Raw genomic sequence first — 128,926 nt, 5'->3', positions numbered from 1 at the left:
CTAATAGCGGACTGGACACACTCCAACATAATCATACTTTTCAAGATTATTTTAAGCATCTTAACTCATGTTCCGGTGTGCGCCCCAACCTTCGTCAGGTATTCACTGTCTAAGTCGTGGACCAGCACCTACCCTACCTTATAAAAACATTACGTAAAGCATATTATGGCAATGCTTAAAGAGCCCACACTTTGAGAGCCCGTACCTCATTGTATGTGTGTGATGCTAAGGCAGGCCTGCAGACTGGAAAGCACGGCCAATCACTTAAAGATAGCAAGGAACCATCCTCTCCATCATCATCATCATCAGCTTCTATTCTTTTGTTCTCTCTTTTCCTCTTCTCCTCTGCAATTCATCTTCTTCTGTCTACTGCAGTTTGCTGTCCTCTTCTTCTCCTCACTCCTCTACTGTGTCTTGGCTGCCTGTTCTTCTCCTTGCAGAGGATTTGTCGTTCACCCTCTCTCCTTCTCTGCTGTCGTCTTTTCTACTTGCCCCATTTTTCTCTGTCAGCTATTTTCTAATCAGTATCTCTGAGTTGGTGAATCTAACATTGTCAGCACTTTTGTTGCATATCCAGAGTTTCAGAGACATCAGATATTTTTGCTTAGTTAAATATTGAATTCAGCAGTTCTGGTGTTGTAAATTGCAAAAGTTTTTGTATGCTAGCTACCATAGCTTTGTGAGCTGTCCATTTCACAAAGCCATGTGTGTGGACCAGGGAGACCCAGTTCCCTTTTCCAGTCGACTGCCTCCAGACGTGCTCGGTGTGTCTGTGTGGTGTCTGTCAAACCTCCCCCATCATGGCTGCCACAGTGGCTGCGGGCTCCGGCTGAGGGCCTGTCCTGCTGAAACCTCCCTGTCCTGACCTGCTGGCTTAGTGACCTACCCTGCGCCCACCCCTCTGCCCGCCGCCCGCCTGCCCGACCCTGCCTGTCCTGCTTCGGGGCCCGCAGCCCCCCCCCCCCCCCCCCTCCCCTCTGTACCCCCCTCCCCCACCCCTCTGATCCTTCCTCGAGGTTACTTACCCTCCGCTCACCCCCGCCCCCCTCTTCTCCCTGCTTGCCTCCCTACAGAGGACTGTGATTGTGAGGGCTATTTCAATGGACAGAACATAGGTGAGAGTCTGCACGTCTTCCTCCTTCTGCCACCTTTACCTCTTTTGCTGTCCGACGTGTCTATGTGTCCTCCAGGACCTTGCTGTGAGCTGCTGGCTTAACTGAACTGCCGCTTTGGGTTGGGGAATGTACGGGTGTCCTGAGGGTGGGACTGGCTGGAGTTGGGGTGTCCGTGTGGGGAGTGATGGAGAAGGGAGGAGAGAGGTGGAGAGAGAGGGGTGGTGGGGAGAGGCAATGCTGAGAGGAGACGGAACTGATCCCAGTTCATTTGATAGGGAAGACTAGTACTGAAGGAGAGAGGGTGCGAAAGAGGGGAGTTTAGTTTCTCACTCCTTCAGGTGTCGCTAACAAATCGGTCTCGTGACCTAATTAGTGTAATGAGAAAAGTGCTGAAGAGGGTGTGATAGAGTGCGAGTGCCAGACTTGAAACAGTTTTATCTCCAGTAGATATTGAGACATGGCTGCTATGCGTCTCTTTTAGACTCTTAACAAGTCTTGGGCTCATTATCAGTTCCCCAGACACCAGAGTAGCAGTCATTTCAGGGCATTCAAAAATGTTTACTACTTGTTATCAATTGGATTCAACCCTCAAGCTACCGACCTTGGTAAATACAGTTTGCATCCAGACTAAAATTGCATTGGCACGACAACATAACGCTTTCCCCATAATCCTCGGCCCCCTGCTACCCTCCCACAGGCCTCCCCTCCTCCCACTGTCCTCCCCTCGCCTCCTTCACCCTTACATGACCTTGAGGCCCCCTCCCCTTCCCCCATACCCCAGAAACTGTTGGAATGAAAAGCAGGGCACACGGAGTGATCTGAACACAGCTGACAGTCCAACACTGCCCTCCCATGGCAATAAGACCAGCTGTATTATTCTACACCTCATTTGGGTGCCAGTCATCAAGGAGGTAAACATGTTTGTTTACATTCGTAATGACACAGAATACTGACATCATCCAAGCAGGTTACTCCTTATATATGGAGATTAAACCCAGCACCCTTGCCTTGCCCCAAACTAAAGCTGTGTTTGGATCCCCCTGAGACTCCCCTCTTGCCTCTGCCTCTGCCTCTGCTGCCATGGCTGATGCACCCCTCGTATCCTCACCCCCAACGGGGGGCCCTGCTGCGTTGGACGCATTGCACACTCAACCAAACCAGGCACGTTTTGCTGCTTGTTTCACCCTGTGTGGAGACTGAGGCGCGAGGCTGGGTTGTGTGATGCTCTAATGCCAGTTATAGTCTCTCCTAAGTGTAAAGCAGTGGCGCCCTCCTGTGGCCAGGTGTTTTCCTGGGAATTTTATTCAGGTACTGTTACCGGCTTGTTCCCTCAGGTATTCCCACTGTACGCAGGCAGGGGGGATGGGCACCCTTGGGCCTGGAGAGACTGTGTGTGCGGGACTGCGTGTGTGTGTGTCACTCCCACTACACTGTGGTCTCCAGAGTCAGGCTGCCCTATCCCTCCTGGTCCACCCCTGTAGCTCTCTGTCAAGCAGCATGTCTCCGTTGTACTGTATACTCTTACATGTGTTTACAGACCAGATCATTGTCCTTCCATGGCAAGAAGCTCTCTCCTTTTATCTTTACTGTAGCATTATTAGTTGTTCGTTGAGAGAAGCCACGTCTCCTTTTAAAAACGAGAAAGGAGAGGCATGAGCTTGATATTGACAGCAGAAGAGTGTTTGCTTCAGTCTCGGTCCCAGAGCTTATTTCTCACTGTCAAAGTGGAGCTGCCAAACCCCTTGGTCAGATATTAGCTGCATGCGATTGATATTCGTTGGACACGTGCTTGTAAACGAGCAGGTTCAGTCAATATCTCACAATGCCGCTGGCAGCCCGTTTACCTCAGAGATAAGCACGGGTCAGGCTGTCAAACCTGTGGGATCACTCACTGATTAACGACGGATCACAGCTGACCACTCGTATTTGTAATGGTCCCACGGTTCACTGGGGGTTTTAATGCATGATTATCAAGGGTTGCACATTCTTTGTTCTCTGATAACCAACACGTAATAATTATGTCGTGGTTACGTTGGGGTTTGATTTGCATGGTAGCCTGATATGATGTCCTGATGTGACGGGACACTGGTATTGTGCATTTAAAATGTTTGTCGGCAACACTAATTGCCAAGTGAGAACAACGGCAGGCGCTATCTAAACTGCCTTGGAGAATACAGTTAACTATGTGGAAAGAGCATGCGTTAGAGTATCAGTAGTGTATCAAACCACTTGATGATCATATCTGACCTTTTGACCCTGTGCCCCCCTACCTCACTTTGCTCTCCCTGCTCCTCCCGCCTGCCTGTCCTGCCGTAGCGGGTCTGAGGAGGAGTTTCCGTCTGAGCCGAAAGGACCGGTCAGGATCCCTCGGAGGAGGGGCCACCTCCGACCCCACCGACCCAGACTTTGCCACCTACGAGGAGGTGACTCGCTACCAGCACCGGCCCAACGAGAGACCCCGCCTGGTGGTTCTGATCGGTAAGACGACAGCTTCAGGATGTCTATGGCAGTATGGAGTCATTCTACTTTGACGATACTGCCTTCTAGTGGCCAATATTACAAACAGCAACTTCCCTCTAGTTGTGTGGTAGCCTTGTGAGAACCAGCCCGATCTCGCAGCACATATTCTCGTTCACTTTAAGCAGTCAGTCTGCTTGACCAAGCCTGTGAGGTCTTATCTACAGTAACTAATGCTATTTAGGGTTCTGATAAGTTAATTAATCAAAGTGCACACCAAATGGCACATCCAGTAATTAATCAGTGGACTTAACTTGATGTTGATGCAGATTTTTTTCAGCAAATATTGATTATTTGTCCCTGATAGTTCTGTTTAAATAACTCTGTCACTCCCTCTCTCTGCTCTCTCTTTCTCTTTCTCTTTTTCTGTCTCTCTCTCTCTCTCTCTCTCGCTCTCTCTCTCTCTCGCTCTCACTCACACAAAGGCTCCCTTGGAGCTCGTATCAATGAGCTGAAACAGAAGGTGATAGCAGAGAACCCCCATCGCTATGCTGTGGCCGTACCGCGTGAGTTACACCTTCTGAACCGCACCCTCCTCTTGCTACACTGACGGCGACGCCCTCTAACACCCTAGTAAAGAACTGCTACGCCAGTAAAACAATCGCAGCCTTCTCCCTTTCCCCCTATCACTTGTGTCTCCAGATACCACCAGGCCCAAGAAGCCTCATGAGAAGGAGGGGGTGGAGTACCACTTTGTCACCAAACAGGCGTTTGACGCAGACGCTCTGAGCAACAAGTGAGTCCTCTTTGATGCCATATGGCTGATCTGCGAAGCCACACTGTCCCTGTCTCTATAGTACTCTGCTTTGGTTTGTCTGTTTCGTGCTTAGTTGTGTCCTGTGTGTCCAGGTTCATAGAGCATGGGGAGTACAAGGAGAACCAGTATGGTACCAGCATAGAGGCTATACGCTCTGTACAGGCCAAGAACAAGATGTGCCTAGTGGACGTGCAACCAGAGGTAAGGCCAAGGCACATCCTCTGCAGTGAAGCATATCCCATTCTGTCATAATGCACTGTACAATATAACCACGGCTGTCACATGCAGTCTGTGTCACACCCTATTCTATGACGGCCCCTGACGTTTCTCCTGTGGCCTCTTGGTGAGAGTACTTTCTGTTTCAGTCAGGCTGGCTGGCATATTCGCTTGTGTCACAGTTTACCCGTAGCATCTCTGACATCTCAAGAGGACATTTCTCTGATAGTATCTGTTCTCTAAACCCCATGTACGCTGTGTGACAACCCAACGCAGACTGTGTGAAATTGCATCTGAATGTGTCCTGGCCCCTTAGGCTCTGAAGACACTGCGGACATCTGAGTTCAAGCCCTATGTCATCTTCGTCAAGCCGCGTGTCCCGGAGAGCAGACGCCGTCGTAGTGCTGCCACTTCACCAGCAGGGGGAGATCATGGGCGAGTGACGGTGAGACCTGCTGTCTCTTTTTGTGATAGTGAGCTGAGTCTAAAAATGTGTTCATATAAATGAGTCAGTGAGTTGTTTTTTTCTGTTGCTTTTTTCTGTTGATCTTTTATTTTGCACAGCATGCTTTCTCCTCTCCTAATTTCTCCTCTCCTTAATCTGATATCACCTTTACAGCCTTCCTCACTCTTATGCTTCCTTATTTTCATGTCTGTCTGATTCTCCTCTGTCTGTCTGTCTGTGTCTGTCTGTCTGATTCTCCTCTGTCTGTCTGATTCTCCTCTGTCTGTCTGTCTGATTCTCGTCTGTCTGTCTGTCTGTCTGTCTGTCTGTCTGATTCTCCTCTGTCTGTTTGTCTGTCTGTCTGATTCTCCTCTCTCTGTCCGTCCGTCCGTCCGTCCGTCCATCCATCCATCCATCCATACCTGTCAGGATGAGGACCTGCAGGAAATGCGTCAGTCAGCCCAGCAGATGGACCAGCAGTATGGCCACCTGGTCGACCGGGTCCTAATCAAGGAGGACTCAGCCAGCGCCTGCACAGAACTCCGAGGCATTCTGGAGCGGCTGGAGCGTGAGACCTTCTGGGTACCCCTCTGCTGGGTGCGGACCTAACCCAGCTCACCCCAACCACCACCCTCCAGAGAGGGGGATCACAGCCCCCCAGCCCTTCCTCCAGCAGGACCCCTACCCTACCCCATCCCTTTTCTGATCTCCTGGACCCCTTGGCCAGCCTGTAGGGTGTGGAAGATACTGCCCCAAACCCTGGCCTGATATCGGGCCAGCAACACACTGGCACTAGGGGAGAAGGGCATGCGGCAGAACCCTTTGGAACATTTCTGTGTTTGGGATGTTCAAAGGGAAAGATTGTTGTTCTGGCTATAAAACAAAACACACACACACACGCAATCCATTGTTCAAATTCATGTTTTTCATATATTTATTCAAGTTTTTTTATTTTATTATTTATGTCAGTCAGACAGTCAGACAGACAAACACAGACATCTTTATTGTGGATCCATGTGACATGCCATCCGTAGCTTCCTTTGGCCCGCAGTGTCTAGTACTTGAGTTTCCCATTAATATAATAATACAGTATATCACAAAAGTGAGTACACCCCTCAAAAGTGAGTACACCCCTAAGTGAACATGTCCAAATTGGGCCCAATTAGCCATTTTTCCTCCCCGGTGTCATGTGACTCATTAGTGTTACAAGGTCTCAGGTGTGAATGGGGAGCAGGTGTGTTACATTTGGTGTCATCGCTCTCACACTCCCTCATACTGACTGGTCACTGGAAGTTCAACATGGCACCTCATGGCAAAGAACTGTCTGAGGATCTGAAATTATTTTTTGTTGCTCTACATAAAGATGGCCTGGGCTATAAGAAGATTGCCAAGACCCTGAAACTGAGCTGTAGCACGGTGGCCAAGACCATACAGCGGTTTAACTGGACAGGTTCCACTCAGAACAGGCCTCGCCATGGTCGACCAAAGAAGTTGAGTGCACGTGCGCAGCGTCATATCCAGAGGTTGTCTTTGGGAAATAGACGTATGAGTGCTGCAAGCATTGCTGCAGAGGTTGAAGGGGTGGAGGGGTCAGCCTATCAGTGCTCAGACCATACGCCGTACACTGCATCAAATTGGTCTGCATGGCTGTCGTCCCAGAAGGAAGCCTCTTCTAAAGATGATGCACAAGAAAGCCCGCAAACAGTTTGCTGAAGACAAGCAGACTAAGAACCATGTCCTGTGGTCTGATGAGACCAAGATAAACTTATTTGGTTCAGATGGTGTCAAGCGTGTGTGATAGCAACCAGGTGAGGAGTACAAAGACAAGTGTGTCTTGCCTACAGTCAAGCATGGTGGTGGGAGTGTCATGGTCTGGGGCTGCATGAGTGCTGCTGGCACTGGGGAGCTACAGTTCATTGAGGGAACCATGAATGCCAACATGTACTGTGACATACTGAAGCAGAGCATGATCCCCTCCCTTCGCAGACTGGGTCGCAGGGCAGTATTCCAACATGATAACGACCCCAAACACACCAAGACGACCACTGCCTTGCTAAAGAAGCTGAGGGTAAAGGTGATGGACTGGCCAAGCATGTCTCCAGACCTTAACCCTATTGAGCATCTGTGGGGCATCCTCAAACGGAAGGTGGAGGAGTGCAAGGTCTCTAACATCCACCAGCTCCGTGATGTCATCATGGAGGAGTGGAAGAGGACTCCAGTGGCAACCTGTGAAGCTCTGGTGAACTCCATGCCCAAGAGGGATAAGGCAGTGCTGGAAAATGATGGTGGCCACACACAATATTGACACTTTGGGCCCAATTTGGACATTTTCACCTAGGGGTGTACTCACTTTTGTTGCCAGCGGCTGTGTGTTGAGTTATTGAGGGAACAGCAAATTGACACTGTTATACAAGCTGTACACTCACTACTTTATAGTGTAGCAAAGTGTCATTTCTTCATGAAAAGATATTCAAATATTTACAAATATGTGAGGGGTGTACTCACCTTTGTGATATTTGTGATATTTGTGATACTGTATATGCCATTTATCACTCGCTTTTATCCAAAGCGATTTAGTCAAAACACTCATACAGGAGTCCTGCAGGGAATCCTACACAATTTCTTCACAAAGACATGACTGTTTTGTAAGGTTTCCTCACCTATTTCCATTGCTCGTTGATACAATGCATTCTGAGTGAGGCCTAGCCATTGTTATGTTGTTGAAATGTTATCCAAAAGCCAATCCACCTGCTTCCATTATACCTGGAGAATGAGTAGAAATGCATACATAGTACAAAAAGTAACCAACACACTCTGTCAATAGCACAGTAGGATAGATGTAATGATACAAAAATAAATACATTTATTTTATAATGCTTTATTTGATCAATTATTTTATTTGGACGCGTTTTAAGAACGCATACGACAACTTAATTATTTAAATCGCAGATGTAAATATTCTACATGCAAATCCGTACCGTGCCAACAAACGATCTCGTAGCACTTCAATGCAACCTGTTGAACTTTGACCCTAAGTGTCTAATCCTCAGTGTGAATTACTTCAGTCCTGGGATTCTGGATGTGTGGATGTCATGTACACACACACACAAGTGCACTAAAATATGCTATGCTCCTTTTTGTGTACATAGGAATGCACTTTGTATTGCTGACATCAGTCACATGTTTAAGACACAGGTGCAGTGTGGGTAATAGGGTTTTGAGGAGGGGGTGTTCTATGGTCCATCTGGATCATCAGGGTTCTAAATTGTTCTGTATGAGTTTTTATCTACAGGCGAGGACACTGGGATTAGTGGGATATGGACACCTCCAAGTGTGATTGCGGGATCATTAGAAATGCGCACAGATGTGACGTGTTTCTTTGCCGTTATCTTGGTGTTTACAGAGACAATGTTAAAAGACATTTCAAGGTTACAAGGTAATACACAAGAAAAAGCAATGACTCGCGCCAGTCAAAGTGTCGTTACTTGACTAAAGCAATCAGAGCCGTTTGGCGAAACTCCACCTGTTCTCAGTCGGTATATTGGCTCTGTCGTTCTGGTGAGCTTTTACTAGAGGCATCAAAGCTCTGCATTCTCTCTCTCTTTGGGTGGATGTGTGTATGGACTTCAAGTCTTGTTTCGTGGTGGAGAACTGATACACTATCAACAGGAGCTTCCAGATCCTCCTTTCTCTCATCCTGTTCTCTTTTTAACATACAGTGTGTTCTTGATCTTTTACTGTGCTGTGTAAACCAAGAACTCCAGAATGTTGACTTTGTAACGTGACGTGTATAAAGTGCCATTGTAAAACCAGATGAACCAAGTGCTACTTTGTGTATGTTTTGTTATAGTCAAATCCTACCAATTTTGAATTGGATAAACCTTTTATTTTGATTTGGACTAAATTGTTATTTTGAGTTGGGGTTCGGGTTCTAACCACACCCCCGATGTATCAGATGCGTCGCATATCAGTTGTACAAAGCGAGTGTGAATCAGCCCACATGTTGAACTGAGAGACCATAGATGAGAGACCAGAAGCAGCAGAAGTTTGGGAGTGCTGACATGCATTCTGCATTTTAAAACATATTTAATACATATTTCCATTTGACAACAGGAGTTGAAAATAAATGGGCGGACGGAAATCAAGAAACGAGTCCTAAGGATCGTGTATGTGTAAAACCTGGAGCTAATGTCCGTGTCTTCTGACCACAAACCAGTCCAAGAATTCAGTATGAAAACTGGGCAAAGTGGGAATACGGTTTGGATAGTATACAGGGCCCTGAATCCTCCAAAGAGGATCGATGTGTCTTTGTCTTGTTCCAGCAGGATACAAAAACTTCAGAGTCGCTCAAGACAAAAACATCTAAGATGACGATTGGTGCAACGCGGGAGTAGAGACAGAAGATTGACAACACCCCGAATTCTAAAAGTGGCCACCTCAGAAGACTCCTTTTTCAGGAGAGCCAGTCCCATCCCCATACAGTCGTTACCAAAGAAATTACCTCAGATAGCACATATGCACACACAAACAGACAGTATATCGTACGTCACAAACATGCACGTACACCACAAACATACAGTATTTATAAATACGCTCAAAAATCACATCGGTCTCATCAGCATCTTATCTTGACAATGTCCTGGACAAATCTTCATGTTACTTCAAGTTTAACTCCAGTCCACTGACAGTGGCTTACAGAGTATTGATGCATACTACAATATGAATGTGGTTGGGTGTTACGTGCTTGTGGTTATGAGATTTTTTAAATAAAAGCTAAATTCTGTGATTATATTCTTCGTAAAATAAATAAATGCAAATTTCTGTAATTAGATTATTTCGATAACTCAGACCATGGGTTAGGTTTTATAGAGTGTAATGTGCTGTATGAGAGTACAGTCAAAAGTTATAGGAAAAGTATGACTTTGTCAATGCATTGAATGCGTGTAGAAGTCAGATATAACACACATTCATTTCGAGTAACAAAATATTCGTCATTTTCCGCAAGGGTGGATAACCTCACTGATTGACAAAGAAGAACACATCTGTCATAGCCAGGAAGAATGAGACATCTGAACCCCAATATGGGCGGGACCTATCATGTTGCGTCAACCACTGATTGATTGGTCTCAAACATGGGTTCTTACGCTTTTTCACCTCTGGACCCAAATTAGAAATTGACAGTCCTGCCGTGACCCAAATTGTCCCCCAACTACCCAAATGAAGAATAAATAGTGTGTGATTGTAGATGTATTCTCATACCTCGCGACCCACCTCTCACATGCCCACTTTGGGTTCCGACCTTGGTCTAAAATAAAGCCGTTCGACAAGAAGTTAATGGAGCTTTCATTCTGTTATTGATCACGTGTCAGTGATTGACAACACACTGTCCCGCCCATCACAGGGTTCAAAGCCTCACATCCAAACCAGAGGTACAGTACAAAAGTCTATGCGCAAATTCCAAGGTTTTGCACAAAACTCCACTTAGCATCAATGCTATCATGATAATGTGAAAGTTGGAGATGGTGCACCAGCACCAGTTTCTAGTCAGGAGTATTTCTGTGGTAATTTAGCGCCATCTGGTGGTTATGTCTAGCTTGTGTTTAGCTTGCGTAGTTCCCGTTCCTTTTTGCGCTGTTTCTCTTTCTGGCGATCCAGTTTGTCCAGGGCCTTGCGCTCCTTTTCCGCTGCTGCGTGAATGTCTCTGATCCGCCTTTTCAGTGCACTGCGGTCCGTCGAACTGTTCACTCCCAGACCCTGAGAATGAAATATAATAAAATATTAAATTTATTTTGTCACGTGCGCCAAATAGAACAGGGGTTGACTTCACCGTGAAATGCTTACGTACAAGCCCTTAAACAACAAAGAGTTAAAAGGGAAGAACATTTTGTTAAATAAAAAAAGGTAGTTAGCTATAATACTTCACAATAAAATAACGAGGCTGTACAAGGTGCACGGGTACCAAGTCAATGTGCAGGTGTATTTATTTTACCGTTATTTTACCAGGTAAGTTGACTGAGAACACATTCTCATTTACAACAACAACCTGGGGAATAACCAACTGTAAACTGGGGATGAGGTGACCATGATGGTAAGCAGGCCAGATTGGGAATTTAGCCAGGACTCCAGGGTTAACACCCCTACTCTAACGATAAGTGCCATGGGATCTTTAGTGACCACAAAGTCAGGACGCCCCTTTAACGTCCCATCCAAAAGACAGCACCCTACAGTACACAGGACAATGTCTGCCCTGGGGCATTGGGATATATTTTTTTAGACCAGAAGGAAAGGATGCCTCCTACTGGCCATCCAACACCATTTCCAGCAGCATCTGGTCTCCCATCCAGGGACCACCCAAGACCAACCTTGCTCAGCTTCAGAAGCAAGCCAGCAGTGGGATGCAGGGTGGTATGCTCTGGTAATTGGGTAGGAGGTAATTGAGGTGCGTAAAAAATAAACGTCTCACTGTCAACTGCATTTATTTTCAGCAAACTTAACATGTGCAAATATTTGTATGAACATAAGATTCAACAACAGACAAACTGAACAAGTTCCACAGACATGTGACTAACAGAAATTGAATAATATGTCCCTGAACAAAGGGGAGGGTCAAAATCAAAAGTAAGTACCTGGTGTGGCCACCAGCTGCATTAAGTACTGCAGTGCATCTCCTCCTCATGGACTGCACCAGATTTGCCAGTTCTTGCTGTGAGATGTTACCCCACTCTTCCACCAAGGCACCTGCAAGTTCCCTGACATTTCTGGGGGGAATGGCCCTAGCCCTCACCATCCGATCCAACAGGTCCCAGACATGGTCAATGGGATTGAGATCCTGGCTCTTCGCTGGCCTGTGACACACCGCCCCAGACTATGACGGACTCTCCACCTCCAAATCGATCCCGCTCCAGAGTACAGGCCTCGGTGTAACGCTTATTCCTTGGACGATAAACGCGAATCAGACCATCACCCCTGGTGAGACAAAACTGCAACTTGTCAGTGAAGAGCACTTTTTGCCAGTCCTGTCTGGTCCAGCGAGAGTGGGTTTGTGCCCATAGGCAACATTGTTGCCGGTGATGTTTGGTGAGGACCTGCCTTACAACAGGCCTACAAGCACTCAGTCCAGCCTCTCTCAGCCTATTGTGGACAGTCTGAGCACTGACGAAGGGATTGTGCGTTCCTGGTGTAACTCGGGCAGTTATTGTTGCCATCCTGTACCTGTCCCGCAGGTGTGATGTTCGGATGTACCAATCCTGTGCAGGTGTTTCACGTGGTCTGCCACTGCGAGGATGATCGGTGGCCGTCCTGTCTCCCTGTAGCGCTGTCTTAGGTGTCTCACTGTACGGACATTGCAATTTATTGCCCTGGTCACATCTGCAATCCTCATGCCTCCTTGCAGCATGCCTAAGGCACATTCACGCAGATGAGCAGAGACCCTGGGCATCTTTATTTTGGTCTTCTTCAGAGTCAGTAGAAAGGCCTCTTTAGTGTCTTAAGTTTTCATAATCGTGACCTTAATTGCCTACCATCTGTAAGCTGTTAGTGTCTTAACGACCGTTCGCAGGTGCATGCTCATTAATTGTTTATGGTTCATTGAACAAGCATGGGAAACAGTGTTTAAACCCTTTTCAATGAACATCTGTGAAGTTATTTGGATTTTTACGAATTATCTTTGAAAGACAGGGTCCTGAAAAAGAGACATACATTTTTTTGCTGAGTTTGTGTATGTAGGCTTTGGTGTCAAGTACTTTAAGTAAGACCCTGGGCATCATTATTTTGGTCTTCTTCAGAAATAAAGAAAATATTGTACTTTTTACTCCACACATTTTCCCTGACAACCTAAAGTACTTGTTACATTGGGAATGCTTAGCAGGACAGGTCAAATGGTCAAATTCGTGAACTCAAGATAACACGTGGTCATCCCTACGGCCTCTGGCAGACGTACAAAACACAAAAGCATCTTTTGTAAATAATGTCTGAGTGTTAGAGAGTGGCACTGTCTATCAATACATTTTAAAACAAGAAAATGGTGCTGTCTGCTTTGCCCCTTTACCCTATCCTACATATTACCTCGATTACCTTGACTAACCTGTCCCCAGCACATTGACTAGGTACCTGTACCCCCTATATAAACACACTGTAGCCTCGTTATTGTTATTTTAGTGTGTTAGTTTAGTTTATTGAGTAAATATTTTCTTAACCTTATTTTTCTTAAGGCTTTGTAAGTAAGTATTTAACATTAAGATCTGCACCGGTGCATGTGCCAAATACATTTTGTTTTGATTAATATAAGGAATTTTAAATGATTTATACTTTAACTTTTGATACTTAAGTATTTTTAAAACCAAATACTTTTATACTTTTACTCAAGTAGTATTTTACTGGCTGACTTTCACTTGAGTAACTTTCTATTAAAAGGTATCTATACTTACACTCAAGTATGACAATTGGGTACTTTTTCCACCAGTGCATGTAGGTAAGGGTAAAAAAGTGGCTAGGCAATCAGGATAGATAATAAACAGAGTAGCACAGCATATGTGAAAGTGTGCCACAGGAGGTTGGTGGCACCTGAGTTGGGGAGGACGGGCAAGTGGTAATGGCTGGAGCGGAATTGGTGGAATGGTATCAAATACATCAAACACATGGTTTGACGACATTCCATTCTCTCCGTTCCAGCCATTATTATGAGCCGTCGTCCCCTGAGCAGCCTCCACTGGTGTGTGTGTGGGTGTGAATCACAGGAGGTTGGTGGCACCTTAATTGGGGATGGGCTTGTGGTAATGGCTGGAGTGGGAGTAGGTGAAATGTATCAAATCCATGGTTTCCATGTGTATTTGACGCCCTTCCATTTGCTTCATTCTATACATTATCATGAGCCGTCCTCCCATTAGCTGCCTCCAGTGGTGTGAATAGAATATAACTATATGTACACACAGATTTGCCTTAGGCTTCAACTCCCAATTAATGTAAACAGACGTTAGAGAAACAGACACACAACCCTTGACATGTAGTTTGGGAGTTAGGCCTAGTACATACACTGAACAAAAATATAAAACGCAACATGTTTCATGAGCTGAAATGAAAGATCCCAGAAATCTTCGATATCCACTAAAAGCTAATTTTCTAAAATGTTGTGCTCAAATTTGTTGACATCCCTGTTAGTGAGCATTTCTGATTCGGCAAGATAAACCATCCACCTGACAGGTGTGGCATACCAAGAAGCTGATTAAACAGCATAATTACACAGCTGCACCTTGTGCTAGGAGAAATAAAAGACCACTAAAATGAGCAGTTTTGTCACACAACACAATGACAGATGTTTCAAATTTTGAGGGAGTGTGCAATTGGCATGCTGACTGCAGGAATGTCTACCAGAGCTATTGCATGTTAATTTCTCTACCATAAGCCACTTCCAATGTTGTTTTAGAGAATTTGGCAGTACACCCAACCAGCCTCACAACTCCAGATCACGTGTAACCAAGCCAGCCTAGGACCTCCACATCCGGCTTCTTCACCTGCGGGATCCTCTGAGACCAGCCACCCGGACAGCTGATGAAACTGTGTGTTTGCACAACCAAAGAATTTCTACACAAACTGTCAGAAACCGTCTCAGGGAAGCTCATGTGCATGCTCTTCGTCCTCACCAGGGTCTTGACCTGACCACAGTTCGGCATCGTAACTGACTTCAGTGGGCAAATGCTCACCTATGATGGCCACTGGCACGCTGGAGAAGTGTGCTCGTCACAAATGAATACCAGTTTAAACTGTACCGGGCAGATGGCCGACAGTGCGTACGGCGTTGTGTGGGCGAGCAGTTTGTGGATGTCAATGTTGTGAACAGACTGCCCCATGGTGGCGGTAGGGTTTTGGTAAGGGCAGGCATAAGCTACAGACAACAAACACAATTGCATTTTATAGATGGTCATTTGAATGCACAGAGATACAGTGACGAAATCCTGAGGCCCATTGTCGTGCCATTCATCTATCGCCATCACCTCATGCTTCAGGATGATAACTGCCCCATATCGCAAGGATCTGTAAACAATTCCTGCAAGCAGATCATTTCTGGAGTTCTTCCATGACCTGCATACTCACCAGACATGTCACCCATTGAGCATGTTTGGGATGCTCCGGATCAACGTGTGCGACAGCATGCTTCAGTTCCCGCCGATCTCCAGGGGCTTTGCACAGCCATTGAAGAGAAGTCGGACACACAATCAAAAAGGCCACAATCAACAGCCTGTTCAACTATATGTGTCACACTACATGAGGTAAATGGTGGTCACACCAGATACGGACTGTTTTTCTGATCCACGTCGTTACCTTTTTAAGGTATCTGTGACCAACCGATGCATATCTGTATTCCCAGTCATGTGAAATCCATAGATCGGGGCCTAATGAATTTTTTTCAATGGACTGATTTCCTTATATGACTAAATCAGTAAAATCTTTGAAATTGTTGCATGTTGGGTTTATATGTTTGTTCAGATGGCATGAAAGTAGTCACTCTCACCAGCAGAGAGCAGTGAGATGATACTTAAAGAGACCCTCTGTAAAGTTGTTGTCGGTGAGTGTTTGTTTTTGACTGGATCAATCAGTCAGAGATACTCTGCGTTTTACTTTGATCCTATATGCACTCACCTCCTCCCATCCCTCTCCTCTAATCTTGTCTCTTCCGCTTCTCCCCTTTCACCATCTGCTCTCATCAGCCCACTCATACCCATATGCCCTTCCTCTTTTTTTCCATCTCCTCCTCTACCATTTTCTCCATCCATCTGCCATCCTTCCTCTCCTCCATCTGCCCTTCTTCCTCGCCTCTCCATTGTCTGACCCGGATCTCCTCTGCTCCTCCTCCTTGAACTTAGTCCCATTCCTTCTATCCTTCCCACTCCTCTCTCTCTCTCTCTCTCTCTCGTTTCCTTCCCTGAACCATTCTCACCTTGAGCTTGGTGCCGTCCATCAGGAGGAGCTGCTCCCCGTCGATGTCCCTGGCAGTGAACTCTGGGATGTACTGCTCCATGTTCAACCCCTTCAGCCACTGGCACACCTGCTGGGTGCTCCACGACGACACGAGGCACAGTGGCTCGTCAATAGGCTGAAAGGAAAGTTGCCCAAGATATTCAGTTATTCAGTACAATTGTGCCGCTTCAGCTCCCTAATAGGAAAAATGGCTTTTTTGTGGGGTAGCAGTCTGAAGAGCATGTTAATCTGCCCCCTGGTGGTCATGAATAGCACAAAACAATGTAGCCTTACCTCTCTCCTCGGTGCAGTGACAGAGCTAACGTTCTGCCTCATTACACCCACTGATATGACTCTTTAGGTTGCAGTGACAATTACAAAGCTGCCTCTATCGTCTAGACCCCCCTTGCGTCACACCCATGTACACACGCGCGCACAAACAACACTGTTTAATCTAACCCCTGGTCTGAGTGGTGTTGGAAGCCTGGTGGCTAGCATGGTCCTGTCAGGTTGGCTCTCTCTGTCTGCCAGGCACCGAGGTGTCCTCAGAGTGTCTCTCCGTCGGCGGTGAAGCACAAGAACAAGTGAAGCGCTGCTAAAAAATTAACTTGGGGTGATAGAAGAGGCTGTAGCCGGCTGAGTGCCAGACGGGCAGGGTTTCGCACGTTGGAGACGATTCCATTGGTTCCTTTGCGCCAGACATGCGCCCACACAATCGAGTGCAATTAAAGTACTCGAAAGAAAACTACTCTCAGTACCCAGGTCTGACGTGTCTCCTGCATCCCTCTGTAATGGTAGCTTAAGGAGATGAGAGGGAGAGAGTCATAAAGCCCCTCTGAAAACCCAATATGCTGAGCTAAATCAGACCCTCCAACATGCTGAACTAAATCAGATGTGACGGGAGAGAGAGAGCTAGTTTACCGGAGGTAATTGATTCCCTAATCACTGTGCAGCCGTGTCTGACAGCATCTGGCCAGGGAGTGTTTTTTGAGGTCGCAGAGCACTCACCATACTCGAGTTGTGTTCAAATACTCACACTAACAGCACTATTTGTGACTTGAATTGAGTATATAGTATGCTTATTGGTCATAGTATGGTTATAGTTAGCATGCCAAAAGTTCCCGGATGTCATACTAAATTCGCCACAATATGAAGTATACAAGCAAAGGACACTATTTCCATACTTTAGGGCCCATTATTCCATTCTTCATGAAATGGGCGTGGCTTCAAATTGTTTCCAGATTTGAAAAAAATTGCAGAAAATATGCATTCGAAGTACAACGAGAGCAGATACATATTCATTGGTTTAATTAATTATGACAAATGTTAAGAAAATATTGAGCAATGTAATAAGGTAATGACTTAAGTTACCTTACACGTTAGATTGGCTGACAATTTGTTAGCTACGCTGTCCTTACAATTCACATAGCGTATCATTACAGCAGTAACATCAGTTGGCTTGCCAGTATATTAACTATAGGCTATCTAACTAACAATCCAACGTTTGTTGACTTGATTACTCCATGGACATTCTGGTGCTTTTGTAAATTTGCTCTGGCTATCTGCTCCGATTTCAGAGCACTTTTGTCTAAGCGTTCCAGAGTGCAGAATAATGAATTTAGCAGGCTCAACACCTGTTGAATATGGCCAGTGTCAGTAAATGTCGGCAAAAAAGCCTAATTAAATTGTTGCCAGCAACACAGTTACAGTCACCAACGCTCTGGATAACATGAAAACTGCCTAACCAGCTCTGCTAAGGCGAGTAAATTGGTCAGAGTGGTCTCATTTGTGTGTGCAAGTAGCTAGCCAATGTTAGCTGGGGTGCTTGACTGCCATTTTAAGGTCAGAACGCTCCAATCAACCCTACTCCTTGCCCCGGGCGTCCAGTGTGCGCTCCGTGAGCGAAACGCTCAAAATTTACAAACGGACAACCTGACAACGCTCTGAATTTAAGAACACACCCGAAGTCATACAATGTCTAACGAGTCATTTGTTATGCTAGCTAGCTAGCTAGCAAGAGGTTGCATAGCAACAGCATCAACTTCCGGTATACATGCGAGTATGCTCAACTGAAAGCATACTGTTCGTTTACAGTATACTAAAATGAACTTATAGTATGTAGTATATACTCATTAAGTATGTAGTATACAATATGTTAGTATGGGTATTTGAACACAGCTTCAGGCTTTAAAAACACCAGGACCACACACTCTACACTGTTTCAGTATGATATGTTGGATAAAGGAATAAAGACAGACACCAATGTTAGGTTCAATAGCCTTGTTTGGAGTCCGGGGAAACAGTCCGGCTAGTCGATTACCTATCAACTAGACTCCGTAACATCATCCTTTTCAATAGAAAGTGCAAACATAAAGGCATAACATTAAGTTCTTAACAGTCAGGTCATAACAATAGAAAAAGCATTACATTTTCTTTTTACTTCAGTTGTCATCTTCCTTTTTTCATTTAATTTAATTATTTAAGAAAATATATATATTTTAATTAACCGAGGGCAAGTTAACAGTCCCTTGCTTACAGAGTAAGCCTGTCCGGTGGCTTGCACAGCCGACCCACCCGTGAGTAAGTATTGGCTCTGACAGAGGTAGGATTAGGGGCACGAGCTGGAGTGCTTGGTGGTTGGCCCATGTCTCAATTCTGCGCCCCTTACCCTTAGGCCTGGACTGTGATCCAGCTCATCTAGGTGAGTGTATGGCGTGTTCTGGTTTGTCTGCTCTGCTACGCGCAGATCCACCCGATTGCGACGATAGAGGGAGCCACCAACATCCACCAGGTAAGAACGTGGTGCAACTCTCTGCAGGCATGTGCCCAGCCTCCAAAGTCCTGTGTGGTCTCCTGGCAGCGGGTTTCATCCTTATCGTTTCACCCACCTCCAGCTCTAGTAGGTCTCGAGCAGTCCGGTCGTAGAAGCACTTAGCGAGCTGCTTTCTGTGACGCAGTTTGTCCGTGACGCCAACCATGACGCAGGGCTCAAGTAGCTTGTTAGCTACGTGGATGGTTGCTGGGCTGCTTGTCCATGTTTTCGGTGGGTGTGTTCCTCCACTGTAAGATCGCTTTCCACCTGCTTAACAGGTTTTTTGCAATCTTGACAGCTGATTCTGCCTTGCCATTTTGCTTTTGGGTGTCTTGGAGAGGAGGTCACGTGGTCAAACTCCCATTCTGAGGCGAAACGCTTTAACTGTGCAGTGAATTGTGGGCCATTGTCCGTGATTACCTTGTCAGGCTGACTTTGCCTTGCAAACTGCGCCTTGCAGCGCTTTATGACCGTCTCTGCAGACAAGTCAGGGAGCAGTTCGATTTCCCAAAAGTCAGAGTAGTGATCAACGATGAGAAGATAGTCCTTTTGTCTGTGGCTGAATAAGTCCATGCTGACGATTTGTCAGGCCCTTGTGGGCAGTTCGTGTGACATCATGGTTTCCTTTTGCTGTTCATGAGCATACTCGTTGCATGTGGTACAGTTGCTGACAAAGTCTCATTTCTGCTTGCATGTTTGGCCAGTATAATGTTTCACGAGCCTGGCGGTAGCATGCGTCACCTCCAACGTGACTGGAGTGTATGCGGGTAAGCATCTCTGGACGTAGTGATTTGGGAATAATGACCTTCTGACCTCTGAACAAGACGCCATTTTGCACACTGATCTCATCTCGAAAGGTCCAGTATTCTCTCACTGTGAAAGGTGTCTCCTCTTTCAGGTATGGCCAACCTGCGAGAGCCATGGACTTCAGTGACTGTAGGTGTTCGTCCTTGTCAGTGTGTTGCCTTATCTGGGCTAGGCGGTGATCTGTGACGTTTAAGTAGTCTGCCTGATTGATCTGTTGAACATCTTGTCGTTCCTGCTGTAGCGAACAGATGGCTTGCCGCTGATAGACAGTGTCTCTGCCTGTACATTGTGTTGTTGCCCTGCTCAGTGTGTCGCTGATGTACATCTCTGGTCCTGGCTTGTAAATGACCTTCAGGCTGTAGTTTTGCAGAGTCAGGAGCATGCTTTGAAGCCTCTTGGGCGCGTTGAAGAGAGGTTTACTGAATATGGCAATGAGTGGTTTGTGGTCAGTTTCAGCGGTGACCGGGTCTCGCTGGCAGGAGAAGACGATGCGGAGGCACTCTTTCTCAATTTGTGCATAGTTTTGTTCGGTGAGGGTGAGCGCTCTCGAGGCAAACGCAACGGGCTGGCCTTCCTGCATAAGGCAGCATCCAAGTCCCCTTTGGCTGGAGTCGCTCTGGATTGTGACAGGCTTCATGACGTCGTAGTAGCGCAACACTGGCATGGATGAAGCCAGAGATTTCATCTCCTGCACTGCGGCCTCGTGCTTGGGTAGCCAGTGCTAGCCAGTATCCTCATTTGCAATTCCCAGCACTATTTTGTCACGAATCAATTCATCTTTCAATCCCCAGTATTCACAAGTGGCGGATTTCTCTCTCAAACGGGTTACAAAGTTGTGTACTGACTCACCCTCTTCCTGTTTGCAACTTCCGAAAACGAACCGCTCGTAAATTACGTTTCTGGCGGGTTTGAAGTAATTCTCCAATGCATCCAATAGCCTTTGCATCACACTGTTGTCGTGCTGCGAGGGTGAGATTGTGCCGGTAGATATGCCTGCATTCGCTGCCCATTAAACTCCTCAGAGTTGCAGCTTGTACCTCATTGGGTTTCTCATGTAGACCGGTCGCCAGCGCATAGTCCTCGAATTCATCCCTGAAGTTGTCCCAATTAGTATTCTAGTCCCCTGTGAGAACCATGGGATTTGGTGGCGGAATGTTCGCTGCCATAGCAATGGAATATGAGATTTCTTTGCCTTCAGTCATCGAAGTAGGTAGTGATGCTAGCTAGCCAGCTAACAACGAGTTGATCAGTGTTGTGAGTAGGAAACGGCGTGTGTTCGCATATGGAACGTAACTGCGCCTATACTGTACTTAGCTACAAAAATAACAAACTTGTGTTTTCCGAGCCACTTCTGACACCATGTTTCAGTATGATATGTCAGATAAAGGAATAAAGACAGACACCAATGTCAAGTTCAATAGCCTTGTTTGTGCATTGTACAAATCCATACACATGGAGTCCGGGGAACAGTCCGGTTAGTCGATTACCTATCAACTAGACTCCGTAACATACACTCCTACTGCTTTGGATTTAAGTGAACTGCCTGGAACTTCAAATTGAATGCAGTGTGTGCTATAGTATAGTGTAAGTTAGTTGCCACCGGTAACCAAGACGACATAACCCCAAATGGACATCCGGTAGTTATTTCAGGTAATGGTACACATTTTACTAGAGAATAATTCAGAGTTTTGTTGGTATGCTATTAGAGATTTGAGTGGAATGCTGCTTTAATCAAAAATGGTCTCTTGCATTCTCACTCTAAACTGAAATCGAGTTTAGATCCATTTAGTCCGAGGCCGAGAATGCCCACTACCACCACCACTGCATTAGGAAGCCCTTTACCTCGTCTGAGGACTGGGAGAGGGTCTGGTAGCGTTGTGAGGAGCGGGAGGACGAGTCGGCTGTGGTCCCACTGGAGGCGTGGGGGGGACTACGGGGGGGAGGAGAGAACTCATCACTCAGGGCAGACTCCTGGAGGGGGGGGGGGGGGGGGGGGGGGGGTAGGAGAGAGCAAGAGTGAGAGAGAGGAGAGAAATGATCCAACCATGATAAATTAATACCGTTTTGTCTGCATTGTGCACAGAGATATTTTCATTGAGTGTGACCACTGTGGTCAAACAGTATTGGATCGATTGATTTGTCCACTTCAAGATCAATTACATCTGACATTAGAAGGATATTAATGCATTGTTCGTAAACCTTACTTTCAAACAGTTTATGCTTAGAAAGATAAAAATGTTTGGTCACAGCAGTAGCACTTTCAAAAAAATACAGAAACATAATATTTGTGATTAATTTCTCTCTCAAATGATGCCCCTCCGAACACATATAAATGCACACACACACGCGCAAAAGAAAGTCACAGACACACAGCCCTATAACGGCCCTTGACAGGCCCCTTGAGAGGAGGAAAGCAAAGTCATGGGTATCTGCCTCCTCTCCAGACACCAGGCTTATTAGGGCTACGTCCCAAATGGCACTCTGTTCCCTATATAGTGCACTACTTTTGACAGTGGTGAAAAAAAGTACCCAATTGTCATATTTGAGTAAAAAAATAAAAGACACCTTAATAGAAAATGACTCAAGTAAAAGTGAAAGTCACCCAGTAAAATACTACTTGTGCAAAAGTGTAAAAGTATTTGGTTTTAAATATACTTAAGTATCATAAGTAAATGTAAATATTTTTTTCTTTATGGTTAGCCAGGGGCACACTCCAACACTCAGCCATCATTCACAAACAATGCATTTGTGTTTAGTGAGTCAGTACAGATACCCCAAAAACGACTTAAGTAGTACTTTCAAGTATTTTTACTTAAGTACTTTATACCACTGCCTTTTGACCAGGGTTCTGTTCAGAAGTAGTGGACTATGTAGGGTATAGGTTGCCATTTGGGACCCATGCTAGAGCTATTATCCCAGCTGGACAGGCACACAGTGGTAGAACATTTAATGGTCCTCTCTGCTTTCAATGGAAAGCTGCAGCTTTAATTGCTATGCAGAGCGAAGGGCCCCAGCCTCCGTGCTGATGACTAAGTGCCTATGGGATGCTTTGCATAGCTCCTCCTCACTATTAAACCCCACGGAGCTCTGTTCTAAAAAGGCACTCTCGTCCCTATAAAGTTCACAACTTTTGACCCGTAAGTCAAAAGCATTGCACTTCATGGGAAATAAAGGTGCTATTTGGGACGGGCCCAGGATGCCGAACATGTTGCTACTGGGGCTTTTAGATGTGTCATGGTGGAGGTGTTAGAGAGTATAAACACTCCTCCTGCCCCAATAATTGGGAGGGTTTTGACTCAGAATGGATCAAACCAAGTGAAGCTGAGAGGGGTGGATGGGTGTTTTCTCCCATAGAGGGCTATATTCATGAACTCACCGAACTGCTTCAAAAAGTGATTCAAAAGTTAAAATATGTTTTTAAAGCATATGTAAACATGGGCATTAGAATATTTATTAGCCACTAAGTGGAAATATGTTCTGCTACTTTCCTATTTTTGTTAAACAGTAATCTAGTTGTCTTGACATTGTCGTTGGGGTTAGCTAAAATCATCGCAGCGGTCAAGTCTCCAAGGTGAGTAAATCAACAGCATCGATTGCATCATGGGATTTCTGCATAAAACTGCAAATGTGTGCAAAGAGAGCCACCCAACAAGAAATCTATGTATTGTTAGGTGTTCTGTGCATGTACCTTACTGGTTATATGTTTTAAATGGCAAGGATATGAACAGGCTACACATGAACATATTAGCAGAAAGAATCTGTGGAAGAGCTTTACCTCAATATGTCAAATATCATATTTGTTGTGCTTATGACACCTTTGATTTATAAAGCAATTTGTGCACATAAGCAAGAAAACTATGAAGCTCAAAGAGCCAGGCTTGCTCTTAACTATACGTTTGACAGTGAAATAACATTTAAGAAACGTAATACGGAACACACCTTGTTACATCAACGGTGTGATCGGACGACTGTGTATTTCCTACCAGTCCTTTCTGGGCCTCTTAGCTAAACAGCCAGTGGCCCACAAGCTTCTGAAACATTATCTATTTCCCTTAGAAATACTTAGGCCTTTGGCAGAGGCTTTAATTAGCTGGTGCAAAGTCAGTGGGAGGCATATGTCTGCCTTCCTGGGTATTGAGCGGGAAACCACTATAACCCTGTGCCTCAGCCTCTTTCATTCTGTATATTAAGCTATGTTTTCCATCCAATAGATGCGCATGCACCAAACCATGTAAGAGGAAGACAACACCAAAATCCCTCAAAATGGTCAATCGGATCTGTCAACTGAAGTCTCCTGCATCGAAGCCATGTTCTTGTTTTAACTCCCGAAGTCTGTCGGTTTGACACGAGATTGTGACATTGTGCCGCACAAAAGGCCATCGATTTCCCCTCTGTGTAAATGTAGCCATCTTTGTCGATAAATGTCGAATAGCAGCGCCCTCTTAGACTCAGAGGAAAACTCGCCTTGTTTCCTAATTGGGTTTCAATCCCCTCAGACTCTCCACAGGAGCTGTCACACTATGGGCCTCTTGAGAGAGAGCGAGAAAGAGAGAGAGAGAGAGAGAGCAAGAGAGAGCGAGTGAGGAGAGAGAACTCGAGAGAGAGAGAGAGAGAGAGCGAGCGAGAGCGTGAGAGAGCGCGCGAGAGAGAGTGTATGTATGTATATATATATATGTGTGTGTGTGTGTGTGTGTGTGCGAGAGAGAGACAGAGGGGGAGAGATGGATGGATAGTGAGGGTGGGAGAGAGGGAGAAGAAGAGGGAAAGTGGGAGAGAGAGAAGAGAGGGAAAGAGTGAGAGAGAGAGATGGATGGATAGTGAGAGTGGGAGGGAGAGAGAGAAGAGAGAGATAGAGGGAGAGAGAGAAGAGAGGGAAAGAGGGAGAGAGGCTTATGAAGGATGACGAACTTGACGATGCTTGTCTCATCTACGCAAGTCTGTTTATAGCAGTGTTATATCTCTGGTGTCTGCTTCTCTAAACTGTTGACTGTTTTCATTTGATGTGGATTTGAAGCTCAGACCCAGTGGGAGAAAGTTCTCTCCTTCTGGGCAGTTCATTTGAAAAGATTTGTTAAAAGCATTTAGCATATCTCCAAGGGTAACAGCAGCATCCTTTTCTCGGTCATTTAAACTGTGGAATGTATAGACAGGTTGGTTGAAACGAGCCACTTACGATTCACCACATGACAAGTTTCTTGTCATTGTTGCTAACTCTCTGGCCATCCAAAACCATAACAACACACGGCCTTCTGTCCACTTGACGTGTGCGCATCATTGTCGTGACGTTGTCAGACGTGGCAGAAATCTCAATGACAGACATGAAATGAAGACTAGCCTATATGCTAATGCTAACATAAACACATGAGGCCTCTGACAATGATAAAAACACAAAGTGGACAATGGTAGTAGTGACACAATAGTGCAGTCTGACCTAAGTATGGTATCTGGATGTGTCTATATCTTATTGTGGATGTGAGTTACCTGAGAGTTGGACTTGCGGGGGCTGCAGTCCTGTGAGACCAGTTTGGGGGAGCAGGGCGGGGTTGCCCCGGAGGACACAGAGCCCCTGGCGCTGTCAGTGAACCAGGAGAAAGGCACGAACGAGCCAGAGGACCTGGACGGGCTCTCAGATGACTCCCTATGCAGTGAAAGAGAGATTCAATATGCTAACTGAAAAAGACAAAATTATGCCTCTCATGTGCTAAGTAGGTCTAATAGAGCCAACATTTTGCCTCCTGTACTGAAACAGAGGGACAGAGCCAAAATGGCTTCCCATGGACTCACCGGCTTCCCATTGACAGTCTGTTTGACTTGTCTTTTCTGACTCTCACATAGGAGCGTCTCAGCGTGACCCTTCAGAAGAACAAATAAACAGTGGGTTAAAATCAACAGAAAGCACCAGTTTTGAAACTGACCAATTTACAATGCGTTTACAATGTAACCAGTTTAAATGTCTCAATATTGAGCACTTACCCCAGGTCCAAGAACCTTCTCTTGGTCTTCTTGTCGAAGATAAGGCTGTTGTTGCCGGTGTCGGCCGGGCTTGTGTCTCGACTGTTTTCTGAAACTAACACTGAGAAACAATGAAAACATTAATGATTGGACAAAGCATTTTTTGATTCATTAACTCACCATTACCAACATGTTGATGTGGCCTTAATGGTATGGCAGTAGTGGTGATTGTGTATCAATACATTTATGGATTAGCCAATAATGCACTTAAATGCTATGTGTGTGTGTGTGTGTTTTGCCTCTTTAGGCTTAATATACCATAGTTAATATCACAGGGCATTTCATTCTTAGTGTGGGGATTTGGACTGTAATAACTAGGATGAGGATTTTCTTGCCCAATGCGGATGGCTGCCTCTCTTACCCTCACTGTCTGGGCGTCGTGCCCGACGAATGTAAACAGGCGAGCAGTCCGAACTGGGACACGACTTGGAGGGAGAGCTGTTGGGCGTGGTCAACAGGGCCTCCTGAGACGTGGCATTTGTCAGCTGGCGGTACCGCCCCCGAGTGGCTAGCGACCCGGTCCCGCCCTCCTCCGGGGAGCGCCTTAAGGAGGAGGTGTCGAAGGAGAAGACCGGGCTCCGTAAGGTGGGACATGGGGAGGACGAGGAGAGGAGCGAATCAGGCGAAGGGGAGGAGCCTCCTCGCAGGGTGGAGTGGAGGGGGGAACTGACGGAGTGCAAAGGGCTGTCCAGACACTATGGCACAAAGATTCAGAAACACCACAACATGTTTATATGTGAACTGACTGAGACAAACAATAAGCACACCCACACGCACAGACAGACATACATGCTCACAAGCATGCGCTTACACACACACACACACACACACACACACACACACACACACACACATACACATATACATATACATACACACACACATATAAATACATGCACGCACCCACTCATGAACACAATTAGGGACATATGAGTTTAGGTCAATTCCATTCCATCTCCTGTATAGTAAGGAATAATTGGACATGAAATTTGAATGGGAAAATGCTCATAACTGGAGTATGGTACTTTTCAAATTGAGTGCCAGTCCAATGAAATGCCTGATTGGGCTGGAATGCAATTTGAATTGAGCCCAACTCTAGTGAGAGAAAATACTCAAAAAATGACCAAACAACAGATGAAGAGAGCGAGACACTCTCCAATGCCCTCCAAAATAGCCTAGGCCATTGAGACATTCTCCCTTCTGATAATCTCCATATCATCTGAACTGAGTTCTAGGACTAAGAAACAGATTTTATATGGATGGTTGACCGGTCTTCTACCATCTACAACTAAATGGGTTTAAATCTAAAGAATTCAACCATAAAATCAGATTGTCAAACGAAGCAGGGAAATATGATTCAATGGCTGATTGAGTTGAGCTTTGTTTTTAACCAATCAGGATCTACTCACGAGTATAGGCATGTACAGCGCTGTTAGTTATAGAGCTCTAGTTGCTTAGCTACATGTGTGCAGTATTATGGTATATTGACCACATAAAATGCTTAATAAATACCTAAAGTCTCCCTTGGTGCTGTCTATACAAAGATATCTATCTATACAAATCAAATTTTATTGGTCACATACACATGGTTAGCAGATGTTAATGCAAGTGTAGCAAAATGCGTGTGATTCTAGTTCCGACAGTGCAGTAATATCTAACAAGTAATCTAACAATTACCTAATACACACAAATCTAAAGGGATGGAATAAGAATATGTACATATAAATATATGGATGACCGAGCGACATAGGCAAGATGCAATAGATGGTATAAGATACAGTATATACATATGAGATGAGTAATGTAAGATATGTTAACATTATTAAAGTGACTAGTGATCCATATATTAAAGTGGTTTGAGTTTCTATGTAGGCAGCAGCCTCTCTGAGTTAGTGATTGCTGTTTAGCAGTCTGTAGGCCTTGAGATAGAAGCTGTTTTTCAGTCTCTCGGTCCCAGCTTTGATGCACCTGTACTGACCTCGCATTCTGGATGGTAGCAGGGTGAACAGGCAGTGACTCGGGTGGTGGTTGTCCTTGATGATCTTTTTGGCATCGGGTGCTGTAGGTGTTTTGGATGGCAGGTAGTTTGCCCCCGGTGATGAGCTGTGCAGACCGCGCCACCCTCTGGAGAGCCTTGCGGTTGAGGGAGGTGCAGTTGCTGTACCAGGCGGTGATACAGCCCGACAGGATGCTCTCAATTGTGCATCTATAAAAGCTTGTGAGGGTTTTAGGTGACAAGCCATATTTCTTCAGCCTCCTGAGGTTGAATAGGCGCTGTTGCGCCTTCTTGACCACACTGTCTATGTGGGTGGACCATTTCAGTTTGTCTGTGATATGTACTCCGAGGAACTTGAAACGTTCTACCTTCTCCACTACTGTCCCTTCGATGTGGATAGGGCGGGGTGCTCCCTCTGCTGTTTCTTGAAGTCCACGATCATCTCCTTTGTTTTGTTGACGTTGAGTGAGAGGTTGTTTTCCTAACACCACACTCCCGGAGCCCTCACCTCCTCTATGTAGACTGTCTCGTCGTTGTTGGTAATCAAGCCCACTACTGTTGTGTCGTCTGCACACTTGATGATTGAGTTGGAGGCGCGCATGGCCACGCAGTCATGGGTGAACAGAGAGTACAGGAGGGGGCTGAGCACGCACCCATGTGGGGCCCCAGCGTTGAGGGTCAGCGAAGTGGAGATGTTGTTTCCTACATTCACCACCTGGGGACGGCCGGTCAGAAAGTCCAGGACCCAATTGCACAGGGAGGGTTAAGACCCAGGTGGTGAAGGTAGGGAAACAACATCTCCACTTTGGGTGTTGGGGCGCAGTCCTTGTTAGCGGGCCGTGACAGTGGCGCTGTATTATCCTCAAAGCAGGCAAAGAAGGTGTTTAGTTTGTCTGGAAGCGAGGCGTCGGTGTCCGTGACGTGGCTGGTTTTCTTTTTGTATTACCAAGACAAGGCCCTTGCCTTCTGTTATCACATGCTACAAGGTCATCATCAGACTACAAAGGAATGTGTCTTGTGGGTGTGCCTGTCCCTTTGAGAGTCCTTGTCACCGATTGATTGGCTCTCATGCCTGTCACTCACCTTCCTCTCCAGACTGTCATCTCCCTCTGTGGAACTGACGCTGTCTCGGAAGCGAGAGCGAGAGGGGCGGTGCCTCCTGGCTTTGACGGACAGCTGGGCACGCCCCTTCTGTATGCTGTTGTCCAGCAGCTCTGTCTCTGGGATGGCCTCGTTCAGGTCTGAAGGTAGAACACAGAGAAAATTACGAAATTCACAGAGAAAAGCTCAAATAAGTACTGGAGACCGATTTCAGAAGTGCTTTTTACAGATCCATGCAGAATGCGTTACAAGGAAAGCCCAGACCTAAACGTTAGACTACAGCTATTTCAATAGATTCCTTTCACCTGGGACCTAGAAAGATAAACTACAGGGCAAAAGCTAAATCCATGCATACAAAAGAAAATCCTCTAATGTCTGTGTTACGAGAAGGTTCAAGATGAGATTACAACCACCATACCACCTTTGCATGTCACACTGAGGAGTTTAATTGATCAGGTGAAATGTGTTTCTGGTCCTCCTCCTGCTCAAACATCCTCCATCTGTGGTGAACCCAGAGGAGCGATCCTTTTGCCTTCAACCTCTTGACCCCAATCTGAGAGCCCTTCAGCGTTTCCATCAATTATCTCTCCCCGCCCCTCCCCTCATCCCTCACTCCATTCATCCAGCCCCCAGACCCCAAATACATGACAAGGAATCCATTTAATCACATTGGGCGTTCTCCTGTGACTGAGTCAGCAGAGGATTGTGGGGGATGAACATTGAACCTGAATACTTGTCTTCAGAAAGTATTCATACCCCTTGACTTTTTCCACATTTTCTTATGTAGCAGCCTGAATTTAATATGGCTTACATTTAGATTTTGTGTCACCCGCCTACACACAATACCCCATAATGTCAAGGGGGAATTATGTTTTTAGAAACGTTGACAAATTAATTCAAAATAATGAGGTGAAATGTATGAGTCAATAAGTATTCAACCCCTTTGTTATGGCAAGCCTAAATAAATTCTGGAGTAAAATGTTGCTCACTCTGTGTGCAATAATAGTGCTTAACATGATTTTGGAATGACTACCTCATCTCTGTACCCGACTCATACAATTATCTCTAAGGCCCCTCAGTCGAGCAGTGAATTTCAAACACAGATTCAACCACAAAGACCAGGGAGATTTTCAGACGGCTCGCAATGAAGGGCACACATTGATAGATGGGTAATAAAAAAAAGCATACATTGAATATCCCTTTGAGCATGTTGAAGTTATTCATTACACTTTGGATGGTGTAGCAATACACCCCAGTCACTACAACGATACAGGCGTCCTTTCTAACTCAGTTGCCAGAGAGGAAGGAAACCACTCAGGGATTTCACCACGAGGCCAATGGTAACGTTTAAACAGTTACAGAGTTTAATGGCCGTTATGGGAGAAAACTGAGGATGGAGCAACAACATTGTAGTTACTCCACAATATTAACCTAATTGACAAAGTGAATAGAAGGAAGCCTGTAAATAATAAAAAATATTCCAAAACATGCATAAAAAAAAAACGTGGCAAAGAAACTAACTTTATGTCCTGAATACAAAGCGTTATGCTGGGGGCAAATCCAACACCACTCTTCATATTTTCAAGCATGGTGGTGGCTGCATCAAGCATACCCATAATGAGACATTTCTGAATTTCATGTTCAATAAATTTGCATAGATTTCTAAAAACATGTTTTCACTTCATTATGAGGTATTATGTGTAGATGGGCGAGTTTCTTAAAAATTTAAGCTGTAACATGTGGAATAAGTCAAGGGGTTTGAATACTTTCTGAAGGCACTGTATCGATCCACAGACACAGTGCCTCTAACCCTCTACTCAACATTAGCTTTTTACTTGGCACTGTAGTAGGGATTCATGTATTACAATTACCGAATCAAACATGTATGAATGTCAAAGCCCCTGACAGAATTCAATTGATCTATTACTTGTGAGAAATATATATTTCTCACTTCTTTCTTTTAAACACATGTAATTAAATTGTATTAGTGTTTTTTTCTCCCTCTTCAGGAACATGTGCATCAGTACAGTGATGGAGACACAGAGGGGCCAGATTTGAGTGAGTCAACAGCTAAGTGCTCTTGTTACGGTTGTTGTTTCAGAACGGAGGCCAGTGATGAGTCATTGGCGGCCACGCTGCAGTGAAAGTGCCAACTAACAGGATTCATCTGATACCCCTCTCTCACCATGCTGACGCTCAGATCTCATCACAGACTGTACTGTACAGAACAGCCCGGACCGCTCCTATACCAGAGGATCTAACACCAGCCAGTCAGCCGAGACAGACTAAAAATAAGATACAACAGAGGAAAGTGGTGAAACCTTTTATCAGCTATGAACAACACAATATCACTGAAGTTCTCTTCTCTGATGCTCACTGCAGCCATTCAGGTTTGGGACAGATTTTTGGAATATATAGTAATTATTATCTTGTCCTGGACAATATTAGGCTAAATAGCTGAGAACCTATTTTCAAAAGGATCCCCACCACCGACACCAAAAGTAATTACAACTCGGGGGGGTAAGTAAGCGAGATAAATCAAAGCAGAGAGAGAGAGAAAATATGACTCAAGTCTTTGTGATGTGTGAGAATTAAGAGGAAATCTAAAGATCGGCTCATATTTCTTGACGTGCATATCTTATTCCCTCTCTCCCGTGGCTGAGTGCTCACTCTAATGTAATTGGTCTTTAATCATGTAGAAATGCCAAGTCAGGCAGCACACTGTCCATGCAGGCACTCAGTGGGGTTCAGAGACACAGGGATAATGATAAGGAAGGAAGTGTTGATGAACACACTCGGACACCAAGGACATGAGGTTCAATGAAGTATATAAAACAAAATCTATTTCACCTCCTTAGCAACACAAATGTGACCGATTTATCTACAACTCATTTAAATATTGTTTTAGAACAGTTTTTAAAAATATTCTGAGTCAGAATGAGTCAGCCGGCGACAGGTTCCCGCGCATCAACGGGGGTGACCGGTCCGCTCCTGATCCCCGGGATCGTCCCTTGGGTTGGCGCCCTGCCGCTGGTGCCGAACGCACCGGGGAGGGGGGTACTGTCAGTTATGCTCCCTCTCCGGCTCTCTAGGTCGCCATGCTCCTGCGTCTTAGCCGGATTGACGGGTTTCCTGCGCCTCTGCAGAGTTGACTGGTCCACTCCTGTTCCCCGGGATCGTCCTTTCTGGAGCCGCGCATCGGGGAGGTGGTACTGTCACGTGTGCTCCCTCTCCGGTCTAGGTCACCAGGCTGCTCGTTATGGTGCACACCTGTCACCATCGTTACGCACACTTGCATGTCGTCAGACACCTGGACTCCATCACTTCCCCGATGACCTTCCCTACATATGTCACTCTTGGGTTCCTTCCCCGGGCGTCATTGTTTCCGTTTCATGTCTGTGCGTTGTTCTAGATTCTTGTTTTGTATTGTGTTCCGTTTATTTTATAAAAAACACTCACTCCTTGAACTTGCTTCCCAACTCTCAGCGCACATTGTTACAGTTCTGTTATGAACAATAAGGGAAAAATAAATCGGTTCCAATCCCTGTGTGTCACACATCACTCCAGAAATAGAATTGAGCACAGAAGTGAATTGCTCTAGTGGTGTAGTCGAGTGGTAACATCCTTGCACAGCAGGCTCAAACTCAAGCAGCACTCAAAGCTAATTTGTCTAGATAGACACCACTGGGTCTAGCTTGGGCTATCGAGTCCAAAACCACAACACTCCAACTCAGTGTGGTAGAGTGTAAGATTCATTAAATTACATTTCATGCAATCTGGGGGTGAATGGAATTGAGTGCTTTGCCGTTTCGGATTGGTGCTGCTTCCTCTACCTGGTTAGGTGGTGTGTGGGTTGAGGTAAAGCTAGCAATCAATGCTACGGCTACAGCAACAGCAGAGTGAGTTCGCTGTGGGATGCAGGCCAACCAAACACTGATAATCATCCATAACTACAGGCCCCTGATTCAGCCCTAAAGCAGGTCCTTTTCCATCTCTGTTGGAACGGAGCTAGGTTGGAGTGTGATACGGGCTCTGTTTTGGGTTGTACATGTTTGGTTTAACTCCCCGAGTGTTAATGTAAAGGCTGGTTTACTATATGATACATGCTTTGTAACTCGGGAAGCAAGGTTTGGTTCAGTGTAACTGAAGCCTTAAGCAGGCGTTATATAAAAGAACGTCAGCGCAAGGCTTGAGTGGATAGGAGTTCTCAGCCTATAAGATTGAAACTGTATGGCGTTCGGTTGGGTTCAGTGTGTTATGGGCTGTGTGCTACGATAGCACTGTGACTGCTAGTTCAGTATGACATTGTCTTTGTGGTTCATCGGATGAGCTGTGTATTGGCTGGCTCCGTGGTTCATTATTAGGATGTACACAGCCAGTAATGAAGGCAGACAGGCCGAACCGCCGCAGAGGGAAACTGTTATGCTCGCCCCCGCCTACATTCTCTACCACGTTTCCACTGAGCGAGTCAAGGGAGACCAAGCACAGCGACCCCAAAAGACAACAACCGCAACAAGCTTCTTTTTTTTTAACAAGATGAATCCCTCACCTTTAAAAGACTACATTTCTTGGCTCCAGTATGTCAACAACATTATACGAGACTACAAGGAGGAGTAAAACAGGGTGAAGGAGGATGGTGAACTGAGAGGCCCAGAATCACCTCTCTATTCTGTTTCCTTTCAGTTACCCCCCTGTGGTGCACACTATCCCCTGCTCTTATTAGATCTAGTCTGTGCTAAGAGGCACCATTAAATATTGACCAAACCAAGCCACACAACCCCCCCCCCCCCCCCCCCTCTCATCCTCCCACCCCTTATTGGATTCTACACAGACCATACAGTACATAGAGTAGGTGGGGGAAAGATATACTACAACCCACCCCCACTAAAGGTATACAGAGCGCACTACCCCCGACTCTATATTTCCCTGTGGGCCTGTCTGGAGAGGTATGAAGGTCAATCTCACACTAGAGGAAAGCGGGGGTGGGTGTGTACAGTATATTAAGAAAACGGCAGAGAGCTGGCGAAGCAAACAAGATATGGTCAGTTCAAAAATGTGCATTAGTGTTGCCCACTGCCAACATTTCGAGACTGTCAGGCCAATCCACTGGCTGTTTTGTTTTGTCTAATTTAGTGACTGAATATTATGAATGATGTGCTGTGGAGACACACACATAAATGCAAACAGACTCTAAATATACCTCACATCCGAGGCAGCGAATGACAGGCAGGTAGATGCACGTTTCAATGTTAGCCAAGTGAATCCATAATACCGTTGCAATTTCTGGTTTTCAAAGGAGTTGAGCTCATTTGGGGCAATAAGACAGTGTCAGGGGGGTAGAGGGGGGCAGGTATGCACTAGTCGGCACATTGGGGAATTGGACCTGACGCCGCTGAGACCCAAACGGCTGAGTCCACACAAAGGGTGACGTTCCACATTAGTGCTGGGGTGTCTTATTCAGGGAGAGAGAGGTGACCTGGGAGCTGTTCTGAAGGGGAATAGGGAGTATTTATAGGACTCTGACAGAGGTAGCTTGGTCACTGCTGGTTACAACGTTATATACAAAAGGTGCTGTGATGTAGAAGTCTGAGTCATAGCCTCTTTAGGAATTGATTTTCTTAAAATAGGACATGGAGTGTTTGTGTGTGTGTGTGTGTATGTCTGCATGCATGTGTAGCCTGACTAGACCACCCTTTTGGCTGAGAAGGGCAGTCATGAGATTTCATACCATAGGCCTTTCCACGTATCATTACAAGAACAGACCCCCTCATGTTCCACAGATTTCCCTGACCCACGGCATTCAGAAAGTTATAGGACCAGCACACAGAGCTTAGGTCAGACACACACCATGTCTGTGTGCCTCATATTGTGTATCTTTCTTTGATATGCACACACACACAAACACATCTCTTCGTTCGTGTGTCACATGTACAACGCTCATTAAATGTGTGAGACACAAACACACACACACACACACACACACAGAGAGAGAGAAACACTCACCAAAAACATTTTCTGTCTCCTCCAGCTGTGTGGCAGACATGGCGCAATGGGCACTGTGAAGATGGAGAGAAACGGAGAGGGCGGGGGTGATAGGATTCTAGATTAGGTACTGTAGAAACAAAAACATAACAGACTACAGTGCAGAGAGAGAGAGAGAGAGAGAGAGAGAGAGAGAGAGACAGAGCGCAATGAGTCGATGCATTTATGTATATCGACAAGTTTAGTCGACCTGCAGCCCTTAGCTTAGCTTCACCACCCATCATCTAACAAGCCTCCTCGTCTCGTCTGTCTGCTACAATGGTTAGCCCCGTGGCTGTTTCTCCCTGGGAGAACCCTCAAGGAAATCACATTAGGAATTTACCAGAAAATGAGCAGCGACCCCCTCCCCCCCAATTTCTACTCACTCACACGCACATAAAAACACACTCATGCGCTAATGTGCACATCTGCCCAGGAGCATAGTCATCAGGGTGATTGATCGCGAGTGCTCAGCTGATCATCACACTGCTGACCCATTTCCCTGCTCGCCAGGTAATTAAACATGCAGATAAAGAAGAGAGAATGGAGGGATGGAGAGATGAGAGGAAAGCACAAACACACACTGGGGATTCCACACCTTCCTAAGGAATGGCTGCATGATAATGATGGATGATGTGTGTATTTGGGCTGGAAAGGGGTTCATGCATTACATCTCAAATGGAGGGTGTTACACTGTAGTATAAAGTATGGCTATTTTAGTGGATCAAATGTGAAATATATCTTAGACTTAACTCCACAAACAAAACATTCAGGATCAAATGAAGATACATAAGGTTGTGGGAAGATTGTTGCAAATGAAGATGATTAATGTTGCCCCAAGCTAGCTTATCCGTGAACTGCAATCGACACTCTGGACAGTATCCTTTAGATCTATTCTACCTTATCAGAAAACTCTAAAGGATGGTAGCTCTGTGCTGTAATAGATGCGTGGGGAACACAGTGCTGGTAGCTACAATAACTGTTGAAAGCATTGGACAGAGTAGTTTGTTGCAGTCTGAGAAGAGTGGCCGATTATTTTCTTTAAAAAAAACATAGCTGGGCTTTTGTTTTTCTCTTCAAAATCCACTTCTACCAGAACTGGCCTGGGGGTTAAATCTGGCCAATAATACACTTACTGCATTAGCGTTTGCAACAAACATCACATCTGTGATTAACTGTCTCAAGACACTTCATTCTTCGCATTCAAAAATTCTGCACAACTTCGGACAAAGAAAGCATTATCCAAAAGTGCAGCTTCATCATGCATGATGCACCCTCTGTTTTTCAGACATTCAGCTACTCATCCGTTAGTACAGCGAGTGCTAGGCAGCATAGCATCCCCTTTACGACACCGTCAAGAGTCTCATGGAAGGACTCATTGAATATGGTGACACCAGATAGCTCCATGCTCCTATCACTTGCCACATGAAAGCCCAAGCAACCCCTTGATTCCACCTACACAGTCTTAGAGCCATGGTCAAAATGGATAGAAAGGGTGACCATTTAATAGTAATGGACAGCCAGTCATTTAAATCAATGATCATCAGAGAGGAAGGAGATGAGGAAAGGAGACCATTTGATAGAAATGGTTTGTAGATGGAGAAGCCACGAACAGTGTGCTGACTGCACCAGCCCAGAGGGGAAGAGGGGAGGTGAGTGGGCAGGGGACCCATGAGAGAGAGGCCATCTGCTGCCTGTGGCCCTGTAGCCGTGGCAGGACACAGCAGCATGGTTAGCGCAACACGGGAATGTGTGTGTGTGGGAGGGGGGTGAATGCTCTCTGTGCATGCGTGCGTGCATGTAGCTGTGAGTCCGGGTAAGAGACAGAAAACGTATGGAATGCTAAGATAAATCCTGTATTTGAAAAGACAGACATCAATAAACAGACAAAAAGGGCAAGAAAAACATGTACAAAAGTGGGATGAAAACATCAATGTTAGCTTAATGAAGGAATCATTTACCAGTCAAAAGTTTGGACACACCTACTCATTCAAGGGTTTTTCTTTAGTTTTACTATTTAGTGAATAATATAATATTGAAGACATCAACACCATGAAATATATTTTATATTTGAGATTCTTCAAAGTAGCCACTCTTTGCCTTGATGACAGCTTTGCATTCTCTCAATCAGCTTCATGAGGTAGTCACCTGGAATGCATTTCAAATCAACAAATGTGCCTTGTTTAAAGTTTATTTGTGGAATTTCTTTCATTCTTCGTGAGTTTGAGCCAGTCAATTGTATTGTGACAAGGTAGGGGTTGTTTACAGAAGATAGCCCTATTTGGTAAAAGACCAAGTCCATATTATGGCAAGAACAGCTAGAATAATCCAAGCCAAATGACAGTTACTTTAATTACTTCAAGTGCACAGACAGAGAGTTAACTCTGCTGCAGAGGATAAGTTCATTAGAGTTACCAGCTTCAGAAATTGCAGCCCAAATAAATGCTTCAGAGTTCAAGTAGCAAACGCATCTCAACATCAACTGTTCAGAGGAGACTGTGAATCAGGTCTTCATTTTTATTTATTTTACCTTTTATTTTACCTTTATTTAACTAGACAAGTCAGTTAAGAACAAATTCTTATTTTCAATGACCTAGGAACAGTGGGTGCCTTGTTCAGGGGCAGAATGACAGATTTGTACCTTGTCAGCTCGGGGGTTTGAACTTGCAATCTTCCGGTTACTAGTCCAACGCACTTACCACTAGGCTACCCTGCCGCCCCATTCATGGTTGAATTGCTGCTAAGAAAACACTACTAAAGGGCTTGCTTGGGCCAAGAAACATGAGCAATGGTCATTAGATTGGGAGAAATCTGTCCTTGGTCTGATGAGTCCAAATTTGAGATTATTGGTTCCAACCCCCGTGAACGGAGGATCTTTGCATGTGTGGTTTCCACCGTGAAGCACTTAACCAGCATGGCTACCAGTGATAGCAGTGATACGTCATCCCATCTGGTTTTGGGCTTAGTGGGACTAGCATTTTTTTTTCAAAAGGACAATGACCCAACACACCTCCAGATGACCTGGCCTACACAATTACCCAACCTCGACCCAATTGAGATGGTTTGGGATGAGTTGGGCCGCAGAGTGAAGGAAAAGCAGCCAACCAGTGCTCAGAATACGTGGGAACTCCTTCAAGACTGCTGGAAATGCATTCCAGGTGAAGCTGGTTGAGAGAATGCCAACAGTGTGCAAAGGTGTCATCAAGGCAAAGGGTGGCTACATTGAAGAATCTCAAATATAAAATCTATTTTGATTTGTTAAACACTTTTTTGGTTACTATATGATTCCATATGTGTTATTTCAATGTTATTTCAATGTAGAAAATAGTAAACTAAAGAAAAACCCTGCAATGAGTAGGTGTGTCCCAACTTTTGACTGGTACTGTATATATTTATTGGTACTGTACATCCTAAGAGCTTTTTATTGTAGGAGTCATCCATTCGATAACCTCTTCTAGTAAGAGCTGTGCACCAAAGTTAGTGTATCAATCCATCCTCTTGTTGTGGAGAGGGGGAGCGGAGAGGGACACAAACAGAGATTCCTGACAGTGCAGGGTATTGCAGTGCATCACGTAGAGGAAACGCCCTGAGATAGAGCTGTGTGTGTGTGGCAGATACAACAGTCACATAAACACACACACAGAGAGGGAGAGCGAGAGAGAAAAACTTCCTGTCTGTAGTGTAGTGCAGCAGATGACTGAGATGAGGAGAAAGACAGTGACGAGCAGAGCATCATCCTCCATAAACCAACTAGCTGATTGAATAGTAGGACGTGCTGTACTGATGGTTTAAAGGGATGCAAACTGCACACAGAGACATAAAAAAAAAAATGTCTTCACAAGTTCATGGAAGGAAATAAATGCTTATTTGGACAAAATCCTGAAGTCCACCTTTAAAGGTGAAATGTACTTCATCTGCAATCTGCTTAAATATGTGATTTTGGTTCTCACCATTCACGTCGCGTGGTTTGTTTGGGAAAAATAATAATAATGTCATTGCCTTCCCTCCCTGGCGGGATGTCTGAGGGAATCTCATCGTATTAGCAGCAGAATTGAGTCTCGCTGGGCAGACATTGACCCACTCTGATGGTATATGGAAAAGGAGTGGGGGCTAACAGTCGATTCTAGGGGATGCAATTTAGGCACCGCACGCCTCAACCCAACCCCCACTTCCCTCTCATGACCCCTATTCCAACAAATCTATGGGGTGGCCTCTTCGCCAGAACATGGTTCCTTAAAACATGCATGAGGTGTGGACAGGACATATATTGCCACATACTCAATATATATAACAAATGGGGTTTTCAAGTGCGAACACGCACACTAAACCTTGATGATAAAGAAATCACAAGACAGAAGATATCAACGATAATGGCATTATAAACACACACACACACACTTTAACATTGTGTGTCATAACAATAATGAGAACAGCCAGCTTCTCAGAGGTTCCATAAAGCCACACAACCAGTTACCCACTTGAGGAGGAGTCAACGGTGTCAGAGAAGGTAGGGATGATGGATGAAGGGAGGGGCAGGAAATATGGCCTAATCACTTCCCGCAGACAGAGACAGGTTTGGGGGTTGAGCGATGGCCACGGGGCCAGACAGTTGGAGGAACGTGGCCTATTACAAAAGCTCAGTCCTAGACAACTTCATGTACCATTCTACACTGTCCACAACTACGACACCACTACCTTATGTCGAGTCCAAGCTGGCTCCCTAGGTTTACATTGCTTCACTTCCTTGTAACCTTCCCCATGGTAACAGATAGGTGAGACAATGGGATATAACTCCATTATTTTTCTCTAACCAATTGAGTCCTCACAGGTCAGTGCCCATGAAGGAAACTAGGAAAGGAAGACCTTTCAGACAGCAACGACACAGTCCTATGGGGCGTTGTGGTTTATAAGGACAGTGTGTCTTTCCCCATTAGTTGTAGTATTTTATCACTGGACATGATGAGGGGGCTTGCTCATTAGGCTGTGTGAACACGCCGTGTCCCATCTGTGTGTTAACGTGTTAGGAACAACACAAACAACCCTGGGGGAAGACAGACACTCTCTCACGTGAGAGAGAAAGACGGAAGAGGGCGATGGAGAGATGGAGAAAGAGAGAGAAAGAAAAGGAGGAGAGGGGAGATGGAAAGAGAGATGGAGGCAGATATTTAGAAAGATACACAGAAGAAAAATAAATGCATAGAACACATAAATCTCCTACATTTTAGAGTTAAAATAACTCACTTTCAGATGATTGCCAAATGTTGCAACAGACTTCAGGAGGGTATATACCTCAGGAGAAATCAGGGAAACGAGGGGAGTGAAGGAAAACAGTGAACAGTAGCTTTAATAGCCTGACAACAACCCAGACAGAACTACATGGGTCAATGCAGCTGAATATCTAATAAGCTCTCTATTCAGTGAGGATGGCTTGGCGTAAATGACCGCACCAAACGAGACAAACACATCCCAAAGCAAGCACAGCTTGTTCCCAAAAGAGGGGGTTTGTTTCCAACAACATAAAAGCATTGTCGGAGGATAGGGCTGGCTGGCTGAGAGAGGGAGAGATGGAGAGAGGACAAGAGAGGAGAACAGAGATGATAAGAGCGAGGCAGAAATAGAGATGAGAGCAGAGAAGGGCGGAGAAGAAAAAGAGTAGGAAACAAGATCTAAATCGAGACAACAACAAGGTAAACAGTTCAGGAGGTAAAGGCAGTGCAGCTCACCTTTAAAACGCGTTCCCCTTAGGTTGGCACTCAGCTGACATGGCAGACTGACATCAGCCCTCGACTCCCCTGGCAGCACGGCAGGCCGAATGCGTATCCCGGGTAACGGCAGCAGCGTTGGAAGAGACAGAACAGAATGTATCCACTGGGCAAAGGCTGGCTGTCTGCTTCCTCCTGCACAACCCAGCACTACAGTGCTCTGCTACTCCACAGAGCACCGTCAAGGACAGCCTGAGAGAGAGAGAGAGAGAGGGAGGAGGGGTGAAAGAGGGAGGGAAGGGAGAGAGAAAGGAAAGAGAGAAGGGTGGGGTAAAGCGAGAGGGACAGGAGAAAAATCAAGAGAGAAAGAGAGAGAGGCAGGCTGAGGTAGGCACACACTCAAGCACAGCTGTCTGGTATGATGGAGACGGCATCGCTCTGAAGCAGGTCCTGGTGATTCAGCCCTGGTGTATGTGTGTGTGTGTGTGTGTGGGAGGGAGGGGGTAAGAGCCTAAGGGGAGGAGGAAGAAGTGATGGAGGAAGGAAGAAGGGGGGTGTCCGTCAGCAGCACTCCACTCAGCTTATTATCAGGCCACTCAAGGAGATGTCTCTCGTCTCCCTGGGGAGACACTGCAAAGGAGGAAGAGGAGGAGGATTAAAAGGGGACGGAGGGAGGATAAAGGAGATGCACTTCTCAAGGCAGGTGCATCTGTTACAGTCCTCCAATAGAGATGTCAGCTGCACCTGGCCATTAAGGTGGAGCTCTGGTGAGATACATAATGGCAGGGTTCGGCAACAAGCGGGTTTTTTTTCCTCCAGAAGACCAGGGCCCAGATTCTTCTTAAATGACATTTTTTTCCTTAGCTATAGACTTATGAAGAAAGTTCCTATTCCTCAAAAAGGTTATTGGACATGTTCTTGCACTTTCTTTTGTTTCTCCTTAAGCAAAAAGTTCAGAAGAAATAAAATCCTAAAAAATAAAGTTTGGGGATTTGTTCTTAATTCCAAGATAGTTAAACCCTGGTCTTAAACTCAGGGCAGTGAGAGAATAAACTCATGAAAGCACGTCACAAACGTCATCTGAACGTTTCAGTATTGACTATTTTAAACCCAAGAACATTTAGAACAGTAATCTCAGTAGGAAATATGCTAACATGATTGCCATTGCTAGCTAGATCGCAAGCTAAATCCGTAAGAAGATATTTTCATAAAGAAAATCATTAAATCTGAAGATATTGTTGAGGAATATGAACGGCATTTTTTTTTTCATTTTTCTTGAGCAGCTTCTTAAGTTTTTGCGTAAGAAGTGTGACTGGTGCTCTCACTTGGTTGCTAAAACATAGAAAGCTCAATTGTCTTTAGACATGCATCAACGCTGCATCCACATGACCATCAGCAGATATTCGTATGCCCAGGGCCATTATACAAGAACTAAGTACATTGATACATACCCATGATCTTCTGACAAATGCTTGTTTCTCATGGTAGTCAGATGTCTTCTCACAGTACCATGACGTGCTGTGAAGCTTTAAAAACATCCATTTTCCAACAGTCCCATCTATCCTTCAGGCAGTTCCTGGGCCGTTAATACCCACCTCGCTGTGTAGCACTTGGCTGTGTGTGCATCAGTGGAGGCTGCTGAGGGGAGGACGGCTCATAATGAGTGTAGTGTAACGGCTGGAATGGCGTTGATGGAATGATGTCAAATGGGCTTCGTACCATTCCATTTACTCCATTCCAGCCATTATTATGATTAATTAATTATTATTAGCCTCCACTGGTGCTGCTGATTTCTCATAAAGCGCTAATCAAATTCTGGCCCCTCCTCTCACTCATTTCGCAGCTCGGGCCTTGTTGCATTTTAACGAATGTCCTCCTCACACCAAGTCATTGCACACACCCGAAGCATCAACTATTATTTTAGTCACGTCTTCCATTTATGTGCCGTATCTCACACATTAGCCTAAATAAAGGACATGCACACTGTATGAGTACACACTCCACCAGGTAGAGGAATTGACCAATTCAGTGCACACACACACCAACAATAAATACATGCACACCCTCACTGCTTTGCCAATGTACACATCAGCATACTGTTCCCCTGCGGTGATATTGCCAGAGAATAAAAGTTTATTAGAGGGACATGGGGGAGCAAAAGAGCACATGCATATAGTGCCTGCACACACACACAGACCAACCACTGAAATATAAGCTTGAAAATATCTAGAAAATAAAAGGTTGGCAACCAGGTATATCTCAGTAAGTTGTAAAGGTTTATCATATAGAACGTACGGATTTGGTTTGTGTACCTCTTCACATCCCATTGTTTCCAACCAGTCTTACCGAAGGCCCTTGTAGGCCTAGACACGGCGGAGATCCCGACGAGATGTAAATGAGATGCTGCAACCACCCTAACATTGTTAGCTACTGTGGGGTGTGTGGGGAGGAGCTGGGAGTGTCGACTGCAGCATGGTATAATTTGGTCCTCCTCAGGGTTCTGGCGCCAACTAGTGTCTACCTACCAACATGACTGTGGTGAAGAAGAAAAACTTAGTTCTGTGGTAGGGTGTTTGGTTGGAGAGACAATCACAAGCAGACAGACAGACAGGTCAATACTCAATCCAAAGTACGTTACAGAGCAACGCACTGAACAGCCAACAATGTGCCTTTTCTGTTGGTCGCCTTGGATTGAATTCTCGGCCATAGACGTAAAGTAAGGCGCTTTTCTCATGTTTTAAATTCCATCAACAGTTTTTATTATTTGTTCTGGTAACGCATTTGCTCAATGACAGTATAGCAAGAGAACTCCAGTTGGATTCCAGAGTTAACGCCAACACACAGTATTTACACACACATACAGGCACGCAGACACACACAGCTCAGGCAGTCATTTCAAAAAAAAGGTGCCGATCCAACCATTGGCAACCAAATATTTTAAGAGGAAAAAAATGATATTTCTCTGTAGTTGAGAATGCATCACATCAGAAAGGTGGGTACAGTTTCTCCGCCCTGGCTGACATACAATAGACAGCTTGTTATACTCTGGTCCAAACAACGAGCGCTCCCTTTTCCCAGACCTTTTCAGAGCAGGGGTACAAAAAAAAAGGACGAGTGCATCGTTTTCCAAAACTGATTTGGTTCCATATACTTCGACTCTCAACCTATCGTCTTAACCTCCAGCGCAAGGGTGCGCTCGTTTCGACGTTGCAGTGATGTCCAGTCTTAGCTGGGTGGGTGGGGGCTTACTGTAGTTAGCACAATGGCAAGTAGTCAGTCAGGTCTTCCAGTTCAGCCCCGCGGTCAGATATCTTCCTCACTGGCCGGGTGGGTGCAGTTTCCTCATCCCCTGCCCCTCCTCCAGTTTCTGTGAGCCAATCAAAAAGGGAGGTGGGTGGATCATCCAAAACCCTGCCCCAGACTTCCGGATACCGAGTCAACCAAGAGCGCTGATTAGTGCACAGTCTGGCACAAGAGGGTTTGAGCGAGACTGTCCCCAAGCACAGTCACCATCAGTCTTCAGGTAAGCTGTTCCCGTGTATAAAAAACAAACCTGCAACAAAGGATAAGGACATTATATGCACTGACCAGTGGCCACACTAAACAATATACACTACAATGTTTTCATTGAAAATATATGGAAAAGTCAATTGTATAATGTACCGAATACAGTATTTCAGTATAAACGTATTTAACAACACTGCTCAATTGGTGGCCCAAGCGTCCATCACTCACTTGATCCAATGATCCTCCAAATGCTACGTTTGAGACTCCGGCTGGCCAGTCGCCGGTTGGGTGGTCGTGTCCCGCCCCATCTCCTTGACTGACATGTACATCTCCTCCTCAGGATCGTAGTAGTAGAACCTTCGCAGGTAGACTATGAGGGGCCTACGGAAAGAAACGGGGTACATTTTATACAAGCCCTTCCAATACAGAACTATCTGCATGTGTGTATTAATGGGTAGAAAATATAACCATCCCAATACACACTATCAAAATCTTCCATTATGTCAATATCTTAAACAATCCCACCATTGCACACAAATCTCAATATCTTGTCTGCCTTCGGATATTTCACTTACTTTGTACACTAGAGGGCACTATATCATGGGTCACTGGTCAATGCAGGGCAGTGCATGTACATAGGCAGCCGGAGCTCTTGAATGTGGTCTATATGTTGTTTCTATAATGTGGGCAGATCTAGGTGTTGTGTTTCTACGTACGTGGGCAGGGGGAGCTCCTGGATGTGGTCTATGCGGACCAGCTGGCGAATGCAGAAGCGACAGAGGTGCTGCAGGGACTTGACACTGCTGAAGCGGGACACTGGGTAGAGTAGCTGGACCGGGGTCGGGGGGAGGCCTGGAGGAGGAACCATAGTCATACACATTAATGTACATCCTTGGCAGGAACACACATCATAAGCATACTAAATTCTACCCTAGATAGTGAACTACATCCTCCACCATATACAAATACAACACTAATTGCAAAAATATAGTAAAGTCAAAACAAACCTATGCCTTAATTAATTGACAACCCAGTGCTAAATAGATGTTAGTAATAGCAACTTTAAAATGGTGCTGTATGTAACCTATGATTCAGATCCATACACAGTGACAGAGCTGTCATTTAGATGTGTCCCACTCTGATTGGTAGGTTCTTACCTGGGACCCGTGAGCGCAGGAAGTAGAGGAATTTTCCATTCTTGGAGTGCATGATGGCTCGTTCTATAAACTCCACCACAGAATGACAGCGGTCCTCAAACTTTGGGTGACACCAGAGGCTGAAGGTTCCTGTGAACAAAGAGAGAAAAAGACCAATCAATAAGACACCCTAAAGACAGTAGTTAGCACAATGGCAAGACGCGACGTGAAACCATCCAATGGCAAGACGCGACGTGAAACCATCCAATGGCAAGACGCGACGTGAAACCATCCAATGGCAAGACGCGACGTGAAACCATCCAATGGCAAGACGCGACGTGAAACCATCCAATGGCAAGACGCGACGTGAAACCATCCAATGGCAAGACGCGACGTGAAACCATCCAATGGCAAGACGCGACGTGAAACCATCCAATGGCAAGACGCGACGTGAAACCATCCAATGGCAAGACGCGACGTGAAACCATCCAATGGCAAGACGCGACGTGAAACCATCCAATGGCAAGACGCGACGTGAAACCATCCAATGGCAAGACGCGACGTGAAACCATCCAATGGCAAGACGCGACGTGAAACCATCCAATGGCAAGACGCAACACGAAACCATCCAATGGCAAGACGCGACGTGAAACCATCCAATGGCAAGACGCACCGTGAAACCATCCAATGGCAAGACGCGACGTGAAACCATCCAATGGCAAGACGCGACACGAAACCATCCAATGGCAAGACGCAACACGAAACCATCCAATGGCAAGACGCGACACGAAACCATCCAATGGCAAGACGCGACACGAAACCATCCAATGGCAAGACGCGACGTGAAACCATCCAATGGCAAGACGCACCGTGAAACCATCCAATGGCAAGACGCACCGTGAAACCATCCAATGGCAAGACACACCGTGAAACCATCCAATGGCAAGACGCGACGTGAAACCATCCAATGGCAAGACGCGACGTGAAACCATCCAATGGCAAGACGCGACGTGAAACCATCCAATGGCAAGACGCGACGTGAAACCATCCAATGGCAAGACGCGACGTGAAACCATCCAATGGCAAGACACAACACGAAACCATTCAATGGCAAGACACAACGCGAAACCATACAATGGCAAGACACAACGCGAAACCATCCAATGGCAAGACACACCGTGAAACCATCCAATGGCAAGACACACCGTGAAACCATCCAATGGCAAGACACACCGTGAAACCATCCAATGGCAAGACGCGACGTAAAACCATCCAATGGCAAGACGCGACGTGAAACCATCCAATGGCAAGACGCGACGTGAAACCATCCAATGGCAAGACGCGACGTGAAACCATCCAATGGCAAGACGCGACGTGAAACCATCCAATGGCAAGACGCGACGTGAAACCATCCAATGGCAAGACACAACACGAAACCATCCAATGGCAAGACACAACACGAAACCATCCAATGGCAAGACACAACACAAAACTATCCAATGGCAAGACACAACACGAAACTATCCAATGGCAAGACACAACATGAAACTATCCAATGGCAAGACACAACATGAAACTATCCAATGGCAAGACAACATGAAACTATCCAATGGCAAGACAACACGAAACCATCCAATGGCAAGACACAACACGAAACCATCCAATGGCAAGACACAACATGAAACCATCCAATGGCAAGACACAACATGAAACCATCCAATGGCAAGACACAACATGAAACTATCCAATGGCAAGACACAACATGAAACTATCCAATGGCAAGACAACATGAAACTATCCAATGGCAAGACAACACGAAACCATCCAATGGCAAGACACAACACGAAACCATCCAATGGCAAGACACAACATGAAACCATCCAATGGCAAGACACAACATGAAACTATCCAATGGCAAGACACAACACGAAACCATCCAATGGCAAGACACAACACGAAACCATCCAATGGCAAGACACAACACGAAACCATCCAATGGCAAGACACAACACGAAACCATCCAATGGCAAGACACAACATGAAACCATCCAATGGCAAGACACAACATGAAACTATCCAATGGCAAGACACAACATGAAACCATCCAACATGTGTGTGTACATGGCTTACATCTTTAGTAAAAAGCGCTGCATGAGAGTGCATGTAGAATAGGATCGTGCAGAGTAGTCTGACAAAACAGGATCGTAACAGATATGGGCAACTGTTCTGAAAGGATTGCATTTTTTAAAAATTATCAGTAAATGGAAGAAATTATTTTTTGGGGGTGCCAACGTGGATCTATTAATAAAGTGCAAGATGCTACGTGGTCTAAGTAACTCAACTGATTAGTTTGCCTGTCTGTAAAGAGAAGGGCGGGAAGTACGTTGATCCTGCTTCTCTGATTGGATAGAGTGAAGCTGTATTTCTCCGTCCACCCGCTTTACTTAACAATTTCACCCGGTCACTTCTCCCCGCATGTTTCAGTCTGATCATGTATATTGCTACTGCCTCCTATCAATGTGCATAGTGTCTAAAAAAACATGTAACGCTGATGTGCATTCTGACTGAGTGACAGCAAACTCGCTGCATACAGAAACAGACAGAGGCCCCTCCGCGCGCTGCTCCTCGTCTGCAGCTAGTTTGGTCTATAAACGTGCAGGGAGATGGGCACTTTGCCGACATCTATTTAGGCATATTAAACACTTCCACGTTTTCGGATCACGAGTATCATCCGATTCGACTATCAACTGTCAATTTCCGGATACGATTACGAGTATCAGACAGATTGGAACACCCCTAACGTAGAGTACATGTAGCGTGTGTGAATGTGCATGCCTGCTTGTGTGTGTGTGTAACTTACCTCTGTAGTGCTCCATGCGTGTGTGGTGGGTGACTCCCTGGGAGCGGAAGCTGAGGCTGAGGATGTACCGAGGGTCAGAGCTGTCCCTCACCAGGAACGCTCCGTCTGGCTTGGCCTTCAGCTTCATCTCCGCATCCTCCCAGTTCATAGGACCCCAGTACCAGCCACACTATGACCACACAGATGCAGACAAATTCACATCAAATATACACGCAACGCACATGTAAAGACAAGTAGTGTTAGAAGTATTTGCCTGTGTTCTGGGATGTGTTTGTCATCATCTTAGTCTTGTCTAACTGAACCTAGCTCTGGGCACGTTCGTAAATTCAATCTGGCCATCTACTCCGATTTCAGAGCACTCTCGTCTGAGAGCCCCAGAGTGCAGAATAACTGATGAATTTACAAACGCCCAACACCCATTAAATATGGCTGGTACCAGTAAACGTTGGCAAAAAAACATAATGAAATTGTTGCCAGCATCAGTCACCAATGCACCGGATAACATGAAAACAGCCTAACCAGCTCTGCTAGGGCGAGTAAACTGGTCAGAATGAGGTGTTCTCATGTGTGTCTGGAAGTAGCTAGCAGGCTACTTGCCGTTGTGAGGTGAGAACTCTCGGATCAACCCTAGTCCTCGGCCAGAGTCCAGTGTGTGCTCTGAAAATTCTGAATTTAAAACGGACAATATGACAACGCTCTGAATTTACAACCGCCCAGAGCACACTCTGGCACTTCAGGGTGAATTTACGAACACACCCTCTGTGTCGGAGCCTAGCACTGTGTCTCTGTGTCTATACTCAGCCTTGTCTTAGGGTAGTAAGTTGGTGGTCTGTTGATATCCCTCTAGTGGTGTGGGGGCTTTGCTTTGGCAAAGTGGGTGGGGTTATATCCTGCCTGGTTGGCCCTGTCCGGGGGTATCGTCGGATGGGCCACAGTGTCCCCAACCCCCCGTCTCAGCCTCCAGTATCTATGCTGCAATAGTCTATGTGCCGGGGGGCTAGGGTCAGTCTGTCCTTCTGGTGTATTTCTCCTGTCTTATCTGGTGTCCTGTGTGACTTTAAGTATGCTCCCTCTAATTCTCCCATCTCTTTCTCTCCCTCTAATTGTCCCATCGCTCTCTAATTCTCTCAGAGGACCTTGCCTCAGGAGTACCTGGCCTGATGACTCCTGGCTGTCCCCAGTCCACCTGGTCGTGCTGCTGATTCAGTTCCAACTGTTCTGCCTGCGGCCATAGAACCCTGACCTTTCACCGGACGTGCTACCTTGTCCCAGACCTGCTGTTTTTATCTCCCCCCCCTCCTCCTCCACTCTCTCTACCACACCTGCTGTCTCGACCTCTGAATACTCAGCTATGAAAACCCGATTGATATTTACTCCTGAGGTGCTGACCTGTTGCACCCTCTACAACCACTGTGATTATTATTTGACCCTGCTGGTCATCTATGAAAGTTTGAACATCTTGAAGAACGAACTGGCCTTAATGGTCATGTAATTCTTATAATCGTCACTCGGCACAGCCAGAAGAGGACTGGCCACCCCTCAGAGCCTGGTTCCTCTCCAGGTTTATTCCTAGGTTCCTGCCTTTCTAGGGAGTTTTTCCTAGCTTCTACATCTGCATTGCTTGCTGTTTAAGGTTTTAGGCTTGGTTTCTGCTGATGTAAAAAGGGCTTTATAAATACATTTGATATCCTAGCACCGTGTCTGAACCTAGCACCGTGTCTGAACCTAGCACCGTGTCTGAACCTAGCACCGTGTCTGAACCTAGCACCATGTCCAATGTTCCCTCTTATTTTTTTCAGCAACGTACACATTTTTAAGTCTGCTGAGCGCAAACTTGAATATTGTGAAAATTCTGTGCAACTTTTGGCCAGCGTTTATTGGGAACACTGAGGCTGTAACCATTTTAAGATAGAATTCTAACAGTGGCCATGATGCCTACTGTGGCTATTTGATCATAAGGTAGGCCTATCAGAGTGGCCTTCCATAAAAACAATGGAGAAAATTTGTCCCTTTAGATTTTAACATGGAAACAGCAGCAGCCAATGTGTTCAATGTAGGCCTTCATTCCGTGAGACTTTTGGAGTAAAAAATACAGGGCTTGGCATTAACCCGTTTATCCACTTGTCCTTCAGACAAGGTGGTGACTGAAAATGAGTTGTTTGATGCAAGAAACCACTTTACAAAATAAAGTTCATTATTACTCCCATACCATTATTAGAGAATCAGAATCAAGCCTACTTGGCTTATTCAAGCCCGTCTCAAAATACAACACTGTCGCTTTAAGACAGAAACATTTTCTTTACCTGACTCGCTTTTCAAAGATGACTAGAAATCCCTGTTTTGTGCTCTTGTAGGAAGCAACCACTCCCCCATTGTTGACTAAAAATGTGCTATAACTGGGCTAATAACTCACTATCAAATAATTTGAACAAATGTGGCAACATGCAGCTCTTGCTTTGATCTCAAAACAAGCACATCTACTCGCGACCACTCATACTGTAAACACAGTCCCGTTCAAAGTGAATGACACAGATCCATATATGGCAATGGTCTATTTGCACATTAGGACACTGCAGCTCTGATTGGTTTTGCCGCACTGGTCTGCAGATGACAGGCTGGGTCGTGCCTGTTAACGCAATAGAATCCTACTCCGGTGCGTTCTGCCTACAAGAAAATCTCTTGCATAGTTTGTCTTGTTTCGGTATGTTGAATGGAAAGTGGCTAATATTGGCAATTCGTGTTCAATCTCGTGCTTCTCTGCGCAGGCTGATATTTCTTATGTGCGGCAGTCCCGGGGGAGCTGCGTACCCGTGCACGCACGCAGCTTAAGGGAACATTGACTATGTCTGAATCTAGCACCGTGTCTGTAAGAATGTCATGAATCTAGCACCGTGTCTGTAAGAATGTCAATGTGCCCCTGTACACATGACACGTCCTACTTTTTCCAGTTCCCGGAGGCTGGTGGCAAAGCTGCTGGCATCGGGGCAGCTCAGTGGGCACAGCATGGGGCGCTGGTCCACCCGAGACTGGTTCTGGCCGTCGCCAGGCAGCGGAATGGGCCGGGGGAGGCCCCGCAGGAACGTATCTGAAACACAGGGCCACACACACACACACTCAGATCCAGGGTCCATCATTCACTCGCAATTGTGGCTACGAGAACCTTCTGTAAAATGGGCATTAGAAACACATGGTATTTCCAGAAATTGTTGCCAAGTTAGCCATAAATTCACCCTGCTTAAAAGAAGCATGAGCAAGTGTGTACCTCGGGGAAAGCACTTGTGCGTCATTTGTCCTGACTATGTGACCTAACAAACAAAGGTTCAAATATTGTGTGGAATGACACGTCTGTGATAATATAATGAATATGTGTCTGTATATCATGCATGTACAGGAGTAGCCTATAAGTTCATGTCTATTTCGGGTACAGACGGCCATCAAACGAATACAGTCACTTCATCTGCCTCGCTCTCTGACAATCTCACCAGTCTGTCTGAACATAATCACCAAATCATTCAACCAGACACGTTTTAACATCATGCAAACTGACCAGGCTTAACTGGGCACAATTAAACTATAATGTCGCCATTTTCCAGAGATGGTGATCAACGCTATCCTTTTCCTGAAAATGATAACGAGTCTAGTTATCTGCCCCTTTCTAAATCTTGTTCTTCATTAGGGACCCCCCCCGTGTTACTTTTCCTTCCCTGCTGCCTCTGATCACACCACTTTGCCAAGGCTTTTCTCTGAGCCGGCCCTATTAAAGCAAGAGAAATGGTCTGGTAAACCTGCAGGGGCTTATTCAGGAGGTTGCACTGTTTCACAGTGTTCGGATATCAATGTGAAAGGACATATGAGTCGGTGTCAGAACACGGAATTGCGAAGAAACCCGGAGACGCGCCAGCTCTAACTACACACTATAATTTCTGACGATATAACGTAGCTCAGTAGATGACAAAATACCAATGGTAGTAGCCTGTATGTGCATATGAAAATGCTTACAGGAGGAGGAGGAAGAAACCTTGTTAGCGAAAGCAATTAATAGCCCAAACATTACCCCTACTGTGTCAGAATATCTGTTAACCAAACTCATTAAAAGTGTCCAGAAACTATACTGGCTTTGCACCAATGCAATTACCACATACTTTATAGTAACGTTAAAAACAGAAGAGGGGGACATTCAAATGTCAACCTTTGTGTCATAGTAAATTACCTATGATAAATTGTTCCCATTTAGAGTCGTATTGGCTCTCCTCTCCTACTGTGTTTGTTGGGTCTCAAACAATAGGAGTTCAAATGAACTGCTGGTGAATCAATGCAACTTATTCTTAACCCCTTCATGACTTGAGAAAACTGGCCATCGTCTATCGAGTTGATTTAACAGCCTACCAACTGAAATGAGATAGATTTGTCACAGTAAAATGGACCGTGTACCTTTCTAAAAAAAAATCCCCTCCGATTTCTCAATTCTCCAGCCTATGTCTTTATGAGTATCTCCCTGTGCCCCACTGGTAAGCCCCCTTGACCTGTCTTGCCCCGGCTTTGCTCTTACCATTGAGGCTGAGGCTATGCTGGATGAAGGCATGGGAGGTATAAAGCAGCCGCAGGGGCAGTGACTGCATGGAGGCCCCCACGCCATTCTCTAGGAAAGGCCCAGGCTGCGGCCCACCACCACCCTGAACTTTACAAAGATCAAATGACAAAATGTGGGCTTCCTCTGGCTTCCTTTTAAGTTGATCCTAGTGATGGCTGAATGTCACACCATAAGAGGAAGGACTCTTGGTGGTAACATTACATAGCTCACATTTTGCCTCAAAAGAAACCACAAGAATGGATATTCATTGAGTGTCTCACGTCCAAACTGGGTACTGTTGGTGTCAGAAGTGGGATCCCGACACACAGTGATGTGACAGTCAAGCCACAGAGCGACAATGACACCAGGCAGAGCGTATGAAGAAAGCAGTGACGGATCACCAAGCTGGACAGGCGTTGGCATAGCAAGGCATCGAGCAAATACCCATCTTAGTCCTTAGTCTCGTTTGTCCTCCAAAATGCTGCTGGAGCTCCACTATCGTCATCCTACATTAAAATGGACAAAACCTCTATCGCAACCTGGATGCTAAGCCCCTAATGATTGTCGTGTGTCGAGGAAGTGTGGCCGGACGCCCAGGTCAGAGGAACCAGAACGGCTTTAGTAGCTAGAGGCATAGGTATGAAGTAGGCTAATAGGAAAATGTGGGATCTTTTGTCATACAAAAAAAAACGACCCGCGCCTCAGCAACGCAAGTGCTCTCCGTCCCGTTGTCTGATCCTGACTGCATCGCGACTTGTGTTTATCTTCAGGCTGATGACGGTCTCAGCTTTGGCGTCGACCACATTACTAACGCTAATTAGTGCCAACCTACTAGAACATGGTCTTAAGAAAGAAACCCACACCTCGTCTGAGGCCAACACAGCCCACAGAAATAGGAAGAGAGTGATGACTCAGTTGCAATGCAGACAGGAAAGCTAGGAGTAACACACACACACACAGTGATAGACAGAGAGAGAGCTTCGTCAACCAAATCAAATTCAGTTCTGCAATTCTGATCCTGTACCGTAAGTCACAAGGCCTAATGCATTTGAAGTCACAGAAAACCAATGAGTCATTGTTGTACCAAGACCCAAGTGGCACCGAACCATAAATGTGCTAGTGTCCGTCCTAACACGTATATAACTATTGAGTTTCTGAAATTGGTTTACACAGTGAACCGTTACACACATGCCAACTATAAAACATTGAGGCAGCAACTACTGCTGTTGAGATTGGAGAAACTAACCATGCTTAACTCCTGACCACCTTTTCTAACCCTCCAAGAGAGAGAGAGAGATATATATATATATATTTATTTTTAAATGTCTGGCCCTTACACAAATCCTCAATGTACATTTGCATTTGCATCAATGTTTTTGTGGAAAAGGAGAAAAGGCCCAGACAAAATAAGAATGTGAAAAGGGGCAGCCCAGCAGCAGGGTCACATATGGAGGAGAGGGTGACGTGACAGAAGAAACACCAAGGAAATGTAAGCAGGAAAGAGAGGAAAGTACCCAGCAGACTGAGGCTTCGCCTGGGCGGAGGTGGAGGTGTCGGGGGTTGCAGAGAGTTCACCCCTCTACGAGAAATATCCACGTCTACAAGGGACACAGTCTCACCTGGAGGGAGAGATCCAGGGACAGACAATGAGAAACAGAGGAGGGGGAAGAGATCCTATATGGCACATAAGTGTACATGCGTATGTGAGTCGCACACTCTCCCGGGCAACAAGCACCCATTACCGACCCATATACATCGACATGAAGCGAAAGCCACATTCGGAAACAGAAGCGCACAAACACTCAAGTACACACAATTACCGGTGAAGGCAGGACCGAAGGCCACCGGAGAGAAGGCACTTTGGGGCCTGGAGTGCTGGAGTTTGCTGTGGAGAGACAGAGAGAGGGTCAAACATAAGAGAAGCCCTTACCTCGTCCTAAGAACAAGCATCATCAGCAACACTTCAATCCCACACCGTTCATTTTTGAACCATCTCTCTCAGCCTCATGACTTTTCGACCTATCAACTGTATGAGCTACTGTAGCTGGTGCAGGAGAAACCAGTGGCCTATTTCTCAAGGGTACACTGTGCCTCGACACCAAGGACTGAGATCCATCTCTGCCACGCACCCCTCTGGGATGTAGTGGGTCAGACGCTTACCTCTGGCTAGAGGACCTGACCAGCTATGATCTAACAGAGTGCCCTCGAATCAGCTCGTTTCTTTTTTTAAGCTGAGTCACCTACATTGACCCTGTGAAGTCAGCAGCCAGCGACGCAAAATTATCATTGAGGGTCTTGAGGATATTGTCTATTTCAACAGACTTGTTTGATACATTTAAATATATATATATATATATATATCCTATTTTCTGAAGCAAAAAGACATGCTTAAGATTTACGCTGTTAAACTGATATGAAGCAGCACAAAGAGCTCCTCTGATTACACGAGCCTTCGTTGACTGTGATGTAACTTCTTGTTTGGATAGCCCTCCTTAGCTTAACTCTTCCCCCTAAAATAAAGCACCACTCCACAGTTGGGGATTTTTTGGGAAGCTTCTGGAAGGCCTGGCTGGGTGATAGCTGTGCCTTGCTGTCTGCCAGATTCCTTTGCTCTGTTCAGCGGGGGCCAACCTGTGTGTGTGTGTGTGTGTGTGTGTGTGTGTGTGAGAGAGAGAGAGTGACAGTGCTAGTGAGTGACAGTGCTAGTGGGGAACACCCAGCATGCCGCTTGAGCTAAGCCTGATGCACAGCAGGGTAAACAGCAGCTGATATTCAGCCCCCCACGCCACCGACAAATTCCTTCCCACAAGCCTACCTCCCTCCCCACACCCTTTCCCCTCGCTTAGAAGAGGAGCCATGTTCGCCGAGAGCAGGGGAAAAATAAACTGCCTGGAGAGGAACACTGACTTCCCATCATGTTCAGTAACGACACATCTCAGGTTTGTGCATTCAGAATCAAAAGGAAACATATAGGAGCTAAGGGGAGCCGTGCTCAGACAGACAGACATGATGACTGGCTGGGTTAGATCATGAACCGTGAACCTGACCTAGATTTGACGACAGCAAGTCACCCAGTGAGCCAGTGAGCGGTTGAAGGGTCAAATAAGATGCCAGCTGTCTCGACAGTTAAAAAAAATAAAAATAATATTAAGATAAAAACATGACAGAAATGAGACATTACTATTAGCAGGGCTGTTAAAAGAGGGAAGTGCTAGTGTATGCATTTCAGAATAACTAGGTTTGGTGACACTAGTATTTGGGGGTTTTAGCCTTTTTTAATGTAGCCTATCCCTTATACACCCTGAAAATCCCTGACATTAACATTTCTCAAAGGACATGTTGAATGAACGCACACACTGTACTGGCAGGTTGGTCCAACGTCCACGGGCTGAACTCATTAAAAACTAGCTCCGACTGTTTCCCCCGACTTTTGACAACATTAAGCTAAAACTATGCACTGAGGGCATCTACAAAATGAAAAGGGCTATACTGCTACACTACGTTCATGTCCTCGCCATGGCCAGCTGCTTACTTTGCTTTCAAAAAAGGTACAGGTACAACACACTGTATTCACAACAAATTTGCTAGGCCAAATCTACATGGCAAACAGAGGGAACCACATGTCTGAAGGTGGCAACCGGCAACCCAATGATACCAGGCTGTACAGCCTCGCGCTGTGGTGGTTTCCTGCCAAAACTAAAGCCTATAAGCCAACACGGGCCACTCTCTGACATTAGATACATTAGGCCTAATCGTACCAGTATCCCTCCGACACAAACAAAGGCCTCCAACGGCATGAGGATGAAAACAAGGCATTCGTATGGCAAGCCCATAAGATACCCCCCCCTCTGCTTGTGCTTTTAGGGCAACTTTGTCTCAGTGTTTGTTCATTGTCATGATACCAGGCTGTACGGCCTCGGCTTGACAACGGTAGAAAAGTTGGCTTCAGCACACACAGTGTCGAACCAGGATGGTGCCGAGGTATACCAAATAATACCAGGAGGTGAAATGCAACATGCACTGCATTCTGGATGCCAGAATATCTCAGTAACTGCGGAGCATTCTGTCAAGGCTACAATAAAAGCAGGTGTGAACAAACGCACAACTGCGGCAACGGCGGTTGACATTTTGAATCTTCACTGAGTTGGGAGTTCAGAACCCATCATGCCTCAGAAGGGAGACTAAGTTCGTAATCAAAGTCAAACGTACGTGGCGTCATCGCCCTCTCAGACGTTACTGTACTGTAGCATTTGGTCTTCTACTCAACAGGCCCGAGTTCCAGCATGTTTCTTCAAGAACATGTTAAGTTAAATCACCTATCTCGTACTGTTTTCAGCGCTAATCATAAAACAGCTGAATAAGAGTAACATGTGATTTTGTTGACGAGGTGAGCTAAAAGCTCTCATATCTAAATGTTTGTCTCGCACTGGGAAAATTGACTGCGGTTCCATTAACCACTAGTCTACCTTTAGTGCCTGTGGCACTATAACCATCCTTCATTTCAGCTACTAACAGCTTAACTTCCATAATAATAACTCTAGTACGCCCACATTGTTTTAGTGCCTCCAGCGCTACAATAATCCCCTGTAAAGCCACTAATAGGTTATAACTGTACTAGACCAACACTAGCCGAGACCGCAGAGCTGTCGGCGTACCCTCAGCTTCACCACCCTGTCCTCTCCCAGTCCCCCCTGCTAGACCAACACTATTAAAGACCCAGTCAGAGACCCAGGGCTGTCCCCTTCCCTCTCCTTAACCTCACCTCCCTGTGTCCTGGTCCGTGCTGGTGGATCCAGAGCCCCACACATCCATCTGGCTTCCCCCGGAGGAGGTGGAGGAGGCCAGCGAGGGCCTCTTGTCCAGGTGGCGACTGGAGCCGCTGCTGCTCTTGGTCCGGAATAGTTTGCTCAGACGGATCTTCAGAGAGCCTTTCCTGGACTTCCCTCTGGTCGTCTTCTCGCCCCCTGCTGCCTCCTCTACTACTAAGGGTGAGGCGGCTCTCAACATCACCCCTAACTTCGGCGTTGTGGCCCTGCTTTGGGGCAGGGACTGGGAGGTTTGGCTGGGAGGGTCCTGTGAGGGTAAGGTGCCAGATAGGGTGGCGGAGGCTTCCACCACCTGCTGGCCTGTGGTGTTAGAGGCCAGAGACAGGGAGGAAGATGTTAAGGCTGCAGCAGAGCCCAGGGAATCCAGCGGGGAAGGACACACCTGGGGGCCACAGGCACGGACCTCCCCGGCCAGCCTGTGTACCTGCCTCATTAGTCCCGTGAGGGAACCGCTGGAGAAAGCCCCCCGTCCGTCCTGCCCCGTGTCCGTCTCGCCCTCCTGCCCGGGGACACCACATTTAAACTCCTCCCCGCCCATCCCCAGCTCCCCCACTTCCTCCGAGTCCAGGCCCTCCAGCACCAGGAGGGCGTCACTGGTTTCACTAGGGTCCTCTCCGGGGCCCATGCCCCCAGTTGCCGAAGCCAGGATGCTCTGACAGGAACAACGAGTCATCTCTCCCCTCTCCTTCAGCAGCATCTCTGAGGCCTGGCCCAGCTCCCCCAGCCTCCGGGCCAGGTTGAGCACCGTATCGTCCAGGTGGTGGTGGTAGTTGGTGTCCCCTGTTGAACAGGTCTTCCTGGGGTCCAGGATGTCGAAGCAGAGAGACTTGTCCAGGAGCGGAGGCCAGTCCATGGCATCAGTGACCAGGCGGTGCCGGTGGCAGAGCCCATCTCCCTCTCCAGCCAGGTCACCAGCATCTGTGACCACCTTGGACAGCTTCATAATGGGGTGCCACTGAAGCCTCTGGTGTTGCACATCCATGTTGTTGTCACTGGTCATCATGACACAGACAGAACTGGCTTCCTGTTTATCAACCTCACTTACCTGGAAGCCAGGAGGTTGCTGGAGGCCGCATTCAAAAACACCGTCGCTTGTCCTAAGGAGGTTCTGAAACACCATGAGCTGAGCCCGCGACCCTCTGCCCGAGCCATGAGGGAAATCGAAACGGTGAGCCACGGCGAAGTCTGGTGGTTGAGGCGCATCAGAAGCTGAGGGTCGAGTAAGCATCAAGCCGCTGTCAAGGGCTCCCGTCTGGCTCTCGACCTGTGAACTATAGTGCGGGGAGGGATTGCTCGGAATCGCTGGGCCTGCTGTGGGGTTGTTCGGATCAAATTCAAATCCAGTGTTGATATTGTTGCCATGATTACCCAAGACAGCTTTCCCGAATCCGGAAACCACTCCACCGCCCAACGTCAAATTCTCATCGTCCAATCGGTCATATTCAGCCGCAGAAACCAAGCGCATCAAGACAAAATCGGGAGACATATCTTGCGCGTTATTCATTATTACGCCTCAATTCCGTACAAGAGGCGCCGCGTACCGACTCTGTTCTTACATAACATTAAGAAAAATAAATAGCACGGTTGCTGACTGCAAACACATCATTCTACATAACGAACGCCATTTGAAGTTCCATATTCCTCGTGGGGGAAAAAATATATATATAAATGTATGCGAATAAACAAAAACACATCTAAATCGTTCCCTCAGTATTGCTGACGCCGATTCCCTCTTCGGAGACAACATGGATGTAATGGGCGGCTGCGCAGAGGCGACATCAATAATCTACTTCTTCTGGTAATAAAGGAGGCCCATACTCACACAAAAACGAAAAACCGCCACCTGCTGGAAAATACAGATTTTCGGCCCATTTATTCCTCGAAGCGAGGGATGACTGGGGCCGAAATATGTATTCTCCAGCAGGTGGTGTTTTATTTGTTTTGCTCACCAAGCTAGTTTTTTTTGGGGTGGCGGTCTATAAGTATCGAATTTGGTCAACCAAAAATGTAATGGCTTATTTGCCACGTGAGGCTTATTTGTTCGAATATACGTTTCTTAATGCTTCGGTTGTTAACGAGCGTACTGATATAAGTAGGACACGTTACATCCCGGCAACTTTGAGAGAAAACTTTATATATTGAGTTGTGCCTGTTGTTCACACGCGTATCTGCCCTCTCATTGGCTGGAATGGTCCCACCTGAGTTTGCCTCCCCTGCCTTTCATTTTTGAGGGCATTCCTTTTCATTTTTCGAGCGGCCACTTGAGTAATCTGGTCAATATAATAGATAATGTGTCTCTGCCGATGCCCTGAACGCTTCCTGAAGTAGAAAGGACCCCAAAAGCCCCTAGATTCTGGTTCAGTCACACATAAACCCCACTCTCCTCCTCGCGCTTCCACTTCCGTAAAACGCTTGCCTGCTCTCTCTCTCATTTGGAACCAAGCACTACTTCAAGATGAAATTTTAAGTTTCATATATTTTTTTACTTAGTGTCTGCTCTTTGTGACCGTGGTCCTCGAGCCTTTTAGGTGACTGTGTACAACGTCATCAGTTGCTGCTCTGCTCATTCCAGATATCATCCCACTCTTCATGGTCAAGTATAAATGAACCACCCGGTTTCTAATTTCACTATGTGCTATTTTAGATGCATTGTATCTCTCTTAGCAAATGTAGCCTTCAAAATGAGCCAAGTTTTGCATTTCACCCATTTATACGGAGTCACATTTCTGTCCAAATCAGCATGGCAGGTTTATGAGACAGCACTGTACCATTTCAACTTTTAAATTGAGTTGTGGGGAAATAAAACCAACACTTGCAGTTCAGTCAGCTGGGCACTAGCAGTGACCCGACACCTGACAATATATTGTATTTGGTAGTTGACAGTGTACTGCACTTCCATGTTTCTTTCCCGTTATCCGTAGGATTGGACATCAGGTAATAACACACATCTGTGGTTTGGGTCAACTTCTAACATAACTATTCCAAATTCTGCTCAGATCAAATGTACTTTGTCTATGCTCCCTGTTCAGAAGTAGTGCACCATAATGGTGAATAAAATGCCAAAATTGTGCATTACTGGCACTTGAAAAATTGATCAACCTGTCAAGTAAATGTCTGGAGGGACAAGAGTAATGTTTAGCTGACTTTCCTTTTAAGCAAGATACAATAATGATCTACACACACTCAATCCAAGGGTATAAGGGTCAGCAGACACAAGCGACAGCCATTTACAGAAGAACATTGAAAGGTTACAGTGTTAAGTACAATATAGATTTTTATTAGTTTACTAGGTTGGAAATTAAGAAAAGAAAAAAAGCAGGTTGTCATAATGTTCACAATTCTATATTCATGTTGCAATTCTTAATATCATTTCAACACATGACATGGTGTAAATAGCCAAGCCCATGAGGACAATGTTACACAATCCAAAGTGGTGTGAGGACCAAAGTCACCGCAAAAAATGTCCAATCTCAAATCAAATGGAAAACGCCTCATATCCAACACGTAGGCATTGGAGAACGTAAACAGTACAAAACAGTGATGACAAGTTAAATTGAACCCGATTGATTATGCCAATATAGACAAGATACATTTTCTGGAAGTTTCTGGGGGGAGGAGATCTCGACCAACCTAGCGTTGCCATGGACACCAAAGTCATCACAGTGCATTACAAACAGTTGCAAGAAACAAAAGAAAATACAGACCAAAGTACCAGAACTGCTTGGGGAATGTTTGATATCATTTTATTGTTTCTTTTCATAGCAATGGAAAAATATAACCTTGTACAAACGTAGTCGATTCTCATTTTAACAGCTTGGTGAGTGACCCTTTTCCAACTAAGTGCAGCGAGAAACCAACAAATGGGAACTGAAACAAGCCCAATTCACTCGTTCATCATGTAGTTCAATAGATTTCTTTCTGAACTGCATGCTTTAGGCAAGTGTGTGTTTGCTTGTTGTATTTTACCCTATGACGAGTAGTCTAAATTTGGCACTCGTTTTCTACTCCTTGCTCATCTTAACACTAAGAAGATAAAGTGTTACATGTCAAATGTAGTTATTTTGGAAGTGTTCCCATAGCCTCGATTGATCCTGATGCACTCAACGCATAAATCCTCACCAATTCTTGTTAACGGGGCTGGCAAGAAAGGGTCTGCTTATCTAGAAGCCCACACTGAAGATGAAGAGAAACTACTGATGCCATTAAAAAAAATAATAATAATTGAACCGGTGAACATTTGTCAGTGATTCTCTTGCAGGAAATAAACACCTTCTTGCCAATTCACTCAAGTGCTGCCAATAAGTAATCTACCGGGCCCCCACTGCCCTCTCCCAAACAGCATCAGAAATATATCTTACTGAATTTGCGTCAAGCTTTATTATTTATTTGAAATAACCGGGGGGGGGGTGGGGGTGTGGAGACAGTGAATCCCCTCCCTCACAGACACACACTTCATCTTCCAGGCTGGTCAGCTAGCTCCACCCCTGCATCACTGTGGGGGCTCCTTGCAGGGGCAGGCTGGGGGATATCAGAGAGGCTAGAAGTAGGAGACGAGGGGGGTGGAGACCGCCTGCTCGTCCCCCTCGTTTCATCTTCCTTCAACTCCAGCAGTGATCCTTTAGGCGCATTTCTAACACCCCAAAAGTTTGTATTTTTCGGATTCCGGTTCAGTTCACGTTTGCGTAAAATTGACCAAGTCCACAACCATATAGTGCTTGAAGGAAACCCCCCAAAAATGACAAGGGAAAAAGTAAATCTTCCACAGATCGGTCAAAGAGCAAAATAGTCGCGTTCTTTCGTATCATGTTTTGTTTGTATTTTCCCTCAAAAGAAACCACATTTTGGCAGTTTTATTTATCTGCTCTGGTGATCCTGTTGTAGACTAATATTAGTTTTTTTTCAGAAGAGTTCTAGAACTAGCCGGCTACAGCGATCCACGTTTTTGTGTGGAGTCCTTGTCAAGTCAGAATCAGTCCACAGGTGGCCGAAGAAGAAGGTGGCGGGGGGGGGGGGGCCTAAGGAAGTGGTGGTGTGGGTTCAGGGGTGGGGCGCTGCTGGTCTGCCGGCAACTGCTGGAATTGTACTCAGAAGGTGGTGTGACGTCGATCCTCGCTCACTCTCGCTCTCACTCACACATTCTCAGACACTCATCTCAGCGCACGCTTCACTTCTGCTTTAACTCGGACACGACGCAAAAGACAGAAGAAATTCCAGTGGGGCGTTTTCATTGTTGTCCATCTTATCCCCAACCAGCATGAAATCTGTAGAGGAAAATAGGAAGAAAAGCTTATTAGCTGAAGGAGCCAAAGTCCTGTGTTCACGTGCTCCATGCACATAGTGATCCCTCTCATTAGGCTGCTCCAGTGAAATTCTGGTGACTTTATAGATATCAGAATTGGTCACCAAGTTACACTCTATACATGCTCTTTCATGAAATCACTAAAGGTTACAATTTCACGCCATCTCCATAATGAAAAAATAATGAAAAAATGGACAGACACGCACTTCCTGAATAAGTATCTCCCAACGCAACATTAACTTTCAAACCGTACATTTTTTTTTATCCCTTAGCTATTCCCTTGCTGTTTTATGATGCCCTAAAGGTGCTGTAGGGGTGACTGTCAGTCAGTAGGGCATTAGGACAATAACTCACCAGGCCTGGCTCTTGAGCTTGCGCAGCTCCTTGGTGGCCCAGGTGGCCAGCGTCTTGGTCTTGGTGGTCTTGGACCTCCGGCCCTCCGTCAGCAGGTCGTTGATGAGGGGCCGCAGCTCCACCAGCTTCATCACGTCCTTCCCAAAGGCCGTGCACAGGTCTCTGAGGTGAGGAAAGAGGGAGAAAGGGTTAAACTAAGCACGTCGGGCAGGAACATGACTATTTACATACTGCAAAGGGAAGCGGAGGAAACCGTTTTACATTGATCAAGTCGCTGGAAACACGACTTCGATCTAGAGGCCTGCTACCTCAAACAACTCCTTTTCAAGTCTCTTACTGACCAGGTCTGTTTCAGGCTTAAGATAAACGCTATTAAAACATCAGGGTTTTGAGTACAAGATCTCACAGACCAGACAGATCAACAAAAAATGTATAATTATTTGTGTAATTTTTAAATCAGAAATCATGAAGTATCTTTCATGCCTTGAGATCACCTGCCCTCCTCCGCGCGTCTTATCCCAAGCTGCCCCTAACATTTTTATGCTATGTCGTACCAAAAGAATCTTCAGTATTATTGTGATCCACAAAGCAAGCGTCACTAGCACTGAGATAATCCTAGTTGCCTTACCCTATAAGTCCGGCGGCGTTTGCCACTACGCCGTCAGAGTGGTCCTCGTCTTCAGCGATGTGATGGATGAAGGACAGGATGAACTCCACTCTGGGCTGCACCAGCATCACGTCAGCTACAGGTAGGACAGAACGATGCAAGGAAGACAATGTTCAGCGCAATCATGAGAATTAAGACAGGAGGTGACAGATGACCAATAGTCACTCAAAGTTGCCATAATTCAGACGAAGAGGTGATTAAGGATGTGTGTTAGGAAAAGTGGCATTTGCCGATTTTCAGACTTTTCAGTGTGCCACCATGGGCACGTGTGGGGTCCCGCAAAGTCCAGTGTAGACAATGGCAGCCCTGCTACCTCATGAACACTGGGTGAAATAGACCGTGTTACTCTGTGACCACCTAAAATCCCAGCTGCCACAGCTCAGAGCAGCGAGAGGAACAGGCGTCAGTGGACACAGAAAACACTAGTGCAGGAAAATCGTACATTTGGCATCTCAAGACACAATATCAATACCATAGTCGCACAAAACACCAAAATACTAGATCCACAAAATGTGTAGATTAGTTATGACAGTGGGAGGATGGCGGACTCACGGTGCACGTTCTCCTGGTCTCCCTTCAGGCCCTGGATGATGCCAGTGTAGGCCTCCAGACAGCCCTCCCGCAGCTCGTTCAGATAGTCCACCATGTCATAGTCCGTCTGCCAGGGGGGGGGAGAACCAAAACACACAGCAGGTTAGCGGGATAGAGGACAGACCGCATCAAGGAGCGCAACTGTCATTGTTATCTATTGACCACTATAATACTAATATCCCTAACAAACCCCGGAAGAGGCATGCTTAACAAGGTTCTACAAAAAAAACACTCAGGGAAGAAACTTGTGGGGTCCCGCAAAGTCCAGTGTAGACAATGGCAGCCCTGCTACCTCATGAACACTGGGTGAAATAGACCTCGCGTTACTCTGTGACCACCCAAAATCCCAGCTGCCACAGCTCAGAGCAGCGAGAGGAACAGGCGTCAGGGTCAAATGAAACGGGGATGCCAATGTGGTACAGCGCGTGTCCATCTGTTCTACCTTGTCGACTTGTGCCTGCGACGCCTGCTGCAGGGTGTCCAGGACGATCTCCAGGTACTTCTTGAACTCTCCTCCGATGGCCAGGGCAATGTCTCCGAACGCTGACAGGATCTGGGGCTTCACCGACCGGTGCACATTCTCATTCTGCAGGGGCAACACACACACACGCCCTTAGTCAGTACAGGTGAAAAACGTTATGAATATCTACAAGACTTAACCTAACCCATATGAACAAAGACAGCTGGAATTATATCCCCTTTTCTTCCCGATAATGTTTTGTTGCCGTGTCTACGGTCAGCTTGACACCAAGACATTTACACACTTCTACAACGTAACCGATCAATAAAACAGAGGCTGTAAATCTACAATAAAAAAAGACTCAAAATGTACGGTCCTGCACATTCCAGTATTACCAACACAGCTGGCAGAAACTAAAGTGCAACTCACCCCCAGGTTCTCCAGCAGGAGCTGCATGATCTCGTCGCAGTAAGGCAGGATGTTGGACATTAGGGCTCGGCACAGGTCACACACCAGGCCCACCGCGGCCAGACACACCTGACGAGGGAGGGAGGGCAAGCGGTGTAGCTAGGTGAAATAATTGAGTGTCGACTCTCACAGCAAGCATTACTAGAAGGTACTTAGCTACTAAGTCAGTGCATTTCAAGTGTGGGGTCCCGCAAAGTCCAGTGTAGACAATGGCAGCCCTGCTACCTCATGAACACTGGGTGAAATAGACCCCGCGTTACTCTGTGACCACCTAAAAGCCCAGCTGCCACAGCTCAGAGCAGCGAGAGGAACAGGCGTCAGTGGAAGGGAGAAATCTTGTTTGTTTTTTTACTTTAAGAGATTAATATGAATATAATCCAAGAAAAAAAAATATCATAGAACCCACTTGATATTCTGCATAATTCTTCAGTCCAATTCCCAGGAAGGGTTTAAAGGCATCCATGTATTTCTGAAAGTCAGCGCCCAAAACTGAGGAAACAGAAGACATTACAGAACATTGAGTCTGGTTACATGCACACAATTATTGTGAATAGTAAAAATTAATATGACAATTCGATTTAAATGTTTACATGCTTTGCAAAATTAACAATTTCCCTAATAATTTTGTTTATATGGACATATCTAAAATCAGTCTACCTGGTTGGCACTTTGTTAAATGCAGAAATTCTTCAATCAAAATAAATGTTACCATAGCGACCATGCCATTTTTGGGAAGCCTATTTGATTCTGAGTTCGGACATATAAAAAGTTTGTATGTGAAAACTATTTCTAAGATTCATCCTTGCAGTTTGGTCCAAACTCACTTCACTCGCGCAAAAGATGGAGGCTATAGATGCTGGTGCTAGCACACGCACTGATCGAATACGCCGCTGGAACACCGATTAAGCCGCTTATATACATCCTAATCTTTCCAAAGATACCTGGTTTTCAGAGCTGTTTTAATTGGCTTATGTTTACTTTGATTGTGACCTTAGTGATTAAGATCAGTTAGAGTAACACGATTACATGACTAATGCCACACTCTGCCATAACACAGATTTTTTTAGTGTGCTTGTAAAAATGCTCAGTGAGGCATGTGACACTGGACATGCAACACACCATTTACATACTGCTAGAAGACTGGAAATCAGATTCACACTGACCAAGCGGCTGGAAACAGGTCTCAGATAAATCCTATTAAAACATCAGGGTTTTCAGGGTTTTGAGTACAAGATTTCTCATCACAGACCAGATACAAGGTTTAACTGCTTAGATTCACATAAACATAATTCATCCTACTAAAGTGGGCGGAGGGTGTGCGTAGAAAACCCTGTGTGTGTGTGACCCATCTAACTAAATGTTGTTTTTTACCCATCCACCACGGTGTGACCGTTTTAAATGGCTCACCTTCCACCAAGGTTGAGACGGCCATGAGCGCATCCTCCTGTACGCCCCCGGAGCCGGCGGTGTTCTGGAACATTCTGAGCAGGGAGGCCATCACCACGTCGGAGATCTGCAACGCGTCCTGGTGCTGCACCTTCCTCAGCACATTCTATAGAGAAGTGGGGAGGGAAAGGGTTAACCTAACATAGCACAGGCTAACTCGAAAGTCATTTAGCTACTGTGAGAAGCGGGAAAGAGGAGAACTCCAACCCAGAAGTTGTTTCCTTGCTGGGTGTCCGTCTACGGTACCTTTCCTCATAAAGCCTTCTCCTTTCCTAGTACATTTTAGATCATGTCTGTGCAGGTCTCAGATTCTTCCTAGTGTCATCAGGGTTTTCCGTACACGATCTCTTGTCACAGATCAGACAAGTACTAAAAATGTATATCGCTTTTCTTGTCTTTTTTTCTTAGGCTTTAAAATACTCAGACAGCTAAATATATTAATGGAACCCCCTAGGTATTCTTCTTCTACCTCTAGTTCGGGGAGGTTGAAATAGTTTGAGGGTCAAACTGAATGAGGTCAGCTCATCTCACCTGCAGGGTGGCACACAGTAGAGACTGGAGGTCGTTGAACTGAATTCTGTCCGACGTGCTCTGGATGTGAGACTGAGGCGAGAGAGAGAGAGCACATGAAATCAACAGTTCCTTCAATGGGAGTTTATTCAATACAGAAAAGAATCCAAGCAAAATGTCTAATAGTTTAGAGTAGGTCTCAGATAAATCCTTAAGTAAACATCAGAGCTCTTCAGAGTAGTGAGTACATGATTTCTCATCACAGACCAAAAAGGTTTGCCCAACCAATCCACCGCTCTCTCTGTTGGGACCCACCTCCATCTGCAGGACCTGCTGCAGGCGTTCCATGATGACCAGGGTGGTCTTCTGCACGGCTGGGTAGCAGTCCTTGGCGCTGTTCTTCACAATCTCCATCAGGGCCTCGTAGGCCGCGCTACGCAGGTTGTTCTGGTGACCGTCCGGCCTGGTGGACACAGAGGGAAAACATAACTTACAATCATTACTATGCATCAGGAAAACAATATTACTTGCATTTTATATTATACAGAAATATGTGCAATTCTTAGCAAAAAAATTGGTGCATTTAAATACATAAACCTGAGCGATCTATGACGGCGAGACTGGATAAGAGACTCACAGCCTTCAAAAGGGTATATACAGCTACGGGCTTCAAAGGATTTCCTGAGGAAGTAGATTTTAACGCCATTCTACATCTCCAAATGCATTTTTGTCGTTGAAGGCCTCAGATATTGTGGTAGGGGTTATCCATCACATGTTCAGCGTGGTGCATGATTTCTCATCACAGACCAGAGAGTTAGTCTCCAGCCAACTCCAGAAATCCTCCATACACAATGTCTCGTTTGACTAGCAAAGTTGAGGTTTCTAAACCTCTACAGTCCTGACAACAGAAGGCGACGTTCCATCCCCATGTCCTGCTTACCAGTCTACCGTTTCTGGACAGTCCTGCCTACCTGTCTGTGGTTTCTAATAGTTTCTGGACGATGAGCTCGAAGGAGGAGGAGAGGCAGTACGTGGCAGGCTCCTCCTGGTCCTCCGCTGCATCTGTGGCTTCGTACGCGGCTTCCGCCAGGCTGGAGAAGGCCTGAGGGACGGAGGGAAAGGGATGGAGGGAGAAGTTACGAGGGCATCCATATGAAAATCATGAATCATTATTTTTGGTCCTTAAAAAAAAATAACAAGTCTTTAGCAGGTCTCAGATACTGTGGTTGGGGTTATCCATCACATATTCAGTGTGGTGCATGATCTCCCGTCACAGACCTGACAGGTATCTCTCTCAACTACAGGCACTTTGATGCAACATATTTCACTCGAGTGGGGTGGACAGATCTACGGCATCAATTGTAAATGAGCAAGTGGTGTCTTTGTACTGTGCAGTATATCGTTGAAGCTTGTGGTGATGAAATCCTTATCTGTGGGATTAACAAAGTACTACTGCGGCATGTGTGGTGGAGGCCCACAATGGAAATACGCTGTTTACCGTTTTTCGTGATCCTCAATTTTAAATGCATTGTATCCACGTGTTGCCGAATTGCATTTTTAAAAATGGTCAAATTAATCAAATAGCGGCTCTAGCTTGTGTCTCACCCAGCAGACGTTGGATGCGACGCGTGGCTCGGCCCCCAGGCCCTCGATGAGGCACTGCAGCAGAGGGGCCAGGTACACCTCGTTGATGGCCGCCTCCGGCAGCAGCTCACAGATCCTGCCCACTGTCCAGGCCGTGGTGTCCCTCACCACAACACTGGGGTCCTTCATCAGCTCAATCAGCGTGGGCATTGCCTGGGAAGGGAGAAAGAACAGAATTAACCCCGGTAGTGTCAATGAACGGGGACGACGACACAAGAAGTCTCCCCATTTAAGAGCGTTGAGATCCTATGAAAAGCGCTATAGAAATGTAATAAATTATAATTTATTAATTATTAAGTACTGTTAACCAGGGTTCAAGAGTAAACAGACCGGCATGGATGGGCAGAGAAAGGAAGGTACTGTTAATATAACAGCAGTATTTAAGTGTAGCGAGAGAGGTAGGGGCTGGAAGGAGAGGGAGGGCAGTGGACAAGATTTTACAACAGTAGCGTCTGTCAAATATGACAAACAGGGAAAGGGGCCACCAGGGATTGTCAGAGCCTCTACAGAGTAGGGCTGGGAATTGCCAGGGCCCTAACGTATCGTTACGATTCTAAATGTATTGCGATAGTGTGATTTTATTGTGATTCGATGTTCCAAACATGTCTGCTGCAGACGGACAAGAGAGCCATGAGAAAATGAGTTTACCAGTCATGGAAATACAATTTGTTGATGACAAATTGGCTTCCTGCATTAAAAAAAAAAATGAATAAGCTGTGCAGGAACAGCAAACTAGCGCAAAATAATATTGCGATTATCGTCAAAACGATACGAATCATCAAAAACAATATTCTGATGTGTAACTGTCTATTTCCCCCCCATAACTACTACAGAGTTTGTCTAAATCCAGCTTTACTGAACTTGTCTGTGCAGGTCTCAGATAAATCCTATTTAAACATCAGGGTTGTCAAGGGTCTTGAGTACAATATTTTTCATCACCGACCAGATACAAGGTTCTATACTGCCTTATTAGTTCACATATTCACGTTTTACAACAGAAACATGATTTTAATATATCAGGTCAGTTTTTTTGAATTTGCTACCTAGTGAACGACAGGTTCTCAGATTATGGACACTTACACAAGCTTATCACCAGCTCACTCTGAGACAAGCACCCACTTTCAGTTCACAGTTCAATAGGGCTTGGGGGTCAAGGATTTCGCACAGTCTGTATCCCAAATGGCACCCTAGTCCCTACATAACGCGTTACTTGTGTCCTGGTAGAAAACAGTGCACCAGATAGGGAGCCATTTGAGACGCAGCCATACACACAGCCACGAAAGAACATGGTGGTTCAGACGATACCGCCTCCTCACAGCCTCTCCAGTCCACCCTACTTGTGAATGAACACGTCTGGAAATACCCAATCACCCTGGCAACAACTTAGGGTAGATTGTGGTTCATCTAAAGATTTACTGAAACTTGCAGATAGCTTCATTATTAACCGTAAGGGAGTTTAAAAACACACAGAAGAGACAATGCATTATCTGATGGGCGTGCAACACAAGGAAACTGAGAAATGCTTGCAGCCTAGAGATAATGACCTTTACAGCAGATACATTTCTACTTGGCCACAAGCAATTCTCTTCCTTGCTCGACACACCCATCAGACAGTGGATTGTTAGTATGCATGTTAGTCTATGCTGCTGTGAAACTCCCCCTTTGGGGGAAAATTGGTCGTATCAGTAAGTAGGTATCATAATGCAGCGGAAGCTGGTGTACTGACCTGCGTGACAAGGGGTTTGAGCTGGTTGGGCCATGCCTTAGCGATGTGCAGTTGGGCGAACGATGCGTTTTTTATAAACAACTCTTTTTACTGACTCGAGCCGCGTGATTTGTTTCTCCTGAGTGACCGGTTCATTTTATAGTCTTTCGTTTTGACCTGCTAGTACTGGCCGCAGTGAGTCCTACCTACAGCGGGATCAATACACGCTCCTCCGGCTCAGCGGCTCCAGAGACGCACTCCGACCACCAACCATCGGTCATACGCGCACGGGGAAATAGATCATAAGCGTCGAGAAGAAAAATGCATGTTTACAACTGATAATTGATCGCATGGTGCAAGAATGAATGCAATTAATTGATTATTGAATATCATTGGCGCAGCATTTCTTTAGAACCAGAGCCTCTGCTCAAACAAACTCAAACTCTACAATTAATCATCCCGGGGGCTGCAGTTTGAACATGGTGCTCGTCACCCTCACGGGAGACATTTAAGGAGTGCGATTCCACCAGGAGTCGTTCATAATCTCGTCCGGTTGGAGCCACAACCTTACCCCATTTCAAATGAATAAAGAAATAATCTTATTCGTGTGCCTAGCAATCAACAAATGTACATTGTTTAAAGCACAGTTTCACTACGTCTCAATCACAAATGACGGCTCCAATAAGCCCCCTATGGTGAACGAGATGTGAACAAGAGGCTTGTGGAATCATGACTTGAGTTTTCAGTTCGTCGTTCGCCGGCCGGGGGTCCTGCGTGCTCTGGGCATTACTGACTCAAATGAACAAAAGGAGCCGAACGAGTCGTTCTTTTGACTGAACGAGTCGACAAGATCCGAGGCAGTCAAAAGAGCCAAACATCCCATCCCTACTATGCCAAGAATTTCCTAACAGATAATCAAAACTCCTCTTCTATCTGATGTTAGCTGCAGGTTGAGATCATAACATGGTGGTGTTCCATTTATGGCATGTCTTGTCTAATAAAAAGAATGACCGGCCAGTCCTTTATTGGGTAAACCAACGTTTCGGCATCACTGTGCCTTCTTCAGGGTAATGTCATGAATGCTTGAACCAGGTTATGTAGACAAAGACTGCAATTCGTGCAACCAATGACAATAGTGACAATAGTGTGTCATAATTGTTAGGTTAATTAGAATGAATTGAGCGAAGCCGTTACAAGATTAGCTCTTCATGTCTACGTTTGGTGAAGTTAGTCACCTGAATGACGAGGGGTTTGAGCTGGTTGAGCTCGGGCCCCTCCAGGATGGAGCCGAAGGCCATGACCGAGGCGTCGCGGTATCGCCAGTCGGGGTGCTTGATGTGCTCCTTGATGAACGGCAGCACGTGAGGCACCACGTCGTCCTCGCAGCACGTGGCCAGCAGCATCAGGCACACGCCCGCCGCCTTGCACGGGTTCCAGTCGTCATCGTCGTCGTTCTCGTCCTGAGGAGGAAGCGAGAGGGGTGAATGAGAGGAGACGCATTTACATGACACGTTATGACACCGAGAAAAGGAGGGATAAAAACCAAATGTCTATTGACAGAGGAACAAAGAAGGGGGGTGGAGGGAAGGAGAAGTATGAAAGGAATCTATACTGGACTTGCACATAGGAGAGGTGAGAGGAAAAACATTTACATAAAAAGGTATGCTGGGAGAGATGACCCGATCGTGTAGAGGGGAAGGAGACCCAAAGGAAAAAGCATACATTCACATCAACAAGGACATTCTACACAAAAGGACACACAATAACAGGACAGACCAAATGTGACACACAAATTCAGCTAGACAAGTACAGTGGGTCTCATTAAAGCCCCTAATAGATAAGACTGGGGTGGCACGTACAGAAATCCTCACACCTCCCTGCTAGACTTCACATGGTACACTTGTACTTATTATAGAATGGGTGGTAGCAGTAGAACAGTCTTCCTGGGGGACAATCAACAATGTTGTATGTGGTATTAGACACAAAATGGTGGCATCTGGATGGGTGAGGAGCCCCCCCCCCCTTAATACGGGATCCCGAGTGGCGCAGCGGTCTAAGGCACTGCATCTCAGCGCTAGGTGCGTCACTGCAGACACATTGGTTCAAATCCAGGCTGTATCACAATTGGACGCGATTGGGAGTCCCATAGGGCGGCGCACAATTGGCCCAGCATCGTCCGGCTTTGGCCAGTGTAGGCCGTGATTGTAAATAGGAATTTGTTCTCAACTGACTTGCATAGTTAAATAAAGGTTAAATTAAAAATACATGTCTGCAGGTCTCAGATATTGTGGTAGGGGTTATCAATCACATGTTCCGCGTGGTGCATGATTTCTCACCACAGACCAGACAGGTTTTCCTAAGAGGCAGAATCTTAATTTAATCTCAAGATGAAGGATTCTGCCAGCTAGAGGCAATAGTGTTGTACAGAGATTTTAATACATGGAAATGATTCACCCATATCCTTATCAATCAGTATGTCTCACTCTACAGGATCATTCTAGGTTATAAAGATATTATGGATGGACGTTTTAGTGTCTCTGGCTGACATTAAATCATGTAGCGTCACCACCGCTGCCCTGCTCTCCAAGGACAAACTGGCTGGGGATGCCTTCACTTCCACGGACTGGCTTACCCTTTCCGGGTAAGGTTTCCAACACCCTGTGGCTGGCATTTTTCACATGCTTCACATTAATCCAAATCTGTTTGGTCGATTTCTCCCTCCTCCAACCTCATTAACATCGTTTCACTTAGAATTGTGTGTGGGCTGTGCTAGCCAGGCTGGGCTGTGAACTGCAAGGAATCTTGCCTTGGGGTAAACACTAAAAACGGCAGACTGAAATGTTGTGTGGTGCATACAGACGCTTCACTTGAATTGTGTCCCATCAAATCTGTGCCCTAATGTGTAACGAAGAGGATAACGAGGTGTAAAATGACTGCCGCGCGCTCTTCTCTTGGGTACCTGTTTGGTGAGTGTCTGGGTGAGGATGGGCACCAGGTATTGCAAGGCTCCTTTGGCATAGAACTTGCTGGTGTGCTCCGGGGGCCGGCCCTGCTCCGATGCCTGGGGGGAGAGAGAGAGAAAGATGTACCAAACTTAGAGGAATATTTGCCTTTTTGTTGTTGTGCAACTCTCCACTGTATGCATTTTGCGCCTAAAATAAACACCCTCGAGGTAAGAGACGTCAGCTTAATGGCCGACTAATGGTGTGATAACAAAATAACAAGGTAGGTGTAGGTCTCCGATTTAGTGGTAGGGGTTATCCATCAGGCGTTCAGCGTGGTGCATGATTTCTCATCAGACCAGAAAGGTGAGCTAGATCGTCACTCAGCAAACACGGCTAACTGACCCTTTCGGGTGTTATAATATATAAAACGTGTACATTTCCATTAGTGGGCTGCAGTGTTGCCTTGTGTTTAGTTTATCGAGTTAAAACACATTTGAAAGCACGTGTGTGTGTGTGGGGGGTGGGGCTCACCTCAGTCGCTTCAATGGCCAAATCCATCTCCTCGTCGCACACGTTCGACCAGAACTCGATTCCTTGTAAGGCAACTTCATCAATGTCACTTTTCATGGCTTCTATTGTGATCTGTTCGGGGGAGGACAGAGACCGGGGGGGTCAGGATGTTCATTTTAAAGGAGCGTCCTTGATATGGACTACTGGCCTTGGTGTCCGTGCAGGTCTCAGATATTGTCGTAGGAGTTACACATCAGGCATTTACAGCGTCGTGCATTATCTCTCATCAAAGACCAGACAAGTGGTCAACAAGCGACACTACAATATCAGTAACTGATAAGGTCCATCAAGACCTTGTTTGGAGTTCTCTGACTTAAGTTCTTCAGAAAGAAATAGAAGCACATCGAAAGACCACAGAGCAAGACCCAAGTTGCCGCATGGGGGGTTGCTTACCGCAAACAGTGCCGGACCCATGTACGTTTCCATGTACTGATAATACAAAGACATTATCTTCACCAAGTTCTGTAAGGCAGCCACTCGTACCTGTGGGAGACAGACATTGCATTTCACCAACATTGGTTAACAATATGATTATTGGCTGAACGCATGAATAAATGTGCCAAAAAAGGTTTTAAATAGAAAAGAGAAACTCACGATACTCACTCTGGTGTCTGGGCACTGTGTGGCCTCGCAGACGACCTGCATGATAAAGTGCCTCTCCGTCTGGAAAACACAGACCCATTCACTGTTATGACAGGCACATAGACAAAGCATTCAAAACCCAACCTTGTGTGCAGGTCTCAGATATTGTGGTAGGGGTTATCCATCACACATTCAGCGTGGTGCATGATTTCTCATCACAGACCAGATAGTTAAGTCTATAAACAAGCTCAGATTTGTCCATTTCATCTTTCCATTTTTGCGGTCACAGCAGGCGACAAAGGAGGAACTTAAACACTAACAGTGGGACACAGGCAGGGCGGGAGACACAAACACACCTCTTTGTCGAAGTTGGCTTTGGTGAACTCCAGTGAGTTGAGCAGCGCGTTGGTGGCAGCCAGCTTGACGTTGTTGCTGGGCTCCTCCTTCCTCATGCCCTGGATGATGGCTGTCAGGATCTGGTTGGCGTTGTCCTGCAGCTGCTCAGGGTCCTACAGTACAGGGGAGGAGAGAAGACAGTTGTTCATGGAAGTTACGTCTGCTCTGCAGCGAAACATGCTTTGGAAAACAAAGAAAACAATTTAGCCTAGGTTCGATTTTGGAATCTTGTCTTTGTGCAATTGTTATCGAGGACACAATGTCACAAGTTCCATATTACAGTAGATAGATTGATGTTTTAACCATGGTATCCTCATGTGAGCAAGTGTGTGTGCCAGGGGCACTCACTATGTCCTGGCAGATGTATCCAATGGCCTCCAGGGTGGACTCCTTCATGTGCTCAGTGCTGCTGGGGTCCGTCACGTTGGCCACCAGCTGGGGAATGAGCTCGGGCCACTGGGTGACGGGGATCTCTGCGCAGGCGATGCCAGCCACACACTGGGAGGCCGAGCTGGGCCGGTACGTCTCCGTGCCCAGGGTCTGCAGAACCTGGAGGGGAGTGAAAAGGGGGGGGGGTTAGAGGTGAATCAACTGGTGCATTTGGCTGAACGAAGCCAAGTGAGACGGAGAACATTGGTTCTTGTAGGAGGCAAGGGCTTTAGTCCAATTAGTCATTTGGCAGGGTAGGTTTCTGAGGTTAAATTATTTTGGGGGGACCACATAAAAGCCAACTGAAGCTAGAAAATATAAATAAATCTGCACTAAGAGGTAGAAGAGGAGTTTCTCCTTACAAAGTTCTTGATCTCCCTCCGGGCGTTGGCGTCGATGGCAAGCCATCTCTGCTGGTAGCGCGTCTTCACGTCCGGGTCTTTGGAGGTGAGTGAGTTCTTCACCTGCAGCCCTGCGGCCACGCGAGCCACCTGGGTGTTGCCAGGGTTGGCGAGCACCTTGGAGAGCTCCACCAGGAACGTGGGCTGGAGAAAGGGAGAATGGGTGGGGAGAGTTTTTAAAATGTATTTTTTACACAATCAGGCCACAAGATGGTAGTGGTTTAGTAAAACACAGGTAAGAAAAAAAAGTCATCACCACAGTCCTTCAGTCCCAGGCATGAGTAAGATTTCACTGCAGTGATTCTGAACAGTGTTCAACAGTTACATTCAGCAACTGAAGGATGTAGGAGGCTAGTAATCAATCAACAGACATGACAGAGCTGGTTTGTATGCAACAGCAAAACAATTTGGACACTAAATTCCATTCATGCTGCAACCAGTGAATGGCAGCAGCAGGCTCCCCAAATCTCTTTTGATCCATGTGTGGTTGTTTTAAATCAGATCTGTAATGCGTTTGTGTAACCAAAACAAACTGCTAAATTCATTCAGGTCCTGGTAAGTGGTTACGGTCTCTATTTTACATATACAGTGCCTTTGGAAAGTATTCACACCACTTGACTTTTTATTACATTACAGCCTTATTCTAAAATGGATTAAATAAAAAGATATCCTTAGCAATACCCCATAAACATTTTAGCAAATTTAAAAATAAACAGAAATAACTTATGTACATAAGTATTCAGACCCTTTGCTACAAGACTTGAAAATTGAGCTCAGGTGCATCCTGTTTCCATTGATCATCCTTGAGATGTCTACAACTTCATTGGAGTCCACCTGTGGTAAATTCAATTGTTTGGACATGATTTGGAAAGGCACACACCTGTCTATATAGGGTCCCACAGTTGACAGTGCATGTCAGTCCAAAAAAGCCATGAGGTCGAAGGAATTGTCCATAGAGCTCTGAGACAGGATTGTGTCGAGGCACAGATCTGGGGAAGTGTACCATAAAATGTCGGCAGCATTGACGGTCCCCAAGAACACAATGGCCTCCATCAATCTTAAAATGTAAGAAGTTTGGAACAACGAAGACTCTTCCTAGAGCTGGCCGCCCGGCTAAACCGAGCAATCGCGGGAGAAGGGCCTTGGTCAGGGAGGTGACGAAGAACCCGATGGTCACTCTGACAAGCTCTAGAGTTCCTCTGTGTAGATGGGAGAACCTTCCAGAAGGACAACCATCTCTGCAGCACTCCACCATGCAGGCCTTTATGGTAGTGACCAGACGGAAGCCACTCCTCAGTCAAAGGTGCATGACAGCCCTCTTGGAGTTTGCCAAAAGGCACCTAAAGGACTAAGACCATGAGAAACAAGATTCTCTGGTCTGATGAAACCAAGATTCAACTCTTTGGCCTGAATGCCAAGCCTCACATCTGGAGGAAACCGGGCAACATCCCTACAGTGAAGCATGGTGGTGGCAGCATCATGCTGTGGGGATGTTTTTCAGCAGCAGGGACACTACTCAGGATCGAGGGAAAGATAAATGGAGCAGTAGAGAGATAATTGATGAAAACCTGCTCCAGAGCACTCAGGAGCTCAGACTGGGGCGAAGGTTCACCTTCCAACAGGACAACCACCATAAGTACACAGCCAAGACAATGCAGGAGTGGCTTTGGGACAAGTCTCTGAATGTCCTTGAGTGGCCCAGCCAGAGCCCAGACTTGAACATCTCTGGAAAGACCTGGAAATAGCTGTGCAGCAACGCTCCCCATCCCAACCTGACAGAGCTTGAGAGGATCTGCAGATAAAATGGGAGAAACTTGTCGCGTCATACCCAAGGAGACTTGAAGCTGGATTCGCTGCCAAAGGTGCTTTAACAAAGTACTGAGTAAAGGGTCTGAATACTTACATAAGTGATTTTTTTATAATTTAGAAATTAGCAAAAATATCTAAATCTGTTTTTGCTTTGTCATTATGGGATAGTGTATGTAAATTGCGGGGAGAGAAAAACAAAGCTATAACAATGTGAAAAAAGTCAAGGGGTCTGAATACTTTCCGGAAGTAACTGTATACTCTGCTTTGTGACCAATTTTAGATGTAAGAGTTCATCTGTGACACCTATTCAAGATCATCCCATTAGTGGGGCCTATGAGGCATCAAGTGTCTAGCTTGGTGTCACTATCTAGGCTTTCTGGAGATTAAAAATGTATGTACAAATACTTTGATTAGGAGAGGAAATCTCTATGTCCCTTTAGCTGATGGATTAAAAGACAGATAGGGTTTAATCATAATGCAGTCTAATGATAATGAAGGACAGGAGGGCACCACAAAAGAAGGCCATTTAGCAACACTTGTACCATGACATCTTCTGACTACTGATTTGGGTCAAACTCCCTTAATAGTTTTTTATCTGCCTAGCCAATTATGTGACTGATCATTAACAGCGCTGCACAGTCCAGCAACAAAGCAATAGACCTTTGAGGTGCCTTGCAGTTATCTTCCAATGTGCCATTGAGCAAGGCGCGTAACACTAACTGCTCCTGTATGTCGCTCTGGATGAGTGTCCGCTAAATTACTGAAATGTAAAATATATTTATATTATTTTGACTTGAAAAAGCTACATAAGGACATGTGGCCAAATAAAATGGGAGATTACACAATCGATGTTTAGCTTTTGACTACTCTTCAGAATATATAACTTGTATGTAACATGCACAATATAGAGTCTAGCACGAGAAAGGTTAAGTGGCAGATGTTGGTACCATGCCACTTCTGTTCAAATGAGCCCTGCACACCTTGCACAAACTTGCTTTTTCTATGGGGATCTGCCACTGCCCAAAATAGTTATCATAGCATAAATGTTTCCTCAAAAGGCAGAGTGCATACACACAAGGAGACTAATTTCAAAGCTAAATAGCTATGCAAAAATGTAGTTCAATGACAGATGCCTTGATCACGCCTTACTTCCTCTTCTCTAGCCAGCTAGCTACACCCTCTTTTGCTTTCTACTCCAAAAATGCAATGGACATCTGTCAGGGGGGAGGAGTGCTCTTGCTCACTAGTAAAAGCCTATCAGGCAGCTTTCCGGTTAACTATTAGTTACATGAATAGCATACGGAATCAAATGCAGCTATAAAATTACAACATGTTAGCCACATGTGTCCATATCAAAACAGCGTAATCCGCCCTGCTAGTGATCCATCACTATCATTGAACTCGTTTTTCGATCCCGGGGTTATACTGCTCAAGCGAAATTAATCTGAATGAATAAATGTTTTAAAAAATCAATGAAAACGGACATTTGTCGAAATTTTGTTAGTGATCAAGCCAAGGCACTGGATTCCAACAATGGTGTAGCTGGTGTGCTAGCTAGCTAACGTGGGTTAATGCTAGGTCTCCATTCATTCGCGAAAGCTGAGGTGTGTGACGCTGCTGCCATAATGTTGAGATGGAGAAAGGGCCCAGTTGAAAACGCCGGCAATTCAATTCAATGCGCTCATGCCCTGTGTTTCTGGCGCCAGACCTGAATGTGACCGGAATATATTATCCGTCTGACTGATAAAATGTGTAGTTATACAAACCAAATTCTCAATTGCCGCCTGCTCCAGAAACTTCTGTGCCGCCTCCAGTTCATTTCGATCTGAGGGGGCGAGGGAGAAAATTTGAGCGTTATACAATGTGAATAGCTAGTGCACTTGCTAGTTAGCTACAACATGAAGCAGCAAAGTTATGTTAGCATGCATCTGCAATTCCTACATTGCCTATCTAGCTAGAACGATTAGCTAGCTAGGCTACCACGATTACCTAGCTAACATTAGCTAGTGTACAGTGCGCACCAGTGATCACATTCACCGCTATTGCGATAATAGGGAAATCTACTTGGGAAATTGTGGGTGTACATTTCCTGATGTGAGATTAGTTCTTAACTAGATTAATTAAATAGCCAATTTATCAAGCCCTACTAGCTAGATAGGTGACCCATGTCATGCAAACACGCTGGCTACCGGGGATGCTATGCTCACTAGCGGATAGCTACTAGAGGCCAACGATTAAGTTAGCCATCCAGCTAACCAACTCGTATCAAACTATTTAGCTAACGTAGTTCGCTCTACATGTTACATCACCACGGGCAATGCACAAGTGTTTACTTCACTAGCTAGCGTATACCACCTAATAAGGTTTACATGATTGAGCCCAGGCATTTTCTTAAAAATAAATCACATCGGCACATCATGCACATGCTAGATACAGTACTTAGATATTAATCTTTAAAGTTAGCGGGCGTGCAAGGCAGGGCCGATTTAGTTGCACATGAATGGCTAGTTAGCCAAGTTAATTGATAGGTAACTAACTATACGTATCAAACCAGCAAAAATATCCCATCAAAATGACCAACTATCTGGGTGATAACTTTTTCAACGGATAATACATTTTGACAACTGGCAGTTCGGCCAATGCCGCCCAGATTAAACTATTAACAGTGCTAAAAGTTAGCATGTTAGCGAATTCACCACAGAAGCCGCATCCGCAGAGTGAGTAGGCCGTAACATTAGCAGCCTAGCTTGCCGAGTGCTAGGCATTTCCTCCTCCCTTTTTCTGATTTAACTTTCACCCGTTATCGTTATCAAATACAGATATGTCAAGTTGCTTGGCTTAAACTCTTCACATGGCAAATGTTAAATATAAGTATATGGAGCTATATAATCACCTGGAGAGACAGTTTTTTCGAGGATTGTTATCAGCTCCATTCTGTCCCAACCACTCTACACAGAAGTCGCTAGCTAGTTAGATTGCCGCGCACAACTCAACCCCGGATTATATTTCTTCAGTGTTCAACCAAAGTAACAAGACCGTGGATAAATCAACGAAAGCCGGTGAGAAAAACACACACGCCCAGTATCCCCCAGCCGATTAGTTTACTCTGGATATGGGCTATTTCCAAACGCGGAACCTGGAAAAAAAATGTTTAAGCAGCAATGCCGCTTGTTCATTCTGTGTTGTCGGGAGGGAAAGGGCCTTGCTCGACTCCCGCGGAAGGATATCACGCGCCGCTTCTATGAAAAAAGAAAAAAAGAAAAAAAACTCCTCCCTATCTTCCGCGCGAGCGCGTTTTCATGTGCGCACACCTTTTCTGGACCTTAAACATATTCCTTTTTTTTAACCAAAACTTGACGCTTGTTCAAATAGGTAAAGTATTAGCCAACTGTTGTATAATTGTTGTAACTTTGCTGTCCTGTACTTAAATCAACCATGATCTGACTTCTCAATAAATTCTAAACCAAATGTGGAGTGGACAAAATGGCTAGCCTAATGTAATGACATTTAACCGTCATTTCAGTTGGGACAACTCATGTATGTATCTAAGTAATCCCCCTATACTTTATGTACTGTCGATAACTTTTAATTTATTTCAAATGAACGTGATGGAAGTAAGCCATGGAAGAGTGTACTACTAATAATAATTGAACAAAGTTCACAAATAAATCGTCCCTTAGCCTGCCATCCAGGGCACTTTTGATTTGGTCAGCGATAGTCTTGGTTGATCTGTCACAGCTGCCCTCCAGAGCTGGCCAGTCGGTTTATTGCACCTGTACACTAACTGATAGCAGCTACATTTTATGGAACGCCGTTTGGCTCTTTGCGTGTCAAAAAAGATGCACGTCAAATAACACTATTTTACCCGTTAAATACGCTTTTAATTTGACACGTCAAATAACACAGTTATATTATAGAATGTTGTGTGTTCTGAATTTACACGTGCAAGCCAAGCGCCACCACTACTATCAGTAGCATTGTCACAGCTGTACAAAAAAGTCTGCAAAGAACTGCCACTAACGAAGTGTTTACAATACCGCCTTGGTAATAAAGCGTTATTTGTTCGACCGCAACTTCTGGGGAAGCTAGCTAGGCTTTAGCTTGGTACCTAGCTAGCACCAATACAACCAGCCTGAAAACAATGACCAGTAGAAACTGCAGTCATTTTCATTATTCTTAGTAATGATTTAGGAATCATTGTAATTATTATCTAGGTAGCCACTTGTTGTTCGCCTATTAAAATTCAACTTCAGTTCATGAAAATAAATCGCTAGCCAGCTACTTAACCCTGTTTCCCAAAGCTAACGTTATAAGCAGCTGGCGAGTGATGCTCGACCGGGACCGGGTTGTGAAGCTAGCTACAATAAGGATTAGGCACAATAGTGGAATGTGCGGGTTGTCTTCAAAATAAAAGTACCTATTTGAAAGTGATGCAGAACGTTACAATTGGTGGAATCATGCCATATTTAGTCTAGATCATGTTAAACAAGGTTGGAATGTGAAGCAGTGAAATGGGGTATCATTCATATTACACAGTACAGCTTTACCCAATGATTGGGGATCAATGAAATGGGGGTATCAAGTCAACTCAATACCCAATATATTTTTTTCCTAACGTCCTCCTCCGCGTTATCAAACTCCTAAACATCCACGCAGTATTATTTTTTCTCAGGAACAGACACTAATGTTCTCTGGGTGTTGCACTGAGCTAAAGGGTAGAGCTGCCGCTTTCAAGGAGCGAGACTCTAAACCGGAAGCTTATAAGAAATCCCGCTATGCCCTCTGACGAACCATCAAACAGGCAAAGCATCAATACAGGACTAAGATCGAATCGTACTACACCGGCTCCAACGCTCGTTGGATGTGGCAGGGCTTGCAAACTATTACAAACTAAAAAAGGGAAGAACAGCCAAAAGCTGCCCAGTGACACAAGCCTACCAGACGAGCTAAATTACTTCTATGCTCATTTCGAGGCAAGTAACACTGAAACATGCATGAGAGCATCAGCTGTTCCGGACGACTGTGTGATCACGATCTCCGCAGCCTATGTAAGACCTTTAAACAGGTCAACATTCACAAGGCCGCAGGGCCAAACGGATTACCAGGACGTGTGCTCCCAGCATGCACTGACCAACTGGCAATTGTCTCCACTGACATTTTCAACCTCTCCCTGTCTGAGTCTGTAATACCAACATGTTTCAAGCAGACCACCATAGTCCCTGTGCCTAAGAACACTAAGGTAACCTGCCTAAATGACTACTGACCCGTAGCATTCACGTCTATAGCCATGAAGCGCTTTGAAAGGCTGGTCATGGCTCACATCAACACCATTATACCAGAAACCCTAGACCCACTCCAAGTTGCATACCACACCAACAGATCCACAGATGATGCAATCTCTATTGCACTCCACACTGTCCTTTCACACCCGGACAAAAGGAACACCAATGTGAGAATGCTATTCATTGACTACAGCTCAGCATTCAACACCATAGTGCCCTCAAAGCTCATCACTAAGCTAAGAACCTTGGGACTAAACACATCCCTCTGCAACTGGATCCTGGACTTCCTGACAGGCCGCCTCCAGGTGGTAAGGGTAGGTAACACATCCGCCACACTGATCCTCAACACGGGGGCCCCTCAGGGGTGTATGCTCAGTCCCCTCCTGTACTACCTGTTCACTCATGACTGCACGACTCCAACACCATAATTACGTTTGCTGATGACAGAACAGTGGTAGGCCTGATCACCGACAAGACAGCCTATAATGAGGTTAGAGACCTGACCGTGTGATGCAAGGACAACCCCCTCTCAACGTGAACAAGACAAAGGAGATGATCGTGGACTACAGGAAAAGGAGGGCTCAGCTCGCCCCCATTCTCATTGACGGGGCTGTAGTGGAGCAGGTTGAGAGCTTCAAGTTCCTTAGCGTCCACATCACCAACAAACTAACATGGTCCAAGCACACCAAGACAGTTGTGAAGAGGGCACGACAAAAGCTATTTCCCCTCAGAAGACTGAAAAGACTTGGCATGGGTCCTCAGATCCTCAAAAGGTTTTACAGCTGCACCATCAAGAGCATCCTGACGGGTTGCATCACTGCCTGGTATGGTAACTGCTCTGCCTCCAACCACAAGGCACTACAGAGGGTAGTGCGTTTGTCCCAGTACATCAGTGAGGCCAATTTTTCTGCTATCCAGGACCTCTATACCAGGGGGTGTCAGAGGAAGGCCCTAAAAATTGTAATTGACTCCAGCCACCCTAGTCATAGACTGTTCTCTCTGCTACCGCACGACAAGCGGTACCGGAGCGCCAAGTCTAGGTCCAAGAGGCTTCTAAACAGCATCTTCCCCCAAGCCATGACTCCTGAACATCTAATTAAATGGCTGTTCAGACTATTTGCATTGCCCCCACCCTCTTCTACTCTATCTATGCAAAGTCACTTTAATAACTTTACATGTACATATTACCTCAATTGCCTCGACACCTCCGTACATTGACTCTGTACCGGTACCCCCTGTATATAGTCCCGCTATTGTTATTTACTGCTACTCTATAAGTATTTTATTATCTTTTTGTTGTTGGTATTTTCTTAACTGCATTGTTGGTTATGGGCTTGTTTCACTAAGGTCTACTACACCTGTTGTATTCGGCACGTGACGAATACCATTTGATTTGTCACGGAGTAGACTGATACCCCATGTCATTGATCCACAATCCATATAGTCTGTTTAGTGAAATAAGTATGCCCCCAATGCAATTCTAAAGTACAATACATCCAGATTTGTCAAATTACCAAATTGTCTTTATAACTTTTCAACCTCGTTTAACATGATCTATTCAATGATGGTATAATTCTACTATTTGTATTCATTTGCATCACTGTCAGACATATTTTATTTAAGGCTAAGCGCAAAGTCCACTCTTGTAGTTTTATTTTACCTTTATTTAACTAGGCAAGTCAGTTAAGAACAAATTCTTATTTTCAATGACAGCCTAGGAACAGTGCCTTGTTCAGGGGCAGAACGGCAGATTTGTACCTTGTCAGCTTGGGGGTTTGAACTTGCAACCTTCCGGTTACTAGTCCAACGCTCTAACCACTAGAGTGCCACAGATGCCACAGATGGGTCTGACCACCATTAATCAAATAAGAACTGTCTTATAAATTAGGGTAATTTTAAATGACACCAGCTATATAGTTATCTAGCATTGTAGGTGCGTGAGACAACTTTACCAGCATCATGGCATACGTATCGATGAATCGTGACAAATGAAATGAGTGATTACACTATGTGTAATAACTACATAAATTAATGAACGAGTTAAGTTACGTGATATTCAGGTCAAGCTTATTTGACGTGTCTGACACGCGAAGACCCAAACGGCGTTCCATTGAACGTGGACAAAGTGTGAGCTGCTATGTAGGCAACATAACTTAATGTAAAATCTGAGAAATCAGGCCACACAGTGTAAAAACCACCCCACTGTCTTTTATTTAGTTAGTCATTTTACAGTAGTCACTCGTAAGTAGCTGCCTTGAGTTTCTCTTTTTCACATCGTTCTGCTTTTTCTCATTTTGATCAACACAATGGAAGAAATAATGAACAAATAAACAAGAGCAAAATGAAAATGGATAAAATGCCCCTTCTCAAAGAAAGCAGGAATTTTGGCAAGAGGTGATGACAATGTTGATCCAGTGCATCGCTCTGGTGCAACAGTTTGGTAGAGACAAGACTGTCCAATCTAGGGGCCAAGTCTGAGTCAACTTGACTAGGCTGGGGTGTTGGGATCAGGATGTGGGTGAGAATGACAGATTTGAGTCTGGAATCATTTCCTTATCGGACTACCGGATCAATTCCGATGAACCATATGCTTTCTCATGCTAGAACATACTGGATGACAAGGAGTAGTAACAACTCCACATTACTGATGGAAGTAAACAACATTTTTGGAAAACTGACCCATTGTCTATGAAAAGTTAAATATTGATTCGGATGAGTGTGTATGGCAGAAGGCAATTTTCCACCATATATTGGACATTTGCGTCGCTGTAAGCCTCAGCCCACCACAATTACTACGTGGTAAACTCAGCTCTGTAAGCAGCATAGCTTAGTGGCAAACAATGACTTAGCTATGATCTAAAGTAGGACCCAACCTGAGCTAACATTGAAACGCGCTGGACTACCCAGCTAAATGGTAACTAGCATGGACAGCTAATTAGTTCTATTTTTGAATCAAGCTTGAGGTTCATGATTGGTCTTTTTTCATTTGACCTGTTTTAACATATATGTATACCACTTTCTGGGTAATAAAGCACACTATAGCGCAGTGTTCCCAATTTTGGTACCAATGCTTTGTACGCAAGTCTATAAATTCACACAGGAACACGAAGCGATTTAGAATACACTGGGTAAAGATGAAACCAACCTTTTAGGGAAAGGGGGATACCTAGTCAGTTGTACAACAATGCAATGGGACAACAACCATTTGTCTAGTGGCTCAATAGTTACTTGGCAGGTCTCTAGCCCTACATGTATACCCCCAAAGAAGCTGATTTGAGTTCTAATAATGGTTTTGGGAATTTTAACAGAACCGATGAGGATGGAATCACTGAAAGTCTAACAGAATAGTTGAAAAGATAAGGAAACACATGATTTAGATGAGAATTACAGATTGAGGCTCAAGACTGTCCACCACCCCGCCTAGAGTTGGTGGGGTTTAGCTCCAGATAGCACACAGCAGCAAGATCCACTGTGGCACTGAAGCACAAATACAGATCAATATGGCTCAGGAAGTGGACAACCGCTATAGAAGGAGGAGAAACAGACAGACAAGGGAAACACATGACTCAACCTGGCATGGTTGAGTCCAGCATTGCAGGACAAAGTGCTGTCCAGTCCAATACTGAATGAACTGGCCCTATCAGTCCGATAGCTGTTTGAACTGGTCCAATGCAGCTTGAACAAAGTTCAAGTTACCCATGTCAAATACTGCTCATGTTAATTCAATACAGCTATAAAGTATTTTCAATTTCCTCTCAACCAAATTCAATACAGCTTGGGCTGAATGACCTCCTGTACATGCTGGTTTCAACCGATAACATCCATTATTAATAATGATAGTTGTGCCTTTTCCTGCTCACCCTGACTGTTGACGTTGGTATCTGAACTGGATTGAGAGTGGATTGGTTAAAAAAGTTGAGACTGAATAAAAAAAATACTGCACTGGATTTGTGATTAGAGTCAAAACCCAGCATGCACTGGGGTAACCCTAATGGATAAATAATTGGGGGTTAATGCTGCAACTGAGTCAAACCCTCATCCTACAAGACCTTAAGGTAATGGCATTGCGATGCAGGTTGGATGGGCTGGGATGTTCCTGGCTTTGGAAGATAAGCAGCATGTGGACACTGACATGAAAACCCAATTCTGGGGAAATATTCAAAGTACCTCACATCTGAGGCAGAAGTCCAACCAGGGTCAGCCTTAATTTGAATCCCGCCTGCCACGTGGAGCAGCGAGCTCAGTGCATCGGACGGTCTTGGCTTTCGACAGTTTTCCCAATTCGAACTCAAAACGTGTCAGTCATTCACTTCTAAGTTCGTGCGGTCGTGATCTAGACTGAACCAGTCTGCACATATACAAGATAATGTTACATCAGCCAGGCATTGTGAAGCAGGGAATAAAGGGGCCTTGACCAATTCCAGGTCTGGTATGGAACAGTACGGTAAGCATGGTTCATTGCAGTCGGGCACAGCAAAGGTCCAGCTCTCTGCATAATGTACGCACACAGCGCAGACGGTGGGCAGCATAAGCTGCAAAAGGGAAATGGGAGCAGAGACAGAGTATGATGGGAAGGGTTGTCCAGGGTACGGAGTAGGACAATCAGATTCACAAGGATGGACAGACTATAAGAATGGCACGTTGGGCGGGAAGAGGTTGTGGTCGGGGCTAGGAGTTTTGGGCTCTAGTGGCTCTCGGCCATTGAACAGGATATGTTGGACCTTGAATGTCCTTACCCCCCTGAAAGATTGAGGGCACCAAAGAGCTTAGTGGTGAAGGAAACAGACAGGTCATATCTCCGTCTCTTTCTCGCTCCAATTGTCACATTAACACTGTTTACATCTCACACATACTTAAAGATACACACACACAAACACCAGCCCAGCATCCGTCTGTACATTAAACGGCTTCTGATGGGGCGCAGCCTCTGGCATCGGGTACATTCTTCGTAGTCTGACGCCACGAAATAGGAAATAGATTCCTTCGTCAGGAGCTTTTAATTATGGAGTGCAAATTATGCTAGTTCAATACGGCGGCGCAGTGCAGTGCCTTTACACATGTCAGCTGGATAATGTGTGCCATGGTTGGTGTGAGGGTAGGAGGGAGGTAAGGGGCGGAGAGTGGATAATTTACAGTAAACTACATTTATATACACACACCCATTGTACAGATATTGAATATGTACATGCTGAAACATTTTCAATGATGTCCGTTCACAAACAAGTCAATCCAGAGAAATGTAGGCAAAGGTCTGTTTTCTCATTCTCTAATCCCCCCTTTCTCTTTCGTGGCTCCCACTGCATGTCCTTTTCCCTCTGGCTAGCTCACTGCCCACATCACAGGGTCCCCCTCGTTCGCTTATCTCTCTGTAGTGTGGCGGTGGTTGATGTGGGGGGTGGGCGTTGCAGGCCCTTAGCTGTTCTTGAGCAGCACTCTATCGTCAGGGCAAGGGAAGGAGAGGAGCTGACAGACATCGGGGGTGAGCAAGGTGCAGGAGCGCAGGTCAGCGCTCTGTAGGGAGGCACAGCGGCGCAACAGGGGCAGGCACTGCTCCGTCACCTTCACACAGCCTGCGGACAGGAGGAAACAACAGGAGGTTAACAACCAACGATTAACCTACATAACCACAATGACTGCAACACTTCCATGAGTATACCTGGTTTAAGTATTTGAATCAGGAGCCAGGTTGATATTGTTCAGAAATAAGAGAACAAGTACCTCTATATGTTGCTACTTTAGCATGATTAAACATCTCAGAGGGAAGAAGAGGTCAGTATCTGGAGCAGATCCCTGCTCATTAGTGGTCTGAACCGGCAATGCTCAAATACACAAAAAAAAAAAAAAAAACAGGGTACCTACCTTGGTGTATTTGGGGCTAGTGAGTCTACCGTGTAGTCTTTACCTGCCAGGTTGAGGTGGGCGAGGCTGTCCTTCAGTGGAGACATGGGGGAGGTCAGTGTGTGGATAGTCTGGTCCGTGATGTTGCCACACTGACTCAGGTCCAGCTTGGTCAAGTGGGGCAGGTAGCGCACCAAGAGGCGGGACGTGACATCTGTCAAGTCCAGCCCGGCCAATCGAAGCTCCGTTACGTTCTGGAACCTCCCCCCTCTGCTCTCTCCATGAGCTTTTTGACCAAGAACAAAGCAAAATATGTTACAGGACTTTTAAGATTCAGTCTGTGTTTATCATGCTTATGAAGAGGGCGTGGTTGTTCACTTGCAACAACATTCAATGGAAACAAGCATGACAGTACAGTGAAATTAAACAGTACATTACAGCACAGATTGGTATTTGTGATATCAAGTCTATCCAATGAACACAACATGGCATAATGTATTGCAGGTTATGGATGGCTAATCAATCATGCGAGTGACTTGTCACTAACCTGTCCGAGTGTCAGTAGGGGGCGCCAGTAGCTCCCTCAGGTGCGAGTCCTTCATGTCTTCTACCCGGCTGAGGTCGAGCAGACGCAGGCAGGGACAAGCAGCCTGACACAGGGCCGACACAGAGGACCAGGGACAGCCCGACACATTCAGCTCCAGTAGACCTGGGAGAGAAAGAGGAAGGCCAGGAGTTAGCGTAATCACTGAGGCAGACGAGCAATACGGTGACGACAGCCCAACTAGAATAGGACATGATCAGGCTATATTGATGGAAAAAAAGGACGTAGTAGGGAGGAAGAGGTGTTGAATGAACACAAGATACCTTGTAGACGGTTGATGAGCCACATGAGCTGCTTCTTCGAGATGTTGGTATAGCTCAGGTTAAGGGAGACTGGTTGCCTGCGGATTATACCACTTAGCATAGGAGGGGTGATGGAGCGCTGCCGGCTGAGGTCAATCTGAGTCCACAATCTCTTATCACAGCACCTGAGAGAGCAAGAGAAAATAAAAGACTGGGATGAGAACAAAAGAAAGTCTGGTCTACTGTACACCACAGAATTTGAGACACTGCAGTCAATGAATATCCTTTCAGGGATGGTTTTCTATTGTTCTCAACATCAAAGACGCATTTCTTAGTAGTCCAAACAACTGTGTGTTGAACCACCCTCTTCCAGCCCAACCGGATGCTGACCACATCTGAACCCTTTGTCTAGACTTACCACCGGCTCCATGTCCGACAGACCCTCATGCAGACGCACAGCTCCCTCTGGCTGAGGTGCTGGAAGACGCGGAGCCAGACGTCGCGGGGCATCACGTGGGAGGAGCCGGTGTCCAGGGGCAAGCAGTGGGGCTCGGGACAGGCGGGCGGTGGCCGAACCAAGTGCCGCTCCATCTGAACAGGCCGGGGAGGTGAGGGCACAGCAGGGGGGCTGCGTTTCATCATCTGCGAGCGTGGAGCCATCCGGGAAGGCTGTGACCGGGGTGAGGCGGCGAGGGCTGACATGCCCCCTGAGGAGTTGCTGCCTGGGCCCAGCAGCCCCCCCCCTCCCCCGTTGGATGTGGTAGTGGCAGTAGAAGCGGAAGAGTTGCTACTGTTCCTCGACGTTGGTTGGGACCCTGTTTGCTTGTTGTTACGGATCTTGTTGCCCTTGTTGCCTTTGCCAGTTCCGTATCGGTGGTTGGCCACCGAGCCGCCGCTATTGTTGGCGTTCTCCTTCTCCTGAGTCTCCCGGTCCCTCACCCCTGCCCGTGTCCGTCCATTGCGCGTCTCGGAGCCATTGCTGCGCTTACCGGAGAAGCCCTCGGAACCTGGCGAGGGACCGTGGCCGGACGAAGGTGGAGGCTGAGTGGAGGAGAGAGGGGAGGGTGGAGGCAATGGGGTAGACTTCCGACTCCTCTCCCCGCTCTCCTCGTCATTCCCGTCCGTCGTGAGCCCCTTGCGGCCCCGTGGAGGTCCCTCCCCCCTACGCCGAGGCTTGTCTCCCACAACCTGCTCCTCCACCGCATCCTCCTCTTCCTCCTCCTTAACACTTCCCTCAGAGTCCTCACTGGCACTGAAGCCCAGCTCCGCCAGCCTCCTGTCCCTCTCCCTGTCCCGTTCCCGGTTGCGCTCCCTCGCACTGTTGCTATAAGCGACGGGTACGGGGGAGGAGGGTTCAGAGCCGCGACGGCCATCTGAACCGGAAGGCGAGTCAGAGTCGGACTCCGAGTCAGACTCGGAACTAGACGAGCTCGATGAGCTGGACTCGCGGACACGCTCAAGGAGTTGACACATGCGCTTGAAGCGCTCCAATTTCTCGCGGTGGTGCGAGCGCTGGTCCTGGCTGGCCGTGGAGGTGGGGGACTGCGTGGTGTTGGAACCCCCTCCGGAACCCTGGCTGCCTCCGGTGGAGGAGTTGGGCCCATTGGACTCTGCAGTCTCTGACACGTTAGGCTTCTGTTTCTGTCATGGGAGGGATAACGTTAGTGAAGAGAGTGACAGAGGAGCATGAACCCTAACCTTTACCATTGAGAAATATAACTAAGTCAACTAAGAGATGGATTCAGTCCGTATCTCGGAAGAACCGCGTTATCGCTTGATTGCCTTAGAATTTCAATGTTCCCGCATTCATGGTAAACACTGCAGATGTCAGCTCAATCAGAAATAACTTTTTAAATGTACTGGGATCTACCGCGATACAGATTGAATCTAGCTCTTAGTTACCATATGCTTTATGACGGAGCTTAAAACTTGATCTTCATATGAAAATGTACCTTTTTCAAGCGTTTTTCATGTGCCCCTTTCATCTGAGTGAGAAGGTCAGACAGAGACAAGAGTTGGCAAGCTGCGTTCATAGCAACTGGTCACACCTAGTAGGCCTCTAAGCAATGATACACTGAGCATACACAACATTAAGGACACCTGCACTTTCCATGACAGACTGACCAGATGAATACAGGTGAAAGCTATAATCCCTTATTGATGTCACTTGTTAAATCAGTGTAGATGAAGGGGGGGAGACAGGTTAAATAAGTATTTTTAAGCCTTGAGACAATTAAGACATGAATAGTGTATGTGTGCCATTCAGACCGCAGCGCTGCTGGGTTTTTCACAATAGCGTTGATACACACAGTTTCCCATGTGTATCAAGTATGGTCCACCACTCAAAAGACATCCAGCCAACTTGACACAACTGTGGGAAGCATTGGGGTCAACATGGGCCAGCATCCCTGTGGAATGCTTTCTTCCCCTTTTAGAGTCCATGTCCTGACGAATTGAGGCTGTTCTGAGGGCAAAAGGGGGGTATGCAACTCAATATTAAGGTGTTCCTAATGTTTGGTATACTCAGTGTGCATGCTGCTAAATGTTTGCATACAGCAACACTGCAAAGATCTTCCAACCTTCTTTTTGGGGCCGCTGTCCTGGGGAAGCTCCTTCTCCTTCTTCCTCTTGTGACCGTCCTGCCGCCCCCCGTCTTCTAAAGAGGGGGGTTTCTTTTTGGTGGGCGGAGGATCGTCTGTTAGCTTCCATCGGCCCACCTCCCCGTTGTCCATCCGCCTCTTCCCTGAACCATCACCCCCGTCCTGATGTGTGGAGAAAGGGGAAGAGGATTTAAGAATATGTACTGTGCATTCGTGAATGTATTCAGACCCCTTTCCACTTTGTTACGTTACAGCTTTCTTTTAAAATGAATGTAAAAAAAAAAAAATCCTCAATCTACACACAATATCCCATAATGTCAGAGCGAAAACAGGTTTAGACATTTTAGCAAATTTAAATAAAGAAAATAACTTAGAATTGAGCTCAGGTGCATCCTGTTTCCATTGATCATCCTTGAGATGTTTCTACAAATTAAATTAATTGAACATGATTTGGAAAGGCACACAAGATCCCACAGTTGATAGTGCATGTCAGAGCAAAAACCAAGCCATGAGGTTGAAGGGATTGTCCATAGAGCTTCGAGACAGGATTGTGTCGAGGCACAGATCTGGGGAAGGGACCAAAAAAAAATCTGCAGCATTGAAGGTCCCCAAGAACACACTGGCCTCCACCATTCTTAAATGGAAGAAGTGTGGAACCACTCCTACCTTATCAACCATTATTGATTAATCCATACAATCATAGATGTCCTTCGTCACCCTCTGGTTTAGTTTTATCAGCAGAGCCTGACAGACCAGTGTTCCCTGTCACAGTTCTCACCTTACTGGTCTTGCCTTCCTTGTGGCATTTTGGACACTCCCAACAATTCGGGATTTCATCGTTTATGATACCTTCTGCTTTACCCATCTGTAGGTTGGAGAAAATAAACAATGAAATCAATCATTCAATCAATAAATGTATGTAACCAATACTAGACAGAGCAGACATTTGACTTAGGACAGTATGAATGGAAGATTGTGTGTATATGTGTGTGAGAGAGAGAGAGAGAGACACACTCTACTTCTCCAGCTATGACAGCCGGCCATACACATGGAGGGTCTGGCCCCACCTTGAGGCAGCTGGGGTGGATGATCTCGTTGCAGATGGTACACTCCATCAGAGAGAGGCTAAACTTCTCTTCTTCTGTGTCCACTGTGTCCTCCTTCCCTGCCTCCCCACACGAGAAGCACACCGCTGTGTGGGGCAACACAGGCTGCAAGGAAGAAAATAAAAACATAACACGTTATATAACCAAGTTAAACAATATAATATACACATTAGGTGTGGAATGTAGGCCCGTATTTATTCAATATAAATCAAATATTGTATGTGCGTAACCAATATAATGTGTATATGTAAATAAATCAAATATTGTAGAGGGCTCAGAGTTGGAGCTGTAACTATGTATTCATCCACTATGGATGGTATGTTTATTATTAAGTACCGTATTCAAATTGACACTCAGAAAAAAATATTAGACACCTGCTGCTCTTATGAGAACCTAGCTAATTGAGAGCGTGTGGATAAAAGCAAATGCATTAAATTTAGTTTAGTGGTTTTTGGAGTGTTTTCAGAAGCACAGGGACAAAGCGCTATTTTTATTAGGTTTATTTTCTTTGACACATTACTCCAGTTGTCCAGCTCAACATTTTCATTAACCTGCCAACAGTGGAATTTTGACAGTATGAAAAAAAATAAACTGAGGTGGAAATTATTCACTTATCAAGCCCCCCAAAAATATATATGAGGCCAACAGAATCTAGCCTAGATCCATTGACAAATGATTATGCATTAATATGAGAGTAGGTCTTCAATCTGCACAGATTCTGTGGATTAGTATCTCCGTAGACATCCAACCTAATTTCTTTCCTTCCCCACAAGATATGTTTTCTAGAGACAGATAGCCAGGAGACTAACTGATCAAAGCAAATTCCTACCCTCCAAAAAAACAAACACCCAAGTAACAATGTGCTCAGTTACCAAGGAAACGCATCACATTTCCCACATCGAAACTACCAGCCATCTATGCCATTTGAGGCATTCGCAAACCAATCTATTATTTTTTAATTTTTTAAATCACACCCTAAAATCACTGAAGGCGTTCTAACAAGCTTATCCATTTTCATGCAGGGGGTGACTACTCTATTTTGATGACAATCGCATTCTGAAACAGCTTTTCTAAACCAGAGGGGCCGATTTGCAGAACGTAAGCAGCAGCGAACAGTTAACATGTTGTATGTCATACAGTGCCTTCAGAAATTATTCATTCCCCTTGACTTCCACAATTTGTTGTGTTACAGCCTGAATTCAAAATTGATTAGTGATTTCTCTCTCACCCATCTACACACAATACAACATAATGAAAAAGTGAACGCATGTTTTCAGTAAAATGTTGCTAATTTATAGAACATTTTCTACATAAATCTAATTTACATAAGTATTGACACCCGAGTCAATAGAAGCACATTTGGCGTCGATTACAGCTTTGAGTCGTCTTGGGTATGTCTGTATAAGCTTTGCACATTCTTTCTTTCAGATTTTCTCAAGCTCTTTGAAATTAGATACATATTAGCGGTGAACAGCAATCTTCAAGTCTTTCAAATGGGACTCAAGTCTGGGCTTTGGCTGGTCCACTCAAGGACTTTCACATTCTTGTTCTCGAGCCATTCCAGTGTTGCATGCTTGGGGTTATTGTCCTGTTGGAACGTTAATCTTCGCCCCAGTTAAGGTAATTTGCACTCTGAAGCAAGTGCTTATTTGTCTGTGTTTATTTTACTGTATTTGGCTCCACTTATTGTTCCCCACCCTTACCAGTCCCTGCCGCTGAAAACATCCACATACCATGAGGCTGCCACCACCATGCTTCACGGTAGGGAAGGCTTTAGACAGGTGATGAGCAGTGCCTGGTTTTCTCCCGACATAGGCCTGAATGCAAAGCGCTAAGAGTAAAATATTTGTCTCATCAGACAACAGAATCTTTTGCCTCATGATCTCAGAGCCTTTTTGCAAATTCCAGGTGTGCCGTCATCTTCCTATTTCTCAGGAGTGGCTTCCATTTGGCCACTCTCCCATAAAGCCCAGATTGGTGAAGTGCTGTAGAAACTCCTTTTTTACTTAGCCAGGATTGTCCACTCAGTAACAATTGCCACTGTTTTCCAGGGATTCTTGGGTTCCATAGAACCAATAAAAAATATATACAGCATACCCACTGGCATACATACAAAAGCACATCTAAGACTGCTTTCCTTCTGGCAGGTTCTCCTATCTCAGCCAAGGAACTTTCTAGTTCTGTCAGAGTGGTCATTGGGTTCTTCGGTCACCTCCCTGACCAAGGTCCTTCTTGCCTGGTTGCTCAGTTTGGTCGGACGGCCACCTCTAGGCAGAGTCTGGGAAGTTCCATATTTTTGAGACCAATGTGCGCTTGGAAACTTTCAACACACAAATTGTTTTATACCCTTCCCCAGATACACAGTGGCAAGAAAAAGTATGTGAATCCTTTGTAATTACCCAGATTTCCGCATAAATTGGTCGTCAAATTTGTTCTGCCTTGTTAACTGCCTTGTTCAGGGGCAGAACGACATATTTTTACCTTGTCAGCTCGGGGATTTGATCTAGCAACCTTTTGGTTACTGGCCCAACGCTCTAAACACTAGGCTATCTGCCGCCCCATCTTCATTTAAGTCACAACGATAGACAGTGTGCTTAAACTAATAACAAACAAATTACTGTATTTTTCTTGTCTATATTGAATACATCATTTAAACATTCACAGTGTAGGTAAAACAAAAAAAGTATGTATGTATTTGAACCCTTAGGCTAATGACTTCTCCAGAAGCTAATTGGAGTCCAATCAATGAGACGAGATTAGAGATGTTGGTTAGAGCTGCTTAGCCCTATAAAAACCACTCAGTTTGAGTTTGCTATTCACAAGAAGCATTGCCTGATATGAACCATGCCTCGAACAAAAGGGGTCTCAGAACACCTAAGATGAAGAATTGTTGACTTGCATAAAGCTGAAAAGGGTTACAAATGTATCTCTAAAAGACTTGATTTTCATCAGTCCAAAGTAGGACAAATTGTCTATAAATGGAGAAAGTTCAGCACCGTTGCTACTCTCCCTAGGAGTGGCCATCCTGCAAAGATGACTGCAAGAGCACAGTGCTGAATGCTCAATGAAGTTAAGAAGAATCCTAGTTCACACCAGACATCAAAGAATATTGCTGAACTGAAACCGTTTTGTAAAGAGGAATGGTCCAAAATTCTTCCGGACCTTTGTGCAGGTCTGATCCGCAACTACTGAAAATGTTTGGTTGAGGTTATTGCTGCGAAAAGGAGGGTCAACCAGTTATTTAATCCAAGGGTTCACAAACGTTTTCTTGCCACTGTATGCCTCATTACAATTCTCTCAGAGATCTACAGATAGTTCCTCAGATTTCATGGTAGTTTCTGCTCCGACATGCACTGTAAACTGTGGGAACTTATACAGGACAGGTGTTTTTCTAAATCATGTCCAAACAATTTAATTGGCCACAGGTGGAGTCCAATCAAGTTGTAGTGACATCAAGGATGATCAATGGAAATTGGATGCACCGGAGCTCAATTTGGAGTGTCAAATGGATGTGCATATTTATGTAAATCAAGGGGTTTGAATATTTTCTGAAGGCACTGTAACTGTAGTCATCAATGGGTTATGTCAATCAATTGTGTATCATAAACCAAATGAGTTTATATTCCAGTGTAAACAGCGGTTTCTGTTTAGATGGGATCTCAATGAGTGTGAGGGATATGCCAAAAGCTCGTCCTTTCACATTTGGGAAAAAAATGCGGGTCAAAACATGTTAGCAGTGTATGTGGAGACTCCCTTCACATATTTATTGTTTGGCAGGGTGGAGGGTTTGTGTAACAGGAAAAACAACCCTAACTTCAGTCTTGCATGGATAAATTACAAATGTGTTACCGAGGTTAATAAGGCTATGTAATGTGCTCTATATAACAGATGCCAATCAAATATCATTATACATCGAAAACGACAAAAGCAAGTATACAGTGCATTCGGAAAGTATTCAGACCCCTTTTTCCACATTTTGTAACGTTACAGCCTTATTCTAAAAGTATTCAATTGTTTTTCCCCTCCCTAAATCTACACACAATTGACAAAGCAAATACAGGTTTTTCGATTTCTTTACAAATGTATAAATAAACCGAAATAACATATACATATGAATTCAGACCCGTTACTCAGTACTTTGTTGAAGCACCTTTGGCAGCGATTACAGCATCGATTATTCTTGGGGATGACGCTACAAGCTTGGCATACCTGTATTTGGGGAGTTTCTCCCATTCGTCTACTCTCAAGCGCTGTCAGGTTGGATGGGAAGCGTCGCTGCACAGCTATTTCCTGGTCTCTCCAGAGATGTTAGATCGGGTTCAAGTTCGGGCTCTGGCTGGGCCACTCAAAGATATGCAGAGAATTTCCCCAAAGCCACTCATGGGTGGTCTTGGCTGTGTGCTTATGGTCGTTGTCCTGTTGAAAGGTGAACCGTCATCCCAGTCAACCTGCTCCAGAGCGCTCAGGAGCTCATTCATTAAGGATCTCTCTGTACTTTGCTCCGTTCATCTTTCCCTCGATCCTGACTAGTCTCCCAGTCCCTGCTGAAAAACATCCCCACAGAATGATGCTGCCACCACCATGCTTCACCATAGGGATGGTGCCAGGTCTCCTCCAGACGTGACATTCAGGCCAAAGAGTTGAATCTTGTTTCTCATGGTCAGAGTCTTTAGGTGCCTTTTAGCAAACTCCAAGCAAACTTTCATGTGCCTTTTACTGAGGAGTGGCTTCAGTCTGGCCACTCTACCATAAATGCCTGATTGCTGGAGTGCTGCATAGATGGTTGTCCTTCTGGAAGGTTCTCCCATCTCCACATAGGAACTCTGGAGCTCTGTCAGAGTAACCATTGGGTTCTTGGTCACCTACCTGACTCAGTTTGGCCGGTCCGCCAGCTCTAAGAGTCTTGGGGATTCCAAACTTCTTCCATTTAAGAATGATGGAGGCCACTGTGTTCTTGGGGACCTTCAATGCTCCCAGACCTGTTCCTCGATACAATCATATCTCTGAGCTTTACGGACCATTCCTTCGACCTCATGACTTGGTTTTTGCTCTGACATGCACTGTCAACTGTGTGACCTTTATATAAACAGGTGTGTGCCTTTCCAAATCATGTCCAATCAATTTAATTTTACGACAGGTGGACTCCAATTATGTTGTCGAAACATCAAGGATGATCAATTGAAACAATACACCAGAGTTCAATTTCAAGTCTCATAGCAAAGAGTCTGAATATGTAAGTAAGGTATCTGGTTTTTAATTAATATTCGCAAAGATTTCTAAAAACCTGTTTTTGCTTTGTCATTATGAGGTATTGTGTGTAGATTAACGATTTTTTATTTATTTCATCCAATTTAGAATAAGGCTGTAACGTAACAAAAAGTGGAAAAAGGGGTCTGAATACGTTCCTTATGTATGTATGTACTGTGCATGTTCCACAAATTAGTGTCAGATGTTACAGCCTATCTAGAAAATGCAATCAGTTGGAACAATTCATACACTACCATTCAAAAGTTTGGGGTCACTTAGAAGTGTTTTCCATGAAAACATACATGAAATGAGTTGCAAAATGAATAGGAAATAGTAGACTTTGAAATAATTGTGTCCTTCAAACTTTCCTTTCGTCCATTGGCAGCAGTTACGACCTTGCAGACCTTTGGCATTCTTGTTGTCAAATGTTTTAGGTAATCTGAAGAAATTTCACCCCATGCTTACTGAAGCACCTCCCACAAGATGGATTGGCAAAATGGGCACTTCTTACGTACCATACAGTCAAGCTGCTCCCACAACAGCTCAATAGGGTTGAGATCCGGTGACTGTGCTGGCTACTCCATTATAAACAGAATACCAGCTGCTTCTTCCCCAAATAGTTCTTGCATAGTTTGGAGCTGTGCTTTGGTCATTGTCCTGTGGTAGGAGGAAATTGGCTCCAATTAAGCGCCGTCCACAGGGTATGGCATGGTGTTACAGATGGAGTGGTAGCCTTCCCTCTTCAAGATCCCTTTTACCCTTTACAAATATCCCACTTTACCACCACCCCCAGACCATCACATTGCCTCCAGCATCTTTTCATTTAGTCTGCGTCTCACGGATGTTCTTCTTTATGATCCGAACACCTCAAACTCTGTCCATAACATTTTTTCCCCAATTTTCCTCTGCCCAGTTTCTGTGTTCTTTTGCCGATCTTAATCTTTTCATTGGCCAGTCTGAGATATGTCTTTTTCTTTGCAACTCTGCCTAGAAGGTCAGTATCCTGGAGTCGCCTCTTCAACTGTTGATGTTGAGGCTGGTGTTTTGCGGGTACTATTTAATGAAGCTGCCAGTAGAGGACTTCTGAGGCATCTGTTTCTCAAACTAGACTCTAATGTACTTCTCCTCTTGTCTGGTTAGTGCCAGTTTGCGCTGTTCTGTGAAGGGAGTAGTACACAGCGTTGTACGAGATCTTCAGTTTCTTGGCAATTTCCCGCATGGAATAACCTTCATTTCTCAGAACAAGAATAGACTGACGAGTTTCAGAAGAAAGTTCATTGTTTCTGGCCATTTTGCGCCTGTAATCAAAACCACAAATGCTGATGCTCCAGATACTAAACTCGTCTAAAGAAGGCCAGTTTTGTTGCTTCTTCAAATCAGCACAACAGTTTTCAGCTGTGCTAACATAATTGCATAAGGGTTTTCTAATGATCAATTAGTCTTTTAAAATGATGAAACTTGGATTAGCTAACAACGTGCCATTGGAACACAGAAGTGATGGTTGCTGATAATGGGCCTCTGTACGCCTATGTAGATATTCCATTAAAATATACATAACTTATTCGTTTTCATTTTTATAAGCCGTAAATAGTCATTTACAACATTAACAATGTCTACACTGTATTTCTGATCAATCTGATGTTATTTTAATGGACAAAAAAAAAAAAAATCTTTCAAAAACTAGGACATTTCTAACTGACCCCAAACTTTTAAACGGTAGTCTACATTTACTAATGGATGCAATAGAGCAGTGGCACTTTTCCTAGTGAGAGTATAATAATAGGGCTGGGAATCGCCAGGGACCTCACCATACGATGTGTTGCCAATACGAAATGTATTGCAATTTTCACAATTCTATATGTTTTGTAATTCGATACTGTGATATTATTGCGATTCGATGTTAAAACATATTGTTCACCATATGTCTACGGCAGAGGGACAAGAGAGAGCCATGGGAAGTTTTGATCAGTCATGGAAATAAAAATGTGCTGAAAACAAATTGGCTGCCTATTTAAAAAGAAGATGGAGAACAAGCTATGAAGGACAAATACTGGAATTTTGGTGCAGGTACAGCCAACTAGCTCAAAAATAATATTGTAAAAACCGTACAACCTCAAAGATAATATCCTAATATGTAACTATATCGATTTCTCCCCCCATCACTAGTGTGTGTTCTAACTTACCGCTGTGCACTGTCGGAGCAGACAGGACTGCTTCATCCTTCCAGGCCCGCCAAATTTTTTCATGTCCTTGCAGAAGTGGCACTCGCCGCACTCGGTCCGCATGCAGGCCTGACAGCGCCGGCACCGCGTCCGCCGCCGCCGTGCCCCTCCCAGAGCCTTACTGCCTGACATCCCCTCTGCAGTCAACTGAGGAGAGGAGAGAAACAGGTCAATACAAATACAGTGGGGCAAAAAAAGTATTTACTTATTTTCCACCATAATTCTCAAATAAATTCATTAAAAATCCTACAATGTGATTTTCTGGATTTGTTTTTTCTCATTTTGTCTGTCATAGTTGAAGTGTACCTATGATGAAAATTACAGGCCTCTCTCATCTTTTTAAGTGGGAGAACTTGCACAATTGGTGGCTGACTAAATACTTTTTTGCCCCACTGTATATACTAGATGCCAACAGCCAGACCTCCCCTCGGGAGAGAAAAAAAGTGATACAGGTAAACACAAATGTACAGAGCGCATTCAGAAAATATTCAGACCCCCATTTTATTACGTTACAATATTCTAAAAAAAGTTACATCTTCACAGAAAACAGAAATACCTTATTTACTTAAGTATTCAGGCCCTTTGCTATGAGACTCAAAATTGAGCTCAGGTGCATCCTGTTTCCCTTGATCATCCTTGAGTACCTAAAGGACTCTAGAACCATGAGAAACAAGACTCTCTAGCCTGATGAAACCAAGATTGAAATCTGAATGCCAAGTGTCATTTCTGGAGGAAACCTGGTACCATCCCTATGGTGAAGCATGGTGGTGGCATCATCATGCTGTGGGGATATTTTTCAGCGGCAGGGACTGGGAGACTAGTCAGGAATGAGGGAAAGATGAACAGAGCCAAGTATGGAGAGATCCTTGGTGAAAACCTGCTCCAGAGCGCTCAGGACCTTGAGACTGGGGCGAAGGTTCACCTTTCAACAGGACAACGACCCTAAGCGCACAACCAAGAATACACAGGAGTGTCTTTGGGACAAGTTTCTGAATGACCTTGAGTGGCCCAGCCAGAACCCGGACTTGAACATATCTCTGAAGAGACCTGAAAATAGCTGTGCAGCGACACTCCCCATCCAACCTGGCAGAGCTTGAAAGGATCTGCAGAGAGGAATGGGAGAAACTCCCCAAAAACAGGTGTGCCAATCTTGTATCGTCATACCCAAGAAGACTCCAGGCTTTAATCGCTGCCAAAAGTGCTTCAACAATGTACTGAAAAATGTCATATTTCAGTTTTTAATTTTTTATAAATTAGTAAAGATTTCTAAAACTTGTTTTTGCTTTGTCATTAAGGGTATTGTGTGTAGATTGATGACAGGGGAAAACTACTTTATCCATTTTAGAATAAGGCTTTAATGTAACAAAATGTAGAAAACGTGAAGGGGTCTGAATACTTTCCAAATGCACTGTACATAACAGATAGTCCTATGCACTACATATGCAGCCTATACCATATGCACATACTGTCTGACATCGCCGCTGCAGTTAACTGAGGAGAGGTCAACACAAACTTTCCATGCAGTGCCTTGCGAAAGTATTCGGCCACCTTGAACTTTGCGACCTTTTGCCACATTTCAGGCTTCAAACATAAAGATATAAAACTGTATTTTTTTGTGAAGAATCAACAACAAGTGGGACACAATCATGAAGTGGAACGACATTTATTGGATATTTCAAACTTTTTTAACAAATCAAAAACTGAAAAATTGGGCGTGCAAAATTATTCAGCCCCCTTAAGTTAATACTTTGTAGCGCCACCTTTTGCTGTGATTACAGCTGTAAGTCGCTTGGGGTATGTCTCTATCAGTTTTGCACATCAAGAGACTGAATTTTTTTCCCCATTCCTCCTTGTAAAACAGCTCGAGCTCAGTGAGGTTGGATGGAGAGCATTTGTGAACAGCAGTTTTCAGTTCTGTCCACAGATTCTCGATTGGATTCAGGTCTGGACTTTGACTTGGCCATTCTAACACCTGGATATGTTTATTTTTGAACCATTCCATTGCAGATTTTGCTTTATGTTTTGGATCATTGTCTTGTTGGAAGACAAATCTCCGTCCCAGTCTCAGGTCTTTTGCAGACTCCATCAGGTTTTCTTACAGAATGGTCCTGTATTTGGCTCCATCCATCTTCCCATCAATTTTAACCATCTTCCCTGTCCCTGCTGAAGAAAAGCAGGCCCAAACCATGATGCTGCCACCACCATGTTTGACAGTGGGGATGGTGTGTTCAGGGTGATGAGCTGTGTTGCTTTTACGCCAAACATAACGTTTTGCATTGTTGCCAAAAAGTTCAATTTTGGTTTCATCTGACCAGAGCACCTTCTTCCACATGTTTAGTGTGTCACCCAGGTGGCTTGTGGCAAACTTTAAACGACACTATTTATGGATATCTTTAAGAAATGGCTTTCTTCTTGCCACTCTTCCAAAAAGGCCAGATTTGTGCAATATACGACTGATTGTTGTCCTATGGACAGAGTCTCTCACCTCAGCTGTAGATCTCTGCAGTTCATCCAGCGTGATCATGGGCCTCTTGGCTGCATCTCTGATCAGTCTTCTCCTTGTATGAGCTGAAAGGTTAGAGGGACGGCCAGGTCTTGGTAGATTTGTAGTGGTCTGATACTCCTTCCATTTCAATATTATCGCTTGCACAGTGCTCCTTGGGATGTTTAAAGCTTGGGAAATCTTTTTGTATCCAAATCCGGCTTTAAACTTCTTCACAACAGTATCTCGGACCTGCCTGGTGTGTTCCTTGTTCTTCATGATGCTCTCTGCGCTTTTAACGGACCTCTGAGACTATCACAGTGCAGGTGCATTTATACGGAGACTTGATTACACACAGGTGGATTGTATTTATCATCATTAGTCATTTAGGTCAACATTGGATCATTCAGAGATCCTCACTGAACTTCTGGAGAGAGTTTGCTGCACTGAAAGTAAAGGGGCTGAATAATTTTGCACGCCCAATTTTTCAGTTTTTGATTTGTTAAAAAAGTTTGAAATATCCAATAAATGTCGTTCCACTTCATGATTGTGTCCCACTTGTTGTTGATTCTTCACAAAAAAATACAGTTTTATATCTTTATGTTTGAAGCCTGAAATGTGGCAAAAGGTTGCAAAGTTCAAGGGGGCCGAATACTTTCGCAAGGCACTGTACACTACAGTCAACTTGAAAACAAGTTAACATCCGGACATCCATTCTGCTGTAACTGAAGAAAATAAGACAGGTTAGCACAAAAATACACTGCAAATACAGATAGGCACCACAATCTGAATATCACCTCATGTCATATGGGAGGGAGGACAAACAGTTCATGAACATACACAAACTGGGATGTTCTCCAAAGAGAGGATAGATAAAGAGAAGGAAAGAGAGAAGGGACAAGAGCTTATTCAGTGAACATACTGAACACGCATGCCAGTGCATTCATAAACATTTAAGAGACAGAGAGAAAGACTGACATTGCAAACACTAGTGAGCAACAGGAGGCCAGTCTGCTCTCTAGACTACTCCTCATACATACACCATAAGTGCTGACAGGCTATAACTATAGCATATGCTCCATGCTCCTTACCCCCATGTTATAAAATACAACAGGGCAAATACTGTAGGGAGTGTATGGAAGGAATCTCAGCATTCCATGGCCTCTAATAAAAATAGGATTGGTTTACTCTTAGCCTAAGCCCATGTGACAGGCCCCAAGCTAGATGCATAACTTGGAACACAAAGCCTTGGGAACTTATTTATTGTACCAACCAATCTCACACCGCCCCTTCTCTCTAGCAACTAACACAGGTGATCTTAAATTTCCTCAAAACAGCTAAGATCAAAGAGCCCGTGGCTAAGGCACTGAGGCCCTGGGTCGTCTCGTCTGTTAAACAATAATGTGGTTCCTGCCTAGAACGAGAGACTGGTCAGGAAGATCCTTATTGCATCATGAGTGACTGAGGATGTTGAGGGGTTTTGGGAGATTCAAATTGCATTGCGCTGGCAACTAAACAGATATTTTAGCCTGAGAGAATAGGCTTTGAAATGTCTAATGGTCCCATGATTCATCATTCGATCGTGGACATTTTTTTACAATCTCAGAGATTTTGTGTAACTGCGTTTCAAATTAAGTGCTCACTGATGGCACAAACTCTGTCTCTGTGGACCTTCAGCCAGTGCATGAACTGCATTAGGCTACCATTTCTCCTATTTTTAGAACCTTTAAAAAAAAAGAGGCCAAGTTTAATGTTGGTGCCACAATCTCTGGATGGTACTTTAAGGCATAGTGCTTATTTAAAAACCTATAAGAAACAGAACTGTACAGGCCTATCTACTGCACAATCACATGAGGGTTAGGCATATTTTGCCTGTTACAGGTAATACACATCGATAACTGATTATTTTCAGAAATAATGCAAAAGTATTTTTTTGTACTTCGGTGGATATTTAAAAAAGATATTTAAGTGAATAAGTGCATCGACGACATCGTCCCCACAGTGACAGTAGGGGAGGACATTTAAAACATAAGACATTTAAAACAGGTTAACATTCGAGGCCCAGCTGGCAAGTGTCTTCACTGAAATTCCTGACCCAGTCTGTTATATCTACATGTTTCAAGCAGACTACCATAGTCCATGTGGCCAAGAACACCAAGGTAACCTCTCTAAATGACCATCCCCAGCATTCAACACCATAGTGCCCACCAAACTCATTATTAAGCTAAGGACCCTGGGACTAAACACCTCCCTCTGCAACTGGATCCTGGAATTCTTGACGGGCCACCCCCAGGTGGTGAGGGTAGGCAACAACATATTCGCCAAGCTGACCCTCAACACGGGGGCCCCTCAGGGGTGCATGCTTAGTCCCCTTCTGTACTCCCTGTTTACCCATGACTGTGTGGCCGCACACGACTTCAGCACCATCATTAAGTTTGCTGACGACACAACGATGGTAGGCCTGATCACCGACAGTAATGAGAAAGCTTATAGTGAGGAGGTCTGAGACCTGGCATGTGATGCCTGGACAACAACCTCTCCCTCAAGTTCAGCAAGATAAAGGAGCGGATTGTGGGCTACAGGAAACGGAGGGCCGAGCTCATCTCCATTCATGTCAACAGGGCTGTAGTGGAACAGGTTGAAAGCTTCAAGTGTCTCGGTTTCCACATCACTAAGAATCTATCATGGTCGACACACACCAACAGTCGCAGAGGGAACGACAACGCCTCATCCCCCTCAGGAGGCTGAAAGAATTTGGCATGGGGGCTAAGATCCTGAAACAGTTCTACAACTGCACCATTGAGAGCATCTTGACTGGCTGCATCACCGCTTGGTATGGCAACTGCTTGGCACCCAACTACAAGGCGCTACAGAGAGTGGTGCATCCAGCCCATTACATGACTGGGGCCAAGCTCCCTGCCATCCAGGACCTCTATACCAGGCAGTGTCAGAGCCCTACAAATTCTCAAAGACTCCAGCCACCCAAGTATTTGACTGTTCTCTCTGCTATGGCACAGCAAGCGGTACCGCTGCACCAAGTCTGGAACCAACATAACCCTGAACAGCTTCTATCCCAAGCCATAAGACTGCTAAATAGTTAATCACATCTGCTACTGTTTACTATCTATCCTGTTGCCTAGTCAATCTCTAGTTATATGAACACATATACCTCAATTACCTTGTACCCCTGCACATCAACTCATTACTGGTACCCCATGTTTACAGCCAAGTTATCATTACTTATTGGGTCTCATTACTTATCTATTATTTCTATACTTTCTATGTCTCTGCAATGCCACTGTTAGTCTACACCCGTTGTTTACGAAGCATGTGACAAATAAGATTATATTTGATATCATGTCAGATGTATAGTAGGGTTGGGCCATATTTAAGTAGGGTTGGGCCATATTTGAGAAGACCTCTTCAACAATATGCTACTCCAAATATTGCGATATCCAAAAATCCTTGCGCTGTTAATGACTAAATAATTTCAGACTGTGCAATTTGTGTGCTTATTTACAATATTAGTGGCATTCTCATTAAATTATCTCTGTTAATTCATTTGGAATTAATTTTTTACATATTGATACAGCCTAACTGATAAAAATGCACAGTTTTGATTTGTAAAGATCAAATAGAGTATATATAGTCTTGCACTTCCCGATATATCATCAATGTCAAATATCACAATATAATCAAATATCAGCCCAACCCTAATTTGTAGGCTATACTTTGCATGAACTAATGTAGATAAACAGATGTGTGTGGAATGCGACAGAGTAATGCACTGACAGCTAGCTGGCTTGGGGGGTGAAAAGCAGAGATGAGGATAATAGAGGATGTTATAAATTAGAGCCAAACATGGACCAAGTGTATCGGTCTCTCTCCATCTCACACAAAGAGAGGGGCTAAGGAAGGAAAGAAGGTAAGGAAGGACAGAGGCGTGATATTGCAGAAACTGAACTGAGATAGATGTTAGTACCAGTCAGGCACTCGTGAAATCAAAACAGTAATTTCAATGTGTGCCTCCCCAGAGCAGAGGAACCTTTGCCAATTAAGCCAAGTCATTAAATGGATGTGTTATAGTGCAGTAAACTTACATCCAGCGACCTGTTTTATAGGAAATAATTTAGTAAATACTGGGGTTTGATTAATGAGATGGCAAGAAATAATTCAACCAAGTCTTGGTGTTGCTAGCTGCTGTGGCAAGCAAGCTTGTTAGCCTGCTTCCTAACAACCACAACAAGCATTTACTTTGCACACAAATCACGTATTGATAAAACATGCTTGTAATTTTTCATAGCTATGTTGTTTGTTGGGAGGGACTTGTCCATTCTGTAAGGATACATGGCTGCCCACATTATGGCCTGTAGCGCAATATTGAATTGGATGACTAGCTAACGTTAGCTAGCTACAAGGAAGATGCGCAGCCAATAACTTAGCAGCTAACGTTAGCTAGCTAACTAACCAGTGTGGCTGCTTTACTGGCTACTGTACGTAGTTAGTTCACTGCACGGTGTGTTGTGAACATGCTGTACATGAGTAACATTGAAAAAATGCAGTTATATCAATGAATAAAATGATCAATTGATTACACACAGTCCTCCGTCATCTCTCCTCCATTCGCTTCCCTGCAATGCTCTTCCTCTTTCATATTGCTCAGTATCTTGCAAAAATACTGTAGTAGATACCTGATCACTTTGAATATGTGCGTTTAGTGGTAAACTGTTACAATTACTAACCTCTTTGTATCGAGTCGCATACTCCTTGGTCGCGCATTAGAAATAATATTATTAGCCAACAGTTAGCTAGCTAGCTTTGATATTAGCTGTTAGGGGATCGCTTCCTTGTTTCTTTCTCCTGTAGCCTTTCTTGCCGATGCTGGGTCCCGTATGGCACGTTCATATGCGTTCCATGTTGTTACAGTAATAATGGAGCTAGAAAGATAATTCGATTTTTCCTTCTTACCGGTCTACTCTAGATTAGGCAGAGATGTAAAGGGTTGCCGAATGGGTATGTAACAATACATTTCAAGACGCAACACAGCGTTTTCTGTGCCATTCACTCCATTCTTTGACCCCTATCCCTGTTTCTTGGTCTCTCAAACGTCTTCCAACGTGTTCTTGAGGTCTTCAAAACACGCAAAATGGCACGTGATTTCGAGAGAAGACGTTTTGTTAAAAAATATCTTATTTCGCAGCTTAAATGTCTACTGCGGGTTTCCCTATAAATTCCAGTCAAAATGAAAGAGAAAATCTGAATAGACGGATGAGCGTGGCTATTGTTCTCGTTTTCTATTGTGTGATTCTTGTTTTGTGTTTTTTTTTATTAGCTCGTCAGCAACCTTGCTACGTTAATCCGAATACACGTTTAATCGTCCGTATGCTATTGGTAAGATATGTGGCAATCGTTCTCCATTTTTGTCTCGAAAAAATTAATTAATAAATAAATATAGTAAATAAAATATGGGGAGGAAAAATATTGCCGCGCCTCCCTTTCAAGACGTCAGGAGCGAAGCCTGTGGAATTGTGGGATTTGGAGTATAAAGAGTGTAGAACCAACCAAGTTCTAATTGTACCACTAAAAGGCTGTAAAGGAAGCCTTGTTGGACATTCAAATAGTCAGTAAACATCTGTATTTATTCTATGGAGGATTGTGGACAGCAGTAGGCGTTTTCTTTTTGTGTCTAAAATATCCACAAACAAAAAGTCTGTGATGAAACTGTACATAAAAAAAGGTGAAGAGACAGAAGGGTAGATTACCCCAGGGTTTCCCAAACTCAGTCCTGCCCTAGCACTACACAGCTATTAAAATAACCAACTAATCTAGTGCTACGGCAAAAAACAAAATGTGCACTCAGAGGGGGCCCCAAGACAAAGTTTGGGAAACCCTTGGTTACCCAATACCAGGTTGATGTTATACCAGGTGATCACCGCATTCTTATCGGCAGACTCAATAGCCTTGGCGTCTCAAATGACTCGCCTGGTTCACTTCTCAGATACAGTTCAGTGTGTCAAATTGGAGGGCCTGTTGTTCAGACCTCTGGCAGTCTCTATGGGGTGCCACAGGGTTCAGTTCTCAGGCAGACTATTTTCTCTGTATATATCAATGATGTCGCTCTTGCTGCTGGTGATTCTCTGATCCACCTCTACGCAGATGACACCATTCTGTATACATCTGGCCCTTCTTTGGACACTGTGCTAACAAAGCTCCAAACGAGCTTCAATGCCATACACAGTTTTGATAGCCTTTAGCCGTACCCTCATCCTACTCCTCCTCTGTTCTTTGGGTGATGTGGAGGTTAACCCAGGCCTTGCGTGTCCCCAGGCGCTCTCATTTGTTCACTTCTGAAACCGTGAAAGCCTTGTTTTCATGCATGTTTATTTATTATTATTTTTTAATTTTTACTCCTTTTTCTCCCCAATTTTCGTGGTATCCAATGGTTGTAGTCGCTACTATCTTGTCTCATCGCTATAACTCCCGTACGGGCTCGGGAGAGACGAAGGTTGAATGTCATGCGTCCTCCGATACACAACCCAACCAGCCGCACTGCTTCTTAACACAGCGCGCATCCAACCCGGAAGCCAGCCGCACCAATGTGTCGGAGGCTACACCGTGCACCTGGCAACCTTGGTTAGCGCGCACTGCGCCCGGCCCGCCACAGGAGTCGCTGGTGCGCGATGAGACAAGGACATCCCTACCGACCAAGCCCTCCCTAACCCGGACGACGCTAGGCCAATTGTGCGTCGCCCCACGGACCTCCCGGTCGCGGCCGGTTACGACAGAGCCTGGGATCGAACCCAGGGACTCTGATGGCACAGCTGGCGCTGCAGTACAGCGCCCTTAACCACTGCGCCACCAGGGAGGCCCGTTTTCAAGCATGTTAACATCAGAAGCCTCCTCCCTAAGTTTGTTTTACTCACTACTTTAGCACACTCCGCCAACCCTGATGCCGTTGCCATGTCTGAATCCTGGCTTAGGAAGGCCACCAAAAATTCTGAGATTTCCATCCCCAACTACAACATTTTCCATCAAGCTAGAACTACCAATGGCGGAGGAAACTACAACATTTTCCATCAAGATAGAACTACCAAAGGGGGAGGAGTTGCAATCTCCTGCAGATATAGCCTGCAATGTTCTGTCATACTTTCCAGGTCTATGCCCAAACAGTTCAAGCTTCTAATTTAAAAAATTAATCTCTCCAGAAAAAGTCTCTCACTGTTGCCACCTGTTATAGGTCTCCTTTGGCTCCCAGCTGTGCCCTGGACACCATATGTGAATTGATTGCCCCTCACCTATCTTCACAGTTCGTTCTGTTAGGTGACCTAAACTGGGATATGCTTAACACCCCGGCAGTCCTACAATCTAAGCTAGATGCCCTCAATCTCACACCAATTATCAAGGAACCCACCAGGTACAACCCTAAATCAATAAACATGGGCACCCTCATAGATATTATCCTGACCAACTTGCCATCCAAATACACCTCTGCGATCATTGCCTGCATCCGCTATGGGTCCGTAGTCAAACGACCACCCCTCATCACTGTCAAACGCTGCCTAAAACACTTCTGCGAGCAGGCCTTTCTAATCGACCTGGCCCGGGTATCCTGGAAGGATATAGACCTCATCCTGTCGGTAGAGGATGCCTGGTCATTCTTTAAAAGTAATTTCCTCACCATCTTAAATAAGCATGCCCCTTTCAAAAAATGTAGAATTAAGAACAGATATAGCCCTTGGTTCACTCTAGACCTGACTGACCTCGACCAGCACAAAAACATCTTGTGGCGGACTTCACTAGCATCGAATAGTCCCTGCGATATGCAACTTTTCAGGGAAGTCAGTAACCAATACATGCAGTCGGTCTGGAAAGCTAAGGCTAGCTTTTTCAAATAGAAATTTGCATCCTGTAGCTCTAACTCCAAAAAGTGTTGGGATACTGTAAAGTCCATGGAGAATAAGAGCACCTCCTCCCAGCTGCCCACTAAGGCTAGGAAACACTGTCCCCACTGATACATCCACGATAATCGAGAATTTCAAAAAGTATTTCTCCACGGCTGGCCATGCTTTCCTCCAGGCTACCCCAACCCCGGCCAACAGCTCCGCACCCCCCGCAGCGACTTGCCCAAGCCTCCCCAGCTGCAAAACCTGAACCCGTACAAATTAGCTGGGCTACACAATCTGGACCCTTTCTTTCTAAAATTATCCACCGCCATTGTTGCAACCCCTATTACCAGTCTGTTCAACCTCTCATTCGTATCATCCGAGATCCCTAAAGATTGGAAAACTGCCCCGGTCATCCCCCTCTTCCAAGGGGGTGACACTCTAGACCCAAGCTGTTACAGACCTATATCTATCCTGCCCTGCCTTTCTAAAGTATTTGAAAGCCAAGTTAATAAACAGATCACTGACCATTTCGAATCCCACCGTACCTTCTCCGCTGTGCAATCCGGTTTCCGAGCTGGTCACGGGTGCACCTCAGCCACACTCAAGGTATTATTTTTTTTAAATCTAGAATCGGCTTTCTGTTTCGCAACAAAGCCTCCTTCACACTCGCTGCCAAACATACCCTCATAAAACTGACTATCCTACTGATCCTCGACTTCGGCGATGTCATTTACAAAACAGCCTCCAACACTCTACTCAGCAAACTGGATGCAGTCTATCACAGTGCCATCCGTTTGTCACCAAAGCCCCATATACCACCCACCACTGCGACCTGTATGCTCTCGTCGGCTGGCCCTCGCTACATATTTGTCGCCAGCCCCACTGGCTCCAGGTCATCTGTAAGTCTTTGCTAGGTAAAGCTCCGCCTTATCTCAGCTCACTGGTCACGATAACAACACTCACCCGTAGAATGCGCTCCAGCAGGTATATCTCACTGGTCATCCCCAAAGCCAACACCTGCTTTGACCGCCTTTCCTTCCAGTTCTCTGCTGCCAATGACTGGAACAAATTTCAAAAATCGCTGAAGCTGGAGTTTTATATCTCCCTCTCTAACTTTAAGTATCAGCTGTCAGAGCAGCTTACCGATCACTGTACCTGTGCATAGCCAATCTGTAAATAGTACAACCATCTACCTCATCCCCATATTGTTACTTATCCTCTTGCTCTTTTGCACCCCAGTATCTCTACTTGCACATCATCATCTGCACATCTATCACTCGTGTTAATGCTAAATTGTAATTCGTTCACCTCTATGGCCTATTTATTGCCTTACCTTCCTACTTTGTACACACTGTACATAGATGTTTTTATTGTGTTATTGACTGTACGTTTGTTTATCCCATGTGTAACTCTGTGTTGTTGTTTTTGTTGCACTGCTTTGCTTTATCTTGGCCAGGTCGCAGTTGTAAATGAGATCTTGTTCTCAACTGGCCTACCTGGTTAAATAAAGGTGAAATAAAAAATGTCAGTTCTGCCCACACATTTTCTATGGGATTGAGGTCAGAGCTTTGTGATTGCCACTCCAATACCTTGACTTTGTTGTCCTTAAGCCATTTTGCCACAACTTTGGAAGTATGATTGGGGTCATTGTCCATTTGGAAGACCCATTTGCGACCAAGCTTTAACTTCCTGACTGATGTCTTGAGATGTTGCTTCAATATATCCACATGATTTTACTTCCTCATGATGCCATTTATTTTGTGAAGTGCACCAGTCCCTCCTGCAGCAAAGCACCCCCACAACATGATGCTGCCACCCTGTGCTTCACGGTTGGGATGGTGTTCTTCGGCTTGCAAGCCTCCCCATTTTTCCTCCAAACATAGCGATGGTCATTATGGCCGAACAGTTCTATTTTTCTTTCATCAGACCAGAGGACATTTCTCCCAATAGTACGATCTTTGTCCCCGTGTGCAGTTGCAAACCGTAGTCTGACTTTTCTATGGCGGTTTTGGAGCAGCCTTACTGAGCGGCCTATCAGGTTATGTCGATATAGGACTCGTTTTACTGTGGATATAGATACTTTTGTACCTGTTTCCTCCAGCATCTTCACAAGGTCCTTTGCTGTTGTTCTGGGATTGATTTGAACTTTTCGCACCAAAGTACATTAATCTCTAGGAAACAGAACGTGTCTCCTTCCTGAGCGGTATGACGTCTGCGTGGTCACATGGTGTTTCTCCTTGTGTACAATTGTTGTACAGATGAACGTGGTGCCTTCAGGCGTTTGGAAATTGCTTCCAAGGATGAACCAGACTTGTGGAGGTCAAAAAAAAATTCTGAGGTCTTGGCTGATTTCTTTTGATTTTCCCATGATGTCAAGCAAACAGGCACTGTGTTTGAACGTAGGCCTTGAAATACCTCCAATTTATCAGAATCTTCTAAAGCCATGACACAATTTTCTGGAATTTTACAAGCTGTCTAAAGGCACAGTCAACTTAGTGTATGTAAACCTCTGACCCACTGTAATTGTGATATAGTGAATTATAAGTGAAATAATCTGTCTGTAAACAATTGTTGGAAAAATTACTTGTGTCATGTGTAACAGTATAGACTTTACGTCCGTCCCCTCGCCCCGACCTGGGCGCGAACCAGGGACGCTCTGCACACGTCAACAGTCACCCTCGAAGCATCGTTACCCATCGCTCCACAAAAGCCGCGACCCTTGCAGAGCAAGGGGAACCACTACTTCCAAGGTCTCAGAGCAAGTGACATCACCGATTGAAACGCCACTAGCCCGCACCACCGCTAACTAGCTAGTAATTTCACATCGGCTACACATGCACAAAGTAGATGTCCTAACCGATTGCCAAAACTATAGTTTGTTAACAAGACATTTGTGGAGTGTTTGAAAAGCAAGTTTTAATGACTCCAACCTAAGTGTAGGTAAACTTCCGACTTCAACTGTATATGTCAGAGTGGCATTGGACTAAGCACAGTGGCATAGTATAAAATACAGTATATACATACGAGATGTGTGATGCAATATTTACACAATTAAATTGACTAAGATACCGTAGAATAGTATAGAGTACAGTTTATACATATGAGATGAGTAATGTTAGAGACGGAGACATTATTAAAGTGGCTAGAGATCCATTTCTAAAAGTGGCCAGTGATTCCTAATCTATGTCTGTAGGCAGCCGCCTCTGATGTGCTGGAGATGGCTGTTTAACAGTCAGTGGTTTAGTATAGAATGCAATACAGTATATACATATGAAATGGCTGATGCAATATGTAAACACAATTGAAAAGTGACTAAGATACTGTAGAATAGTGTGGATTGCAGTTTATACAGATGAGATGAGTAATGCTAGAGACGGAGACATTATTAAAGTGGCTAGAGATCCATTTCTAAAAGTGGCCAGTGATTCCTAATCTATGTCTGTAGGCAGCCGCCTCTGAAGTGCTAGTGATGGCTGTTTAGCAGTCTGATGGCCTTGAGATTGAAAAATAGCTTCTATCTCTCGGTCCCAGCTTTGATGCACCTGTACTGACCTCGCCTTCTGGATGATAACGGGGTGAACAGGCAGTGGCTCCGGTGGTGGATGTTGTTGATTATCTTATCTGCTGCCAAGGGATGTGCTGTAGGTGTACCTACCATAGGAATCTCCTCAAAGCCTAACATTGACTATGTACAGACCCAGCGTGCGACCAAGCTGCAGGAGTTGTGACACATTTTCTTGGTTGTTTTGTCATAGTTGTGTCTAGGGAGGCATATTTGGGAGGGAATACTGTCACCTCCAGGTAGGTGTTTGTCTCCCTGTGTGCTGAGAGTGTCAGGTTCTTGTCCAGTTCTGGCATTTAGGTCGCCACAGAATAGTACATGTCCCTTGGCCTGGAAATGGTTGTTCTCCCCATCTAGGATGGAGAAGCTGTCATCATTAAAGTATGGGGATTCTATTGGTGGGATATAGGTAGCACACATGAGGACATTTCAAATCAAATCAAATCAAATGTATTTATATAGCCCTTCGTACATCAGCTGATATCTCAAAGTGCTGTACAGAAACCCAGCCTAAAACCCCAAACAGCAAGCAATGCAGGTGTAGAAGCACGGTGGCTAGGAAAAACTCCCTATAAAGGCCAAAACCTAGGAAGAAACATAGGCTATGTGGGGTGGCCAGTCCTCTTCTGGCTGTGCCGGGTGGAGATTATAACAGAACATGGCCAAGATGTTCAAATGTTCATAAATGACCAGCATGGTCAAATAATAATAATCACAGGCAGAACAGTTGAAACTGGAGCAGCAGCACGGCCAGGTGGACTGGGGATAGCAAGGAGTCATCATGTCGGGTAGTCCTGAGGCATGGTCCTAGGGCTCAGGTCCTCCGAGAGAGAGAAAGAAAGAGAAAATTAGAGATACTTGAATTCACACAGGACACATTTCTCTGTTGAGATAATTTCCTTATTACATTTCTAGCCAGATGTAAAATGTTCCTGTTTGGACTAATTTAAGAGTGGGTTAGTTCTGCTCTATAACAAATTAGCATACCCCCTGAGTCTCTTCTCTGTTTCACATCTGGTAGTTCGGTGGATGGGACTACCAGCTCTCTGTAACCTAGAGGGCAACCAATGAGTCTGTCTCCTCTATACCATGTTTCTGGCAGGATGACAATGTCTGTGTTTCCAATTTCTTTGATGAAGTCTGGGTTCCTTCTCTTTATTATTATTTATTTATTTAACCTTTATTTAACTAGGCAAGTCAGTTAAGAACAAATTCTTATTTACAATGATGGCCTATCCCTGACACGGACGACGCTGAGCCAATTGTGTGCCGCCATATGGGACTCCCAATCACGGCCGGTTGTAATACAGCCTGGAATCAAACCAGTGTCTGTAGTGATGCCTCAAGCACTGAGATGCAGTACCTTAGACCGCTGCGCTACTCGGGAATCCATTATACCAAAGGCAGATGACCGCAGACCTTGCTGTATCTAATTGAAGGAACACACACACACACATCAGTTATAGAGGTGTCATAATACCCATAAAACCTAGCGGTCAAAAGAGGGAAATTATTCCAATTGATTTTCCACAGGAAATTTTATAAACACTTAATAAGGGCTGTGTTTCGTGTAGGCTTACCCTGGCATGACATTTTGATTAGCATGTAAATCTCTGTTTGGACAAGGTGACAACAATATTTTTGTCTCTATTACTCAGATTAAAAAATGCTCATTAATATCAAAGTAGACATCATGCAAGACTACAAATCCCTGCATGTCATCGCTAGCTGACACCTTTGGTAACAGGTATTGTGTCAACTTAAAACTTGCACAAGACAGTTCACAGAGCTGTCAATTTAAAGAAATGTAGCCAATTTATTAATTGCTAAATTTAGCATTAGATAGTTAATCCAGAGATTCTTACCTTTGCGTTGAATTGGCAACCTCGTCCAGATCATCATGGCATTTGTAGTTCTTTATGATAGTCACAATATCAGCTAATTAGCATTTCATTTTTTGGCAGGTATATACATTGATAAGTCTCCTTGTCCTAAAGTGAATTACAGTTATCAAAATGTCACTCCAGGGTAAGCCTACACGAAACACAGCCCTTGTTTCCCCTATGGGAAAACTTTTCCACCATTCATTTATTATGACTCATAGTGAGCTAGTCATAATTAAATGTGAGAAATATTTTTTTCAATCATTTTCCAAGCATATTGTTTTTGCCTGAGAGACAAAATACTGTCTGGTGTGGTGCTGCAAATACATATGTGCATTATTATTTTGTGTAAGCTATGTACAACACTGATTTAACATTGTACATCTGAATCAAATAGTTTCTGTTTTGTTTTGTCCTTGAATACTTCAGGGTGCTGTTCCGCAACCAGAAAATATGAACATATGCAGTCTCTAACCCTCCAATATGAGTGTAAGTTAAATAAAGCTTATGAATATGAGTAGCCCAACTAGGCAATATCCTATGATTTCATATCAACAGAAACAAACTGGTACAGTTTGTGTACCTCCACTGTTCTTTCAGAACACCCCCCTTCCTTCATTCGCTACCTTGGCATCGTAACGTTACTGTCTCACGCAGCAGTGCTACCGAGCTAGGCTATCAGCTTGTCTTCCGATATTGTAGCTGAGACGCACCGGCTCCAACAACATTACGGTGCTGTACTGAGTCATAACTCCCTCCATAAATTTAAGACAAAGAGCTGTTTCTAATTGAAGGACCTGAAACATAGATCTTCAATAAACTAATTGAAGATGATTAAGCTCTTTTCTCTGAAGCAGCAGAAGAAAGACGAGGAATCTGCTGGAGGAAACAGAACAGGAGCTGGGGGTAAAAAAGCAAGCGCGGCCCAGCTTCGAATACAGAAAGGTAGGCTAACTGGCTTCTTTAAAATTAGATGGTTTATTTTTAAACCATGGACATGTTTGTTTAATTAGCGTGTCTGTCCACATGGTTAATAAATAAAGACACAACTAAAACTAGTGTGTTTTGTCATAGGAGGCTGAGCTAGCTAGTTGGCTAATTAGTTAGCTAGCCATCTGGCTAACGTTAGCTAGCTAGCTATTATGAAAACAAAACTCAAACGTCGCAGCCAGAAGATGGTGAAGCCAGGGAGTCAACTCAAATGCACAGCACTTCTTGTTAGTTAGCACCCTTGTTAGTTAGTTCATTTGCCCTACTAGTTAAGTGACTTAGATAGCCAGCTAACTTACTGTATAACGTTATTTGTTCAGTAGTTAGCCAAGTTATCAATGTTTCAATTTAGATGTGCCACTAAGCAGTTTGTGCAAAAGAGAAAACACAAGCTACCAGTAGCTATACCCATTAAACAGATTAAGTTAGTTAGCTACTTCGGTCTGATACTAACTAGCTCAAAAACGTGGATGTAGTTGTTCATTATTCAACAAGATATCACAAATGTGTCTTCCACTATTGTGGATATCACTATTGATGTTATTAAGTAACATAAAAGTAACCGTTGATTTTCATTAGTCAGCAGCTAGTTAGCTATACTGACTTGAAGTAGCTATCACTAGCCAGGATGTTTGCCACGCTTACTTACTTACCTAGGTTACAAACAGTTTCTGGCCAGTGTGCTGGAGTAAACTGTTTGTCACAAAGTAACTGTGTACAACGTGGAGATAGGCTATTTAATGTGAGACATTTTCAACGTTCCATACCTTTCATGACAGAACACGTGACAAGACTGACTGGGAGTTGAATGGCAAGAAATATAAATATTGTTTTATAACCTCAGCCTTATAAAGTAGTTACAGAATTGTTAAGGCAGGTCTTTAGCTAATAACATTGATTCAAAAGTGTATGTGACATTTCCAGCTATCCAAAATGAGGAAATGCTGTGAAAAGACATATGTTTTGAAAAGCCCCCCACAACCATGTACACAAATGTTTTCCCAGATACTTAATGAAATTCAAACCACCCCTGTGATGAATGTGGTGATTTTGTTCCAATGGCTGTTGTTTGGTTCATGAACCTTGTAACACCACGGACCCCATATAAGAAATCCAGTTGGCTTTTGACTCAAGCCATGATTTTGAAAGACTAAGCTAATCTCCATTTCATAGTGGATGAAGGCCGCCTAAAACCAACGGGACCTATATACCTAAAGAATGTTGTTTAGCTTTTAGGCTAGAGGACCACAACATAGTCACATTGGTTTTCCTCCATTTGATGTGAACTGACTCTGTTCGCATATTAAACTTGTAGAAAAAGATTGTTGTTATTCAAAGAAAAATATAGGAAATACTGCAGGGCAACCATTACAGTTTGAAAGACCTCAGAGTGAGAGGGAAAATACCACCACAGGTGTGGGATCACCCCAGCACTTCAGAAGGGATCATTGGACTGTGTTCATTGGACTGCGCTGCTCAGGTGCCTTCTTCAATCACATTTACATGCCACTTTCTGTCTGTAAAAAACAAAAAAACAGATAAGAAGACTTTAGTTTTCATATTTCTGCCAGGCAGGTTTCATGCATGCAACTGAAGGGAAATCGATGCAAACGACTGCTATTCACTGAGACATACATTTTCTCCTCGCAGACATCAATGAGCTGAACCTCCCAAAGACGTGCGAGATCGTCTTCCCCGACCAAGATGATCTGCTCAACTTCAAACTCATCATCTCACCAGACGAGGTCTTCACTCTTTCCTGAAACAATCTGTAGCTACTTGTCAGAGAGAATCCTCCATATGTCATGTGTTTATTAGACATTTAACTATTGTACTCAAACTTGTACAGTTGCAACTAATGAATGGGTTCGAATGCTAACGTGGTTGCTTATCAACTAATATCCAAATATAAATACTTTGTACACAATGTATTATTTAGCTCTGTACATTGACATCATGTCCTGCCAACCCACCAAACAGGCTATGAACAGCATTCATAGAAACCCATATGTAAACACATTCTCAGGTTATTTTCTCTCTTTTTAGGGCTTTTACAAAGGGGGAAAGTTTGTCTTCAGCTTTAAGGTAAGGGGGCTTAATGTGGGTGGACAGACATCGGGACGACATGAGTCACTACACCCTTGCTTTACTGTCACACAAAACTGTTGTTAATGGCATTACACCTGCTTGATAGCTATTGTTTTGTGATGTTTTTAGGGTCACAATTTGGTATCCAACATTTTTAATGTCAGTTTTGAATGGTTAAAGGCCCAGTGCAGTCAAAAACTTGATTTCCTTGTGTTTTATATATAAACTCAGCAAAAAAAGAAATGTTCCTTTTTCAGGACCCTGTCTTTCAAAGAAAATTTTAAAAAATCCAAATAACTTCACAGATCTTCATTGTAAAGGGTTTTAACACTGTTTCCCATGCTTGTTCAATGAACCATGAACAATTAATGAACATGCACCTGTGGAACGGTCGTTAAGACACTAACAGTTTACAGACGGTAGGCAATTAAGGTCACAGTTATGAAAACAAAGAGGCTTTTCTATTGCCTCTGGAAAAACACCAAAAGAAAGATGCCCAGGGTCCCTGCTCATCTGCGTGAACGTGTTTTAGGCATGCTGCAAGGAGGCATGACGACTGCAGATGTGGCTAGTGCAATAAACTGCAATATCAGTACTGTGAGATGCCTAAGACGGCGCGACAGGGAGCCAGGGCGGACAGCTGATCATCCTCGCAGTGGCAGACCACGTGCAACAACATCGGTACAGCTGAACATCACACCTGCGGGACAGGTACAGGATGGCAACAACAAATACTCAAATTACAACAGGAACACACAATCCCTCCATCAGTGCTCAGACTGTCCGCAATAGGCTGGACTGAGGGCTTGTAAGGCCTGTCCTCACCAGACATCACTGAGAAACAATGTCACCTATGAGCACAAACCCACCGTCACTGGACCAGACAGGACTAGCAAAAAGTGCTCTTCACTGATGAGTTGCGGTTCTGTCTCACCATGGGTGATGGTCGGATTCACGTTTATCGTTGAAGGAATGAGCGTTACACCGAGAACTGTACTCTGGAGCGGGATCGAGGTGGAAGGTCCGTCATGGTCTGGGGCGGTGTGTCACAGCATCATCGGACTGAGCTTGCTGTCATTGCAGAAAATCTCAACGCTGTGCATTACAGGGAAGACATTCTCCTCCCTCATGGTACATGACAATGCCACCAGCCATACTGCTCGTCCTGTACGTGAATTCCTGCAAGACAGGCATGTCAGTGTTGTGCCATGGCCAGCAAGAGCCCGGATCTCGAGCCCATTGAGCACGTCTGGGACCTGTTGGATTGGAGGGTGAGGGCTAGGGCCATTCCCCCCAGAAATGTCAGAGAACTTGCAGGTGCCTTGGTGGAAGAGTGGGGTAACATCTCACAAGAACTGGCAAATCTGGTGCAGTCCATGAGGAGGAGATGCACTGCAGTACTTAATGCAGCTGGTGGCCACACCTGATTTTGACTATTACTTTTGAACCCCTTTGTTCAGGGACACGTTATTCCATTTCTGTTTGTCACATGTCTGTGGAACTTGTTTGATTTTTGTCGAAGTTGTTGGATCTTATTTTCATACAAATATTTATACATGTTAAGTTGCTGAAAATAAACACAGTTGACAGTGAGTGGACGTTTCTTTTTTTTGTTGAGTTTATACTCAGTGGCCAGGTTTTATCAGGTACACCCACCTACTACTGGATCAGAGCCCCACTTGCCTCCAGAACATCCTGAATTCTTTGGGGTATGGATTCTACAAGGTGTGGTGTTCAAATGTTGCTCAGTTGGTATCAAGGGACCTAATGTGTGCCAGGAAAACAGTTCCCACGCCATTACACCACCGCCACCAGCCTGTACGGTTGACACCAGGCAGGATGAGGCCTTGGACTCATGCAGCTTATGCCAAATCCTGACTCTGCCATCAGTAACAGGAACCTGGATTTGTCGGACCAGGTGATGTTTTTCTACTCCTCAATTGTCCAGTGTTGGTGATCACGTGCCCACTGGAGGCGCTTCTTGTTTATAGCTGATAGGAGTGGAACCTGGTCTGGTCGTCTGCTGCAGTTGCCCATCCGTGACAAGGTCCGCCGAGTTGTGAGTTCCGAGAAGACGTTCTGCACACCACTGTTGTACAGCACCGTTTGTGGCCCGCCTGTTAGTTTGCACAATTCTTGCCATTCTTCTTTGACCTTTTCACCCACATGGCTGCCGCTGACTGGATGTTTTTTGTTTGTCTGCACCATTCTCGGTAAACCCTAGACACTATCGTTCGTGAAAGGCCAGTAGTTTCTGAGATACTGGAACCGGTGCTCCTAGCACATACGATCATACCACGCTCAATCGATTAGGTCACTTATTTAGCCCATTCTAAAGTTCAATCAAACAGTAACAGAATGCCCTGATGCCTGTCTGCCTGCTTTATATAGCAGGCCACGTGACTCACTGTCTGTAGGAGCAAACCATTTTCATGAACGGGGTGGTGTGCCTAATAAATGGACAACACTATGAATTATAAATTATAGATGGGCTATGTACAGGTGCAGTGATCTGTGAGCTGCTCTGACAGCTGGTGCTTAAAGCTAGTGAGGAAGATAAGTGTTTCCAGTTTCAAAGATTTTTGTAGTTCGTTCCAGTCATTGGCAGCAGAGAACTGGAAGGAGAGGCGGCCAAAGGAATAATTGGTTTTGGGGGTGACCAGAGAGATATACCTGCTGGAGCGAGTGCTACAGGTGGGTGCTGCTTTGGTGACCAGCGAGCTAAGGAGGGCTTTACCTAGCAGGGTCTTGTAGATGACCTGGAGCCAGTGGGTTTGGCGACGAATATGAAGCGAGGGCCAGCCAACGAGAGCGTACATGTCGCAGTGGTGGGTAGTATATGGGGCTTTGGTGACAAAACGGATGGCATTGTGATATAGACTGCATCCAATTTATTGAGTAGGGTATTGGAGACTATTTTGTAAAGGACACCTTCGAGGATCGGTAGGATGGTCAGTTTTACACGGGTATGTTTGGCAGCATGAGAGAAGGATGCTTTGTTGCGAAATAGGAAGCCAATTCTAGATTTAACTTTGGATTGGAGATTTTTGATGTGAGTCTGGAAGGAGAGTTTACAGTCTAACCAGACACCTAGGTGGTTGTCCACAGAGCCGTCCAGAGTAGTTATGTTGGACGGGCGGGCAGGTGCAGGCAGCGATCGGTTGAAGAGCATGCATTTAGTTTTACTTGTATTTAAGAGCAATTGGAGGCCACGGAAGGAGAGTTGTATGGCATTGAAGCTTGTCTGGAGGGTTGTTAACACAGTGTCCAAAGAAGGGCCAGAAGTATACAGAATGGTGTCGTCTGCGTAGAGGTGGATCAGAGACTCCCCAGCAGCAAGAGCGACATCATTGATGTATACAGAGAAGAGAGTCAGTCCAAGAATTGAACCCGGTGGCACCCCCATGAAGACTGCCAGAGGCTCGGACAACAGGCCCTGCGATTTGACATCGAGAAGTAGTTGGTGGTGGTGAACCAGTAGTTGGTGAACCAACCAATTATTTGAGAAACCAAGGCTAGCGAGTCTGTCGATGAGGATGTGGTGATTGACTAAGTCGAAAGCCTTGGTCAGGTCAATGAATACGGCTGCACAGTATTGTTTCTTATCGATGGCGGTTAAGATATCGTTTAGGACCTTGAGCGTGGCTGAGGTGCACCCATGACCAGCTCTGAAACCAGATTGCATAGCGGAGAAGGTATGGTGGGATTCGAAATCGTCGGTGATCTATTTGTTGACTTGGCTTTCGAAGACCTTAGAAAGGCAGGGTAGGATAGATATAGGTCTGTTGCAGTTTGGGTGAAGAGTGTCCCCCCCTTTGAAGAGGGGGATGACCGCAGCTGCTTTCCAATCTTTGGGAATCTCAGACGACACGAAAGAGAGGTTGAACAGGCTAGTAATAGGGGTGGCAACAATTTCGGCAGATAATTTTAGAAAGAAATGGTCCAGATTGTCTAGCCTGGCTGATTTGTAGGGGTCCAGATTTTGCCGCTCTTTCAGAACATCAGCTGACTGGCCCATGTTTACTCCAATGCTTTGGGTGGTGGACCATTCTTGATACACACAGGAAATTGTTGCGGGTGAAACCCAGCACTGTTGCAGTTCTTGGCACAAACCGGTGCGCCTGGCACCCCGTTTAGAAAACTATTCACATCCCTTGACTTTTTCCACATTTAGTTATGTTACAGAATTTAAACTGAATTACATAATGTCAAAATGGAATTATGTTTTTTGAAATGATTGCAAATTCATTCAAAATGAAAGCTGAAATGGCTAGAGTCAAGTATTCAACCCCTTTCTTATGGCAAGCAAGTTCAGGTGTAAAAAATGTGCTTAACTAGCCACAAGTTGTATGGACTGACAGTGTGCAACAATAGTGTTTCAATATGTTTTTTGAATGACTACCTCATCTCTGTACCCCACACATACAATTATCTGTAAGGTCACTCAGTCAAGCAGTGCATTTCAAACACAGATTCAACCTCAAAGACCAGGGAGGTTTTCCTATGCCTCACAAAAAAGTGCACCTATTGGTAAATGTTTTTTTTTTTTTTTTAAATAGCAGACATTGAATATCCCTTTGAGCATGGTGAAGTTATTTATTACACTTCAGATAGTGTTTCAATACACCCAGTCATTACACAGATACAGCCGTCCTTGCTAACTCAGTTGCCGGAGAGGAAGGAAACCACTCAGGAATTTCACGATGAGGCCAATAATGACTTTAAAACAGTTGCTGAGTTTAAAAGCTGTGATAGAAAATTGCGGATGGATCAACAATATTGTAGTTACTCCACAATACTAACGTAATTGACAGTGTAAAGAAGGAAGTCCGTACATAATAACAAACATGCATCCTGTTTGCAACAAGGCACTAAAGTAATACTTTTTTTTATTTTTTATGCGGCATAGCAAGTAACTTTTTGTCCAAAATACAACGTGTTATGTTTTGGGTCAATTCAATACAACATATTACTGAGTACCACTCTAAAATATTCTCAAGCATAGTGGTGGCTGCATCATGGTTTGGGTATGCTTGTAATCATTAAGGAAGATAAAAAAAGAAAGGAATGGAGCTAAGCACAGGCAAAATCCTAGAGGAAAGTCTGGTTCAGTCTTCTTTCCACCAGACACTGGGAGATGATGAATTGACCTTACAGCAGGACAATAACCTAAAACACAAGTCCAAATCTACACTGGAGTTGCTTTACCATGAAGACCGTGAATGTTCCTGAGTGGCCGAATTACAGTTTTGACTTAAATCTGCTTGGAAATCTATGGCAGACTTGAAAATGGTTGTCTAGCAATGACCAATTTTGACTGCGCTTTAAGAATTTAGAAAATAATAATGGATAAATATTATACAAATCAGGTGTGCAAAGCTCTTAGACATAGCTGTAATCACTTACAAAGGTGATTGTACTGACTCGGGTGTGAATACTTATGCACATTTTTTTTTTTCTACTCTTCTGAATTCAGGCTGTAACACAACAAAATGTGCAGTAAGTTGGTTATGAATACTTTCTGAAGGCCACTGTGTCTTTTGTCTTGCCCATTCAACCTCTGAATGGCACACATACACAATCCATGTCTCAATTGTCTCTAGGCTTAAAAACCATTATTTTCCCTGTCTCCTCTCCTTCATCTACACTGATTTGAAGTGGATTTAACAAGTGACATCAATAAGGGATCATAGCTTTTACCTGGATTCACCTGGTCCGTCTAAGCCATGGAAAGAGCAGGTGTCCATAGTGTTTTGTACACTCAGGGTAAATTAAGATATTTGCACCACGTCATTGTTCTCTCTCTGGCTCGGCTGTGTGTGTCTTGCTAGCTCTCACTTCAATGGCAAGGGCTGAAGTTCATTGGCTTGATCTCAAATTGCTAGGGGCTGGCTCGCGTGGGGGAAAATGCTAGAATACAGCGTCCAGAAAAACAGTCACTTTCAAACTAGGGATTTCGTGGCTAATTGAGGTAAAACAGTAATTCAGATCATATATTATGCATGTATGAACTACACATCGACACATTCAGGCCAAAGCGGGAGTTTAAAAAAAAAAAAAGACTTAGTAGTCGCCAAAGTTCCCGATCATGCCTTTAACAATGTTGATGGTAAGCATGTTAATAACACGGTTGTAAGTCGAAAGATGAGATTATCCTCCTTTGACTTCTTGTGACTGCTCTGTTTTCCAGGTAGGACAGGGCTACCCTCATGACCCCCCAAAGGTCAAGTGTGAGACAATGGTGTACCACCCAAACATTGACCTGGAGGGCAATGTCTGCCTAAATATCTTGAGGTACACCACCTGCACTGTGGTCACTTTGTTTACCTTGTCTCATTTGATCATTCAGAATGACTACAGATTTCCAAATTTGGACTATTATACTGAGCAGTGTCTTTTAACATCTCTTCTTCTCTTACAGAGAGGACTGGAAGCCTGTGTTGACAGTAAACTCCATCATATATGGACTACAGTATCTATTTCTAGTGAGTACAGGGATATTCTATTTCCAATTTTGCCTAGCCAAGTTTGATTACAGGATGTACAGTGTGTTCAGACCCCTTGGCTTTTTCCACATTGTTATGTCACAGCCTTATTCTAAAATGTATGAAATAGTTTTTTTCCTCATCAATCTACACACAATACCCCTTAATGACAAAGTGAAAAAAAGGTTTTTGACATTTTTGCAAATGTATTAAAAATAAAAAATACCTTATTCAGACCCTTTGGTATGAGACAAGAAATTGAGTTCAGGTGCATCCTGTTTCCATTGATCATCCTTGATGTTTCTACAATTGGACATGATTTGGAAAGGTGCACACACCTGTACATATCAGAGCAAAAACCAAGCCATGAGGTCGAAGGAAATGTCCGTAAAGCTATGAGAAAGGATTGTGTCAAGGCACAAACTCTGAGCAATCTGGGGAGAAGGACCTTGGTCAGGGAGGTGACCAACAACCCGATGGTCACTCTGACAGAGCTCCAGAGTTCCTCTGTGGAGATGGGAGAACCTTCCAGAAGGACAACCATCTCTGCAGCACTCCAGCAATCAGGCCTTTATGGTAGAGTGGCCAGACTGAAGCCACTCAGTAAAAGGCACATGAAAGCCCGCTTGGAGTTTTCCAAAAGGCACCTAAAGGACTCTCCGACCATGACAAACAAGATTGAACTCTTTGGCCTGAATGCCAAGCGTCACATCTGGAGGAAACCTGGCACCATCCATATGTTGAAGCGTGGTGGTGGCATCATGCTGTGGGGATGTTTTTCACTGATAGGGATTGAAAGACTAGTCAGGATCGAGGGAAAGATGAACGGAGTAAAGTACAGTGAGATCCCTGATGAAAATCTGCTCCAGAGCATTCAGGACCTGAGACTGGGGCGAAGGTTCACCTTCCAACAGGACAACAACCCTGTGCACACAGCCAAGACAACGCAGGAGTGGCTTCGGGACAAGTCTCTGCATATCCTAGAGTGGCCCAGCCAGAGCCCGGACTTGAACCAGATCGAACATCTCTGGAGAGACCTGAAAATAGCTGTGCAGCGACATTCCCCGTCTAACCTGACAGATCTTGAGAGGCTCTGCAGAGGGGAATGGGAAAAACTCCCCAGATACAGATGTGCCAAGCTTGTAGCGTCATACCCAATTAGACTCAAGGCTGTAATCGCTGCCAAAGATGGCAACAAAGTACTGAGTAAATGGTCAGAATACTTATGTAAATGTGATATTTCCGTTTTTTATTTTTTTTAAACTAGAGGGGGGGGGGAAATCCAGAAACCTGTTTTTGCTTTGTCATTATGAGGTATTGTGTATAGATTGATGAAGGGGGGAAAACAATTTAATCAATATTCGAACAAGGCTGTAACGTAACAAAATTTTGAAAAAGTCAAAGGGTCTGAATACTTACCGAATGCACTGTATAATGGCTATGACTTTCAGATTCTGAAAGATTGGTCGACTGGTTGGAGCAGGTAGGAACACCTGGCAAATAACCACGCCCTTCTACTCCTCCTCAGGAGCCAAATCCAGAGGACCCCTTGAACAAAGAGGCGGCGGAGGTCCTGCAGACAAACCGACGGCTCTTTGAGCAGAATGTCCAGCGGTCGCTGCGGGGGGGCTATGTTGGCGCCACGTATTTTGAGCGGTGTCTCAAATAGCTCCTTGCCCATGTCGCTTTTTTTTTGTTTTTTTCCCCCAAGACGCATTACCGTTTACACACGCTGAGACACTGACTGATACACAAACTTGAGCAGTCGGGGAGGGAGGGGGTCGATGGAGCCGGGAGGGGAAAGTATTGGGGGGGGTGGGGTTCACTCCGGGGAAGGGAGGGGGTCCGAAAGTAAAGATGACAGGTTTGGATGGTCAGTGAATGTCACTCAGAGAATCGGTATATTGCCACTACGCTGATGCCCACAGTTGTTATTTTGCGGAGATAGACATGCCAACTGATCCTCCCACTCGCGGACTAGGACAAAAACACACAACCGAGATACGCACTTAGACACCTCCCTTTTACTAAAGGATCGCGTTGTATGTTTTGAACACTATGCGAGGCCTCTCGATTACGAGAGCTCTGAACCTGACGGATCGCACCCATGCTTGGTGGCGAAACTTATCATATATATATATATACACACACACACACACACACGCGCCTCAACAACATGCCTACTGACACGCAAGGCATATGCTATCACATGCGCACACGTGATTCAGACAGGTACAGACAGGTATACCAACCCAGATGCATAATACAGGCCATAGACACACTGGCAGAGGACTGACTGACTTGACAGGACTGACACAGACATAGATTGACAGGATCAGTAATGCAGGCAGGGCTGTTGTGGGATTGGGAGATCTTTTTAGTTTTGTTATGGTTTTCTGGGTGGGGTGGGCGTTAGATTTCATTGGGAGGGGGGGTTGGAGGCTTACAATGTTACAATTCTATTGTGTATATTGAAATCCCAGCTGTTCACAATGACTGCAATATGAATTATGTTAAATAAAATATGAACTTGAATGATAATTATTGTAACGTCTATGCAAACTACAACTTCTGTCAATGGGGCTTTATTGAATTAAAGGTTTATTTTATAACCAAACTCTACCCTGAGTTATACAGCCAATAGAACATTTAGTTGTACTTTATGAATTCATCAAGATGCTTTCAGTTTGGCTGTGTTCAGAAATGTTGAGGCCATAATGGGTTATTCCCATAAAACAGTGATACAGTAAACTCACAGATCCATTTAACCAGTCATGGTT

The 128,926-nt window shown here is 44.9% G+C and overlaps 6 protein-coding genes and 3 non-coding genes across 12 annotated transcripts in view; 2 read left to right on the top strand and 7 right to left on the bottom strand.

The window, feature by feature from the left end:
- The window catches only part of LOC139423924 (MAGUK p55 subfamily member 3-like), a 22,540-nt gene extending 16,084 nt beyond the window's left edge, over positions 1–6,456 (top strand). The window contains exons 12-18 of the mRNA XM_071175570.1: positions 2,358–2,423; positions 3,432–3,593; positions 4,058–4,138; positions 4,275–4,368; positions 4,482–4,590; positions 4,922–5,050; positions 5,480–6,456. Of these exons, the coding sequence (XP_071031671.1) occupies positions 2,358–2,423; positions 3,432–3,593; positions 4,058–4,138; positions 4,275–4,368; positions 4,482–4,590; positions 4,922–5,050; positions 5,480–5,659 (821 nt within the window). The 3' untranslated portion in view covers positions 5,660–6,456. The remainder of the gene's footprint in view (positions 1–2,357; positions 2,424–3,431; positions 3,594–4,057; positions 4,139–4,274; positions 4,369–4,481; positions 4,591–4,921; positions 5,051–5,479) is intronic.
- Positions 6,457–7,912: 1,456 nt separating this feature from the next.
- LOC139364621 (sterile alpha motif domain-containing protein 14-like) lies at positions 7,913–40,702 on the bottom strand. The gene is made up of 10 exons (XM_071101511.1): positions 40,476–40,702; positions 34,735–34,787; positions 28,714–28,871; positions 25,996–26,329; positions 25,596–25,695; positions 25,407–25,475; positions 25,104–25,260; positions 21,465–21,593; positions 15,984–16,139; positions 7,913–10,804 (listed from the first exon to the last, which is right to left on the bottom strand). Exons 2-10 carry the CDS (start codon positions 34,772–34,774, stop codon positions 10,640–10,642), a joined length of 1,308 nt encoding a protein of 435 aa, XP_070957612.1. The 5' UTR covers positions 34,775–34,787; positions 40,476–40,702; the 3' UTR covers positions 7,913–10,639.
- A 2,487-nt stretch (positions 40,703–43,189) lies between these two features.
- On the bottom strand, positions 43,190–59,196 carry LOC139364620 (suppressor of cytokine signaling 7-like). 2 transcript variants are annotated; one of them, XM_071101509.1, is made up of 9 exons: positions 57,290–59,110; positions 54,348–54,412; positions 54,042–54,146; positions 50,897–51,042; positions 47,958–48,126; positions 45,119–45,247; positions 44,678–44,813; positions 44,190–44,342; positions 43,190–44,007 (listed from the first exon to the last, which is right to left on the bottom strand). In XM_071101509.1, exons 1-8 carry the CDS (start codon positions 58,855–58,857, stop codon positions 44,213–44,215), a joined length of 2,448 nt encoding a protein of 815 aa, XP_070957610.1. In that variant the 5' UTR covers positions 58,858–59,110; the 3' UTR covers positions 43,190–44,007; positions 44,190–44,212. The 2 variants fall into 2 exon arrangements, with proteins under 2 accessions (XP_070957610.1, XP_070957611.1); XM_071101510.1 differs by lacking the exon at positions 54,042–54,146 and having other exon boundaries at positions 57,290–59,196.
- Positions 59,197–61,079: 1,883 nt separating this feature from the next.
- Positions 61,080–80,872, bottom strand: LOC139364619 (importin subunit beta-1). Of its 2 annotated transcripts, none has more exons than XM_071101507.1 (22): positions 80,523–80,872; positions 79,396–79,454; positions 75,782–75,964; positions 75,339–75,539; positions 74,951–75,103; positions 74,607–74,675; positions 74,406–74,495; positions 73,974–74,084; positions 73,457–73,558; positions 71,733–71,957; positions 68,754–68,945; positions 68,120–68,250; positions 67,464–67,611; positions 67,170–67,241; positions 66,600–66,744; positions 65,599–65,681; positions 65,154–65,261; positions 64,707–64,850; positions 64,226–64,331; positions 63,635–63,749; positions 63,007–63,168; positions 61,080–62,614 (listed from the first exon to the last, which is right to left on the bottom strand). In XM_071101507.1, coding segments are annotated over exons 1-22 (2,640 nt in total). In that variant the 5' UTR covers positions 80,563–80,872; the 3' UTR covers positions 61,080–62,613. The 2 variants fall into 2 exon arrangements, with proteins under 2 accessions (XP_070957608.1, XP_070957609.1); XM_071101508.1 differs by having other exon boundaries at positions 74,616–74,675.
- On the bottom strand, positions 63,938–64,079 carry LOC139365372 (small nucleolar RNA SNORA79). The gene has a single exon (XR_011626657.1). It is a non-coding gene; the product is annotated as a small nucleolar RNA SNORA79 (small nucleolar RNA).
- On the bottom strand, positions 64,508–64,651 carry LOC139365374 (small nucleolar RNA SNORA79). Its single transcript, XR_011626658.1, has one exon. It is a non-coding gene; the product is annotated as a small nucleolar RNA SNORA79 (small nucleolar RNA).
- On the bottom strand, positions 65,369–65,512 carry LOC139365375 (small nucleolar RNA SNORA79). The gene has a single exon (XR_011626659.1). It is a non-coding gene; the product is annotated as a small nucleolar RNA SNORA79 (small nucleolar RNA).
- A 4,227-nt stretch (positions 80,873–85,099) lies between the features above and the next one.
- Positions 85,100–108,688, bottom strand: LOC139364618 (F-box/LRR-repeat protein 19-like). 2 transcript variants are annotated; one of them, XM_071101504.1, is made up of 11 exons: positions 107,995–108,688; positions 100,732–100,917; positions 93,263–93,406; positions 92,974–93,060; positions 92,175–92,357; positions 91,548–91,580; positions 90,014–91,236; positions 89,617–89,780; positions 89,297–89,458; positions 88,814–89,035; positions 85,100–88,481 (listed from the first exon to the last, which is right to left on the bottom strand). In XM_071101504.1, exons 2-11 carry the CDS (start codon positions 100,900–100,902, stop codon positions 88,324–88,326), a joined length of 2,547 nt encoding a protein of 848 aa, XP_070957605.1. In that variant the 5' UTR covers positions 100,903–100,917; positions 107,995–108,688; the 3' UTR covers positions 85,100–88,323. The 2 variants fall into 2 exon arrangements, with proteins under 2 accessions (XP_070957605.1, XP_070957606.1); XM_071101505.1 differs by lacking the exon at positions 91,548–91,580.
- An 8,327-nt stretch (positions 108,689–117,015) lies between these two features.
- Positions 117,016–128,789, top strand: LOC139364617 (NEDD8-conjugating enzyme Ubc12). Its single transcript, XM_071101503.1, has 6 exons — positions 117,016–117,528; positions 119,224–119,318; positions 119,620–119,658; positions 125,852–125,955; positions 126,083–126,146; positions 127,675–128,789. Exons 1-6 carry the CDS (start codon positions 117,414–117,416, stop codon positions 127,813–127,815), a joined length of 558 nt encoding a protein of 185 aa, XP_070957604.1. The 5' UTR covers positions 117,016–117,413; the 3' UTR covers positions 127,816–128,789.
- Positions 128,790–128,926: the final 137 nt, after the last annotated feature.

This window comes from Oncorhynchus clarkii, chromosome 13 (genome assembly GCF_045791955.1).
Source record: "Oncorhynchus clarkii lewisi isolate Uvic-CL-2024 chromosome 13, UVic_Ocla_1.0, whole genome shotgun sequence".
Lineage (NCBI taxonomy): Eukaryota > Metazoa > Chordata > Actinopteri > Salmoniformes > Salmonidae > Oncorhynchus > Oncorhynchus clarkii.
The sequence above is the reverse complement of the archived record's forward strand: the minus strand, read 5'-3'. Positions and strand labels throughout refer to the sequence as shown.

Excerpts from the sequence above, each read along its gene's own strand:
- LOC139364619 (XM_071101507.1), bottom strand. The coding sequence starts at position 80,562 with ATGGAGCTGATAACAATCCTCGAAAAAACTGTCTCTCCAG. Across the intron at positions 68,251-68,753 it reads TCGCATCCAACGTCTGCTGG|GCCTTCTCCAGCCTGGCGGA; the intron begins GTGAGACACAAG and ends TCCGTCCCTCAG. Across the intron at positions 63,169-63,634 it reads AACGCCGCCGGACTTATAGG|AGACCTGTGCACGGCCTTTG; the intron begins GTAAGGCAACTA and ends TCCTCACCTCAG.
- LOC139364617 (XM_071101503.1), top strand. The coding sequence starts at position 117,414 with ATGATTAAGCTCTTTTCTCTGAAGCAGCAGAAGAAAGACGAGGAATCT. Across the intron at positions 119,659-125,851 it reads AGTTTGTCTTCAGCTTTAAG|GTAGGACAGGGCTACCCTCA; the intron begins GTAAGGGGGCTT and ends TCTGTTTTCCAG. Across the intron at positions 126,147-127,674 it reads GACTACAGTATCTATTTCTA|GAGCCAAATCCAGAGGACCC; the intron begins GTGAGTACAGGG and ends ACTCCTCCTCAG.
- LOC139364621 (XM_071101511.1), bottom strand. The coding sequence starts at position 34,774 with ATGTCTGCCACACAGCTGGAGGAGACAGAAAATGTTTTTG. Across the intron at positions 25,261-25,406 it reads AGACTGTCAATGGGAAGCCG|GGAGTCATCTGAGAGCCCGT; the intron begins GTGAGTCCATGG and ends TTCACTGCATAG. Across the intron at positions 21,594-25,103 it reads CCCGCAAGTCCAACTCTCAG|GAGTCTGCCCTGAGTGATGA; the intron begins GTAACTCACATC and ends CCCCCCCTCCAG.
- LOC139364620 (XM_071101509.1), bottom strand. The coding sequence starts at position 58,857 with ATGAATAACGCGCAAGATATGTCTCCCGATTTTGTCTTGATGCGCTTG. Across the intron at positions 51,043-54,041 it reads GCGAAGCCTCAGTCTGCTGG|ATACGTTCCTGCGGGGCCTC; the intron begins GTACTTTCCTCT and ends CCTGTGTTTCAG. Across the intron at positions 44,814-45,118 it reads CCTGCGCTCACGGGTCCCAG|GCCTCCCCCCGACCCCGGTC; the intron begins GTAAGAACCTAC and ends TTCCTCCTCCAG.
- LOC139364618 (XM_071101504.1), bottom strand. The coding sequence starts at position 100,902 with ATGTCAGGCAGTAAGGCTCTGGGAGGGGCACGGCGGCGGCGGACGCGG. Across the intron at positions 93,407-100,731 it reads TGCTCCGACAGTGCACAGCG|CCTGTGTTGCCCCACACAGC; the intron begins GTAAGTTAGAAC and ends TCTTCCTTGCAG. Across the intron at positions 89,036-89,296 it reads CCCTACTGACACTCGGACAG|CTCATGGAGAGAGCAGAGGG; the intron begins GTTAGTGACAAG and ends TTGGTCAAAAAG.